Genomic DNA, 123,814 nt, shown 5'->3' with positions numbered 1-123,814 from the left:
CTCTCCTTCTTTCTTTTCCTGGCTCTGGGTTATCCTTCTCAATATACATTGTCTTTATTCTGTTGATCTGCTTCTTTAAACTCGTCTGTCCACCATGCAATATTTTTTTCTTAATATTTTTTTACCACTAGGCTTGCTTAGTTAATGGTAAGCAATCTCACCTTGCGCAGGTTTTTATTGTTTTCTATTTACTTTTAATTTTTCAAGCATCAAAGAAAGGTAGATTTTACGGCACCTAAACCTCCCCTTATGTAAAAAGCTGCGAGTCATAATTTGTCTTTTTCCCACCAGAAATCCTACACCTGCCACACATCACCTTCACTAACTAATATCCCTCCCATTATTCCCTACACTCAATATAAACAAGCTCCTAAAGTCAACCTTCCTCCTTATAAGAGATTCGACACTCATAACCTGTATCCACCAGCAATCAGCTCGGCATCCAATCTGAAAACTCACTTCCCATACGTAAAGACCTGCAGGTTCCTGTCTTTCCCCCACCAGAGATCCAACATCTGCAACAATTAATCTTTATCCATTAGTATCCTGCACCATACTGTTTGATTACCCCCTTACCTTCCCTGCCCAGCAACCCACGTATTGTTGACCAGCTATATCCTGGTTAGGGAAAGACTATCCGTATTCGGTAGAGCTACGTATTTGAAAACATTAAACTACAATGTTTAGGTTTCTTCATATTCGTATTTTATATTTATTAAATATCAAAGTATTTCCATTGTTAATCGAATACGTGGACAAAGTATTCGTATTCTTTAGATAAACAGGCGAATAATCATCATAAATCATAAATCTATTATCATTATAATTATTAGGTAGGCGGTGGCTGAACGGATAGCAAAACGGCCCCGCGTTCAGGAGGACGCGAGTTCAATCGCCGACCGGTGCCACCAAGCTGGGATTTTTCAGCCGCCACCGAGTGGCTTAAAACTACCCACATGCTGTCCAGAAGACCACCTGTCAACCCGGACTCTAGATTCTAGGATTAAAGATGAGCACCGGGAGGGCAGCATGAGCCAATGCAAGATGGCGCCACTATAAACACTCGCCTGCGCCAGAACGGGCTGGGCCGACCATCAGGACCCACCGGGAAGAAGCCTGGGACCGACCATCAGGATCCACCGGGAAGAAGTCTACCGCTGAGAGAGATAATCTCTCTCTCTCTCTCTATCTATCTATCTATCTATCTATCTATCTATCTATATATATATATATATATATATATATATATATATATATATATATATATATATATATATATATAAGAACGTAAGGAGTCTGCAAGAAGCCAGTTGGCCTACACAAGGCAGCTCCTGTAATCTTAACCCCACCTTACCTTACTATGTGTGTGTGTGTGTGTGTGTCATCCATTCATTTATGAAAAAAATTGTCCTAAAGAGACACCATAATCTGAAACTCCCCACAATCTCTGTAGCCGTTCATCATGTGGGAGGGAGCGCAGCTGCACGAGTCAGTACCACTGGTTGCTCCTCCACGCGGCCCTTCCAGCATGGCCACCTCCGGATGTTTACATTTCGTATCCTTGATAAGAGTAGTGATAGCACTTTGTTTCGTAGGACGTAGAGTTTATCAGTAGACATGATGCTGATTGTGTTAGGACAGAGTTCTCTTTAATGCAGGCCACGAGTATTACTTCCAGTGTTTTACCTGGATATGAAAGCTACGGTACATGTCTGGCATAGCCTTGGGTTCGCCAAGTGGACTATAATAGTCTCCCTGACCATAACTGTGGAAACAATCATGGAAATGTCAAAAGTAATATATATATGAGCTTCACAAAATGATAATTTTCATTGGCACTTTTCCCCATTTCCTCTCTCATAATTATTAGAGCAGGAACATGATACAACCCTTAGAGTTGGTGAAATGCCTGAATTTTCTCTTTTCTCCACTCCCACACGACCTCTGCGTGTAACGAAACACACGAGTAATTAATCCAGACAAGGAAAGGTTTGCCGGCGCCAGGGATCGAACCCACGACCAGCGTAACAGAAGAGCCACTCCTTTACTAGTCGGCCAAAGAGGTACACCCCTGGCTAACTGGGTTATGGGAGGCTGGCCCATCAGGCAAGTCAGCATTACATTGGCCCTCTTTAATTTGTCGATACAGTGGCACATATGGCACATGCAATCGACCGGTCACGTCTCGCGTGTTGTCTTTCAGCGGTATGGAGAGTGGTGCCGCCCTAAATCCACGGTTTTGGTGTGTGCGTGCTCACAGAGGCACGGCTACAGCCATGCAACGCTTATAGTTATGTCATATTGTCAACGATGACCCTTTCATAACGATCCTGTTTCTTTCCATATAAGGGCAGGACGATTTTGGTATGTTTGGTTGATGATAATGTGCGTCACCAAGCTGTTTTGAACCTTATAAATCATCTGGTTGTGTCACGCACTGGAATGCTCGGTATTGATTGCGGAGACAACATTGAGAAAACTTATTTCTCTGACTGATAATATCGACAAATTCAATATTTACAAACACACACAAACAAGCAAGCAAACAAACAAAAAACTAAGACCAAAAAATTCCGTAAAGCAATATTTCAGTGAATTTTGAAGGTCTGCTGGGCGCACGGTTGCCAGGACGGAGCCTCTAGAATCCCTGTGGTTGCCAGCCACTGCAACATTGTCCTCGGGCGCGGGCCGGGCGGCGAGGCGGTTTTCGGGGTAGAGTTGGCGAGGCTTCTGCAGTGGAAGCATGTCAGGACAAACGTCTCTTGCAAGCGTTTCAGATGGCGGTGTTTTGGACAGTGACCATCACCAGAGTCAACTGGTTGGCAATACAATGTTGTCTACCTGGGATTTAGTTAGTGTAGCAATATATTTCCTTCTCGTCATGGGAATAGGAGCATACGTAAGTAGAATTCTCGAACGTTTTCACTCATTCACCTGAATTTTCTGATGGAGGATTCCATTAATTAATAAATTGGACAAACAAGAACAGATGGAACATGTGCTACTCTTTATCTAAATAACCAGAGTGGCGCTACAACAAAAAATTTAATGTACTTTCTTAAGAGGCTTCATGAGGGGAAGAAGTAAATGCGTAGCTAAACGGGTAAAACCTACCTGCCAACGATTTTTTGACTAACAGAAAACTTCTTGTAGGATTAACAAAGTGTGTGTGTGTGTGTGTGTGTGTGTGTGTGTGTGTTCATAACGGGTTTGCCGAGACGTCTGTCGATACACGGCTTGAGGTTTAGGGGTGCCTCGTGGGAAAAAAATGTTACATAAGGCGCTGGATTTTGTGTACTGAGTTGTACAGTTCTGAAACTTGTACAACACTGGCGCCAAACAGATAATTTGTATATCTTGCTGAGTAACAATAATAATTCAAAACATTCACTCATACAGCTGACCTGATAGTAAGAAAAAGCATATAGGTATATATTTGAAAGGGTAGTTCGGATCCCCACATCTAAAGATTCTTAGATGATTTAGTAGGTTGGTCTTCACATCACTGATAATGCAGATGGGGAGTCACTTATCTGTCCCTGTCTCAAGTTGCTCTTAAACGTCACGAGTCCAAAGTAGGGTTGCCACCTTGATCTCAGAAAAATAAGGAACGCAACATCTCACTCTCCAATACAGAACGAATCCATATATTAAGGAATAGGTTGTAACCCTAAAATTTCTCTAGCCTGCCATGACTGACAGCCGCTGCCCGCTGCTGGTGGAGGCAAGAGGTGGGAGAGGGACGTTACGTCGCGTACTTCAGACGTATTTTTAGACGACCCTTGACAAACAATTTTACGGACTGGTTTTGTGATTGACCGAAAAATTCGCTCACTACAGTTTTAAGTGTTGAATTTTGTCTGCTTGACCTTTCAGACAGCCAAATACGAAACAAACTGCGTTCCGTATTGGTTCACAACATTGCAAAATTTCGTTCTAATACAGAACGATTCCATATTTTAAGGAACGGGTGGCAGTCCTATAGTCCGGCAAATCTTAAGTGGCGGCTCTGACGTAGACAGCCCGCTATACACTTGCCACGTCTCCAACTGACCTCGCGTACCGTCTCTCTCCTCCCTCACAACCGTATTCGATATGTCCTTGCGACAAGGCATCGTCTCTTCGGATTGGAAAACGGCTAACGTGACACCGATTTTTTAGGAAAGGAGACAAAAAAAATACCAGGTAATTACAGACCCATTAGTCTAACTTCAGTTGTAGGTAAGCTACTTGAGAGCATAATTAGACAAAATTGTGAGTTACCTTGAAAGCCACTTCCATTGGGGATTCACAACATGGGTTCCATAACAAAAGATCCTGCCTATCAAACCTATTGACCTTTTATAACGACCTCTTCTCAGTTTATGACGTAACCAAATCATTGGACATAGTCTATCTTGACTTCCAGAAAGCGTTTGATAAGGTCCCGCATCATAAATTACTTTATAAATTAAAGCAAATAGGTATTGACGCTCAAGTAAACCAATGGATCGCGAATTGGTTGAGCAACAGACAACAAAGAGTGGTGATTGACGGAATTAACTCAGAGTGGGCACCGGTCACTAGTGGTGTCCCTCAGGGCTCGGTTCTTGGCCAAGTGCTCTTCATTATTTACATCAACGATGTGGATGTCGAACTCAATAATCGCATTAGTGAATTTGCAGACGACACAAAGATTGGTTACTCGGTTCTCACTGACGAAGACAGGCAAAGCCTCCAAGAGGATTTGCACAAAATTTCAGCCTGGTCGGATAGATGGGAGATGCCCTTTAACGTAGAGAAGTGCCAGGTCCCTCAAGTTGGAACAAGAAATAAGAAGTTCGATTACGAAATGCGCGGCGTTAAACTCACAAGCGTTCAATGCGTTAAGGACCTGGGGGTCAAAATCGCGTCAAATCTCAAATTCTCACAGCAATGCGTCGATGCAGCAAATAAAGCGAACAGAATGTTGGGCTTCGTTATAAGAAACTATTTATTCAAGAATAAAGATGTAATACTTCCGCTCTACAATAGTTTAGTCAGACCCCACTTGGAATATGCGGTACAGTTTTGGTCTCCCCACCATTCAAAGGACATTGCTAAATTAGGTGCTCAGCGTCGGGCAACAAAAATGATCCCTTCCTTGCGCAACAAATCCTACGAAGAAAGGCTTTCCACCCTTAACATGTTCTCTCTTGAGAAACTTCGCCTCCGAGGAAAACTAATCGAATGTTTTAAAATACTTAATGGTTACACGAATGTAGACAGATCAAAATTGTGTATGATCGATGACACTTTGCGAACGAGGAACAATGGCATAAAACTCAAATGTAGACAAGTAAATTCAGACTGCACCAAATTTTTCTTCAACATAGTAGAGTGTGAATGGAATAAGCTCCCACCTTCAGTGGTCCAGTGTAACACGATTGACTCCTTTGAAAACAAGCTCGACCGTCACTTCCTTGAACTTAATATTAACTAGAGTAGAAATGCAACGTTTTGGAGCCATCAGATTAATGCAGAATCACTTGGGTTTAAGGACAGGCCACCTAGTCTGGACCATGGAGTCTGTGTGGTCTGATTTTCTATGTAAATCTCTCTCTCTCTCTCTCTCTCTCTCTCTCTCTCTCTCTCTCTCTCTCTCTCTCTCTCTCTCTCTCTCTCTCTGTGTGTGTGTGTGTGTGTGTGTGTGTGTGTGTGTGTGTGTGTGTGCGAGAAAAGTGGGGGTGTACTCTCATTCGGGGAGTATGGTGTAGGGCAGGGGCGGGCAACCTTTTCGAAGGAAGGGCCAGATGAGACTTTCAGGATAGGGATGTGCACCGGTATCCGGTATATCGGAATACCGATATTTTAGTTCCGGTATTACCGGTATCAGCAGCACTTCGGTATACCGGTAACGGTATATTTATCACATCGGTATACCGCTATGTACCGGTATTTTTTCGTCGGTATTATTTTCGGTATTTTTTTTCTTTTGTACAGCACTGAATGCACCAACTCCATGAATATAACTATTCAAATACGTAAATACAAAGGCACTGAATTGCGACCTCACTACTGCTGACTGGCAGTCGAAACGTGGGCCATGTAACACCTCATATTCAGGATTCCCGTGCGCGCTTAATTTTGAAACGGCATCGGTGAATATGACATGATTAACCCATAAATCTAAACATAATCATAGTCGAACCCGCGAATGAGCTGCTGTCAACATGCCCGTCAGATACGAAATGCGACTCAGAGCTAAGTGAGGATGACTTGTTTTCGCGACAGCGACATACGCCTCAAAGTAAAGAAGTTAACATGAAACTCGAGTAATATATTCACCTAGATCACAGTCTATATATGCTTTGCATTTTTGTTCACTTCAGACGATAATGAGTCAGTTCAGAGCTGGAACACATGTGATAACTGTGACGAGCTAAATTATATGGGAACACTAACGGAACATCGTCCCTTGCTCCTCGGGCTGTGTTACTTTAAAGTAACACAGTGTGTGTGTGGGTGTGGGTGTGGGGGGGGGTGTATTTCTTGCAAAAATGCAATTTTTGGCAGACGGAATCACGCTCCCCTTGTATCCAGCTCACGCCACCACAGTGTGGCTATAGCCCCCCAGTGTTTTCTATATCGGCCTCAAAATGCCCCGAAAAGTGGTTATATTTAAAAATATTTACCCCACCTGTGCATGCTCACTTCCAACGCTAATTTTCCCTCCCTACCTCATGGACCTATGATGCCCTCGCCCCCCCAAAAAAAAAAAAAAAAAACCCTGCCAAAATTACGGGCCTGATCATGCATTTAAGGAAATCAAGGTCATTATTGACAACGTCAAAAGTGGGCTATTATTAGCTTGGCAAGTGGGGCTGCAGCCAGACTTTTTTTTTCTATTAGAGAATGCTGATATGCAGCCGACGTCACGAGGCAGGTGGTAAAAAAGGAACATGCTCCTGTCCAAATTTGCATCACGGTGCCTAATTTAACCATCGCATTTGATGTTGATCGTGATCTTGATATAACTAGATATTTAAATTCATTATCACATCTCTTCTGATTTTTAACGTATTATACTCGTGTGTATGTGTGTGTGTGTGTGTGTGTGTGTGTGTGTGTGTGTATATATATATATATATATATATATATATATATATATATATATATATATATATATATATATATATATATATATATATATATATATATATATATATATATATATATATATATATATATATATATATATATATATATATATATATATATATATATATATATATATAGCTCCTTAGGAATAGGGGTTTAAGGATGATTATCACTTATCAGCAGAAATCAAGTGTGAATATTTTAGGTACACATCTTCGAAATCTTAATTATCTCCTTTTAAGAATATTACTTAAAATAGACCAAAAATAAAGCCAAATGAAGTTTGGCCTGTTAATCATTTTTTTGTAGGCCAACCACACCCAAAATAGGCCAGTTTGGCCTATTTAGGCCAAACTGGCAACCCTGCATGTGATGGCTGCATTCATGACGCCAGTGGTGTTACACACACACACACACACACACAATATAATATATATATATATATATATATATATATATATATATATATATATATATATATATATATATATATATATATATATATATACTCTTACCAAAATAAATGGCCCTAAAAACGTTAAATATTCAGATATGTTGTTGTTCTAGGAACAATAATGTTGCGTGACAATATTTCTTGTGGTTCCAGTGGCTTCCTACTGCTACGTAGTCCTTTACAAACTATTCTTTGACGCAAACGCAAACTAAATATAGTGGTAGTAAAGCGTACAGAGGGAGAGTAATCTTAAACCTCTTGAGGCTGCCCTTGAATTACCCTTGAAATTTGAAATACCAGCTCCAAGAATGCGGATGGGCTCTCGCCCGATCTCGCTGTCTGACAGTACACTCTCCACAAAAAGTTCTCGAACGCTTTAAGCACCATGCATGCTGAGATACACGGACGAAAATTTTTGAGACACCTCTCCCTGTTTAGAACGGGTGATAGCCCTGTTTACACATGCTCTGTGTGAAGGAGTGAGTTGCCAATGGCTCAGTATTACATGCGCACTGATAAGCCTTGTCGCTTGATCTCGAAGACATTAATGTCTGTTATGTAACCGCAGTATAATCATTGGTTGCGGCAATAATTCCTCGTCACAACTGTGTTTTTCGTCTGTAGATTTATGTCGTTCTGGTGCTTATTTAGTACCACCGATTGAATAACATAATTTTGTAACCCATTCCGCTTCAGAACTATCTGTCAGTTTAAATGCTGTGGGTGACGTTACAGTCCTATTCAAGTGAGGGAATGATTATTTCAGGTGGTAGTTTAAGAGTATATTTGGCTGTAAATGTATATAAAATTAAAATGTCTACCAAAATTAATAGTAAACCACATACTGCGAGAGCTTGGTTAAGTATACGATATATGAGAGGGAGGTATTTATTTGATTTGTGTATGAACCCCCTGCGAGCATTACACCGGTAAGTCTGCTTCGAGGCGTGTCACTAGTGGTGCCTGTTTCTACCAAGGAGGCTTTTCTTGGCTCATGCTGCCCCCGGAAATCGTTCTTGAATCACTAGGACGGTTTCCTCGAGTCCGCTTGAGGATTATCAGTCAGTTTATATGCTGTGACTGACGTCATTCCTATTCAAATGAGGGAATGATAATTCCAGGTGGTCATTTGAGTATATTTGGCAGTAAAAGTATGTGAAATTAAAATATCTGCCAAAATTAATACGTAAACCACATACTGCGATAGATTGGTTAGGTATAACATATGAGGATGGAAGGTGTTTATTTAATAATGAGTGTATGCACCGCCTGCACCGATTTTACCGTTTAGTCTGCTTCGAGGCGTGTCACTAGTGGAGCCTGTTTTCACATATCTGCTGGCCCATAGTGATATGGTAGTGTTGTGTTCTTGGCCGAGATAAACCAGCAGGATCACTTTGCCATTTTATTGGCATGAACAATATCACCCCCAATCTATGTATAAAGGTATAACGGCGGATACTACTACGCTCGCAACAGGAGCTGTGTGCGAGCCTCGGCGGTCAGGACGTGACTGCTGACAATGGACATGTTCCATTCCATTTAAGATTAACCCCCTTAAAAGGGGGACAGGGCCTTGGCCAAATGGCGGCCCTGTAAGGGGTGGGCGAGCAATGCAAGCTCGTTGCGGGGCTAGGGACGCCTCCGCCGCCGCCACAGCCACGGGTAACAGCCGGCGAGCAGCGACGGAGGCACGGGCCCTCCGGGCAGGCGCCCAGGGAGCAGCCCGTAGCGGTGCACGAGCGAGCAGCCCAGCAGTCGACTATAACCGCAGAGGGGTCACCCTCACCTCTGCAGAAGGGCCACCCGGCTGCTCGCCCGAGGAGTGCTGGCGGTCCACTGAATGGACATGTTTCCGGTCAACATATTTATTTCAAATTCTGTCTGTACGGATAAAATAGGCCCTAAATTCAGCTATGGTACAATTTTTTCATGTAAAATAGTAAATGTGGCTTAAAATGTGGATTAAAGTTGAGGAAAAATCACGTGACCTGGAAACGGGTGCTGATTGGTAGTGACGTCACGATGCAGTCGGCAGGCCGCCAACTTTGTGTTACTCCGAGATTTCGTGTTTTGGTGTATGTTTCTAGTGGCTAGCAATGCCTGGAGACGTAACCCGCAGTCGTTAGTGATTCGTGCCAATGTGCAAGAGTATATATATACGGACAAAAGTACTCCACGTAAGATATTTCTGTCTGTGCTAGTGCATCCTGCAGTAATTTTCTTTAGTTTCCCCTCGGACTAACTTTTCATCGTGAACTCAACTATTCTCTCTACTGTCACGTCCTCTGATTATAAAATATTGGTCTGCATTCGTTTTCTTCTTATTCATCTTCAGGAGTTGATTCTCTCTCTCTGACGTTCCAGAGCCATTGTTTTCTCTAGGTTAGGCTAGGTAAATTTCCATAATACTAATATAAATTCAACCTTGATTATTCTCTGAAGTTCCCCCTCGGACTAACTTTTAATCGTGAACTCAACTATTTTCTGCAGAGCAGAGGAGAATCGGTTGATTTCACTTCCATTTTAATAATGTAACATATTTCCAACACTCTTAAAGTCTTCTGTAAGCACCTATAGCATACCTATTGCGCGCAGTTTCGAGGTGGAGTGGCCATAGCTAATAAAAAAAAACAATGGACACAACACTGGTACTGTTGTCTGCTGTACTCCGCTTCAGCCTGATGACGTCATGAGCTAATGGTGGCTTCTCCCCGTGAGATGAGAAGAATTTGAGATATCTCTTCAATATCCAGTCATCTAGCGATTTATAGGACGTAATATGTGCACTACGTTATCATTGGTACGTGGCACAATGCATTTCTAGGCTCTCCCCAAAACAGGAAACATGTCCATTTGTTGGTGGTAGCGAGTTTTCTAAGTTAATTGGTTCACGGATAGAGAAACTCATATCCGCCAGGGTTACTTTATTTGGGGGAAGGGTGGGGGGGGGGAAGATTGCTCCCTCTTGCACGAGGGAGCACGGGCCTTTGCCAAAGGCGGCCCGTAGCAGGGAGCCAACAGACCGACTCTATCGGCGATCGAAATCTAGCCGACCAAGTCGGTCTGTCGACGAGGACTGGCGCGTCTCTCCCGACTTTATTTCCTAGCAGGGAGCCGACAGACCGACTCTATCGGCGATCGAAATCTAGCCGACCAAGTCGGTCTGTCGACGAGGACTGGCGTGTCTCTCCCGACTTTATTTGGACAAACATCACACTAGTCATGGGCACAAACGAGACACATAAAAGAGGTGGCTGTGTGTATGTGCGTGTGTGTGAATGTTGTACTGTGTAGGTAACATTTATGTGTTAGTGTATATGTGGAACAATGTGTAGTAGTGGACAACAGGAGGACATGGACGGACAGTCAAAGATAAACGAGGAAGAAGAAAAGTTAACAATGAAGACGCGACACGGACTACGGAGCGCGACGAGAGACAAGGACAGCGACAGTGAAAATACACAGACGGCACAGGAGACAAGGACAAGGGTAGACATAAACATTTCACATGAAAACACTTACGAAGTCTGTGCCTGCAGCGCCACATTTTCTGTCTCACCGGAGGAGAATATGCGACCGTTTGAGCGGTGGCTTGCTACACATTCGCCCTCCATCACGGACGACACGTCGGGTCAGCCCCACGTTGAGGTTCGAACGCTGTTCCGTTTTGAGAACTTTTTGTGGGGAGTGTACATATGACCTCAAAGTCTGCATGTATATCTCTAGGAAGTGTCGAGTCAGTCTATGGAAATTAACTCTTGAATATGACAAATAGGTAGGCCTGACGGGTGAGTGACAGTAAATGACATTCTATTATTAAGGTGAGTGGCTTCCAAGAAAAGAGGTTAAGTGTTGAACGGTTGCATGATTAATCACATTTATTCCTTTCAGTCGATGTGTCGCCCGAATCGAGGCACCGTGGCGGGCTACTTCCTGGCTGGCCGATACATGTGGTGGCTTCCTGTGAGTGGCGAGGCGCAGCACAAACACCAAAACTTGTTACTTTACACACTGACTCAATTTCGCTTCATATTAATTGTTGTTTTCTTGTTACTGCTCTTCGTCTTCTTACTATATCTTCCGATAAACTGCATGGCTGTCTGATAAACTGTACATATATGCATATTGTACATTAAACTGAGACACATCTTAGGAAATATTAATTAATGTTCAATGTTCATTGAGGCTGTTCTGGACAGGTCGGGGCGTCACTGTTCGCCAGCAACATTGGCTCCGAACACTTCATTGGCCTCGCGGGGTCTGGGGCGGCGGCGGGCATTGGCGTTGGGGCCTTCGAGTTCAATGTGAGTATTGCCGCCAAACCTTCCTGTCGATCTGCTCTTTCCCTGTCCCTTCCTTTCCTGCCACCCTTACCGCCTCGGGTGTCCTTCCATCAGCTCACTGATATCCTCGGGCAAGGTAAACTGCATGATTCGGATATCACACTGGTGTCCCATTGTGTTCAAACCATACTCAGGCCAAAAGATTTTTTTCCGTTGACAAGGCGGTTACTGTTCCAATTATGCACACATAAATCGATTAATTAAAGGAGCTCCAAAGCTCTCCGGAATGATACTAACTGGCGATCACGAGTCAAGCACGTGATCAGACTGAGTAAATTACAGTGTAAGTGTGTAGCACTCTTGCCTCAACTAAAAGATCTCGGTTGCATATTTCCCATTTCTGTAAAAAAATAAAAAATAAAATAAAATAAAAAAATCACTCGCCTGAAACTCTAATCATAGGATTTACTGGAAAATACTCTCATTCTGATTCCCATACAATGATGTCATTAAGCTATGTATTCAAAGTTAGCTTAACCTAACGGTCCTAACCCAACGTAACCTACTAATCCTGTACGGCGCGGAGGGAGAACACATGCGAATACAAATGGAGAAGTATGTTCGTTGAGAAGCACTTTTGAAGGTTTGTTACTGATTAAGTGATAATAAGCAAAGCCATTTATATATAATAATCAAGTTTACCAGCACAATTAGTTAATAATTATGTAATGAATTTTGCAGCGAATATTGATAGTGATAATACGTCACGAATTTCGTGGTAATAGATTACGGAGTCAGTGGTAATATAGATTAGTAGAATTGATTTTGTTGTGATTTACTAAGTGGTAATAGGTAGGATCCAGAAAGAAAGATAGGGTCTTTTCACGCGCAGCTTGAAGTCGATGAGGGCGGGGCAAAGTCCGGCTGTGGCTGTGATGTCACAGTGCGGGTGGCTCTCCCTCACCCCCTCCCCCTCCCTCAATCTCTCTCTCTCTCTCTCTCTCTCTCTCTCTCTCCAGTTGAGATTTTGAGCTAAGGATAGACCAAGGATATTTAGGCCCATACCAAGAGTCACGAAGGTTTAGCGACGAAGATCGAAGGGAAGGACGGTGCGTACCTATAGTCACTAGCATTTTTGGAACGAAGGTCTGCGGGAGAGACGAAGGGAAGGCAAGGTCTACCCCGTGTCTTCCCTCATACCTTCGAGGAAAAATATGTTTATTTTCTAAATCTGGCGTGGCAAAGAGTTGCGGTTCAGTTAAAACAACCTGAGAAGATATTTTCCCTAATTGGAAAGTCGTATATTATAGATGCAACAACATTTACAACAACAGCACGCGCCTTCAAAGCACAGAGGTACCAGCCAGGCGGGAACCTTCGTGGCTCACATTCTCCAATGATCTATGGATTTTCAAATTCTTTTTCATTTCAGTTAAGACATCTGGCTCTGCAAGTGCAAACAAAGGGTATCTTAATAATTTACTGCATATAAATAACGATTAATAATGGAAAAAAAAAACATGAAATAATAAATAATACTATTGAAAGCGATGCTAGGCTATTTCGAATATTAGGGTTACCCATGTTATTTATACATGCAACATCAAAATTCCTTATGTATAGACACTTGCAGTCATATGTCACTTTATATCCCTTAATGAAATGAAATATGAGTATCTGAAAGGCTATAGACCGTTCGAGTATGATCAAACTATACTGTTTGATATACAAGTTGTTTCTTCGTGTCCTTGTATGGTATATTATCGATGCAAATCTTCTGTTTGCAGTTCATATACGATGATTTGAGGATTTTTTGTTTACACAAACATTCAAATGAACTTCACGCCATCACAAACTCACAGTGCGCAGGTGCCACATCTACGTTCACGAGTGGACAGACGGAATGAAACGGACAATATTATGGCTGTAATAGCACCATGGAGGTATTATACCTCCATGAATAGCACTGTGTGTTTGTATGTGTGTGCGTGCATTAGATCTGGTAGGTGAAAAGAAGGTTGCAGTGTGTGTATGTGCATTTACCTTTCCGAGTGACTTGTAGTAAGGATTGAAGGCACGGTCTGAGGCCGTGCCTACATTGACGAAGGGAAGGTACGCGGCTCGACCTTCATTACTCTTGGTACGGGCCTTAGTGACTCTTGGTACGGGCCTTATAAGTGTTGAAGAAGGTGATAGCTGAGTGTTATCGAAGAATAGGGGATAGGTGTTTGGAAGATTGTGTCGAGTTGATAGGTGGAGAAACTGGATTTTTGAGGCATTAAAGGACACAAGGTTTCTTTTACCCCAATCGGAAATGATAGCAAGGTCTGAGGTTAAGCGTTCTGCAGCCACCAGTCTGGAGTCATGTAATTCCTGTTGAGAGGGTCTTCTATTGAAAGAAGTTGAATAATGCAGAATGGAGTCGTCAGCGTATGAGTGGATAGGACAGTTTGTTATTGAGAGAAGATCATTGATGAATACCAAGAAGAGAGTGGGTGATAGGACAGAGCCCTGTGGAACACCACTGTTAATAGGTTTAGGGGAAGAACAGTGACCGTCTACCACCGCTCAGATAGAACGGCCGGAAAGGAAACTGGAGATAAAGGAACAGAAAGAGGGATAGAATCCGAAAGAGGGCAGCTTAGAAAGCAAAGACTTGTGCCAGACTCTATCGAAAGCTTTCGATATGTCTAGCGCAACTGAGAAAGTTTCACCGAAACAGATAAGAGAGGATGACCAAGAGTCAATTAAGAGAGCAAGAAGATCGCCAGTAGAGCGCCCCTTGCAGAATCCATACTGGCGATCAGATAGAAGGTCAGAAGTGGAAAGGTGCTTTTGAATGCTCCGGTTAAGGATTGATTCAAAAGCTTTAAATAGACAGGAAAGTAAAGCTATAGGGCGGTAGTTTGAGGGATTGGAGCGGTTACCCTTCTTAGGCACAGGCTGTATGAAGGCGTACTTCCAGCAGGAAGGAAAGGTAGATGTTGATAGGCAGAGGCGAAAGAATTTGACCAGGCAGGGTGTCAGGACGGAGGCACAGTTTTTAAGGGCAATAGGAGGCACTCCATCAGGGCCATAAACCTTCTGAGAGTTGAGGCCAGAGAGGTCATAGAAAACATCGTTCTTGAGAATCTTAATAACAGGTATAAAGGAGTCAGAGGTGGGATGAGTAGGAGGAATATGCCCAGAATCGTCCAGAGTGGAGTTTTTACAGAAAGTTTGAGAAAAGAGTTCAGCCTTAGAGATAGATGAGACGGCGGTGCTGCCGTCAGGGTTAAGGAGAGGAGGGAAAGATGAAGAAGTGAAATTGGAGATGTTTTTGGCTAGATGCCAGAAATCCCGGGAAGAATTAGAAAAAGCAAGGTTTTGACATTTTCTATTAATGAAAGATGTTTTGGTAAGTCGAAGAATAGGTTTGGCACGATTCCGGGCGGAAATGTAAAAATCTTGGTTAGCGGGAGTTCGAAGGCTCTGGTACCTTTTGTGAGCTGCCTCTCTATCTTTGACAGCACGAGAACAAGCGTGATTAAACCAAGGCATTTTAGCATGAGGAGTAGAGAAAGTACGTGGAATGTATGCCTCCATTCCAGAGACAATCACCTCTGTGATGCGCTGGGCACACACAGAGGGGTCTCGCTCCTGGAAGCAGTAATCATTCCACGGGAAATCGGAAAAGTACATCCTCAGGTCGACCCACCGAGCTGAAGCAAAATGCCAGCAGCATCGCCTCCTCGGTGGGTCCAGAGGGTGTACAGGAGCGATAGGACAGGATACAGAAATAAGGTTGTGATTGGAGGAGCCCAACGGAGAGAACAGTTTGACAGAGTAAGCGGAAGGGTTCGAGGTAAGGAAGAGGTATAGTATGTTGGGCCGGTCTCCAAGACGGTCGGGAATACGTGTAGGGTGCTGAACCAACTGCTTTAAATCGTTGAGGAGAGCAAAGTTTTAGGCTTGTTCACCAGGCTGGTCAGTGAAAGAGGATGAAAGCCAAAGCTGGTGGTGAACATTGAAATCTCCCAAGATGGAGATTTCAGAGAAGGGAGAGTGGGTCAAGATGTGCTCCACTTAAAGAGTTTAAGTAGTCAAAGAATTTTACACAGTTAGTAGAGTTAGGTGAGAGATAAACAGCACAGATGTATTTAGTAAGAGAATGACAATGGAATCTTAGCCAGATGGTGGAAAATTCTGAAGAGTCATGCTCGTGGGCACGAGAGCAAGTGATCCAGCTTTGGATTGAAATTTAGGGTAGAGATAGTAGGAGGGAACAGAGTAGAGATTGCTTTCAGTAGCCTCAGAAACCTGTGTTTCGGTGAGGAAGAGAAGGTGAGGTTTAGACTTTAGAGGAGAGATGGTGTTTCATTGAATGAAATTAGAACGAAGACCGCGAATGTTGCAGAAATTGATAAGAAAGAGGTTCGGGGAGTTATCAAGACACCTCACAAGTCGGCAGCCAGAAGGGGAGTCCTCCCGGGGGGAATTTGTGGTCCCCCCCCCTAGGCGGGGACTCCGAGGCAGTGTTATTGTGCGCCATTTTGAATTTTGAATTTTTGGGAAAAGGTGTGTATGTTGTGTGAATGTAGTGTAGTGTAGTATATATATATATATATATATATATATATATATAGATATATATATAAATATAAAAATATATATAAATTCATAAATATACACACAGAGAGAGAGAGAGAGAGAGAGAGAGAGAGAGAGAGAGAGAGAGAGAGAGAGAGAGAGAGAGAGAGAGAGAGAGAGGAGTAGTTAAAGATTATATATATATATATATATATATATATATATATATATATATATATATATATATATATATATATATATATATATATATATATATATATATATATATATATATATATATATATAGACACACACACACACACACACACACACACACAGAGAGAGAGAGAGAGAGAGAGAGAGAGAGAGAGAGAGAGAGAGAGGAGCGGGAGTAGTTAAAAGATTAGCGTGCGGAGAACATGGCGGTGTGAGTGTGACGGTCACTGACGGATGAGTTGCCGATTCGCTCTGTTGTTTTTATACCCTGTGTTACGTCACGAGGAGGTAGGGGAGAATGCGCGGAATGGAACGAATTTTGGTCTGCCATTCGGTCGACCTTACTTACTTCGATCACTGATCACTTCTGATCACTGATTAGACCCTATCTTTCTCTGGACCCTGCTCAGATCTTCACAAAAGTATGATTTTACATAACACATACTATCAAGGGATACTCAAATTTACACAGAAACCTTAACAGAAGCATGTTCCTTGCAAAATAGGTCTAACACCTTAAATTTCTGAAAACTGTAAAAACTACGTGGCCTAATACTCTGCAGTAGCCACATTCCCGGGAGCCCCTATCAATAATAACACCATCTATTGTATTCTAGCTATTGAAGTAACGTAACTCCATTTACTAGCCTATTATTGTGTTACTTAGGGTCCACCTCACAGTGAGTGGATAAAACAGCATTATATAACTGTTCATGAGTCACAACTCAAATTCCCTAGAAATCATTCATAACTTCTTATTTGATTAGGTAATATAGGTTCACTACGGTGCTGCCGCCCAGCCTTGGTATTGACTTTCACTCAATACCAAGTTCTGAGGTTATTCCATGTACTTATGAGCTAGGAGACAGGCGTCCTCCTCCATTGACTCGCCACAAGGCGCCTTTGCCTCCTCAACGGCAGCTCCGACCCTATTTTTTTCCGCAAAGGCGCTTACGAGCCCTGTTTTTAAAGATGGCTCCGTCCAGCCGAAGTTTTTGAGTATGCACCTTTCGGGGAACGGCGGTGCGGAAAGGCGCCGTTGCTACGAAAGGCGCCTTTGAATGTTTTGATTATGCTACCCCAGCTGCCGTGTTCAACAGTGGGCGCCACATACCAGTATAGAGAACGGAAATATGCATCCGGCTGGTTCGCATCCTGGGCGAAGTGGAGACGGATGGACGTCTCCTTACGCTTGTGCCCCTGTCCATCAAGCAGTGAATGGGTACCGGTTATCAGTCTCCCGGGTGCACCCGGGCACCAGTGTGGTGTCGAGTCTCGTACCCTTTATTTGATTTGTTCGGGCTATGCTTACATGCATAGGGTGAATGAATTTCGACACGGTACCGTGTCTTTTGTCGACTGCTTGTCGGGATCTGTCCCATCCAAGTTTATTTATATTTTTATGAAAGTAAATGATATTTTTTGAATTTGAAAAATGCTTGAAATATGAGTTCGTTCCTGCACCCTTTGTATGTCGTTAAATGAGATAACCTGCACCCCTTGTATGTCGGTAAATGTTATAAATGAGATAACCTGCACCCCCTGTATCTGAATTATGGGGTCCATTCCTTGAATTTGTCCATTTTCCTATAAAATCTGCCATGCTGTCTTGCCGCCATCTTGCCTGGATAAATTAGGATATCAACACTTCTTCTTTTGACGTGTTCCGCTTTGAATCGCTTCTTAGGCCCTCCTTGGTACTTCTTTACATTTAGATGCTTCACTTACTTACTGTGATAGTAAACATTGGGTTCCACGCATGCGCAGATCAGGATCGGACAAACCAAAATTAATCAAAGGGACAAAACTCGACGACACACAAGGATCGAAATTCAAGTCTTTCAAACTCGGGACACATGAGCTTGTAGCTCAGTCCAGGAAGATACAAGTAGGTTAACCCTTTAACGCCTGAATTATTTTCTCACTGATAAAAAAAAAAAAAAAATCATACTTTCTTTATTTTCATTTTGCTGCACAGTTGACATGTATATAATTTTTTTTAGAAATATTTCAATATTCATGGATTTTCTCAAACGTTACAAAAACGTCACACTCGTCCTTCGTGCATTTTAGTAAGTCATTTAAGTCTCTCTCTCTCTCTCTCTCTCTCTCTCTCTCTCTCTCTCTCTCTCTCTCTCTCTCTCTCTCTCTCTCTCTCTCTCTCTCTCTGTGTGTGTGTGTGTGTGTGTGTGTGTGTGTGTGAGATATATGTTCATAATCAAGTAGTTTATGTAAGTATCATAATCAGGTGCATCCTCATAAAAATCATCATGTGACTGCCTGAGATCCTTGCCATCATCCTGACTCACGGCATTGCGCGCTGTATGCAGTTATTTCGAATGGAATCCAATTTTGCCTGACGTGTATTTTTACTTGCGAAGGCCGAAGTCAACGAAAATATTACGTTTGAATAGGTAACCTAACTGCGACTTTAGAAATGCGAATGATTTACTGCTTTTATTCCTTTATTTTCACCAAAGACTTGGCAACTACGACAAATTAATTGAAGCAAAATACTTCCCAATGAGTGAGAGAAATCGAAGAAATAATCTGCACAGATGTGCACGCATCGATGCGACTTCCTTTTCTGACAAAGAGTAACTTAAGATGCCAAATACCACTTATAAACTGCGTTGCCAGTGCCCGGAGCACTCAGAAGAGCGGGACGATCCCGCAGCACCCGGAGATATCTATGGTCTTAACATGCCATCTATTTACTTCAAACGTAACGAAATCGTTACCGTCGTCGCTTTAGGGTTAATTACACACACACACACACACACTGTTGTGTGTGAATGGTCTCAGTCCTACCCAAAGATCGGTACTACGAGCTCCGTGCTCTTCCGTAGGGGAACGGCTGGCTGTCTCGAGAGAGGCCCGCAGCAGACCAAGAGGTGAATTACACACACACACACACACACACACTGTTGTGTGTGAGTGGTCTCAGTCCTACCCAAAGATCGGTACTACGAGCTCTGTGCTCTTCCGTAAGGGAACGGCTGGCTGTCTCGAGAGAGGCCCGCAGCAGACCAAGAGGTGAATTACACACACACACACACACACACACACACACACACACACACACACGAAATGAAGCTACATGCATGATGCAATCCACCTGCATGCTCATTAGCGTTATGAATGGCGTGAAAAAAATGCGTCTCGCCGTTATATCCACCCGTGACCGGAAAAGTAGGCTACCCTGAACCTCTGAGGTAAAAAAGAAAGGATGTCAGGGGAAGGAAAGGAATAGAGAAGACAGACGCCCACTCAGCTGCTCGTCAGATAGCAGAAACAGCATATCGAGCAGTAAGCAAATATTTTGGAAGGGTCAGCTGCTTCTTGATAGCGATGCGACAAAGGGTCGACCGGCAGGACTTCTCGGAGGTATATAGAAAATTTATTAAACAGGAAAACAGGGAAAAAAACATACATAGATGGACAAGGAAGGAAATAAACTTATGAACAAAAGATGGGCACACATTTGAACACCCCATGCACGAGAATTTATGAAAAACTTGCTTTATATAGAATTACCCTTGTGATAGAAAGAAAAAAAAAAAAAACCTTAGCTCTCATTACGTAGATAAATTAATGGGTAAAGGAAAAAAAAGAGGGCTTCATAATACACTAGCTATTTCCCCTCACATCTCTGTCTCCACAGGCAATGGGTCTGCTGCAGCTGCTGGGTTGGGTCTTTCTGCCTGTGTTCATCGCCAGCGGGGTGAGTATTGGAATCAATTTATATATAGCTTGTAGTTTATTAAAAAAATCCATTATATTTATGATGCTCTGTTGAAACTAGCTGGACAGTGAAGGTCTATCATTGAAATTAATTTACTGCCTTGAACCGTTGAATGACCGACAAAGAATTATTGTAAGTTCACTTTTGCGTGAGTGTAGCTCATAATGTCTGTTGGTCAAGTTTTTCTTACGTCATGCGCGGATGACAAGTTTGTACTTCGAGTCTTAAATAACAGGTTCAGTTGAAATAACTATATCTCAATCATAAATTTACCCGGGTTAGGTTATTTGATTAGGTTTGGTTTATTGGTGCTACTTTATCTTAATGCCGTCTGATGAAATTCCTAAATAAATTTTCTGTAAAGAAAACTCTCTCTCTCTCTCTCTCTCTCTCTCTCTCTCTCTCTCCTGAATGAAGTGAATATTTTTTTCGATAAAAAGAATAGCATGTTTACGTAGTTATTATGGATGTACTCATAATCTAATAACAATAACAATATATATTAGTATCCTAAAAAAAAAGATTCGGACATGAAGAATCATCCAATATAAATCCAATAATAAAATAATGGAGACGGGAGCTATGATGGAAACGAAAAGCAGGACAAAATGGTGGGAACTTGGGAAGACGGTCAGCAAGGCAGTGACTCAGCAGCCAGCACAACATTCAAGGCTTATCGTCCCACAGGGCCCATACCGGTACCACATGGAGACTGGCCAGCCCCGCGCGCCGCCAAGCGCCACCAAGATCCAAACGGTACCAGCACTAGCGGTTATGGTCAGTGCCGAGTGATCATGAGTCATCCCGGCACTGGGTACCGGTACCGGGTGCCGGCTGAATAGATTCTTCCCGGCACTGGGTACCGGTACCGGGTGCCGAGAAGAATCGATTCAGCCGGCGCGCGGGGCTGGCCAGTCTCCATGCGGTACCGGTATGGGCCCTGTGGGACGATAAGCCTTGAATGTTGTGCTGGCTGCTCAGCCACTGCCTCGCTGACCGTCTTCCCAAGTTCCCACCATTTTGTCCTGCTTTTCGTTTCCATCACAGCTCCCGTCTCCATTATTTTATTATTAGATTTATTTTTTTGGATTTACTGGGTAATTCTTCGTGTCCGATTCTTTTTTTAGGTTGCTAATATATATTGTTATTGTTATTAGACTATGATCGAGTACAACCATAATATCTATACATGCTATTTTTTATCGAAAAAATAAATATTCACTTCATTCAGAGAGAGAGAGAAGAAGAAACATCCTAATTAAGGGCAGAAATAAATGAGAAAAAAGTCCACTGTGTGTGTGTGTGTGTGTGTGTGTGTGTGTGTGTGTCACACACACACACACACACACACACACACACACACACACACAGTGGACTTTTTCCTCATTTATTTCTGCCCTTAATTAGGATGTTAAATTTCTTCTGTTGTACTCTCTCTCTCTCTCTCTGAATGAAGTGAATATTTATTTTTTCGATAAAAAAATAGCATGTATAGTTATTATGGATGTACTCGATCATAGTCTAATAACAATAACAATGTTTATTTGCAACCTAAAAAAAAAGAATCGGACATGAAGAATTATCAATAAATCCAATAAATAAATCCGAGCAATCTGGTACCGGTACCCAGCAATCTAGTACCGGTACCGTACCGTTTAGCTGGTACCAATGGTACCGGTACTGGTACTGGTACCTGCCCACCACTACCGGCCACCGTCAGGCCATAATCATCTTGCATGCTCGAGTGAGACATGTTTCTATATTATATGCCATAGCTCACCTCATAATACGAGATAGTCAGTTTTGGTTGACACCATCAGAATCAGCAGTGACTGTAGAATCAAGATGTATTGTAAAAAACTCGACAAGACATAAAAGAATATGGTATTACGATGAGTTGAATTGTGAAGATGTTAAATAAATGTTTAACATGTTTTACTTATGCTCGCTATCTTCAACAGTTGTTCATTGATTGCTGAAATATGTTTTTACATTACGTAGGAAAACTCGTGAACACGATAGCGTGATCAGAATGCAGATAAAGCTCCACATATTGAAAACAGTTATTTATAGCAACATGTTACTCGCCGCTACCATTACGGCGGCGCGACACCCTGCGTGATGGTTGGTGGTGGGGGGGTCATGGGTAGGGGGGACGGGGCACCAGAAACACTGCGGGAACCTTCCAAAACGATCACATTGCGCTCCCCTTAAATAAATAACTGTGTTTTCAATATGTGGAGCTTTATCTGCATTCTGATCACACTATAATAAGTTCACGAGAGTTACTTTAGAGAAACTGTAATAACAGTGAAAATATCCCGTAATGAACACCACTGAGTGGCCTCTGGCGCGGTGACCTTTGAGCTCATCGGTGGCGTATATTATAGTTGGTATGCTGTCCTGACTTCTACTCAGAAGGCTCCGGCACTCAGTGGTGTTCGTTACGGTTCACGAGTTTTTCCTACGTAATGTATTGATATATTTCAGCAATCAATGAACAACTGTTGAAGATAAGTAAAACATGTTATAAACATTTTTTAACATTTTCACAGTTCAACTCATCGTAATACCATTTTCTTTTTTGTTTTGTCGAGTTTTTACAATACATCTTGATTCTACAGTCACTGCTGAGTCTGATGGTGTCAACCAAAACTGGCTATCTCGTATGAGGTGAGCTATGGCATATAATATAGAAACGTCTCACTCGAGCATGCAAGATAATTATGGTCTCTGCGAGAGAGCGGTGCAGCCATTTAGCTGCAACCTTACCTACCTGCCTAGGCGCTGGCAGGAATCTAGCTTTAAGTAAACCTGGTATAGTGACCCAAATAGGTTTTGTTTAGGGTTAGGTAAGGTTAATGGTAAACGTTTGTTGAGGTTAGTCACAAGATTAACAGGTGTCACTGAGGTGTGTTAGATTAAAATAGTTGAATATTCTAAATGATAAGGCTATAAAAGTGAAGATAAATATTGGCTCGATCACAGGTAAGATGCAAGTGCATCAGTGATGACTGGACCTTCACAGACTACCTAAGTTGAGTGATAAGACACTGGATGCCCTCCAGGCGATGGCTGGTGACTGCATACCGCCAACCACAGACTGTTGTCCGTTGAGCTCACAGCCCATTTTATCGAAGTGTTCCTTGACCAGCAGTCTGTGGTTGGGGCCATGCGGTCACCAGCCATCGCTTGGAAGGTATCAATTGTCTGTTATCACTCATGGTAGTCTGTGAAGGCTGAACTTGAATTCTATCTGTAGGCGAACACCATTTCAGCCGTGATGGCTATGTCCCTCTATATAGGTGTTTCCAAGGTCCGCCTCGCCGAATCACTCATCTCAGTACGGTCAGCACAATTCATAAATATCTCAGGATGAGTTGTAAATCATTACACGTCTCCAAGACGTCTTGACGAGAGACCATTAAGATCTGAGGTGATGCCTTTCCTCTCGCTGTAATACGCCATGTTGCTATACTTAAGGATTCTTAAATGCGCTATGAGAGCCCCTCACTCGTCATAAATTTTTCGTCCGCTAAGAGCAACTTTTCCAGCGCTTAGCCGCCCCACGCCATATTAAAGAGAGGTCTTAACAATTCTTTGCCGTACGTGGTGTTATTACCGATTCTTAGAATTTTCGTGCATTCGGCCCCTGGTGTATTTTCGTATTTTCCATGTAAGGGTGTTTGTCTAGTAGCTAATTTCAACGATTTGTTTTGTATTATTCTGTATAATTACGTTTTGGCTTGGGAAGCTATGTGTTTTGGAGTGGGAAAGTAGTGTCTTGTATAGGTAATATTTACTATTTGACTAAATGGTTTGAGGAGTTATTTGAAGCACTAAGGATTTCTATAGTTGATTAGTGGCACTAAAAGGTGGTACTTTACACGCGCTGAAGTAGATTACAAAATGTAAGATCATACAGGGTGTAGCATATTAATTAAGACCTAGCGCTTCACTGCTGGTGCAGCGCTCTGCAAGGGCCGCCAACAATTACAATGTTAGCCTCAATCATAATCCTCGATGCACTTATTCTCAAACATCGTAGTGAGTGTCTTAATTGCTTTCACGAATAATATCACAAATATCCATTGGTTCATTTTCATGTCTGATATTTTCGTTATAGTATCACAATTAAATATCCAACGATTATTTCCAACTCACTGAACATTTATCACACACAATTTATCTTTGAGTACAAACACTAATTAATAGCCATGATCGGTTATGTTACGAATTCTCTCAATTTCAATTATTCACTCGTCATTCGCTGAGTGGTTGACTTAGGCTTCGTGTACCTCACACAATTTATGCATTTCTTCTCAGCCATGGCGCAATCTTTCGATTTATGATCGCCAGCGCATCTGAAACATTTTGGGGATTCTCCATTGCTTTTAGCAGCACAGTTGCCCTCAAGATGGCCGTATCTCTGACAATAATACCATATAATTGCAAGGTATCTCTCTCACTGTGTATATTCCCCATTTTAATTTTAACTTGTGATTCTTGTGAATCAGCTCTTTCACAGTTGGGTCTCACCTCAGAATGTAGTGCATTGTACCGCCACCTGCAGGCTTACTAATAATCAGCTCAGTCTTATTCTCAACACCCTCAATTGTATGTAAGAACTCATTGCGGTCTAAGATGGTCTCCTTAATTTTATCCTTGGTCTCCTCTTTATGCACATTGCATATCATGATCTTTGGTTTCATCTTTTCAACACTCTTGGTACTAATTTGCTCAATAGACTCCAGTTTTTGAGCAGCCTCATCCCTTGTGTTCTCATTATCAAAGTTCATGACAATATTACCTCCATTTGTGAATCTTGAATCAGTTATTTGAATATCATTCAATGTCTGGGAGACTTCATCCTTCATATCTGTTGCCTTCTTTTCCTGTGTAGAAGCTTTCACAACTAAGAGATTCTTCTTCACTTTCCTGCCTCTCTTTGCCACCTCAGCCCAGCTAGATTCAGCATGCTCAGCACGTTTAAGCGTGTCAACAACTGATCTCAGCTCTTCCTGCACTAGACCGGGAGCCAGGAGGTGGTGTCAGTCTAGCTGGAAAGGTAACAAATTATAACCCACATAGCAGTGGTCCTTGTGTCTGCCCATGCATGAAAATTGAAGTGTGCCGGGCTTGCAGTGGTGGACAAGGTCATCAGGTCATGTCAATGTTGTAGCCCCATCGCATTTATTAAGACCCTGACTTTGGTCCTGATCTGAACATCACGGTAGAGATGGCAGGATGGTCGCAAATGACTCCAATGGACAAGACAAACAACTTACATTTCGACAACATTTGGCTAATGTTAACGATTTGGTCTGTAAAAATGGCCATAGTTCAGAAATATGGTGAAAATGGCATCTTTTTATGGCAATTAGTTAACTATGACCATTTTTACAGACCAAACCGTTAACATTAGCCAAATGTTGTTGGAATATTAAGTTTTGTCTTGTCCATTGGAGTCATTTGCGACCATCCTGCCATCTCTACCGTGATGTTCAGATCAGGATCAAAGGCAGGGTAATAAATGCTATGGGGCTACAACTTTGACATGACCTCATGACCTTGTCCACCACTGCAGGCCCGGCAGACTTCAATTTTCATGCATGGGCAGACACAAGGACCATTGCTATGTGGGTTAGAATTTGTTATCTTTTCAGCTAGGTTGACCCTCCCTGGCTCCCGGTCTACACCTTCTCAGCCCTTGGTTCAATCTCTTCCTTAACCACAAATATTTCTTTAGATAATTCTTGCTTGAATTCATCCAATTTTTTCCACAATGCTGGTAGCCAGAGACGCTTTATGGAGGCATGGGGTGCTTATCCATTTTTTGGGAGTATATTATCCTGCTTGATCCCAGTCAAATTAGCACACTTCACTTGACACCACCTAGTACACAAACAGCACCCAATCCACTTCTCGCCTGAGAATTCCACACACATAGCACAAATCCCCCAGTCCCTTGGCCCTGACAGGCAGGGCCGGCCCTAGGCCAATGCAACCGATGCAACTGCATCAGGCCCCGCGCCTCTAAGGGCCCCGGATGACACCACTCATACTTTATGAGGTCTGTAACACTTGCTCTTCAGCGAGGGAGAAAGAAGTTTCTCAAAGTTAAAATTGATCAAGACCTACTTAAGATCAACTATGTCGCAAGAGAGGTTGAATGGTCTTGCCATCCACTCTATTGAAAATGAAGTTGCAGGTCAATTGGACTTCAGTTAGCTTATAAATTACTTTGCATTTGCCAAGTCACGTAAGATATTCCTATAAAATTTGCATTTTTCATCAAAACTGTGACAACTACATTGGCACATTTGTGTACTTCAGTTTGTATTGTTTTGTGTTTGTTTGACTGCACTAAATGGGATTTTTTGCATTGGGCCCCGCACCTGCTAAGGCCGGCCCTGCTGACAGCCATGTCGACACTTTCTATGTGGAGCTAGACGCAACACACATCCGCTCAGCACCATGACCACTCACTCACTCCTGTGGGGGGTAGTAATATCAGGATTCCTTCCTCAGATCAGCACCATCCCAGAGTACACCAAGAAGAGGTTTGGTGGCACCAGGATCCAGATGTACTTAGCAGTGCTTTCTCTCATTCTTTACATTTTCACTAAAATATCCGTAAGTATTGACTGTCCAGGGCGTGATGCCGCCTCAGAATCCTAGTTTTAGAGGAGCATAACATGTTCAAGTGTATTTCATAGATCTCTCTCTCTCTCTCTCTCTCTCTCTCTCTCTCTCTCTCTCTCTCTCTCTCTCTCTCTCTCTCACACACACACACACACACACACACATGGAACAGCTTGCGGGAAGAGGTGGTGGATGCGAGAAGTGTCCAACAAATGAAGGCAAGGCTGGATAAATTTAGATATGGAGACAAGACTATTAGAGTTTAGCTCGGGCCCGGTAGACTACAAATAGGTAAATACACACACACACACACACACACACGGAGCAGACACAGAGCAAGACAGACGTGTTTCGTCGCCATCTTGGTTGTTGTGTTTACAGGGCCAGGGGATGCTCTGATTATTATGAATCTAGCGAGCCGAATTTCTCTGGCTTTTGTAATAATGAATCGTCTCTGTACAGAAAAGTGATGCTAGTGGAAAAGAAGCTGAATATGTGGATCGGAAAAATCAAGATCATGGAGGATGAAGATATGGAAGGTAAGAAGATTCACAGTGACTTAAGGGCAAGAGTGCGAAGTATAGAGAAAGAAGAAAGAAAAAAAAAACTAGTCCAGGAAAATGAGGCGCTGGAAGAGAAACTGGCAGAATATGAAATAAATGGTGAAGGAAGGACTAGGAGTCGTAAGAAAGGAAAATGAAGACCTGAAAGAGATATGGGCAAGGAAGAAAAAAAGTTAGGGAGGAAGTGCTGGGGGAGATAAAGACATGGAAAGTAGAACATGATAAAGCCAATGTAGACTTCAAGGAAATAATTGAAAAGCAACTAAAAGAGGAAAAGTAAAATGTAGAAAAAGAGATGGTTACGGTCATAAAAAAAGAATGAAGATTAGTGAGAGATGTAGTGGATTAAAAAAAGGGTTATAATATTCGGAATGAAAGAGAAAAACATAACATAAACCAAGAAGGAATAAGGAAGAACTTAAGTCAGTGACTGAAAAACTTAAATGATAAAGAAATACAAAACCTTGAGGAGGAGGTGGAAGAGATAGTTAGGATGGGCCCTTACATAGAAGGTAAAACAAGGCCAGTTAAATTAAGATTAAAATCCCAAAAAGGTAGCTGAGGAAATATTATACAGAACAACTAAACTAAGGGAAATACAGTACCCTCTCGAGTGTCACGCTATCCTAGTTTCGCGATCCTCGAGTTTCGCGCGCAATCTTAAATTCTTACCATCCTGACTTTCGTGCATTATCGCCCCGAGTTTCGCGCTGCTTTGACATGTACGGGTCACGTCTACCTACCGTCGGCGGCACGCGCGATTCCTTAAGACGGTGTCACACTGGCCGTTTCCCTCCAACCTGGCAACCGCAGTTGCCCGTGCGCCCAACCGGGAGCGAGTTGTCGGTTGTCCGTACGGGTGGAAAACGGTTGGGGGTACGAGCAACCGCGTGGCTGTATGTAAACAAACAGACGACGGCAGTGGCTGAGGAGTGTTTACTATTAAATCGATACAGGGCGACTGCTTTGTTTACGTTGTGAATACGGACAACCGACCTTGGCCGTGTGTGACGCACACCCGAAAACTTGGAGTTGCCGGTCACCCCTACCGCCAACGCGGTTGGGGGAAAAAGGCCTACTGTGACACCAGCAGCTTAAAGGCGCGGTCACACAAGATAGTTTCTCGGAAATTTCCCACCGAAATTATCTCCTTACATTTTTCTGCCTCGAATTTATCCTCAAGTTGGGTCACACAGAGGACTGTTGCATTCTGGGATATATCAGCTGAAAAGCAAAACAAACAATGGATCCATACGTTGTAGAGTTTGCTTTGTGGTGTTTGCTGAAGAAAAAGAAAAAAAATGAGAAGAAAGCATTTGTTGGTTCGTGAGTGGTTAGCTTGGAGACAAAGGCAGAGTGTGTTACAGCTTGCTACTGTAAGTGCTACGAGAACTTAACAGTGAGGACCCAGACACGATGAGGCTACGATTGAACAAGACCCAAGTCAAGACCTGCTCAACCTGGTTACTCTAAGCTTATCTAGCTTCGTGGAACTCATTGTGGTGCTGGGATAAACATGCGGATAGCTAATGAACCGATCAGCTGATACGCTCTTCTTTTTCTTGTGACCACAACTTACTGACCTCACGAGAAAATAACCAACATACTGGTGACTGAGTTTCTAACTAGAATTTCGATGAGTTTCCCGTGAAATGCAGCCGACTCTGAGTCTCTATTTAATTCTCGAGAAACTAGCGGTTGGGTGACCGTGTTCACACGTGCTGGGGCGAGATTCACAGAGATCCGCGCTAATGGCCCGCAGTAAAAGCTACGATTTAACTATCAACGTTGACTTAAGATTCACAAAGCTTTCGTTTCGTCAGAGTTTGAGGCCGCTGATTGGACGAACGCCGTCGATGAAGTCATCGGACTCGGCCAATCACAAGCATGTTTTCAGAACTGTCAGCCATTGCAATGGTAAGGCATTCCAACGGCCTTCAGCTGCGGCTTCAAAACGACCCGTTCTCTCTTCACATTTTCTTCCCTTTTACACAGTACATATTTTGAGATAACATGGGAGTAAAGTGGGAAAAAAAGTCAACTTCTCCACGGGCCAGAACCAATATGCGCCTTATCAGTGTTTTCAATACCTCGAGTTTCGCGATCCGCGAATTTAGCGCTATACCTGGGGAACGAAGCGAGCGCGAAACTCGGGAGGGTACTGCAGACGAATGTAAGGAAATATAATTAAAGAAAAGTAGAAATGGAGAAGAAAGGAAGAAATGGAATGAATTGCAAGCAGAGGCAAAAGAGAGAAATAATGTGAGATCAGAAGAGGAAAAAGAGGTATTTTTTTGGAGAGTTATGGGAGACAATAAAGAAATAGTATTTAAGGGGAAAGCCGAAAGAGAACAGAACCTAGACAAGATTGAAACAAATAAGGGACTAAGTGTGATGTATACAAATGTAGACGGGATAATATCTAGAAAACTGGGACTACAAGACTACTTAAAGGAAAAAGAGCCCAAGATCGTATTCTTAACGGAAACAAAGCTGAATGAGGTAATTCAAATAATGTTTGATAACAATTACAATGTATGAAGGAAGGATAGAAAGGGTAAAGGTGGTGGAGGAGTGATGATAATGACGAAGAAGAAGGTATTAGTGAAATCAGCAGAATATGGAGAAGGAAAGGCAGAAATAGTGTGTTAATCTGGAGAACAAAAACACAGAAATGATGACGATAATAGCAACCTACGTACCACGAAGGACAAACTCATGGAACAAGGAAGAATATTAGACCATGAGTAAGTTACTCAAAGCAAACAAAAGAGTCTTGTTAGTTGGAGACTTCAACTGTAAGGAAGTAAATTGGGAAACTTTTGAAAGTGGAGGTAGTGAAATGGCATGGGGGAAAGATTTTTAAGATTGACTATGGAGAATTTGATGATGCAGTGGGTGACGGAAAACACAAGATTCAGAAATGACGATGAACCGGCGAGACTGGACCTGGTGCTAACAAAGGGAATGCACTTGTTAAAGGAATTAAGGTATGGGTGCCCCCTGGGAAAGTGATCACGTGATAATAGAGATTAGAGATGGAAACAGAGGAAGAAGGCACTGAGGAGGATGAATCATATAAAAGAAACAGGAGAAACCATAGGAAGGCAGACATGGAAAAACTTAAGAAATACTATGGAGAGCTAGACTGGGAAAAGTTGAGGAGAAAAAGCAAGGTGCAGGAAAAGTATGATATTTTTATGGAGGCATATGAAACAGGAGTGATGAAATATGTACCATTATATAAACCCAAAGAAAAGGAAAATAGGATTTGTTGAATGCAAGATGTGCAGATGAAAAAGAAAATCAGAAACAAAGCGTGGAAGAGATTGAAAAGAAATAAGAATCAAAGGAATAAAGAAGATTTTAAGATAGCAAGAAATGAATATGTGAAAATAAGGAGAGAAAAAGAGAAAGGATATGAAAAGGATGTTGTCAAAAAGTGCAAGGAAAAACCTAAACTGTTATATAGATTCATAAATGGAAAAATCAAACCGAGGGAAAAAATAGAAAGACCGAAAGATGGAAATCATATAATCGAAGATCCTAAAGACATGACTGAGCTGCTAAATAAGAGGTTCCAGCAAGTTTTTACAAAAGAATCACAATTCAGTGAACCACAAAATGACAAAATAAACGTTTATATGGATGAATTTATAGTAACTAAAGAGGAGATATAAAATAATGGAGGAACTGGAAGAGAGGAAAGCAGTAGGACCGGATGGAGTCTCAGGTTTTATATTGAAAGAATGCAGAAATCAGCTGGTTGGACCAGTATATGATATCATAAAATGCTCAATATCAACTGGTAAATTACCAAAGGAATGGCGGAGGGCTGAGGTGATCCCTATATATAAAAGCGGAAAAAAGGAAGAACCCCTGAACTACAGACCAGTATCATTAACCAGTGTAGTTTGTAAAATATGCGAAAAAGTGATAAAGAAACAATGGACGAAATTTCTAGAAGAACATAATATAGTTACAGAAAAAACAGTATGGCTTTAGAAAAGGGTGCTCATGTGTAACAAACTTATTGAGCTTTTACTCAAGAGTGAAAGACATAGTACAGGAAAGGGACGGATGGGTACATTTCGTGTACTTGGATCTGAAAAAGGCTTTTGACAAAGTTCCACATACAAGACTACTATGGAAGCTGGAAAATAAAGGAGGATTGAAATGGAAAATGAAGAACTGGATGGAAAGTTACTTAAGGGGAAGAGAGATGAGAACAGTGGTAAAGGACATGAAATCGGAATGGAGAATTGTAGAAGGTGGAGTGCCTCAAGGATCGGTATTGGCACCAATACTTTTCCTGGTATATATAAATAATATGCAAGAGAAAGTAAGCAGTTATATGAGCCTGTTTGCAGACGATGCGAAACTGCTGAGACATATAAGAAACAATAAAGACTGTGAAACCTGAATAAGATTTGGGACTGGAGTATGAAATGGGAAATGGAGTTCAATGTGAAGAAATGTCATGTAATGGAAATGGGAAAGAGTGAAAGGAGACCAAAATGGATATATAAAATGGGAGATGGAGAAATATTAAAAAAAGTTGAAGAAGAGAGAGATCTGGGAGTGACAATACAGGATAATCAACAGCCTGAGAGTCATGTTAATAGGATATTCGGTGATACGTATAGAATGGTAAGAAATATAGGATTAGCATTCCACTACATGGATATGATGAAAAAGATTATAATCACTATGATTAGACCGAAATTGGAATATGCAGAAATGGTGTGGTCTCCCCATAAGAAGAAACACATAAAAAAACTAGAAAGAATACAAAGGATGGGAATGAAAATGGTTCTAGAACTGGAGGGACTGTCATATGAAGAAAGGTTGAAGGAAATGGACCTACCAACACTGGAACAAAGAAGAGAAAGGGGAGACCTGATACAAATATGTAAATTATTGATTAAAATGGAAGAAGTAGACAATGAGGAGTTACTACTAAGAGAAGGAAGAAACGTCAGCAACACACGAGGACACAGTAAAAAATTGAGGAATCATTTTAATGCTTGAGAGACATAAAGAAATATAGCTTCCCACAAAGAAACATAGAGGTTTGGAACAGACTAAGTGAGGAAGTAGTATTGGCAAAGAGTGCGCACAACTTAAAGGAAAAACTGGACAGATACAGATTTGGAGACGGGACCACACGAGTGTAAGCTCATACAACAACTAGGTAAATATACACACATATTTATCTTCCTTCAACCCTATTTTTTTAATTTTTCCTAATCCTGCAACACTACATATTGCTTCATAGTACTGTAATATGGGAACTATTTGTATGCGGGTGCTGGGGGAGGGGGAGGAGCTTTTCTTTCACATCAATGTATTTCACTTTGATTTTTCTATTAATTGCTTCCCATGAAAGAAAGGGAAAGAGACAGAGAAAAAGAAAGAAGGAAGGAAGGGAGTAAGGAAAGGAGCCAGGGAAATAATGAAAGCCAAGGAAGGGAGAGGGAATCACTCCAATATCAAATCCATTACTTACCCAGTGTATGTGTGTGTGTGTGTGTGTGTGTGTGTGAGAGAGAGAGAGAGAGAGAGAGAGAGAGAGAGAGAGAGAGAGATTTACACAAATATTCAGATTGGTCATACCGTATGGTCTACGTAGACTACATTAATACTACATTAAACGGCCATCGGTGTTGCGTTTCTGCTTTAGCGAATATCAAGGTTGAGAAAGTGGCATTCAAATTTGTTTTCATAAGAATCAATTGTATTGCACTTAACCACTTGGGAGTTAATTCCATTTTCATACTTCATTGTTGGTGAAAAATAATTTGTTGCAGTCTGAATTTATTTGTTTTATACCAATATTTCTATGTCATTGATTATCTCAGTGCATCATGAGGCACTCTGGGACACTGCAGATCTGTGGGATTCCTGCAAGGATTATTGACCTGATGACTGGCCTTTTCTCTGGGACTGAGTGCTGTGAAGTGTGGGGGAGGTCTTTCTGGCTTCTTCCTTGTTAATTCAGGAGTGAGGCAGGGGTGCTTCCTTGCTCCATCACTTTTCATTTCAACACTTGCATGAATTGGGTATTTGGGAAATTTGTTGATAAAAAGTCATTGCAAAGCATCAGTTAGCAACATCATGGTCACTGACCTTGTGTTAGCTTATAATGTACTTCTCGTGGGATCACTGCAGGTCCTGGTGTTATCTCTCAGTGTTGCATGAGGAGGCAAAGTCTCTGGGACTGTAGGGTTCCTCGGCCAAAACCAAGGTCCAGTCGTTTGGAGGCTTGCTGAATGACACTACAGTCCGTCCATGCATGTGGTGAGGATGTCGAGGTCACCAAAAGTTTTACATACTTTGGTAGTATACATAATAGTGGTGGGTTTTACTAGGAAGCAATGGCGGTGCCAAGGGGGGGCTTGGGGGGGCTGGAGCTCCCTCAATAATGAGCCAAGCCCCCCCTCAGCCCCGCCAATATTGCTGCCAGAATTACAGGCTTACGAACTCGCCTGATTTACTAATCTATTGTTGCACCAGCTTTTTTTCTTCTTTCTATAAGTGCATAGCATTACATGGGGGCATGTGCACCACTAATCTGAATAATAATATAGTGTACATATCAGTCTGAAGCTCCTCAAGACATACTTGAGGAACAGCAGTGGCAACAACCGCACCAGCAACCTTGCTGTAATATCAATTAATTCTAGGAGGGCCAAACAGCTGAACATTGATGCTATTATAGACACATTCGCTGCCAATCACCAGAACAGGTGCATAGTTTTAAAGTAACATCTTGATTTAAAGTTCTTGGGCTGTTTGCCATGCTCTAACTTCTACTATTCTTCCTCAGATTGTATTAACTTCATATAGAATCATTCTTTTCTGCCATGTTAACTATGTACTTACACATGTCTATATATTTTATTTCTCCACTTTGATGACATTTTGTGAAGCCCCTCCACATTTTACCCCAGCCCCCCCCCTCAGCCCCCCCAATGAAAATTTCCTGGCGCCACCACTGCTAGGAAGTCAGTTGACGGATTGGCCTGAGTCACTGTGTTATGGATTTATTCAATAAGAGTATATGGCTTTTTCAATATCTATGTAGGTGGACAAGGATTTAAAGCTTTTAAGTTTTTTGTGCTCCCTGTCTTGTTGTATGGCTGTGAGACATGGACACTGAATAGTGACTTGGAGAGGTGTGTCGATGCCTTTGGTACCAAGTGTCATTGCAGGTTCATGGGGTATCGCTTTTATGACTTCTTGTTGAACCAGCAACTACTCTGTGAAACTGAATTGAGGCCTGTTACTGGCTTAGTTCGTGAACGCCAACTCCGGGCACGTGGCACACCTTTTGGACGTCGATCCTGCTCATAGGGTTTTTTCTGTACAAGACGACTCTGAGTGGCTGGGGCTAGTCGACTGAGATCCTGTCCGGATGGACTTGGGGTAGATTGGGCGGCTGCGTGGGAACTTGCTTGGGGGAACTGTATGGAGTGGAGGCAGTGAGTGAGTGAAGCGACGTGCCTTCGGGCATAGGTTCCCTGGTAGTTATAGATTGTCACTGATTATAAACAATTTGGATTCATCAACATTCGTAAAGCCATTAAATATTTTGAAACATTCAGCTTCCCTTTGAGGCAGCGTTACCCCAAAGAGGACATGTAGAGACATATCAGCCTTTCCTTGTATGATTTGTTGTGTAAGGAAGAGATCATCTTGGATGCCCTATGCTGAACATCTTATTAAACAATATCCTTTGCAAAGTGAGTAGACCAGAACTGTGTTGCATAATCTAAGTGAGGTCTCTCTCTTGGCTATATAATTGTAACATCTTGGTTTGGGAAGCCATGTGTGTCAGAGTGGGTGAGTAGTTTAGTACAGGTAACTCTCGATTTACGCGAGTTTGGTTTAAGCGTTTTTTAAATAACGCAGGGTCCAAAATCCAAATAAATGTTTAATTTACAATTTTTTTTCACTTATACGCGATATTTTAAGGAGCGTCCACCAGATATCTCACGCAACTGGACTCACACGGCGCCGCGGCCACACAGCTGAGCTCAGTTCTTCCCGTGCACCACTTGAACAACAATACAGTACCCACGCTGCCACGCTGCTCAACAATAGGGGTGGGCAGGTACCGGTACCAGTACCGGTACTACCTAGCTCGCTACGTACTCATCACGGTCATGGTAACCAGACTACCAGACTGGCTGAGTCTGACCCAGCCAGATATATGTTGGATCTCTCTTCTCCTCTCTCTCTCTCTCTCTCTCTCTCTCTCTCTCTCTCTCTCTCTCTCTCTTCTCTCTGTCCACTGAATGATGATGAATTTTTTTTTTTTTAGAAAAAAACCCTTTTTTTTTTTTTTTTTTTTTTTGATTTACGCGACCTCTTCAAGGACACAGTACTCGCGTAAATCGAGAGTCACCTGTATCTTTATTTATTTATTTTATATTTACATTCAGCTTATAGCAGTGGGTAGGACTTGAATTCAGATCCTTTAGGATACTGTGTGCATGCTGACCACTCAGCCACTGAATTATAAAATGCCTGGCTGATGTGACACTGAGCTACATAACAGTGTTGTTTAGGTTTTGTCTTATCATGAATGCTATTTTTTCACTGGTGATGTAAATAGCTGGCGTGGTACTCCTCCCAGGCCTGAAGCTCAAAATTATCCTAGCCCTCAGCCTCATGAAAGGCCTCAATTAAGACTTACATGTATTAACTAAAATGTACACCACAGTTTATAAAAATGAAACTTTTAATATGTTCAAATGATATTTGATAAATATGATCATAAATAAAGATCTGAAGATACGCTTTGAATGTGTGGGCACTGTTAATCAATATTTGACTTAATGACACAATTTTATCATTGCGGGTATGTACTCGGTGCAGGTCAACATGTATTCTGGCGCCATCTTCATCCAACAAGCTCTGCGAGTGACCAACTTATATTTATCCATCTCCTTCCTGCTGCTGATGACCTCCCTGTGCACCATATTCGGCGGTCTGGCCGCAGTCATCTACACTGACACCCTACAATTCTTCATTATGATTGGGGGTTCCCTCTATGTTATGGTCAAGAGTGAGTTGGTGATAATGTGACAAAATTTAAAGTGTGTATAAATGATTTAATACTATAATATTAAGAGAGTGGAAAGATTACTTTTTATGTCCAAGAAATTAGGGCACAGCTGCTATTCAGTGACAAACTATTACATGTACAGTCATACCTTGGTTTACGAGCTTAATTCGTTCTGGATTACCCAAAAAATCTTAAACCAAAATGGACACACACTGTAGTGCTGAAAACACAAAGATCGCACACAAGAGCACAAACGTAAGTGGGCATGAGCATGCGGGTGCTACCTCTGTGAACGTACAACACGGACTGAGACCCCATCCCCATTGTTTTCTGCTCCGAGTGCTCTCGTCTTGCGGCGAACAAAGGGAACCCATGCTCACATCTTTGACTTATACAAACAGGCTACTCATACACCAACTTATTGCTCATAAAGCAAGGCATTTTTAGAGATTTTTTTTGCTTGTAAATCAAAACACTCGTAAAGTAAGGCACTTGTAAACCGAGGTATTACTGTAATTTTATAACTGATTTATATGTGACTAATCATAATCAGTGTTTTAATAGACCACTTTATAGGCATTATGCAACAGTCACTGCTGTGTTGCAGATACATACTTGTGGATATATACAGTTATGTACATAATTTTAATGACTTGTAGATAAGTGGCCCAACATAATCTATGTAACAAGGTGCTGCTTACAGGCTTTGAGGAGGTGGGAGGTTATTCAGCCTTCCAGACCAAGTACTTGGCAGCTATACCCAGCATCCTAGTGGAAAACTCCACCTGTGGCCTGCCCAGGGTGGACTCATGGAGGATGTTAAGGGATGCCAATCCTTCCCAGAGTGATATGCCCTGGCCAGCCTTTCTGATGGGGCAGATGCCAGCATCCATTTGGTACTGGTGTGCTGATCAGGTAAGGAAATTGGTTTCTTATTAGTTTATACTAAAGTAGATAGGGGAGGCAGGTAATCCCAAGACCATGTAGATAAGTTGTACCTGCCAGCAATGATCTTGGACTCAAATGATATCATTGGACTGTTGTTTTTAAGAACATGATTTTGTTCATTTGAAAAGAATTAAAAATAGTATAGTTGCATAAAATTATTACTTCCGTAGACATTGCTAATGATAGAAATTAATGTTTTTTATCCTAATTACTATGATGGGATATACAAAACAAAATGTAATTAGTTCTAGAAAATCATTTGTAATGGCATTGATTCATTCTTGCATAGAGTGTAAAACAGTAGGTCCTCACTTATGGTCATCAATAGGTTCCTGGAAACTGCAATTATAAGCAGAAAAATGTTAAATGAAACCAATTTCACCATAGGCCTGATAAACATAAGTTAAGTTCATATTTTCTCAGCACAAAAATTTCACCATACTTTTAGATACAGACCCAAAATACTCATAATTTTATAAAAATTCATACACACCCATATTTATGTATTAACCTCTAAAGGGCCAGTGGATGTAATCACAGGTAGCAACTAGCTGAGTTCAAACTGCAAGTGCCTGTAATCATGGTTTGGAGGTTCTGTGCCCTTATTTTTAATGCATGATGGTTACTTTCCTAGTATGGCTTCCCACATTAAATATACCTTGAAATATAATCACGCTGTGTGCTTCCTTCAGTGACAACACACCTTTGGGGTGAGATGGAGTTGGCTGCTAAAAATCTGCCATCTGAAATTTCCCTGAACCAGACACATGTCTAATATGGCGTCACTTTCTCCAGCTTGTACTAAGCAATCTACTTATGTAAATCTCTACAAACATCATCATCATCATCATCATTTCGTTTAATGTCCGTTTTCACTTTTACTGTGCTTTATGGCTCTCCTCCATTCTACTCTGTCTTCTGCCCAATGCTCATCCAATCCCATCGCCATCAGTGCCAAGTCTTCCTGTATACACCTCCTTCACATTTTCCTAGGTTTACCAACTGGTCTCCTTCCTTCTACTTTCAATCTCTCCAAAACTCCCAGCACTGTATTCTCCCCTACTCTCTTTACATGTACAAACCATCAGAGTCTTTCCCTTCTGAGCACTGTTTTCAGGTCCTCTACTCTACATCTGTTAGCTACATTTGCACTGGACACCCTGTCTTGCCACCTGATCCCCGCCATATACCTCAGCATTCTGCGATCACTTGCTCTCAATACCTCCATCAATTTTCTAGTTAGAGCCCATGTTTTAGCTCCATACAACTTCACTGACCTAATACACGGTTGGTACACCCCCTCTCTGCTCTTTAGAGGGATGCTGTGATTCACTAGTAGACTAGCCACCTTTCTCCACTTTAACTACGCTGGCGCCACTCGCTCTCGCTGTCCAGAACATCTCCCAAATAACAGAAATGTTCTACCTCATCCAACTTTCCTCCTTTCACCTCTAGTTCATCCCTCTCAGTTTCTTGTCCTTGCTGTTGCCTTACACAAGCTGGGCATGTAAAATTCTGCACTCCTCTTACATTTCTGAGGCCTGAGCATCTAAGGTGGCACCACTGCCTTCAACATATGCACAAGTCTGAGTTTACACCTACTCCCTTCCTACAGCATCCACATGGATATTTTCCTGATTTAATCTTTTCTCTTGCTTCTTTTCCAGTCACCATGTACCTACTTTGTTTTTTCCATATTAATTTTCAAACCTCTCTCCTCTATTCCTTCCTTCCATTTATTAAACTTTTCTTTCACTTCTGCTGTCTCTGCATTTACTACCAAGTCATTTGCATACAGCAGCTCCCATGGTGCCTCTCCTCTTGCTTCCTTTGTTGCCTCCTCCATTACTATTATAAAAAAGAGTGGGCTAAGGGCAGATCCCTGGTGAACCTCCACTCCAATTTCAAACTCATCTGATGTTCCCGCCACTGTTTTCATTCTCGACAAACAATACAAACAATAATTTATAATTGTCAGGTCCTTAGTTTTTCAATGTTGTCACTTGATGTCTGTTTCATCGGGAAAATTTATGTCTCTACTACTTTCATACTGCATTCTTTTCACCCCTTCTGGATTTTTTTAATTTTCTTTTTTAAGTTTTCGGCAATCATTTGTTATTACGTAATTATTTTATTTACTGCCTTCCTAAATCTTATACCGTTTTCAGGACCACTGTGCATAATTTAGGTTGAATGAATTCCTTGCTTGCTTTCTTAGTATATCAAACTTGTAATATGAGTTGCCAAGGAAAGCCTTCCATTCAACAGGTAATGGTGCAGCGGGTGATGGCGGCACGCAGCCTTTCCCATGCCAAAGGTGGCACTTTAATGGCAGGATTTGCCAAGATATTGCCACTTTTTATCATCATATTTCCTGGTAATTACACTTAACTTGAATATTTGTCACTTAATGTACATTTGTCACATATACAGAATAGGATGTGCAGAATAGGATATGCAGTATCAAGAAATTACAATGTATCATGCTAATTCTTGCAATTTTGTTTGCTTCTGCAGTACATCTTTGAACAAAAAGTTGAAGATCTGCATGATAAAACAGTTGATACTGTTGCCAGCTTTTTCCTGCACTATCTTAATTTTTCATTTGTTTATAGTATGGAAAAAAAAAAAAAAAAAAATCTCTCTCTCTCTCTCTCTCTCTCTCTCTCTCTCTCTCTCTCTCTATATATATATATATATATAGTAGAGCCCCACTTAGCGCGAGATCAATTAGCGCGAACCGCAATTAGCGCGAGCCACCATCTACCAAGAAAAAAATTAATTAGCGCGAAAGCCTCAGTTAGCGCGAGCAGCCACCACGACTGAATTTTGAAAATTGCGCCAGGCCGCCATGATGCGCGGCACAAGCCACCATGATCCGCCATTTTCACTGCTTTACTCAAGGACACTTGTCAATTCAAGCAGTAAAGATTACACCAAAAATATAAATTTCGGGAACCTGTACATTGTCAATGTTCTTTAACCCGTACATATTTCTGAGCATTTTAAGAACTTTTTTTTTCAAAATTGTTGTCTTAAAGTTTGGGGTGCGCGTTATACGCCGGTGCGCGTTATACGCCGCAAAATACGGTATTTATTTTTCGACAGAAACCTACCTCTTGTTTGATTTACATTGTTTTTTATTTAAGCGACCTCTTCAAGGACGCTACACTCGCGTAAATCGAGTTACCTGTATATATATATATATATATATATATATATATATATATATATATATATATATATATATATATATATATATATATATATATATATATATATATATGGTGATTAGTGGTAAATTAAAGGTCTTGCTCTACTGTACGTTGTCGTTTTCTTAAACTGCCGGTAAAAAATAAGCATGAAATTAAAAACTCAAGTCGAAGCCTTCCACACACATATTGGCAAATACCGCTATTACTCACTGACAGCCTTTGCGTCGTCATTGAGGCAGATATGTATTATGTAAACTGTCGCAGAGCTTATATTAAGATCGCAGGATTTTTTAATACGAGTCTTTCCTTACAATACGTTTTCTTCAAATTGTTTCATTGGTAAACAAATTTGGTAGAATTGAGAAAAAATATATACATGAGGCTTAAATCATGAATGTTAAGCAATAGATTGCATATAAAACAGCTAAATGCGTTGAAAAACACTGTTTGTTAATTATCTAAGGCAGTGGTTTTCAAACTACTATTTAGTATGACGGCACACTAAAAAACAACGACAGTACCCTCTCGAGTTTCGCGCTCGCTTTGTTCCGAAGGTATAGTGCTAAACTCGATGATCGTGAAACTCGTGGTATTGAAAACACTGAAAAAGCGCTGATTTGTTCCTACCCGTGGATTTTTTTATTTTATTTTTATTTTTTTTAATTTTTTTTTTACATGTGGCCAATGGCGCCGGTAGACTATCCATCTGGGCCTGATGGTCGGCCCCGAGCCCGTCATGGAGCAGGCAACTGTTTATAGTGGCGCCATTATAATTGGCTCATGCTGCCCCCCGGAGCTCACTTTTTTTCCTCCTTTACTCCCTTGTTATCTCAAAATACGTACCTTGGAAAAAGGAAGAAAACAGGAAGAGAGAACGGGTCGTTTTAAAGCCACAGATGAAGCCTTACAATTGGCTGAGCTCTGAAAACACGCTTGTGATTCGCTGGGAGTTCGATGACGTCATCGCCAGCGCTAACCCAATCAGGGGCCTCACTGCCTTAAGGCTGTGTCACACTGGCCATTTTCCTCTAACCGTTGTGGCTACTGGCAACGCCTGTACGTCCATCCGGGAGTGAGTTGTCGGTTATCCGTAAGCTGGTGTCACACTGGGCCTTTTTCTTCCTGCCATGTTGGCGGCAGCTTGGGCAACCGGCAACTTTTCCGGGTGTGCGTCACACACTGAGCCAGTAAACACTGACGGACGACATTCCTATAAGGTGGCGTGATCTATCTGTCGTGGGTTTTTTCCATTGACAATTGTATGCCTAATTCATGGTGATATTAAATAATAATAATAATACATTGATATCCTACTATAACACTGCTCAGTCACCTACCAGTGATCGCGACCTCGCGATATACAAAATCTAAATAGCAGTCTAGTTACCATTAACATACATAGTGGGAGTTTGTCAAGCAGACTGCCTATGATACAATTACAATAAAACACTGGCTATGTAAGAACATATGTGGAGTTATAATATAAATAGGGAGAGGTAAAACACAACGTGTGACATGAAACATAAGAAATCTCTCAAAAGATAAATATAAGGACACATGTATAAGAAGCTATCAACTGGCATTGTTATAGACAATGAAACGTTCATCTAGCTCCTAAAAAAAATACAGTAGTGAAACATACAATAGTGAAACATACAGTCGTGAAACATAGTACAGTGTTAAGTATAGGAGCAGGGGAATGCCAGGTTTCTGTCATCTGACTTGCCTGAGAAAAGGAAAAACTACCTTGCCAGTGGCCTCCCTGCATCCAGTCGCCGTGTCTGCACAACCAAATAATCGTGCAGGACAGAGTTCCTCCTAATAAAGTAGCACATGACGACGAGACTGACGAACATCAGAAACATTGGTACAAAAAATCCAGGGTACAGATAGGGGAGATGCAAATAATCAGGCAGTGTTTCCTCCAGGGTTTCCGCAAACCCTGTTTTGTTTGTGAAAGACAATGAATTAAGGGAATTAGTCACATAAGAGATGCTGGAGAAGTGAATGTTATCGAGAGACCGTAGTAGAGGAAACACTCGATGGGAAATATTGGCCGTGAAAACCAGACGGATCCGGGACGGGTACGTTGTTATGTTAGTGGAGCGGATATAGCATGCTTCTGCTATGGCATAGTGACCAGTAACCCGTTGATAAGTGGTACCCTCCGGGCAGATGACTGATACATAGAATGACTGAGGGAAATAAAAATAATGCAGACCCTGAGAGTTCTTATGGAAAACAGGTGTTGGTGGTAGCTGCTTGTAAGGGCACAGGGAAAGAGCGTCAGACGCGTTCACGCGGGTGAGGGCGATCTCGCATACCCCTCCCCGAACTGGTAGGAAGGCAAAGAGAGACGCAGAGCAATAGAATCTCCCGAAGACCATCTTGCAATATTGCAAGAGTGAGTAGCTACCTGTTGAATACAGAGCGAAATCCTTCGCGATTAGAACAAGAGACGGGGACGTGTCCAGGGCTAACACACTGTCCTTAGCTGAAAAAGGGAATGGGACAATTTCGTGTGCCTCAAACACGTCCGCCGTCTGAAATGGAACATGAATGATTATGGCATCGGGGGTAAAAATATTGACTCATGTCTGGGGTGAATAAAGGTGTTAGGCTATAATTTTGATACCCGATATGGACAGTCGTTCTCAAATCGTGTAGAGGGAACAAGGCAGGTGTGACTCTACCGTGCGCTGCATCAACCATGTTGCTAATAACCTGCTGATTTGCCGTTGCGACAGAGTTAATGACGTTTTCCAATACATGCAAGGCCTGATCTAGGAGGAGAAACTGATTCACCTGGTCGATCTGTTTGACAACTGTTGATAACCTCTACCATCTTATTTGTCTGCTCTAGCAGTTCCTCAATGTTAGCATGCAACCGCGCAAGTTTTCTACAGTCGTTGGAGTCGCGTCCGGAAACCTCGGCCGCGGCAGGAGCGGCGGTGAGAGATGAGGGAAGGGCGGACATCGGAGGACTCGTAATGGCTGCTGGAAACTGCTGACCCAGCGATTTGACCGGCCGCGGATGGGTGCCGGAACACTGCCGCCAGACGTAGGACGGCTGCAGTGTTCTTGTTATATTGAGAGATGGGCCGCGGTGGCAGATAAGATGACTTGGGTGTGTAACCTCTTGAGAAGACGCCTTGCAGGAAACGGTAGTGGTAACTGCTTGCAGTCACCGGGAGATGTCCGCGGGTACCCTTGCTGACTGTTTGCCGGAAGAGGTTTGGGCCGGTGCTCCCGGCAGCGGCGGTGTTGCCGCCCGCTGTGGTGCGAGGGGCATGTGGGTTGTTCCAAGGTCAGCGGGGCGTGCCTCCTCCTGCTGGTGTGAATTCTTCTGCGTATCGTGGAGTGGCTTGCAGTGCTCGTAGCAGTGCTGGCTTGAAGATTGTGGCCCTCGCTTTCGGCTGCGTAGGCCTGTTGGTGGCTCGAGGCTTGACACCTGTATAGAGCTTGTAGCCAACGCCTGGTGACTTGCTTTTAGCAGGCGCCTGGTGAGTTGCCGCGGACGGCTGGCTTGTGACTCCTTCCTTCCTTCTACGCCTGTCCCCGGAGTTTGTTGGTGAGTTCTCGTGGCTTGGAGCTTGGAGGAGAACGAGGTAGCGAAGGCACAGGCGCGGTGGTGACCGTTGCCACCAAATGTAACGGGCTTGAGGGGGGCGTTTAAAGGGCGTTAATTAAGACTTCAGCTTCCTTAAGGCGAATATATTCGTAGCCTATGTACAAGGAGTGTCGGAGCGAGAGCGACTGTCGTTGTGTGTCAGTCGGACTCTCGTGAAGGAGTGACGAGTTACAGGTTGGAAAATAATTGTTACAATTGGTCACGTACGTCAAGGTGACCTCCACGCACTATGAAATGCGATGTATACAAAACTGAGCCGGTAAACACTGACGGACGACATTCCTATAAGGTGGCGTGATCTATCTGTCGTGGGTTTTTTCCATTGACAATTGTATGCCTAATTCGTGGTGATATTAAATAATAATAATAATACATTGATATCCTACTATAACTCTCTCTCTCTCTCTCTCTCTCTCTCTCTCTCTCTCTCTCTCTCTCTCTCTCTCTCTTGCCATAGCCACAATGTTTGGAGGAAAATGTCCAGTGTGATACTATCTTTTATTTAGCGTGTGTGACGCCGATGGTAAGTAGACGTGACCCGTACATGTTAAAGCAGCGCGAAACTCGGGGTGATAATGCGCGAAACTTGGGATGGTAAGAATTTAGGACTGACCGCGAAACTCGAGGATCGCGAAACTCAGATAGCGCGAAACTAGAGAGGGTACTGTAATATTTTTTGCGGCACACCTGCCCTTTTATATATATATATATATATATATATATATATATATATATATATATATATATATATATATATATATATATATATATATATATATATATATATATATATATATATATATAATTAGTCACCCTTGATAAGTATAAATTACAATTTACAATAGTTTCATTATATTATGCACACAAATCAAAATCCCACCCAAATTTTCGTGCCACACCAAGGAGATAATGGCGGCACACTAGTGTGCCGTGACACACGCTTTGAGAATCACTGATCTACGGAGTATATTTGGTCATTAAAGGCTTAGTATTTCATATTTTTTAGCGGGAAATTTAAAACTCAAACCAAGGTCATCCACGCATATGTTTTCGAATATCGCATCACTGACAGGAGAAGGATGCTTGGACTGGTGATTTCTGAATCGGTGCCCTAAATTACGTAAGATAAGGCCATGTCCACACTTGCATCACGTCTGGTGGAGCGAAAGCCTTTTTTTGGCCTGTAAGAACCCTACTATACAGCCATCCCTTAACCCTCACAGTTTTAACTTTCGTGGATTTGAATATTCGTGGCTCTATCTGTGAACAACTTGATATTTCTCTTGTAGACCTGTGAACCATAAGTTTTGGTTTTAGCCAGTTTTTTGGGGTCATTGTGGGGTCAATCATTGCATTCCCACCATTCCACTTGCCTACCTTGCACCTGGTACCAGTACTACTGGCCATGACTTAAAGTACAGTAAACCCTTGCTTTATTGAACCAGTTGGGGGGGAACGAAGTCACGTTATATTCAGTAATCTGTTATATCCAAGGGATTCAAACTTTTTGCATATACATGGTGACTCACCACCACCCATTCATCATCACCCACTTCTTTCATCACTACAACTCATCACACTACCCCATATTCATCACCACCACTTCTTTCATCACCACCACAACTTTCATCACTACCTCACCATTCATCACCACCACAATTTCATCACTTCCCCCACATTCATCACCACTGACAACTTTCATCACTACCCCACATTCATCACCACCACAACTTTCATCACTACCCACATTCATCACCACCACAACTTTCATCACCAGGTACCACATTCATCACCACCACAACTTTCATCACCACCCCACATTCATACCACCACCACCACTTTCATCACCACCCCACATTCATCACCACCACTTTCATCACTTCATCACCACAACAACTTTCATCACTACCCCATATTCATCACCACCACTTCTTTCATCACCACCACAACTTTCATCACTACCCCACATTCATCACCACCACTTATTTCATCACCACCAAAACTTTCATCACTACCCCACATTCATCACCACCACAACTTTCATCACTACCCCACATTCATCACCACCACAACTTCTATCACTACCCCACATTCATCACCACAACTTTCATCACTACCCCACATTCATCACCACCAAACTTTCATCACCACCCCACATTCATCACCACCACTTCTTTCATCACCACCACAACTTTCATCACCACCACAACTTTCATCACTACCCCACATTCATCACCACCACAACTTTCATCACTACCCCACATTCATCACCACCACAACTTTCATCACTACCCCACATTCATCATCACCACAACTTTCATCACTTCCCCACATTCATCACCACCACAACTTTCATCACTACCCCATATTCATCACCACCACTTCTTTCATCACCACCACAACTTTCATCACTACCCCACATTCATCACCGCCACAACGTTCATCACCACCTCACATTCATCACCACCACAACTTTCATCACTACCCCACATTCATCATCACCACAACTTTCATCACTTCCCCACATTCATCACCACCACAACTTTCATCACTACCCCACATTCATCACCACCACAACTTTCATCACTAGCCTACCCCACATTCATCACCACCACAACTTTCATCACTACCCCACATTCATCACCACCACAACTTTCATCACTACCCCACATTCATCACCACCACAACTTTCATCACTACCCCACATTCATCACCACCACAACTTTCATCACTACCCCACATTCATCACCACCACAACTTTCATCACTAGCCTACCCCACATTCATCACCACCACAACTTTCATCACTACCCCACATTCATCACCACCACAACTTTCATCACTACCCCACATTCATCACCACCACAACTTTCATCACTAGCCTACCCCACATTCATCATCACCACAACTTTCATCACTATCCCATATTTATCACCACCACAACTTTCATCACTACCCCACATTCATCACCACCACAACTTTCATCACTAGCCTACCCCACATTCATCATCACCACAACTTTCATCACTACCCCATATTTATCACCACCACAACTTTCATCACTACCCCATATTTATCACCACCACAACTTTCATCACTACCCCACATTCATCATCACCACAACTTTCATCACTACCCCATATTTATCACCACCACTTCTTTCATCACCACCACAACTTTCATCACTACCCCATATTCATCACCACCTCATTCCTCACCACCACCATCACCTTCAACACTACCTTCATCATCACTACCAACCTTGAAACCAGCTGGCGAGCTACAGCTGTCTACTACCCGCGCGCCCTCTGCTGCCAGTGAAGAACCCTACCAACGTACACAACATGTTTCCCGCCATTGCCCAATCGCCTCTCCTTGTGGTGACTGTGATTATTCAATGTTTTCTGCCTCACCTTTGGACCACCATCATGCCATTTTTTTTTTTTACTGGTAAGGTTTTTTTCCCCTAGGTTATTAAGTTCGCTATTTGCGCATTCGCCATTTGCGCACTTTCAGACCCCCCATGTGCGCAAATGGTGAGGTTTTACTGTATATCCAATAATTTCTGATTATATTAGATGATTTATAGATGAAAGGTGAGGCATAGAAGGTTGAGATAAGAATTGATTACAGTCAGGCGGACAATAGACACACATTATCGGGTTGTCTTTGTTTAAACTGCTGCCGATCAACATGCGTGTACATATTCGCCGGCTTACCACTGAACTGAACCCTGTGCTTACTGAACTTGTTCAACAAATCCTTGCATATACCACCCTGACCTCAAAAGTTTGTTAAAGTTGAAATTCGTTATATCGAAGTGTGTGAAAGCGAGGGTTTACTGTACATGTTAACCAAATACTTCTGGAGCAACTCTTTTTTTTTCTACTTTGTATTTCCTCTTTGCTATCTTTTTTCACTGAATGAGCTCAAATGGACCGGATTGGCTATACAGGCAGCGCCACATGTGGCCAGTCGGTGAACTGTCAAAGCAGTACTTTCCATAGAACTCAAGTTCTGTACTAGAGTGCGTCTGAGGCTGCCTCCAAGACACAGGGCCTTGGTACCGCCACCGCTCCAAGCCAACGACTGCACATACTTTACTCCTACCCGATTTCCTGACTACTATTTGACATGGAGAAAAACTGAAATCGGGTAGGAGTGAAGTGTGTGCAGTCATCGGCTTGGAGCAATGGCGGCACCATGGCCATGTATCCCGGAGACAGCCTCAGACGCACTCTAGACTATAACTTGAATTCTATGGAAAGGACAACTTTGAGTTGAGTGGCCACATGTGGCGCTGCCTGTATAGCCAATACAGTCCATTTACTGACACCTTTAGTTTTTTTAATGTCTAGCTACACTCTTAGGAGTACTCAGTGAAAGACCCGGCTAGTTCTTGCTGCCGTCACAGATTTCCTTACCTCAATGAATATTATTAGTGTACGTTCCATTATCATAACTTTTTTCGTAAATAGATTACTTGATATTTCTAATGTCTGGTCTCTGGAGAAAACTGGGGAAGATAAACTGGTAACCTACATGTCACATTGGCCCTGTGTGGTGGAATAATGGGTTCATACCCACCACTGGTTCAGTAGCTGAGGTGATGGATGAGTGCTGATACATCTTACAGCTATAGAGTGTATGCCCCTAATGTTACCTTTACTAATGGTATTCATCATAATTTTATTTCAGATAAGGCTGTAGCATCAATATTAAGCAGATACATACAAATTATTTTATTGTTATATTTTTGACAACATACAGTACATTGTTGATAACTTTTTACCTCTCCCTTTTCCTTGGCAGGCATGATCTCTCGCATCCTCTTTCCTGATGAAGTAGGGTGTGTGGACCCAGAGGAATGCTTTAAGTTCTGTGGTTCTCGTGTGTCCTGTTCTAACTCTGCATACCCAAAGCTCGTGTTAGAATACCTTCCAAATGGGATGCGTGGCATTATGCTCTCTGTCATGCTGTCAGCTCTTATGAGTGACTTGACTTCAATATTCAACTCTGCTTCTACAATATTCACCATGGATATCTGGACTCAGATTCGTCCCAAGGCCAAGGGCCGTGAGCAACTTGTGATAGGCAGGTAATTGTCTTTCTAAACAATTGTTGTATTGAGTTTCTGAAGTAATTCTTCTGTCAGTTACTATAATTTAACTTTGGGAGTTTCAAAGTGCATGTACCTCTGTAATCAATCATGCATATCCACTGGACATGGCAATATGTTGCCTTTAATAACTCCACGTACAAATACAGAAATAATCACGCCACCATGGAAGTAGGATTTTAGGCCTGATCAGTAAATTATGACTGAAGCAAAACTCCATACCATCTGTATTTTTGTGAATTGTTCCTATTTTTTAACCACTTTTTTTTTCTCTCGCCTAATTATATTATGATGGCATGATTACCTGCTTGTCAAAAATCGGTGTTGTGACTTAGAACTCGGCAGTAAGATTATAGTTTGGATATTTTCAAGGGTAATGCAGTGTTGAAATGTGGTAATTAATATCACAGTAATGGAAGGCTGAGTGTAATTACTTCCTTTATATCATAATAATTTAGATCATGCATTTCTAGGTGCTTCATCGTACTATTAGTTGTGTTTTCCATCCTGTGGATTCCCATCATCGAGCGAACACAAGGTGGCCAGCTGTTCATCTACATACAAGCTATTTCAGCCTACTTAGCACCCCCTATTGCAGCCACCTACTGTATGGCCATCACCTGGAAGAGGATGAATGAATCTGTGAGTTTAACCACTAAAAAATACTTCATGACTTTTTTTTTTGGTTGGTAATATTAACATGAATATGGTTGTAATAGTAGCTATCTTTTAAGGTATTATTAGTAAAGGGATGAAATTGCTTACACATTGAATATTAAACTCTTCAAATTTGAATTCTGTTCATGGTGTGCAAAGTTGACTGTTTGTTGTTTAAAAGTTGTTAAACATTGTACTTTAAAAGTCAGTGATTTGCAGCAGACTAGCCTAATGCAGGATTAGATAGTTTATTTTTTTTTGCTATTGCTGATGTCAAGTTAAATTTAATTTTCTTCCTAATTTCAACCATACACTTCCTCATGTAAGTCTTAGTGGTCTTGATGGTGAAGTATGCAGTGTTTTAATGATAATTTATCGCTTTTGAAGACACTAGACTGTTTAATAATCAAACTATTCTATTAATGCTGAGTGAAGAAAAAAATTTCATCAGTCTAAAATGTATTCACAAAAAAATCACACCAAGGCATGCCCCTCAAGGGCAGCTTTCCAGCCCTAAGTGCTGTATGTGTGAGGTAGGCACGATCCCTTTCTCCGTTCTATGGTCCTTTATCTTGATCTAATATTTGTGTCAAAAGAAAACATGATGTTATTTATGACCATAATGTGTCGTGTGGGCTGAAAAAGTTGTTAGATATGGGATTATCCCATGTTTGCTCCAACAAAACCTTTTAACAGCTAATGTGACATGCATGATAATGACTGTTTCTGCAGCACTTAGATTATATGATTTAAGAGTTTACTGATTGCTTCAATGAAGCATCAAATTGCTGGGTTGCAATAGCATAGAAGATACTTCTTTAGTCAGTGTTAATTTTCCATCCCATACAAGACAAACTAAATGTTAAAACACTCCAGATATTTCATTTTGATTGGCCAGGAACTGACTAATGAAGAATATAAATTTTCTGTTTATTGATAAGATAACTAGACCATATCTTGAATGTTCCATCCAATCATGATTGCTTGTGTTGACAGGGAGCCTTCTGGGGCTTGATTGCTGGGTTCGTGACTGGAATTGTCCGTATGATTATTGATTTCTATTATGATGAGCCTTCGTGCAACGCAGAAGACACCAGGCCGGTATTCCTCCAGAGAGTAAGTAATAAGCTGTAAGATGAAAAATGTAAAATTTAAAAGTTGCAAATTGAGTCATGACTTGCATGTTGGCAAATTTGCTTAACATTTACAAGCTTTCATTGAAGTACATTTTTTTTTCTTCATATATCTGTGGCACAGTTATTCCTTTGTCACCCCCAGTAACACCCTTCAAGGGAGTGGATGCGACAGAAAAATCCCCATCCATTTCACTCATTGCATAGAGTCCTTTCATCTGGCAGTCCTCCCGCTATTCTTTCATGTATCAGTGTTCATCTTGCAGGTGATTTCTCGCATAAACCCTTATCTTCCAATTTATTTGTCATAAGTGTAAATAAGTTTTCTTACAATCTTTTCTACATGTCACTTCAGGGTACTTTGGATTACCATTTTGGCTATTTCACAATCTAAACCTCACATGGCAGGGTGTTATGAAACCTGTACTTATGCTTTCATAATAACCTGCCATTTTCTTCACTATAACATCTGGCGCCCTGAGCCGTATCTGAGATCGCTGCGCGCACCAAATTTCAAATGTCGCTATTGAATATAACAAGTTTTCAGCCATAAACTCAATACAATCATCATGTATTATATATGAAAACATGCAGAATTAAATGGTGTACATTAAGAAACTTACCATGGCCGGGCCAAAACAGCGCCCCATGCCGTATCCGAGATTGCTGTGCGCGCCAAATTTCAAATGTCGCTATTGAATATAACAAGCTTTCAGCCATAAACTCAACACAATCATCATGCATTATATATGAAAACATGCAGAATTAAATGGTGCACATAAAGAAACTCATTACGGCTGGGCCAAAACAGCGCCCTGCCCCGTATCCAGGATCGCCACGCGCGCCAAATTTCAAATGTTGCTATTGAATATAACAAGTTTTCAGCCATAAACTCAACATAATCATCATGTATTATATATGAAAACATGCGGAATTAAATGGTGCACATAAAGAAGCATAAATTAATTGATAATTTTGAGATGTAAGCATAAATATAAAGATAAAATAACTTATATTGGCTAAAGTGTGCCAGGACGCAGTATGCGCGTCCTTGGATATGGTACGGGACACGCAAGGACGCAGTATACTTGTCCTCGTGTTGAAGGGGTTAATATCACATGGTTGTCTTTCTTCTGTTGTGATAGTCCATATTTTTAAATATGGACTATGGACTATGGAATATTTATTAAAAAAGTATTATTTATGTTTTTGTAATACTGTTACATTGTTTCTTTGGTACTGTTCTCATAACTTGTTCTCCTTGTACTTCTGTTCAATATCTCTCCTTTGATTTTTTCCCAGAGATTGTGCACAGTATTCAAATGTCCTGCACAATCTTCATCTCTATTGAAACACTTATATACACTGTGGAATTGGGTATGCTGGTATGAATGTGATTGGTTCTAGAACTTCATTCATAATGACATGTTTGTTGTAGTAAACATTGAAATACATGCATTTAGCAGTAATTTATTTCAGGTCATTAGCCAAGACCAGTTACCATCCAATATAACCATTTAAGCAGAAGCTATAAAATAAGCTAATATAAATACTATAAGTATAATAGAAAATTAAATTATTTAAGTTATATACAGTATATTTTAATTAAGAATGAGGGTGAGGCTATTTACCAAGCAGTGATTAATGAACAGCATTCTGTATTTGTTGTCACTCTCTCTCTCTCTCTCTCTCTCTCTCTCTCTCTCTCTCTCTCTCTCTCTCTCTCTCTCTCATAAAAATCATAATAATTATTCAATCTCCCAGTCACAAATAAAGGATAATGACAGAGGATATATTGATCTAGTGAAATAATTTTGACATGCTTATTTTTCTGCACTGTAGTAACAAAGAATGAATGGGCTGCAAGGCCAAAAGTAGTTTTTCATACAAGTCCATATATTTTGAGAAATATATCTCAGTACAATTTTATTCACATGTTTTCTTTAATATTTAATATGAGAATTGAGCACCAGAATCTAGATTTTTTTTTTTTTTTTTTACAGCAAAGGAGACTGCTCAAGGGCACACAAAAAAAGAAAACAATAATAAAAAAAACGCACTACTCGCTGCTCCCAAAAAAAATCAAAAGAGGTGGCCGAAAGAAAGGTCAATTTCGGGAGGAGAGGTGTCCTGATACCCTCCTTTTGAAAGAGTTCAAGTCGTAGGCAGGAGGAAATACAGATGAAGGAAGATTGTTCCAGAGTTTACCAGCGTGAGGGATGAAAGAGTGAAGATGCTGGTTAACTCTTGCATAAGGGGTTTGGACAGTATAGGGATGGGCATGAGTAGAAAGTCGTGTGCAGCGGGGCCGCGGGAGGGGGGGAGGCATGCAGTTAGCAAGTTCAGAAGAGCAGTCAGTGTGGAAGTATCGATAGAAGATAGGAAGAGAGGCAACATCGCGGCGGAATTTAAGAGGTAGAAGACTATCAGTAGGAGGAGGAGAGCTGATGAGACGAAGAGCCTTAGACTCCACTCTGTCCAGAAGAGCTGTGTGAGTGAAGCCTTCCCACACGTGAGATGCATACTCCATACGAGAGCGGACAAAGCCCCTGTATATGGATAGCAACTGCGCGGGGAGAAGAACTGGCGGAGACGATACAGAACGCCCAACCTTGAGGAAGCTGATTTAGCGAGAGAGGAGATATGAAGTTCCCAGTTGAGATTTTGAGTTAAGGATAGACCGAGGATGTTTAGTGTTGAAGACGGTGACAGCTGAGTGTTGTCAAAGAATAGGGGATAGGTGTTTGGAAGATTGTGTCGAGTTGATAGGTGGAGAATTTGAGTTTTTGAGGCATTGAAGGACACAAGGTTCCTTCTGCCCCAATCGGAAATGATAGCAAGGTCTGAGGTTAAGTGTTCTGCAGCCTCCAGTCTGGAGTCGTGTACTTCCTGTTGAGAGGGTCTTCTATTGAAAGAAGTTGAATAATGCAGAGTGGAGTCGTCGGCATATGAGTGGACAGGACAGTTTGTTATGGAAAGAAGATCATTGATGAATAACAGGAAGAGAGTGGGTGATAGGACAGAGCCTTGTGGAACGTCACTGTTAATAGGTTTAGGTGAAGAGCAGTGACCGTCTACCACCACAGAGAAAGAACGGCCGGAAAGGAAACTGGAGATAAAGGAACAGAGAGAGGGATAGAATCTGAAAGAGGGCAGTTTAGAAAGCAAAGACTGGTGCCAGACTCTATCGAAGGCTTTCGATATGTCTAGCGCAACAGAGAAAGTTTCACCGAAACGGCTAAGAGAGGATGATCAAGAGTCAGTTAAGAGAGCAAGAAGATCGCCAGTAGAACGCCCCTTGCGGAACCCATACTGGCAATCAGATAGAAGGTTAGAAGTGGAAAGGTGCTTTTTAATCTTCCGGTTAAGGATTGATTCAAAAGCTTTAGATAGAGAGGAAAGTAAAGCTATAGGGCGGTAGTTTGAGGAATTGGAACGGTCACCCTTCTTAGGCACAGGCTGTACAAAGGCATATTTCCAGCAGGAAGGAAAGATAGATGTTGATAGGCAGAGACGAAAGAGTTTGACCAGCCAGGGTGTCAGCACAGAAGCACAGTTTTTAAGGACAATAGGAGGCACTCCATCAGGTCCATAAGCCTTCTGAGAGTTGAGGCCAGAAAGGGCATAGAAAACATCATTTGGAAGAATCTTAATAACAGGCATAAAGGAGTCAGAGGGGGGATGAGTAGGAGGAATATGCCCAGAATCGTCCAGGGTGGAGTTCTTACAGGAAGTTTGAGCGAAGAGTTCAGCTTTAGAGACAGATGAGACGGCAGTGCTGCCGTCAGGGTTAAGGAGAGGAGGGAGAGAGGAAGAGGTGAAATTGGAGGAGATATTTTTGGCTAGATACCAGAAGTCACGGGAAGAATTAGAAGAAGCAAGGTGTTGACATTTTCTATTAATGAAAGAAGTTTTGGTAAGTCGGAGAATAGATTTGGCACGATTCCGGGCTGAAATGTAAAGATCAAAGTTAGTGGGAATTCGAAGGCTCTGGAACCTTCTGTGAGCTGCCTCTCTATCTTTAATAGCACGAGAACAAGCATGATTAAACCAAGGCTTTTTAGCATGAGGAGTAGAGAAAGTACGTGGAATGTATGCCTCCATTCCAGAGACAATCACCTCTGAGATGCGCTGAGCACACACAGAGGGGTCTCTCTCCTGGAAGCAATCATTCCACGGGAAATCGGAAAAGTACATCCTCAGGCCGTCCCACCAAGCTGAAGCAAAATGCCAGAAGCAAATTTAGTGGATTGCATTTGGAAATAGAGTAAACCCTCTGGTATCCGGGTTAATAAAGCCATGGGGGCACCTGGATATGGGAAAAACCTGGATATGGTGTATGTTAAGTCTACGGCTCCGAAAACCCAGCTTTCGCCCACCGCATTTAATAAAAATTATAAATAAACATTTTGATACATATACACACTATATATATATATATATATATATATATATATATATATATATATATATATATATATATATATATATATATATATATATATATATATATATATATATATATATATGATAAATAAATGGCATGGAGGACCATAACAGCAGGCAGGCAGGTAGGTCTCTGCCTCTCTCCAGCTCTCTCTCTGCCTCTGTCTCATTTCTCGATTCTCTCTCTCTCTCTCTCTCTCTCTCTCCACACTGCATGGGCAATTTGAATGACTTTTGGTGGCATGTGACAATTTTTTATTTTATTTTTTAAAAAATCAAATATTTTTAAATCTCCTGGATACGGGCGAGGTCAGACATGGTGCACCCGGATAACTGAGGGTTTACTGTATTATATATCAGAAAAAAAAAAAATAATAATAATAATGAAGAAGGTTTTTACTGGGGGGGGTCCATGTTGGGGACAAAATTCATGTGTAATAAAATAATCTTTGGTGCATACCTAGATGTAAAATGTTATGATTTTGACAAAAACTAGTTTCCCTTTAACTGCATTACTTTTCCTTAACGTTGCTATACAACTTTGCTAACTGAAAACATCTTTTGCAGTTCCATTACATGTATTTTGCAACATTCCTGTTCTGGGTGACAGTGACTGTGGTGGTGGTGGTAACCTTATGCACTCAACCAGATGAGAAATGGAGAGTAAGTGCTCTTACTTTTTGAGATTATCACATATACGTACTAGAATGAATATCCATCTTATAAAAGTTGACCCCACTTACATTGAACCTTTCATAATTTCCTTATTTTAAGCTTCATCCTTCTTTTGAGTTTAAATGTTATCAAGATATTTCAAGAATAACAGGTCAGCATAAAAAAAAATCTGGTTTGAGTATTGTTTAACATAATTCCCCCCAAATTATCCAAATGTATGAGCAGACAGTGCTGTGGTAGTGTTGTTCAGAAAAACTTGGACATGCGAGTGTTCTAAAGCCATCTCTTGTTGCAGTTTAGTAAAATGCATGTTTCATATACACTTCTTGAGCAGGCAAAACACCTTAGAAAAATACATATTATACAGGCAGCTGTGCCTCAGATCAACCCGGTAACAGCTAAGGGCCAAATTTGTGGCTTTACCGGGTACCAGGAACGGGCAAAATTTTTGCCTTGACATAAACCCCCCAAAATAGGGGATGCATAAACTGATCACAAATGCGTTGATATATATTATATAATGATTTGCGTGAGTGATGATTTTTCTCATTAATTTGCTTAGAGGGGCCTTTAACCCCTTCACTACGGCCGGGCCAAAACAACGCCCCGCGCCGTATCCGGGATCGCCGTGCGCGCCAAATTTCAAATGTCGCTATTAAATATAACAAGTTATCAGCCATAAACTCAACATAATCATCATGTATTATATATGAAAACATGCAGAATTAAATGGTGCACATAAAGAAACTCACTATGGTCGGGCCAAAACAGTGCCCTGCGCCATATCCGGGATCGCCACGCGCGCCAAATTTCAAATGTTGCTATTGAATATAACAAGTTTTCAGCAATAAACTCAACATAATCATCATGTATTATATATGAAAACATGCAGAATTAAATGGTGCACATAAAGAAACTCACTACGGCTGGGCCAAAACAACGCCCCGTGCTGTATCCGGGATTGCCGCGCGCGCCAAATTTCAAATGTCGCTATTCAATATAACAAGTTTTCAGCCATAAACTCAACACAATCATTATGTATTATATATGAAAACATGCAGAATTAAATGGTGCACTTAAAGAAACATAAATTAATTGATAATTTTTAGATGAAAGCATAAATATAGAAATAAAATAACTCGTATGTTGGCTAAAGTGAACCAGGATGCAGTATGCGTGTCCTCGGATATGGTACGGGGCACGCAAGGATGCAGTATATGCATCCTTGTGTTGAAGGGGTTAAGAAACATGATCCCCACAGCTACCGAGTTAAGGATCATTCAGTCAATCAAATGATGAGATGTAAAAATTGTTGTGGTATGAAAGGTTTTAGTAACAATAAAAAGACATGATATAAATACAACACTTCTTTAAACCCCTTGCTGAGTTAGTAGGTAACATCTTCAAGGAATCCCTTCATGGTTTTGAACTTAGCAGCACCTTTTTGTGACTTGGGTGCCATACATAGAAATCAGTAAAGGAACATGTTAATGGATGATAAAAAGTATATGAATGGCAGTTATCATACATTTTCTGTTTATGAAAAATCCTAACCAGTTTTTAATTACCTTTCACAGCTCATTAGAACTACCTTCTTCACACGCTATGACAGTAGTGACCGTCAGGATGACATAGAGCTACTTGATAGAGCTCAAGGAGAGCTGTTACCTAGTGCTGCCAATGACAAAGGTACTGTGCCATCATCGCTTAGTTCTTAGTACAGTAGAACATTGATTTAACATGGATCAGTTCAAAGTTTGGGATGCAACCCGAGACCCTAAATAAGGGATTCTGCATATTACTATATTTTATTTTTAATTAATAATATTAGTCATATAATAATGAGCTGCTCTATGTGATAGTAAGGCAAGTCAATAAAAGAAATCTGAGAAACAGGCCTTAAAAAGTCAAGTAAACACAGTAACATGACAAGTGACATCAGCTCAAGTGTGTGGCAGGCAGAAAACTAAGTCCCTTCTGGGCTCTGATTTCTGAGTATAAAAAATTCCCTTGTTCCTCTGGCTCATAAATGTAATGACTCATGTTTAGCGGGATCACAGTGCACCTTCTGAGTTAAGAAGACTATTGTAAAGTAGTCCACTTGGCCTGAGTGGTGTGAGTTGGTGCTGTGTGGTAGTCTTCCTGTCAGTTAAGGTCCATGACTGCCGGCTGTCATTGTAGAATAAATGTCCCTTTTGAGTTGTTTTACTGTTTACAAGTTTTGAGCAGCAGTTACCATATTTGCTGGCCAGCGTCAAAGATGCACTGGCATTGAAGGTACTTCTAATTTTCAAGAAATATATTTTTGGAAAAAACTAAACAAAAAATCTTGACCTTAATCAATTTTACCAAGAAGTTTTGTTGGTTGTTTCCTGACCTGTAGTACATGTCTACCATATGCTACTAGACCAGCACCATATTGTAACATATACACCATACATTACACAAGTATACTGTACTGTAACAACAGCACTATGTGGAAAATAATTTGTTCATTCTGGCAAGTCTTCATTTGACTAGCAGTGCCTGGCTGATGACCAAGACTGACTTGGTAGAGGAAGTGTGTGGTCAAACCTCATTTTACACTGGAATATATGAATGGTTTTACTAAAAAAAAAATTATTACCACACAAACATGACAAACCAGACATATGCCATATGAACAAATGACAGCTGGATTCAGTGACTCCTTCACTAAGGCCAAGAACAACACCAAAACAATAACAATGGCTGCTGTTAGTGTACTTTTGTAGTGACAGGACACTGCCAGGGCAAGTAGGGTCTGCTAGACTGTCACAGCCTTTAAACATTATCTTCTTTTATCTGTACACTTCCCATAGGCCTAGGCTAGGCCTACAGGTATTGGAACATTAAGCATCCAAAAGATGTCCAAAAGTTGCATGCAATTTATATATACAGTACCCTCCCGAGTTTCACGCTTCCTTCGTTCCAAAGGTATAGTGCTAAACTCGAGGACTGCGAAACTCGAGGTATTGAAAACACTGAAAAAGCGCTTATTTGTTCTGACCCGTGGAGAAGCTGACTTTTTTTTTCCTCCTTTACTCCCTTGTTATCTCAAAATATGTACCTTGGAAAAAGGAAGAAAACAGGAAGAGATTGGGTCGTTTTAAAGCCACACGTGAAGCCTTACGATTGGCTGAGCTCTGAAAACACATTTGTGATTCGCTGAGAGTCTGATGACGTCATAGCCAGCACTCACCCAATCAGCAGTCTCACTGCCTTAAGGTGGTGTCACACTGGCCATTTTCCTCTAACCGTTGTGGCTACTGGCAATGCCCGTCCGCCCATCCGGGGGTAATTTGTCGGTTGTCCCTAACCTGGTGTCACACTGGGCCTTTTTCTTCCCACCGCGTTGGCGGCAGCTTGGGCAACCGGCAACTCCAACTTTTCCGGGTGTGCGTCACATACGACCAAGGTCGGTTGCCTGTATCCACATCCACAACGTAAACAAAGCACTTGCCCTGTATCGACATGGCATCGTCTGCTAGAGTAAGGGCTGTAGTGGCTTGTGCTGCCATTACACATGTTATGGACTTGTTGCTGGAGTTAAATGGAAGGAAGAAGCTGTTGTGGGTGTGGTGTGCCTGTGGTTCCTCCGTGCCAGTTCTCATTGTCACCATTGCGCGTTAGCGGCCAACCCACCCATCTAGACTCCGACCACATAAATACGTGGATCGAGTAACAACAAAGACACACACACACCAGATTCATCATGAACCATGGCAGATGTTTCTCACAAACAGAAATGGCTTTGCCATTTCCTAGAGTGTGTTAGAACTTATTTGGTGAGTGGTTCATACAAACCATACATACCCAATGGCAAGAGAGCAGTGTTAAAGACGACTGCTCTCTTCTTGCCAAGAGCTAGGTTTAGTTCAAGTGAGCCACTCACCAAATACGTTCTAACACACTCAAGAAATGGTGAAGTCGTTTCTGTTTGTCAGAAACATCTGCAATGCCTCCTAATGAGTCTGGTGTGTGCGTGCATGTGTGTGTGTGTGTGTGTTGTTATTTGATTCATGTGTTTATGTGATTGAGTCTAGATGGGTGGGTTGGCCACTCATGCGCAGTGGTGACAATGAGAACTGGCATGGAGGAACCACAGGCATGCCACACCCACAACTGCTTCTTCCTTCCATTTAACTGCAGCAACAAGTTCATAACTTGAGTAATGCCATGTTGATACAGGGCAAGCACTTTGTTTACGTTGTGGATGTGGATACGGGCAACTGACCTTGGCCGTGTGTGACGCACACCCGGAAAAGTTGGAGTTGCCTGTTGCCCTAGCTGCTACCAACGTGATGGGAAGAAAAAGGCCCAGCGTGACACCAGCTTACAGATAACAGTTGGACAAAAATGGCCAGTGTGACACCGCCTTAAGGCAGTGAGGCTGCCGAGAGGGTGAGCGTTGGTGATGATGTCATCGGACTCTCAGCGAATCACAAGCGTGTTTTCAGAACTGTCAGCCAATTGTAAGGCAGCCGTCTTCAACTGTGGCTTCAAAACGACTCGTTCTCTCTTCCCGTTTTCTTCCTTTTTCCAAGGTATGTATTTTGAAACTACAGTACCCTCCCGAGTTTCGCACTTGCTTCGTTCCGCAGGTATAGCGCTAAACTTGCGGATCACGAAACTCGGGGTATTGAAAACACTGAACAAGCGCTTATTTGTTCTGGCCCGTGGAGAAGCTGACTTTTTTTTCCCCACTTTACTCCCTTGTTATCTCAAAATACGTACCGTGTAAAAAGGAAGAAAATGTGAAGAGAAAACGGGTTGTTTTGAAGCCGCAGCTGAAGGCGGCTGGCTGCCTTACGATTGGCTGACAGTTCAGAATACACGCTTGTGATTGGATGAGTCAGATGACATCATCGACGGCACTCATCCAATGAGCGGCCTCTAACTATGACGAAACAAATGCCTTGTGAATCTGAAGTCAACGTTGATAGTTAAGTCATCAGTTTGTAGCTTTTACCGCAGGACATTAGCACACATCTCTGTGAATCTCGCCCAAGCACGTGTGAACACGGTCACCCAACCGCTAGTTTCTCGAGAATTTTGCACAGAGATTCAAAGTTGGCTCCATTTCGTGGGAAACTCATCGAAATTCTAGTCAGAAACTCAGTCACCAGCATATTGGTTATTTTCTCGTGAGGTCGGTAAGTTGTGGTCACAAGAAGAAGAAGAGCGTATCAGCTGATCAGTTTAGTAGCTATCCGTGTTTTTTTTGCAGTACCACAATGAGTTCCACGAAGCTTGGAGTAACCAGGTTGAGCAGGTCTTGGTAGCCACTCCATTATCATGTCTTGGTCCTTACTACTATGTTCTCATGGCATTTAATTAACGGTAGCAAGCTGTAACACACTCTCCCTTTGTCTCCAAGCTAACCACTTACGAACCAACAAATGCTTTCTTTTAATTTTTTTCTTTTTCTTCAGCAAACACCACAAAGCAAACTCTGCAACATCTGGATCCATTGTTTGTTTTGCTGTTCAGCTGGTATATCCCAGAATGCAACAGTCCTCTGTGTGACCAAACTTGAGGATAAATTCAAGGCAGAAAATTGTCGGGAGATAATTTTGGTGGGAAATTCCCGAGAAACTAGCTTGTGTGACTGCGCCTTTAAGCTGCTGGTGTCACACTGGGCCTTTGTCCTCCAACTGCATTAGCGATAAGGGCGACCGGCAACTCCAACTTTTCCAGGTGTGCGTCATACATGGCCAAGGTTGGTTGTCCGTATTCATAATGTAAACAAAGCAGTCACCCCGTATCGATTAAATAGTGAACAAAGCAGCTCTGCCAGTCTACTTTATGAGTTTCTTGGTTGGCCATTTTCCACTGCTCCTCACTCCTCAGCCACTGCCGTCGTCTGTTTGTTTACATACAGCTGCGCGGTTGCTCGTACCCCCAACTATTTTCCATCTGTATGGACAACCGACAACTCGCTCCCGGTTGGGCGCACGGGCAACCTCGGTTGCCAATAGCCCTACCGGTTGGAGGAAAACGGCCAGTGTGACACCGCCTTAAGGAATCGCGCGTGACGCTGACGGTAGGTAGACGTAACCCATACATGTCAAAGCAACGCGAAAGTCGGGTCGATAATGCGCAAAAGTCGGGATGGTAAGAATTTTAGATTGAGCACGAAATTCGAGGATCGCAAAACTCGAGAGGGTACTGTACATGGATAGGAGTTCCTCACATCCCCCCTCCAACTCCTCAACTCTGGATTCACTGTTTAATACGTCTCTCTCTCTCTCTCTCTCTCTCTCTCTCTCTCTCTCTCTCTCTCTACATAGCCACAATGTTTGGAGGAAAACATCCAGTGTGATACTACCTTTTAAGGTAGTGTGCATGACGCCGATGGTAAGTAGACGTGACCCGTACATGTCAAAGCAGCGTGAAACTCGGGGTGATTATGCGCGAAAGTCAGGATGGTAAAAATTTAGGACTGACCGTGAAACTCTAGGATCGCGAAACTCGGATAGCGCGAAACTCGGGAGGGTACTGTATATATATATATATATATATATATATATATATATATATATATATATATATATATATATATATATATTATATATATATATATATATTTTTTTTTTAGAAAAAAGTGTATCTTGGATGCCAGCAAGTATGGTAAATTTTATGCCTAGAGATGACTGATAAAGCCAAATATTGAGGCAAAATGGAGCTCTACATTAGTTTTGTAGCAGCAGCTGCTGCTGTCTCTACCTCGGACCCCTCTGGGACCTTGATGCTGACACTGATGTTCATGGCCACCTAGCTCATGGTTCGTAGCATCTTGAGTCGGTGTGGCAACCAACAAGGCAAGACTTTACATAAATAGAGCTGCATGTACCAGCTGTGACTTTCAAGTATATAGAGGAGTGGCGGGTGAGTCGACTCCATGGACAGTCACTGACTCCCTGCCTGCCCCACACTGCACGGCGCCCTTCATCTGCATGAATACCCCACATAACTCATACATTATGTTTATTTTGTGGTATTTTTTAAGCATTGTTCTACCCACTGAACTGTAAGTTATGCAGATATTCTGATAATATTATGCATCACAGTTTTTATGTGGAAAATTTCCTCAACAACTACAACTCATGAGGATATGGTGATAGATTTATAGATCCTAGTCCCTATCTGAACAATGTCAAGTTGAATGATGCAGATGAGGCTAACAACTTTTACAGTGTAATAAAAATTTCCAAAGAACATGAAATCAGTCAATGTCTATAACTTGTAACTAAAGTAGTAACTTTCCTCTATAAAACATAATGTTGGGGGCATTTGCTCTAGCTGTGCATGGCCTTGGTGCTCATCTCCACCTCAATGGCCCTTGAGCCTGTGGTGATAAGAACTCATTACCTGGAGAAATAAGGCAGGTGTGATGTTGGGGTTACCACAGTTTAACCTCCCCAGGTTTCTCCAGGTGCTCGTTTATCTACCAGCCTAAAAAGGAGGATGAACAGCTGGATGGGTTATGTGCCATCTGCCCAGGCTAGGATTCAAACCCAGGCCTGTGGATTCATAGCTTGGCATGGTAACCACTACACTACACTCTGTCTGTTTACACGCTTCTCCCTAGCTATCATCCCTCTGTGCAATGAACAGGACCCTAATTTCCAATAGCATGTAAACACAGCCATGGGGATCTCAGTTTGGCATCCTAGTGACCCCACTGCTGTGAACTGATCCCCTCCTGTTCTTGAATCTTCCATCTTTCTCTTTGTGTGTAAATACTGGCTGATATGGATCATGGCTCAGACTTATTTTTGTTTCACCACTTGGGTATCATTAGCATGTGTTACTAAGTGATATTAGGGATAGTTGTTAGATTATCAATAGACCACAATCAATGACAATCAATGTTACTGTATATATCAATCAATCTGCACCTTCAGTATTGGTTTCATGTTGTGCACAGAAAACAAAAATGAGATGGAAGACACTCTGGTACTCCGACCACCTCCCTGGTATCGAAGGTTTTATAATTGGCTGCTTGGGTTCGACGATTCTGATAAGGCTAAGGTAAGACAGTGTGCTTTGTTGCAGTACATCACTGCTTTCTCAGTACCAAATTTTTTATTTTGGATTTTTTTTTTCACTTGGTGTGAGTATGCATTTGCATCAACATTTATCCTTTATTAGTATTATTTGAAGTATTTTTATTTTAACCAGCAAAGGCATCAAATCAAACATTTGCCAAATGCTGATTTTAATCCATGGGAGGGGTGCCAGTTAGCACAAACAATATCTGCATTGTTTTTGTTGTGTTTTTGCTGGAAAGTTCCAAAGCTTTGTAGTAGTACAGTTTAAGACTTGAGCTGGATGAGCATTGCCTGTCTCAACACAGCTACAATAACAAAGATCATGAAAAGACGGGCAAGTGGCTGGACTGCATCACGGAAACAAACACTGTATTGTAGAGTCAGACTAAGCCCAGTGGTAGTTTTCTCTGTGGAAAATTTGGCTTTCACTTAAGACTTGATTTATTTTTCTCTCATTTCATTCTGAAAATTCAGGCTCTTGGGATAAACTTTTCCCTTTTTCATTTGGACAACTGCAGTTATAGAGTAAAAGTAAACAGTAGTGTACTGAAATTCAATACAGCAAATTATTATTTTCAATGGGCTTTTCTTTTTCCTTAACAGCTACAAGTTATTGCAATGAATGATCACATTGCCCAGCTCACCAACCTTCATCAGGAAAAATGGGAGAATTATCTTCTTAATTTTATGCTGGGGCTGATCCTGCTGGTTATGATGGGTTTGTACTTATACTTTTCAATCAACCCCTTCACTGAAGAAGAGGTTTATGCCATCCAAAGAGCCAAACTGCAAGAGTTAGGCTACTATGATATCTTATAATAGTAAATTTTGTTTCCCTCATTTCCCTTAGGAAGGAGTTCAGCATGTCAACAGTAACTTTTAGATTATGTAGGCAACAGTATTGATGGTCATGATGGCTACCACAGGTATAACAAAGCCATATGTATTTAGCTTCTTGAAATAATCACACACTGAATATGTTTCATGTAAAGTTGACAAAGCCTTGTGATATTAAATTTTCCCATTTAACTTTCATGTGCCAGTAGACACATGACCAAAGACACTGTGTCTAAAGACCTACACTGGTTTATTACTGTAGTTCCTAATTACTTAAAATTGACAAAGTAAGCAATATATTCTACTTGTAAATAGGATATAGATGGAATTATGCAGAAATTAGTTTTCTGTAAATATATTTATCATACATTTAATAGTTTGCAACAATGGAGAGTCATCAGGATCATAGTTGTTACCTGCCTTTCATATGAATAGGTTCGTTCATAATCGTGCTAAAAGAATGTCAATAGGGGCATACGCCTTGCCCAGCCTGTGACACCAAACTCATGGGTTCCTTCATGCAGACCCTTTCCCATCCTATTATCTCATGGACCCATCAAAAATCTATCGACTTGCTCAGCCTTGAACTCTGTATTCATCCCTTTGGCCTCCTCCTTTTGGGATTGTCTCTTACAGAAACAACTCGTTGAGCAGGGTTCTAGCCTGAGTTGTTCACAGACTATGCAAGTAGTAGAATGGGGGGAAACTCATGCCGGATAGGGGATGGGGTATCAGGTGAACAGAATAGTATAAATCTTAAAATGTAAAAATGAAAAGAAAAAATTAAGAAGCTCCACATTGTATACCAGACACTGAACATGGCTGTAGCTGCAAGACTTGGATATGGTGACGGAAGCAGGAATCTCGGCTATAAGAGCATAGAGCCGTAGGGTCAACATATTGATTTTAGTAGGCTCCGGGCTATTATAATTACAAGGAATACTGCAATACCATTGAGGCTTTGCTGATCAATATCACCTGTCTTGAATAGCTCTTAATACATAAAATGTCAAAGTTAAAGAGTGGAGATCCCTAGTGCAACAATATACAGGCAGGGTTTTGTTTGGGTAGAATGCCAGTGAAAGGTAAGAGCTTAGTAGGTGAAAGTATGAGGTTCCTTGTGTATCCTTAGGAGCTGCCACTTGTAGGCTGTCAGGCCTCTTGTAGTCTCCTTATATTCGTATTGATTGATGTGCTTTACTAATAAACTTGAAATATTTTGTAAATTGTTTATCATTTAAACTACACTCCCCAACTTTCCATCTAAGATCTTTCTAATGATAGCTGTGGTACCGACATGAGACAAATATATGTAGTCTGCTATAAGTGATATTGTTTTGCATGCAAAATGGTTTAGTAATGTAATTTACTGTGGATTAGGGATCCCCTACTATAAAAATAATATTAATTAATAATAACATGAGAACATTAGACAACCCTGAGATAATTGCACCTTCAATGCATTATTTAATGCAGTAGCAGTAGAGCAGGTGTTCCTCATGCCCTGCCATGGCTGTGTTTACAGATGTGACCTTGATGGATGAGTTAGTCCCCAAAGGTGAGAACCGGCTGTACACTCAACATCAAGGTACAGTAGCACTGTCTCATCTGTGAGATAAAGACATTTATTTGGTAAGAATACAGTAGTGTCACTTAATATGTGAAAATGTGGGTGATAAAAGACGTTGTATATAAGAAATTAGCATATTAGTTTCCATAAAAACCCACTGCAGGACTTATATAACTCCAGGTTGGATGCCATAGAATACTTAAGCTCAGATTTTACTATTATTTCTGAATGGGGGAGAGGGAACTGGGTGCCCTCCATGGCTTAAAAACTCAAATGTCTCCATCTGACACTAGGCACAACCTTCCCAACTCCTATCACTTATTCTTCAATAATATAGTTCCCTTCACTAAACATTTTTGGTCTACCTTTTGCTCAGTATTTTAACTGGAAGCTTAATATCTCATCTCTTGCTAAATCAGGATACTCAAGGATAGGCATTCTGTATTGCCTCTTAACAGTTTTTTTTCCAAATCCCAGATACTAATCACATATAAGGATGTACTTCCCTGTATGGTGTACACGTGTGTGTGGTTTTACACACAAGTCTTTTGGACAGAGCAGAATCAAAGACTTTAACCTTTATCAGCTTCCATCCTTTTACTGACAGTCTTCTACCTCTTACAATATGCAGCAATGTTGCCTGTCTTTATCTTCTAAAGATATTTTCATGCTAACTGGTCTTCTTAACTTGCTAACTGCATGCATCCACCCCTCCTATGGCCCTGCTGCACATGACCTACTATAGCTCATCCCCATGTTGTCTAAATCCCTTATGCAAGAGTTAACAATCATTCTTTCATCCCTTTCACTGGTAAACTTTGAACCAGCCTTCCTTTTTCTGTACACCTGTCCCCAGTATTTGCGGGGTTAGAGGACATGAACCGCCGTAAATAGGGAATTTCCATGAATGGTGCACTTCCCCAGAATAGCCTCTAGACCCACAAAAAAATCACTGGGAGCAATTTTGCACAAACTGTTCCTAATAAAGCATTTCAGTTACCTAAAAGCAGCATAAACTATCACAAGTAGCATTATTCATCAGTTATACATACTATAGGCTGTATTGCATTTTCTGTAAATTTCTTACAAATATATGGTCACTGAAATCACACTGAACTGTTGTGTCCTCACCATGAAGTCTCCATCATTTTCTTTATCAACTTTAGGTGCTTAACCCGTTCGTGGTCAACCACGTCACCTGACGTGTTAATGTTGTTACTTCCTCTGGTCAACCACGTCATATGACGTTTTATTATTTTTTTTTCCACGTGAATGTAATGCCTCTAGCGGTTTATAATTACGTTTATTGAAGTGTCAGGCATCTTTCCTCAAGTGATGACTTCATGCGCGGCAGTTTTATTGGTTCAGAGCATGCTTATACAATATGGCACGTAGATGTCGACTCAGCGCTCTCACTGATGAGCAAATTCAGCTTCATTTCAATGAAGAGGAGGGTGATACTGACAGTGAATCTACAACAGATGATAGTGATAAAGATGAAGATTATGTTTTTCAAGAAAGTGAAGAAAGCCAATCAGCAAGTGGGTCTGAATATTATCCAGCAGACACAGCAGCAGCTGACTACTCCTCAAATATATGCTCTGGACCATCACCTACCCAACTATCTTCTCCACCTCCTTCTACCTCTAGGTGTTTATATCCACCACGTGGTGGCAGAACAAAGATGGCAAGACGTCGGAGTTCATCAAGTGAAGATGAAAGTAATGTGTCTCGTCCAAGAGTGACTCCCTCACCTGCCCGTGGTCTCACTCCAGCCAGACAGACGCTTTCCCGCCGATCCTGTAGGTCATGTGTTATACCACATTTCCTTTTTATGTTTCCTGTTCAGAATTACTAGCCCATTTTGAGACAAACTGTGTTCTTATAGCCTAGTCATACACTATCATAAGAATGTAGTGTTGTACAAAAGGAAACAATTGTTATGCCACATTTCCTTTTTATGTTTCCTGTTCATAATTACTATTTTGAGACTAGTTGTGTTCTTATGGTGATACAATATCATAAGAATGTAGTGTTGTGCAAAAGAAAAACAATTGTTAGAGGAAGAGTTGAAAATAATATCTCAGTGGTGAGATTACGTCTGGCAGCGCCGCGACACAGCTGCCAGTTAAATGCTGGCAGGGCATTTAAAAAAAGGTAAGGAGGAAATTTCCATGTTGTTTTCTTTATGTGGAGATATTTTTGGGTTCATTAGGCCAAAAATTTTGTTTTCCATTTTTTGGGACCAGGGGGAGTACACACATTGTAACATAGGTAACCACGAATGGGTTAAGTATATCATATGCAAATTATTTACTAAGGAATGCTTCTTTCTATTAAAATCCGGTAATAACCATAAGAAACGAGTATAAACACTGGATCATAACTGAAAGCAGCACATTCTAATGAATAAATCTTACCTCCAGTCTTCAAAAATGTATTGAGGATGGTGGCAATGGTAGGGATGGGGATTGCTAAGTTGACATTAGGAAAAGTGATGTTATTGGAGTCCCGCATATTGCACACAACAACACCCACCACTTGCAGCCCTGTCAAAATAAGCATAAAATGTACTACTTCATTATCCTGAGGATATTAACATTTGTACAACTGTAAAGATAGGGTGACAAATAACAGGTACATATGTCCACATTTAATTAAAGATTGTTGACTGTATTCTACCATTATGAATCCATCAAGCTGACTTCTTTACACTCTATGAACATAACTCTTCACACTCATCATAACATCAAAATTCTACCTTTCATCTATTACACTACTCCACCCAACACCCATCACTTCCATTTGCACCTCCCATATGTACCTTGTCACTGCCCTTACACACACAAAAAAAGTAAAATGTGCAACAAACCAGGTGAGGTGTCCACCAGATACCCTATATTACATGCTTTCAATAGTTTGAATTTTGTGATTTAGTATCGAGCAAGGTATTGTGCCAACCATTTTCTTGCAAAATATGAAGATGGTGTAAGGGTCAACAAAATAAAAAAGTGAGTAGATATGTAGAATACTGAGGGGGGAATAGTGCAGGGGCAGAATTATCAGATTAAAAAGCTGGAGGGTATGAGAATGGTGAAAAAATTCATGAAAATGAAGTTAGTGGAAAAGGGAGTCACTAATAACGCAGAATAAGGTGGCCAGATATAATGAAAGACTGAAAGCACAAACAGGGATTGGCATGCAAAAATTATGTACATCTTGTCTTACATACAAAATAGGAGAGGTGAAGCACAGAGCAGAAAAAGCACATCAACAATTATGAATGGCTATAGCAATTTTTTTCTTTGGTTTTATCTATAACCTTACAGCACATTATGGCTGTTATGAACATATTTTAACTTGTTACAGTTGTCAATTAAATTATTTAAATCTTTGGTGGAGTATTTTTCATATTTAACAGTCAACAATGAAATTCATTAAAAATCTGGAACATAACCAAGGATGAACTTACCATGTGAAGGGTGAACAGCAACAACTGGCCCACCACTTCCTCCTGCATATACAGCACAAGTCGTCTGCATTACTACAGGGACAGGGACACACTTGTTGATTCTCCCAGTTGGAAGATTACCCAGCTGCATCAGTGCATGTGATGCCTCATGGGTGTCATCAGTGTGTCTTGTGGCATTAAAATTATGATGATTGGTGTCCACAGTTTTCAGTGAAGCATCACTGTTACTGTTTACACCAGGCATTTTCTCTCTGGAGTATCTGTTACTGGTTAAATGTGATGGTATATCAAGAGATGCAGAGGGAAGAGAGACCACTTTAGAAATCACACCTCTGGATAAGGTTGCAGAAGGTAGGATCCATGGAGGAAACATTCCATATCCTGCCACTATTATTCCAACACCTGTTGGACCAGACTCTATTAGGAAATATATACCAGGAAATGATGAAACACTGATGCTATGAAGTTGTTATAATTGAGATTAGTAGAAATGTTAAATAAACATGGTATAAAAAGTGACAGGTGTCCATTACAAAAATAATGTGAAAGTTCCCCAAAACAATAGTGGTGGGAACATGGGAGAAAGCACACACAAGAAGGGGGATCTAACATGGTCTATCTTACACACAAAAGGGACTGGATGGGAAAAGTTCTCTGTCTGAAGGGTAATATAATACACAGTGACTTAGAAAAGACAATTCGCAAACCTCTACTCAAATCTGTAGGAAGAGGAGCTATAGTCCGGCAAATCTTAAGTGGCGGCTCTGACGTAGACAGCCCGCTAGACCCTGTTGCCACGTTTCCAACTGACCTCGCACACCATGCCTCTCACACCCTTCTCTCTCTCTCTCTCTCTCTCTCTCTCTCTCTCTCTCTCTCTGTGTGTGTGTGTGTGTGTGTGTGTATGTGTGTGCGAGAAAAGTGGAGGTGTACTCTCATTCGGGGAGTATGGTGCACGACAATGCAAAGTAATAATAATATTAATAATAAACCTCTTTAAAAAATACACGAAGACTCTTTACCCCTTGGGTGGTGTGGAAATAAGGTCAAAGTGTAATATTTTAATGTTCTTAGCGACCACTCCTTCCCCACTCCCTGGCCATCCCCAGCGGAACCTCACCATTCACCTGGATGATTCACATCAAAATTTGCTTGACGGTCCTGGCATTACATATACAGGTACAGTCTCCATATTTTATCATAATTATGCCATATGGCTGATATTGTATGGCAAATGGCAGACACACACCAAAAAATGGCAGAAATGCGATAATTAAAGCAGGCAGAGCAACTGACAACTGCGGTGTGTTGGGTTGACTTGAGCTGACAACGCCGCGGTGGCAACGCTGCCAAGTGTTGTACAAATTTCTTTGTATTCACTCACAGATAGAGAATCAATCATAAAAACCATATTTGTTTTTATACTAGAGTGAGAGAGAAAGAGAGAGACACGAGGAGAGAGAGAGAGAGAGAAGGGTGTGAAAGGCACGCTGCGCGAGGTCAGTTGGAGACATAGCACCAGTGTCTAGCGGGCTGTCTACGTCAGAGCCGCCACTTAAGATTTGCCGGACTATAGTGTACTGTGGAGCGTGAGAAGCAATAGCCTCAGAAGAATCAGAGGTGTGTGTGGCAGGTGTGGCAGGAGGAGGGGAGGTAAGGGGAGCACCACCTTTTTATGCCTATCAGCCTGAATAGCCACTGATGTGTGGCTCTCATGGTTTAAAATTTTAAGCTTGTTAAAGTTCATTCTGATATCCCAAGGTAACGGCCTGAAAAGTTAGGGACTAATGTACTACATGAATGGTCAGGTGAACTGTTCATGACAAAGTCACTGAAGGCTGTAAAGCCTCAAACTTCAGTACACAGTTTTATGTATGACTCTTACCTTGTTGAGGAAGACTTGTAGCTAGCGGAAGGGCATGTGGAAGAGGAGAGGGTGTGGCCACCACTGCCAGGTCCCACATGCTGTACCCAGCTGGTGGAGGTTGTGGACCTTCCTGGCAAGTGATAAGAGGACTCGTTTGGTGGATCACTTTGCCCTGTATCCTTCTGCCCTCTGACAGCAAGACAGTAACCATCTGGAATGTAGAGGTGTATAATTAAAAATGATAGCCTAATTAAGACAAAATAGTTCCTTCCTACCAATAACTAACTGGGGATTCACTAAATGGGCTTTAACATCACATCATATCACATTTTAGTTTGGACTCCAGCAATGGAGGGGGTGGCGAGGCAGCTTCTCAGTAAGCCGTGATAAAAATGAATGAATAAGAATTTGTGAAGAAAGTGTGTGTAAGGTAACTATTATCTGGGATCAATAAAGTGGATGAGTACTTGAGGGACAATTGGGATTGAATGTGCAGAAAGGAAGTGCTGGAGCAGGGGAAATTGGAGACTTTTGCAGGTGGCCACCCAAAAGGGAAAAAAGTTAAAATTTCTGTGAGAGGATGGGATGTCGGAGATAGACAGAGGATAAAATTTGAAGACTGAGTACCATCAGGGCAAAATTTGCCAATGAACATAAGAACATATGGAGACTGCAAGAGGCCGAATGGCCTACACAAGGCAGCTCCACATTCCCTCCTACTACCACCTGTCATCCTCGTCCATGTAGCTATCAAGTCTACTCTTAAAACAAGCTATCATCCCTGCACTCACTATGTGATTGTTGAGTCTATTCCATTCCCCCACCACCCTATTACTAAACCAATGCCAACCTATTTCCCTCCTAAATCTATACTTTTCTAATTTAAATCTATTACTGCGTGTTCTATCCTGCTGGCCAATTCTCAGTACTTTACTTATATCACCTTTGTTGTAACACTTGACCCATTTGAATACTTCTATCAGATCTCCCCACAGTCTTCGTCTTTATAGTGAATGTAAGTTGAGATGTTTCAGCCTATTTTTATATGGGAGGTTCCTCAGTCCCTGAATCATCTTTGTCATCCTCCTCTGAACTGATTCTAGCAAGATGATGTCCATTCTATAGTGTGGTCACCAAAACTGGACAGCATAATCTAAGTGTGGCCTAATTAACACTAAACCGAGTCTGAGGATGACCTCTGCACTTTTGTTGGTTACTCTCCTGTTAATAAAGCCTAATACCCTGTTAGCCCTATTCCTCGCACTAATACATTGCTTCCTTAGTTTTAGGTCAGAGTTCACTAACACTCCCAAATCCCTTTCACACTCAGCTCTACCTATCGCTGTGGAGTCTAAACAATACCCATGTAATGGGTTGTGTGTTCCTACACTTAGTACGCTACACTTGGTTATGTTAAAATTCATCTGCCATTTCTCTGACCAAGCTGACAGTTTGTTGAGGTCTTCCTGCAGTGCTCTAGCATCCTCCCTTGTCCTAATAGCGCATTCTATTTTGGTGTCATCCACAAATTTATCCATGTCACTGGTTATCCCATTGTCTATGTCATTGATGTAGATAATGAATAAAAGTGTGCCTAAAACTGAACCTTGAGGAACCCCACTGGTAACATTACCCCATTCAGATTTTTTACCGTTAATGGTAACCCTCTGTTTCCTGTTGCTAATCCACGCCCTAATCCAATCATAAACCTTCCCTCCTATTCCATGAGCCCTGACTTTATTTAACAGTCTCTGGTGAGGTACCTTGTCGAAGGCCTTACTAAAATCAAGATAAAATACACTGTAACTTTCATCATTGTCAGCTGCCTTGTATACTCTATTGTAAAAGGATAAAAGCATTAACGGTATTGTAAAAGGATAAAACCATTAACGGTAAAAAATCCGAATGGGGTAATGTTACCAGTGGGGTTCCTCAAAGTTCAGTTTTAGGCCTGCTTTTATTCATTATCTACATCAATGACATAGACATTGGGATAACCAGTGACATAGGTAAAGTTGTGGATGACACCAAAATAGGACGCACTATAAGGATAGGGGAGGAAGCTACAGCACTGTAGGAGGATCTCAACAAACTGTCAGCTTAGTCAGAGAAATGGCAGATGAATTTTAACATCACCAATTGTAGCGTACTAAGTGTAGGAACACGCAACCCATTACACGGGTATAGTTTAGACTCCACAGCGATAGGCAGATCAGAGTGTGAAAGGGATTTGGGAGTGTTAGAGAACTCTGACCTAAAACTAAGGAAGTAATGTATTAGTGCGAGGAATAGAGCTAACAGGGTATTAGGCTTTATTAACAGGACGGTAACCAACAAAAGTGCAGAGGTCATCCTTAGACTCTATTTAGCATTAGTTAGGCCACACTTAGATTATGCTGTCCAGTTTTGGTGCCCACATTACAGAATGGACATCAACTTGCTAGAATCAGTTCAGAGGAGGATGACCAAGATGATTCAGGGGCTGAGGAACCTCCCATATCAAGACAGGCTGAAACATCTCAACTTACGTTCGCTAGAAAGACGAAGAGTGTGGGGAGATCTGATAAAAGTATTCAAATGGGTCAGGGGTTACAACAAAGGCAATATAAGTAAAGTTCTGAGAATTAGCCAGCAGGATAGAACACGCAGTAATGGATTTAAATTAGAAAAGTATAGATTTAGGAGGGAAATAGGCGAGCATCGGTTTAGTAATAAGGTGGTGGGGGAATGGAATAAACTAAGCAATTACATAGTTAGTGCAGGGATGATAGCTTGTTTTAAGAGTAGACTGGATAGGTACATGGACGAGGATGACAGGTGGTAGTGAGGTGTGGGTGCAGTAAGGTGACAGGGTACTGAAGTGTACACCCGTACCGAAGGTAAACGAGGATCAAGCCTCTACCTGTAATCCCTGAAACTACACCTCACCCATTGTGAGTAGTTGGGGGGATTCTGGAGCTGCCCTGTGTAGGCCACTCGGCCTCTTGCAGTCTCCCTGTGTTCTTATGTTCTTATGTTCTTAAAAGATTAGTAAGGCATGACTTTCCTTTAATATACCCATGCTGTGAGTCGTGAATTAAATTATGTCTGTCAATATGGTCCCTAATACTATCTGCAATTATTGACTCAAGCATTTTACCTACAACTGAAGTCAAACTAATCGGCCTATATTTTTGCATAGAAGATTCGTCTCCCTTCTTAAATATTGGAATAACATGTGCCTGCCTCCATGAAACAGGCACCACCCCTGTGTCTAGCAACTTCCTAAAAACTTCTGTTAGCTACCCACTGATTTCAGATTTACATTCTTTTAATACCCTGGGGAAAATTTCATCTGGCCCTGGCGCCTTAGTAACTTTGAGTTTATCTATCTGTCTAATCACGACCTCCCTACTTACGTTGACGTTAGTTAATCCTTCTACCTCTTCTCCCCTGTAGATCTGTTCTTCCTGAGGTATATCGTCTAACCTTTCTTTGGTAAATACAGTTAAGAAGTATCTGTTTAAAGCCTCACTCATTTCCTCATCTGTATCTATCAGTGATTCTCCTGACTTAAGCGGCCCTTTCTTATCCCTAACCTTGGTCTTATAAAGCTGAAAGAAACCCTTTGGATTGGACTTTGCTTCCCTAGCAATTCTAATCTCATAATTATGTTTTGCTATACGGGTGCTTTTCTTTACTGTTCAGGCTAAATCGTTGTAACTGTCTCTTAAAAGAGTTTCCCCCCCTCTTGATTCTAACATATAATCCTTTTTTCCTTCCTATTTCAGTTTTTAGCCTGTCTGTCATCCATTGCTGGTAATTACCTGTTGACCTGACTTCCCTGTGAGGTATAAACTGTTGCTGACATAGTTTAATCTCCCTGACCAGACTATTGTCCAAGCTACTGACCTCACCAGAGATCAACGCCCCTCCCTGCTCTGGGTCCTGACCTACCTCTGATCCTACTCCCCTAATCCTTTGTAGCTGCTTTCTTAACCCCTCGTAGTCCGCCTTCCTGAAGTCAGGTATTAATGTGTTGTTACTGCTGACTCTGTCCTCCCATTTAATATTAAATCTAATTTCCTTATGATCACTGTTACCTAATGAATCCCCAACCTCTATGTTGCTTATTATGTCCTCTCTATTAGTTAACAACAGATCCAAAATATTTTCTTCCCTCATTGGTGTTCTAATTAACTGCTTAACCCTTAGATTACGGTGATCGTATATATAAGTGCGCTGCCACATGCCCCACCCGTACAGGGATCATATATATATAATCATCACACTCTACGCTCCCTATGTTTCAAATATACTGCCAGTTCTTGACTCAGAAGAATGGTGGAAGCATATGGCATCCGTACACACTCATTTGTCTCCAGCGCGCGGCCTACCGAAGGCCACAGATCATTTTCCACTTTTGTTCGGAATACATCTGTCATGTCTCGTGACACGTCAAGCAGTTCCTCTGCTCCGGGCGGAAGTAGAGTGCGGGTGAATCAAAGTGACAGTGACTCTGATGACTATTATGGTAGTGTGACATTGACAGTGATACTTGTGACAGTGACTGGCTATCCGATTTTGGAGACATTGGTCAATGAAGCAATGATAGCGATGTATGTACACTGCCTGCCTCGCAGCCTCTCCCTACCCCTGCCCCGAGTACTTCAAGACGGAGGTGTGGCCATGTTTCTTTACGTTCTAGGATTACTGCAACAAGAGGGCATGCAAGAGCTAGTGCTGCTGCTAATGACGGAAACTTTCAGTGGACCAGTGTTGATTTTTTTATACCAAGTGTGCCTCAGTTTGACGGTGTTCAGGTGGGAATCACAGATAATTTCCCAGAAGTGCAGCAAGAATGTGACTATTTTCTTGTATATATGGATAATGATTTACTGGATCTAATTGTCAAAGAAACAAACAGAAACTTTGCACAGTGTGGCGAGCACGTGGGCTTGCATGAGAGCGAGTGGGGTGCTTCCACGTGATGCGTCATGGCCACGAGAAAATGTGCAATAATTTTGGCTGTCATATCTTTTTTATTATTATTAGGAGAGAAGTTTTATTACACCACTATAATATAGTGGTGTAATAAAACTTCTCACCTCTTTAAAATGTCAAAAATTTCCCCATGCACAGCATCCAGAGAAATATATCGCCACCCATACTCAAAGGGTTAAGGAAACTATCCTGTATCACATCTAACAAATCCTGCATCTCCTGGTCTCCTGATAAAGTATCCCACTTAAGCAGAGTAATACAGTAATAACAGACAAGTAAAGCTCCAGGAAAATGTGAAATTTCTATGCTGTTTGACTAATGGGAAATGAGTCTGAACTTACTTTATCAATGGCTTTGTTGACAACATGGGCACAGGTAAGGATGATCCCTGGGGAGGTGGATATCACCAGTCCACTGCCCCATCCATCTCCACACTTGATGCAGACCACACTATTGGTTACATCCTGTAGAAGCCCTTAAAAAAACAATGTTATTACTTAAAATCAATGTTTAGATAATTCAGAATGAATACATCTAAAACAATTATGGGTAAATTTGACATAAATATACTGTACCAGTAACAATTACCTTTCATAAAATCCTTGTCCACTAGTTCCCTTCTCTGTTCAGGTTTACTTGATGCTGCTGTTCTAGTGATGGTTTGGTTAAGGTTCTTGAGTGTTGGAATATTCTTAGGTAGAGAATTGTAGGACTGGAGAAGAGTCTGCAGCACAGGACCCAATGACGCTAACAGAGTTAAACCAAGCCATTCCCCTCCTCGCCAACAGAAGGGACTCATAACTATGGCACATGGATGCCTTTGTCCATTTACCACTGCAAAGACTGGAGCACCCTCAGAGCCTGTGATGCACCGTGCATCTGTGAGTAAGACTTCCCCAATCTCTGGACTAGCGTTGCAAATGATGCCATGACTCAGTGAGTTCAGAAAAATGTTAGGGGAGGCAGAGCCAAAAGGAGAACTTTCAATATAAATAAAATTGCCTTTATTGACGGAGATGGAGTGGGATAACATTTCACTAACTGTTTTTATCACAATGTTATCACCTTCCTCACTTATCCAACTGAATTTTTCATTTTCTGATAAAGTAAGAAGCACAAATGTAGACATGATAAGCTTTTCTTGGTTAGGAGGTATGGAACTCTGGTCTTCCTCAAGTAGTTTCCAGCCCTGTGAGGTTGGCATGAGACTGGCCATGCACTCTTGAATACCATGTTGAAGAAAAATTCTGTCAATATCAGCATCTACTGACAAAAAACTGTCTGACTCAGTCTGAGGTAAAAGGTATCTGCCAGAACCATGTATCTTACTCTGATTCTTTGGATAACTCTTATTATATGGTTCTAGTTCAGAGGAGTTACAGGGATCACAGTCAACAGAAACAGCCTCTCTCTCAGACTTCTTAGATGGCAAAATAACTTGACATTTTCCATGAACATCTTTGAAAGCAGAATTAAGAACATCAGGTTGATGTTTTACTTTTGCACAGTAACCCTTTGATGACAACTGATGAATGACTGGCTCAGCTCTCTTGTCCTTAAGGAGATCAACAAGTAATGTACCGTGGGTAAGGATAACTCCATGTCCTAGGTAGATTCCTGAGCAGCTGAGTTCCTCCCTGCTTCCATCCACCAGCTGGGAATACTTAACAATAACTCCATGGCCTTTCATGATGTTCTTGCTCCTTTTTGTCTGAATCTAAGACTGACTGAGTCAATGTCTGCTCATCAAAACTGTGATTATTATTCTGTAAAAATAAAAGACAAGACAATTAGGTGAAACCTCATAATGATTATCAATATCAAAGGCACACAGCAAAATTTTGACATGTTAATATTTAAGTAACTATGGCTCTTCCAAATTTATGATTTCTATTTAATATATGTAAAAAGGGCAAGTGGATACTTCCTTATGTCTCAATCTCTTTGCAAGGTCAGAATTAAAAATTAAGGAAGCTACTTTTCACAAGAATTTTAGCATATCCATTTTTCATAAATAAATTAGTCAGTTAGGAGGGCAGGGGGTGGTAGGGAGACCATCAGTAAAATGAATCACAGGACTAAGGAACACATGAAGGAGAGGTGGAAGAGGGTGTAAATCTTAAAAAAAGGTCATTTATGTACAGGGAGGACTAGACTCCTTCAAGATGAGTTCCTGGAGACTCCTTTCTTTAGTTATTAAAAGAATGATAAACTGTTTCAGTTGCCAATAATAACATTTGAATATTCAGGAGTCAGGCATCAAGGCACTTATAGAAATTTTCAATAAGAAAGTAAATGATCAGTTTACTGGTCGGATACTTTCACAAACTGGGAACGAGTGTGAATGAAGTAAAGATAAGTAAAATCTTGGTACCTAAGGAAATCAAGTATCTTTGTGATTTCCCTAACTTCCTCCTACGAAGGAAATGCAATGTATTGCATGTAGTATAACTTTTAATCCACAAAAACTCATGTAAACTACAACATGCTCTTAGTCAAAATGATGGATGCTACCTTAGTTATTAATCACTAAGGTTCTTGGATCTTAGATTGCTCTTTTCATTAACGCCTAACTTCTGTAGGACTCCAATAATGCCAAATCTTGATTAACATATGAAACAATTATAAATCTTTATGAAAATTACAGGTCACACTGAAGAACCTGAAACTGTTGGTGATTAATAACTCATAAAACAGCAAAACCCAACTAAATGCTGCTGTATTATTTTAGGGAGCAGTTTTTTACAATTTGGTGTGTGGGTGAACAGAATTTTGCCTCTACAGGAAAGCTACAGAATAGAGAGAATAATGATGAAGAATATGTGAAGACAAAGCCTTTTAATCATGAATGTAAAAGCTGAAAATAACTTATACATGCTGAAACAGCACTTTTGTTTCAATAACAAAATATCAATTAGCTTGAAATAAGCTAGTCATATTAACTCTTTTTGCACTTACACATGCCTTTTGCTGAGAGTAAATAAAGGGATGTGGACTTGATATGAATTTTAGTTAACCTGTCAGTATTTTGCAAATGACAATCTAAGATGTTTAGGTTCTACCACGAATAAATTCATATATATTACCTTCCTTCAGGGAAGAATTTTTGAGTTTGTACTATATATGGTACAGAAGTGTTCTCTGAATACAGAAATAATAGTTATGAACTACCTACCTGCTCTAATATATACACAATAGCACTGGAACTTGGTCTTCATATATACACTGTGTTCAGTACAATGGTAAGTTTTGAGGGCCAAGTTTAATTTTCAATTGGCCTAAAATCTATGTAAACAGGAATATACAGTAAGATTCAAAATAGGTTTCTTGATATATTTACACAAAACATTAACACTTAAGTGTTCATAACCACACTGGCTCAGTGTTTTGTTATTTCACTTCTCTTGTATTTCAATAAAGCTTTCACTCTTTCAGATCATCTTCTAATGATTTCAATAATTCCACTTCCTGGCGTTCGTGAAGCTTACGGATGCACTCCTCAATTTCCTGAAAAATGGAAAGAAATTACCATTATTTAAAAGTAAAAATTCTAATCATAACTATGTTGATACTGCAGTGAGATACAGCTTAATTTTGTGAGGAAACATGCATTTTAACTGATATTCCTTTTTTAATCCCTTGAAGGGAGACACTGAGGGTGCAAACAAGGTTTCTTACACAGGTGCCTCCTGATCTTTAGTTTCTGCAGAATTACTGCCCTCAAAGTGAAACAGATGCTGTGATATAAAAATGGATGAAGAAGTAAATCAAAGATAAAATCCAGTTTCATGAGGGATGCCATGTTGGAGGTTTGGCAGCATAGTATATTCTGTCATTTTTGAGAAATACAATGCTTTTAAAAATAAGTAAATAAAAAGTACATTAACAACATGATATGCATAGATAAGCATATGCACTAATATTCATATAGGAATAAACATTGGCACTGACTATTACCATATACTGATAGGCATTATATATATAAGGGATAAAATTTACACTTAAAAAATCACAGTATTATCAAAATTCAACCAATTCTTAAATGATTAATGAATAAAACAATATATTATAACATGTACAATTCTAACCATCAGGATATTTGGAACCAAATGGTGAATCAATGCATCATAGCTTTTATGGGCTTGTTTATATATGTACAGTAAAAGTCCATTAATGTGGTGACCATCAGTCTGGCACGACGATTTTTTGGTTTTATGGCAGCGCTAGAATGGATACAACAATAGACGATTTATGTCTGTCAGTTCAAGAATGGATATAACAATCTACGGAACACTTGGTCCAGCAGTCTTGGTACGAATGTTTGCAGTGTTAAGAGTGTTGTTCATGGCCTGTTGATTCCCCAAGATGTCAATAATAATAATAATAATAATAATAAAAAAAAAACTAGTAAAGGTTCAAGGCAGTATGCAGCTCTGATGATAATGGATAAAAGTGAACCCAAGGCTGAATGAGCTGATATGTCACTGACTATAGGTAAAATATTATGAAAATAATTGGATCAACATGACATCATCATCAATATTTAAATCAATACTGTTGAAAAAGAGCAACTGATACTAATTGAAGGCTGAACAAAGCTGTAGATGTACATCTGAAGAGGGAGGGAAAGTCTCTGTGGAAACAGTGAAAGCCTCAGGGATGGAGGCCTGTGGTATGGTGCCACTGCCATGTTATTGGTGCATGTGTCTTTACACTACTTCATACTGTTTTCTGAACATAGATATTTTACTTGTAATAGCTACATGTGGCTCATAAGGAGTGAAAAACTTATTTTGTTCTCATCTGCAAAATGAGACTATAAACTACTAAATGGCACAACAAATGAATTGCTAACATTTGTGTTGTTCAGGTGAGAATGAAGGTAAGCTGCTGATCAGCTTGAACTGGGGCATGCAAACGAACAAACAAACATTACAAATAGCAACAAATAACCAGAAAAACATTCCCACAGCCTTTTTTCTACAGTACTTAAAATGTGCAAACAGTTTCTTTAAAATATGCATGACTACTTTTTCATATGAACTCATTTTATAATAACATGAATATTATAGAATTATCAGCAAAATATATTTTGTTCATGCTTGTTTCAGGGAGGGAATGGGTTCAGACTGTTGCTTTAAATGCTAAAGGCATACATTGTGTACCATAGTGATTGTTGGTTTTGTGTATTCAATGCAGATACTTCTATATCAACATAATTACTCAACTTCCAGCATTCAGAAATAGTGCAGTTACAAAAATTTCATCATATTACGTATTGTATTAAACTGTTATTCAAAGTACACAATGCATCAAGTAATTCTTTACTTTTGTCAGAGTCTAAGCCTAGTACCTGACTGTGCATCTTTTCTAAAGGAGGATACAGCTCTCTGCGTTTCCTGACTGTCCACTCCTCAAAGTACTTAGGTTGGTTGAACACGTAGAAAAGCACGACTGGGAAAGACATATACAAGGCCATCTTGCTGATTTCAAGCTTCCAGTTACCCATCCTGACACCTGAAAATCAATGAGTTTTATATTTGACAAATAGCAAAATTTCAAAATTCTAAATCTGATTCAAATTTGTGTGGTGCTTTGAACATTCCTTATTTCCAAAGCAGGCCCATTAATTATTTTCAAACCCCTTATGTCACAAAATTTCATCTATCCTTCATGCTTCCTCAAAGATTAAAACAGAAATTATGGTCTTAAGCTATAAAAAATCAAATAGTATATAAAAAAAGAAAAAATACAACTTTCACCCAAGGGGTTGTAACGTTCCTGGGAAACTTTGCATGGGAATTTTGGGAATTTTTGGGAACTTTGAGAATTGAAAAAAGTTTATGTTTGACTATGGCATTTTTGGACTTTCTTACTTGTTATTTTTTTGAGGCTGAGGTTATTGTTGCCTCTGTAGGCTTCAGATTTAGGGGGCTGTTAGGGAATGTCCCTTAGCCGGGTGGTGGCGCAGGCGTGATTGTTTAAGTAATGCCTATAGAGGCACATGCCACCCTCTACTTAACCTAACAAACCCCCAAACAGTTACTATAGGTCTTGACTAGTTAAATTCACTTATCCTTCCTTGCTAATGAGACTTTCTATACAACAAAGTGAGGTCAGTCTTTGTTGATTTATATCATGAGGTGCTGGCTATCATGTGTTTGAAGATACCCTAAACTTAACCTACCTTAGCCTAACAGAACCCCAAACAGTTACTATAGATCTTGACTCAGAAAATTCATATATGCTTCCTTGCTAATGAGACTTTCTATACAACGAAGAGAGGTCATTCTTTGTTGATTTTTACCATAAGGTGCTGACTATCATGTGTCTGAAGATACCCTAAACTAAACCTATCCTAACCTAACAAAACCCGAAACAGTTACTGTAGGTCTTGACTCGGAAAATTCATATATGCTTCCTTACTAATGAGAATTTCTATACAACAAATTGAGGTCAGTCTTTGTTGATTTATACCATTAGGTGCTGACTATCATGTGTTTGAAGATACCCTTAACCTAACCTAACAAAACCCCAAACAGTTTCAATAGGTCTTGACTCAAAAAATTCATGTAAGTACAGTATGCTTCCTTACTCATGAGACTTTCTACACAACAAAGTGAGGTCATTCTTTGTTAATTTATACCATAAGGTGCTGGTTATCATGTGTCTGAAGATACCCCAAACTTATAACCTAACCTAACAAAACCCCAAACTATAGGTCTTGACTCAGAAAAGTCATATACCTATGCTTCCTTACTAATGAGACTTTCTACACAACAGCGTGGTCATTTTTTGTTAATTCATACCATAAGGTGCTGGGTATCATGTGCTTAAGATACCCTAAACTTAACCTAACCTAACAAAACCCCAAACAGTTATTATAGGTATTGCCTCAGAAAAGTCATACATGCTTCCCTACTAATGAGACTTTCTACCCAACAAAGTGAGGTCATTCTTTGTTGTTTTATACCATAAGGTGCTGCTGCTGGCTATTATGTGTTTGAAGATTCATATATGCTTCCTTAGGCATGAGACTTTCTATACAACAATGTGATGTCATTCTTTGGTGATTTATATCATAAGTTGATGGCTGTCATGTGTTTAAAGATACCCTAAACTTAACCTAACCTAAGAAAATCACAAAAAGTTACCATATGTCTATATTCAGAAAAATCATATGTGCTTTTTTACTGACTGAGTGAGGTCATTCCTTGTTATTTTCTGCCCTAAGCTGTCACCTATTATGTGTTTGAAGATGCCCTAAACTTAACCTAACCTAACAAAACCACAAAAAGTTACCATATGTCTTGACACAGAAACATCATCTATTCTTCCTTACTAAATGAGACTTTCTATATAACACAGTGAAGGCTTGCTTTGTTAATTTATGCTATATGTGTCTGGATATCATGTGTTTGAAAGTTCCTTAACCTAACCTACTGGAAATACAATTTTTGTTGCTTAAAAAACTTTTTAATTAATATGGATATATTTACAAAAATTGGTTTCTTTACTAATACAAATACAGATGTGTGAAAATTTTGAAAATTCCCAAAATTCCTGAGCCCTTAAAATTACTGGAAACTTTCTATTTTTCCGGAAATTTTCCCACCCATCACAACCCTACTCATCCCCATTTAACCACTTCCAAGGGAAGCGGTTATAAAAGGTGAGGTATATAAAGATTACCGTCGCCTACTCTGCTGCCAGTGACAACAATGGAAGGCAAAATTTCAAAAGGGCACCCACAGGGCCACCGACTGCCAGTGACAACAACCAATGGGTAGGCGGTGGCTGAGTGGTTAGTGTGCGGGCCTAGCAATCACAGCGCCATGGACAACGTCAGTTTGAATCCCCACGCTACCACCTGGGATTTTTCAGTCACCGCCGAGTGGCCTAAGACTACCCACATGCTGTCCAGAAGACCACCCATCAACCCAGACTCCAGAAGAAACCGTCCAAGTGAATCAAGAATGAAGTCCGGGGGGCAGCATAAGCCAAGCATAACTGGCTGCACTATAAAAATTGCCTGTGCCATGACGGGCCTGGGCCGACCATCAGGCCCCTGAAGAAAAGCCTACTGCCGCTACAGGCTGAGATGTAAAAAAATAAAAAAAAAATATATATATATATATATATATATATATATATATATATATATATATATATATATATATATATATATATAAATAAATAAATAAATAAAAAAATAAAAAAATGTAGTGGGAAGTATATCACATAATATTATAACCAATCAAATCTAACCAAACTAAGTCCACCCTTACCTAGCCTAACTGAGCTAAATCTGATCTAACCTAGCCTGACCCATGCATAACTCTCGATATGCAATAAATGGAAGTAAATTCCTCGTCATATTCCCCAAGATCATATTTTAAATTCCTGATATCTCACAAATGAGTGATTTGGAATGGCCAAACAATGTGGCAGTGTGCAATATGTGCATAAAGTACTCCAGTTTTGATATGCTGTCAACCACTGCCTTCTCCTAGGGGTCAGATTCTCCTCTAACAAGTGTGTCCACCTCCGTTTTGCTAGACAACAACATGTGATGATAAACAATCTTCATCCTCTATACACACTTGATGGTACACCAATCAACCGCTGTTCAACACACAAAGACCTTGGTGTGATAGTAGACAACAAATTGAAATTTCACCAACATATCAGAAGTAATGTTACAAAGGCTGGAGGCGTTGCTACCAACCTGTTGACGTCCACTGTCTGTCGGTCAGCTAGGTTCCTGTCTTCCTTGTATATTTCTGAGGTTAGGCCTATTCTGGATTTTGCTTCCCCTGTGTGGAACTTGGGTTACCAGGGAGATCTGAAATTGTTGGAATCTGTGCAACGTAGGTGGACTAAGCAGGTTGATGGCTAAATGATCTCTCGTATGCTGATAGACTGGACAGGCTTGACCTTTTTTCAGTCAGAGGGAGAATGTTGAGACAAGACATGATCTACTGCTACAAAATATTCCATGGTCTATGCTCTATTCAACCTTCTGATGTTTTCACATTGTCCCCACCAGTGGGCACTAGAGGCCACCAATTCAAGATCCTAATGCAACACACAGAAATGGAAGCTCGTAGGCGATTTTTCTCTTGTCGGGTGATTCAGCGTTGGAACTCCTTGCCCTCTGATGTGGTTAATGCTCCAAGCCTGTCAACTTTTAAGTCTAAGCTACAACTACTTTTGAGTGCTAAACTCTCCTCCTTTTAATTACCCTTTGCTAACTGTACCTTCTATAACTTTTAATTCTACTGTTCAAGTCTGTCATTACGTAAAGCTGAAGTTTATTTTAATTGGAAGACACACTCAACCAGTCACTATGTCAATTGTATCTATAATGCTGCCTGCTCACCTGACTGGAGTGTCTGACTATTACTTTTGGGCCTGGCCTTCCCTGCCCAGTCTAGGCTGGTTGCCGGTTGGTATGGCCCTACCAGGTGAGAACACCTGGGCGATAAGCTGTATGAATACTAACATGTACACCATGGACAATGCCCCTAGTGCTCACAAGACACTTTTCACAGAATAAAGAATCTCCTCGCCTCCAGCCTTTCACACAGTGGCCCTAGGCTCTTCAATGTGCTCCCTAAACACGTCAGAGACACCACAGGCTGCTTGGTCACCAGATTAAAAAGAACTGGACAACTTCCTGCAAACGCTGCCAGATGAGCCTCCAGCTCCAGGCTACATGGCTTACTGCAGGGCAGCCTCAAACTCTGTGCTGGACCAGATAGCTCTCCTGAGGGAGGACTCTAGGGCCGGCTGCAGCGGTGGACCACCACAGCTGTGAGGAATACCCTCTAGATTCGACTAAGTAAACCAACCAAACAGTGTTTTAAATCACACATCTCATTATTGTGGTAAAGATTCGTATTAGGTCCGTGCCAGTATCTCATAATCTACTTTATGAAACATCAGTATCTCTTCATATATCTTTTCTACAAACCTTCAACAGTCATGGAAACGCTTTGAAAATCCAATTCAAGGACTTTTTTTTTACTCTTGAATATAGGGGATAATGTTTACGAAAGCGCGTCGCCTCCTCTGCTGGCCGCGGCGATGCTGCAGCCGCAAAATAGCTCGCAGAGAGCTTAGGGTCGGGGAGTATATTTAAACTACTCCAACCGAACTTTACGACCTACTAATGGGGGGGCTGCGCCCCCCTCAACCCCCTCTTCTAACCAGGGGGTCGCAGCCCCCCCCTGGACCCCCCCCTCATGTATATGTGACTTATTTCAGCGAGGAGGTATTTCTCGCAACACCCGCTGCAGCGTCGCCGCGGCCAGCAGAGGAGGCGATGCGCTTTCGTAAACATTATCCCCTATTTTCAAGAGTAAAAAAAAAAAGTCCTTGAATTGGATAGATAAAGGTAATGAGATACTGGCACGGACCTAAAACGAATCTTAACCCATTATTGTTAAGTCATTTCATATACTGTGGCGTGTTGGCATGTTTGGAGCTCCATGCCTGTGGAGCTCATCTTGGTAAGAAATCCTGGTAAGAGAGGAAGAGGGAAATAAGACCAAGAGAAAAAGGAAGACAAGAGACCCAGAGGGAAATAAGACCTAGAGAAAAAGGAAGAAAAGAGACCCAGAGGGAAATAAGACCTAGAGAAAAAGGAAGAAAAGAGACCCAGAGGGAAATAAGACCTAGAGAAAAAGGAAGACAAGAGACCCAGAGGGAAATAAGACCTAGAGAAAAAGGAAGACAAGAGACCCAGAGGGAACTAAGACCTAGAGAAAAAGGAAAACAAGAGACCCAGAGGAATATAAGACCTAGAGAAAAAGGAAAACAAGAGACCCAGAGGGAAATAAGACCTAGAGAAAAAGGAAAACAAGAGACCCAGAGGGAAATAAGACCTAGAGAAAAAGGAAAACAAGAGACCCAGAGGAATATAAGACCTAGAGAAAAAGGAAAACAAGAGACCCAGGGGGAAATAAGACCTAGAGAAAAAGGAAAACAAGAGACCCAGAGGGAAATAAGACCTAGAGAAAAAGGAAAACAAGAGACCCAGTGGGAAATAAGACCTAGAGAAAAAGGAAAACAAGAGACCCAGAGGGAAATAAGACCTAGAGAAAAAGGAAAACAAGAGACCCAGAGGAATATAAGACCTAGAGAAAAAGGAAAACAAGAGACCCAGAGGAATATAAGACCTAGAGAAAAAGGAAAACAAGAGACCCAGAGGGAAATAAGACCTAGAGAAAAAGGAAAACAAGAGACCCAGAGGAATATAAGACCTAGAGAAAAAGGAAAACAAGAGACCCAGAGGGAAATAAGACCTAGAGAAAAAGGAAAACAAGAGACCCAGAGGAATATAAGACCTAGAGAAAAAGGAAAACAAGAGACCCAGAGGAAAATATGAGACCCAAAGGAAAATGAGCCGAGATATCAGTGCGTTAATGACACCAATCTTAACCAAATTAGCTCTTTTTATCGTAAACCAAGAGTGACTTAAAAAGAAATTGAACGGAACACTTTCCTTACCTAAGTTACTGCGACCTATGACACCGTGCGGCCTTACGTCACTCACTTGATCTTGATGTCACATTGTCACTCTTGGTCTGAACTTGAACTTGAACTTGGTGTCGAGAGTCACCCAGTCACCCTACTCCTTCTTCTTCTTCTTCGTTTAACCTGTTCCGCTTTGTATCGCTTCTTAGGTCCTCGAGCCTTTCTCAATACTTCTATACTTCACACCATGCACTTATAATTACTTCACAGTGCACACTTATACACTTCACCCTGAACTGATGTGATTTTCTGTTTTTTTCTTCCCCTGACTTTGCTTTTCTATGCCCTTTTGTTAGTTTCCACTATTACACCTACTTTTTACTCCACTTTCATTGTACAGTTCTATTTTCCTTTGGATCGGCGTTCTCCCATGTAGATGTAGATGTGGAGCTATTGCCTTTGCAACGGCAGCTCCTAGTGTTCTCTCGGTCTTGATTTATTCTTCTGTCACTGCTGTTACTATCATTGTAGCTTGTTGTTCTTATTGTTGTCTTCTCTTTTCCCGTAATAACCACATTCTGTGTATATTGTCCTTATTTTTCTCTGCGTCGGTAAAGAGGAGGCATCCAAGCGGCGCGATATGTTCTCCTGCAGCAGCTGGCAGCGGCAGCGGCGGCGCCTGCACTGCCCGGCGCACGCCCTGGTACCCCGGGCAATACAACAGGAAGTGCTGGAGGTTCTCCTCCTCCGCCCCGCACATGATGCATGTTGTGTCTTCATTGTAGAATCTTTTCCTATCATTGAGTGCTAGGTTATTTGTTCTGGCTCTATAGAGTGTAACTGATGATGGTGTATTGTCGTATATAAGTTCTTCACATTTTATTTCAGGCTTGTATATTTTATATAATTCAAGGCTTCTTTTACTTTGGAGTTCTTGTTTCCATTCTTCTGTGTCCCAGCTCCTCAGCTTTTCCTTAATTTCTTCTTTCTTTAACTTTCCAATATCTCTCAGAGTTAGCTTGGAGCATTCTAAGTACTTATTGATGTTTTTTATCCAATTTTGCTGATTTCCTTTTGCCAATTTATATACTTCTTTTAACAAGTTGTTTCTGTTATCTTCCTCTCTTGTTAGATTTTCCTGTGTTGTTGTGGTGTATGCGTCTATGATAGATTTCAGATATAGTAATTTACCCTCCATTATTCTCTTCTTCATGCTTGAAGCTCCAACTTCACCTCGCAGCGTGCAGGTTTGGGCGAATCTTGGTGCTCCCAATATATGCCTGTACACACTGTTTTCAATGATCTGTAGTTGTTGGATATCTCTTTCAGTAAAATTTATAACATTTGCTCCATATAGAATTGAGGGTAGGCACACACTTTTCCAATAGGCTTTCCCTACGGTGATTTTATGACAGCTTTTCGCTATGATTGAGTATGTAAGATTGGCCAGCTTTTGTGCCTTCTCTATCATAATTTTCTTTTGTTTAGTAAAGATATTTCTGTTGTTTAGTAGAGTTAGGCCCAGATATTTGATTTCTTCACAGACTTGTATGTTTTCTATCTGTTGTGGACTATTTTCTGAGTTATAGATGATGATCTTGCTCTTATTTTTATTTATCTCCAGTCCACATTCTCTACTTATTTCTGTTAATAGTCTAATGCTGTGTTGTGCCTCGTCTATACTGTTCTCTTCTTCTTCTTCTTCTTTTGACCTGTAACGCTTTGTATCGCTTCCTCCTCCTCTCGTTGCTCCCTTCTTATTCACACAACTTTCTTTTCAGCGTTATGTTATTTTCTAACCTGAAATAAAGCCACTTATATTCACTTATGCGGCTGAAAGAGGAAAAAAAAGTGTGTGTGTGGGGGGAGAGAATTAAAGTGTGCATCTTCCCTTTCTCACCACTCATACTGGGCCTTGGGGTTTTACATGGTCTTAAATATTTCAGGTCACAAACACATATTTAACAAGGCTTCGGGTCATTTCTTTGGGTATAGTTTTATGATCCACAGCTTCAGGCTACTGGAAAATAAAGACCTAGTGAGGAAAATAAGAAACCTAGAGGAAAATAAAGACCTAGTGAGGAAAATAAGAAATCTAGAGGAAAATAAAGACCTAGTGAGGAAAATAAGAAACCTAGAGGAAAATAAAGACCTGAGTGGGGAAAATAAGAAATCTAGAGGAAAATAAAGACCTAGTGAGGAAAATAAGAAATCTAGAGGAAAATAAAGACAGTGAGAAAAATAAGAAATCTATAGGAAAATAAAGACATAGTAAGGAAAATAAGAAATCTAGAGGAAAATATGACACCCCGAGGAAAATAGGAGACCCGTTACAAAGGAAGGACTCTCACTGTGATCGTCTGTAAACACCACCAACACGTGCGTGGCAAGGGGCGCACCATTACACGGCCCTTACAGCACTGAAGAAGGCACACCATCACCACCAACAACAGTATTTAGCGAGCTGCATCTTTGGCCGTGGTTTCATGGCCTACCCAGAACCTTAAAACACCGAAGAAAAGCTGTGAGGTCCGTGGCAGCTGTCAGCACCCAACCCTTGAGTCAAGCAAGACCAGCCCAGACATTCTTGAAGGTAGAGCGAACAATATCACGGTAATTCCGGCCCGAGATTTCAATGAACCACACTCCCCTGGCATTGGTATTTAACTATCAACATAAGAACATAGGGAAACTGCAAGAGGCCGGGTGGCCTACACAGGGAAGCTCCAGAATCCCTCCCACTACTCACGATGGGTGAGGTGTAGTTACAGGGGTTACACGTAGAGGCTTGATCCTCGTTATACCGGCGGTACTAGGCACGCACCAGTACCCTGTCACCTTACTGCACCCACACCTCACTGCCACCTGTCATCCTCGTCCATGTAGCTATCCAGTCTACTCTTAAAACAAGCTATCGTCCCTGCACTAACTATGTGATTGCTGAGTCTATTCCATTCCCCCACCACTCTATTACTAAACCAATGCTTGCCTATATCTCTCCTAAATCTATACTTTTCTAATTTAAATCCATTACTGCGAGTTCTATCCTGCTGGCTAATTCTCAATACTTTACTTATATCGCCTTTGTTGTAACCCCTGACCCATTTGAATACTTCTATCAGATCTCCCCGCACTCTTCGTCTTTCTAGTGAATGTAAGTTTAGATGTTTCAGCCTATTTTGATATGGGAGGTTCCTCAGCCCCTGAATCATGGTCATCCTCCTCTGAACTGATACTAGCAAGTTGATGTCCATTGTGTAGTGTGGGCACCAAAACTGGACAGCATAATCTAAGTGTGGCCTAACTAACGCTTAATAGAGTCTGAGGATGACCTCTGCACTCCTGTTGGTTGCCGTCCTGTTAATAAAGCCTAATACCCTGTTAGCCCTATTCCTCGCACTAATACATTGCTTCCTTAGTTTTAGGTCAGAGTTCACTAACACCCCCAAATCCCTTTCACACTCAGACCTGCCTTTCGTTGTGGAGTCTAAACTATACCCGTGTAATGGGTTACGTGTTCCTACACTAAGTACGCTACACTTGGTGATGTTGAAATTCATCTGCCATTTCTCTGACCAAGCTGACAGTTTGTTGAGATCCTCCTGCAGTGCTCTAGCATCCTCCCCTATCCTAATAGTGTGTCTTATTTTGGTGTCATCTGCAAATTTACCTATGTCACTAGTTATCCCATTGTCTATGTCACTGATGTAGATAATGAATAAAAGCGGGCCTAAAACTGAACCTTGAGGAACCCCACTGGTAACATTACCCCATTCAGATTTTTTACCGTTAATGGTAACCCTCTGTTTCCTGTTGCTGATCCACGCCTTAATCCAATCAAATACCTTCCCTCTTATCCCATGAGCCCTGACTTTACTCAACAGTCTCTGGTGAGGTGCCTTATCGAAGGCCTTACTAAAATCAAGATAAACCACATCATAGCTCTCATCATTGTCAGCTGCCTCGTATACTCTATTGTAAAAGGATATAAGATTAGTGAGGCATGACTTTCTTTTAGTAAACCCATGCTGTGAGTCGTGAATTATATTATGTCTGTCTATATGGTCCCTAATACTATCAGCTATTATTGACTCAATCATTTTACCTATAATTGACGTCAAACTAATCGGCCTATAGTTCTCCATAGAAGATTTGTCTCCCTTCTTAAATATTGGAATAACGTGTGCCTGCCTCTATGAAACAGGCACCACCCCTGTGTCTAGTGACTTCCTAAATACTTCTGTTAACTGCCCATTTATTTCAGTTTCACATTCCTTTATTACCCTGGGGAAAAGTTCATCTGGCCCTGGCGCCTTAATGACTTTAAGTCTATCTATCTGTCTAATCATGAGCTCCCTACTTATGTTGATGTCGGTTAATTCTTCTACCTCTTCTCCCCTGTAGATCTGTTCTCCCTGAGGTATATCATCTAATCTTTCTTTGGTAAATACAGTTAAGAAATATCTATTTAACGCCTTGCTCATTTCCTCATCACTATTAATCAGCGTTTCTCCTGACTTAAGCAGCCCTATCACACTCCCTTGCTCTTCATCTCTGGCTTTCGACAACCACTAAGTTTAGCTTCTTTGCAGGTGTGCCCTGAAGGTCGCCTTCATCACCAAGATGCAGAAAAGCAAGAAGAAAAACACTGACACCAATGATGAAATTCGCCAGTTCAAGGCCATGAAGCAGGATGAATACAAGACTTCAAAAACAGCAGCCAAGGGTAAGTGAAAGGGTAAATATTCGTAGCAGGTCACTCACTGATTTTGGTAAATATCTGTAACATAACATGTCTCAAAGTGGCATACAAATCTATTTATATCTGGCTAGTTTTTCTGAATAACATAAGAACATAGTAAGACTGCAAGAGGCTGAATGGCCTACACAAGGCAGCTCCAGGTTAAGATTCATTTTAGGACCGTGCCAGTATCTCATTACCTACCTTATGAAACATCAGTAGCTCTTCATATATCTTTTCTACAAACCTTCAACAGTCATGGAAACGCTTTGAAAATCCAATGCAAGGACTTTTTTTTTTACTCTTGAAAATAGGGGATAATGTTGACAAAAGCGTGTTGCCTCCTCTGGCGACGGTGCAGCCGGTGTTGCTAGAAATACCTCCTCGCTGAAATAAGTCACATATATGCGGGGGGGGGGTCCATGGGTGCTATGCCCCCCAGGTCAGAAGGGGGGGTCGAGGGGGGCGCAGCCCCCCCGTTAGTAGGTCGTAAAGTTTGGTTGGAGTAGTTTAAATATGCTCCCCGACCCTAAACCCTCTGTGAGCTATTTTGCAGCTGCGGCTGCTGCAGTGTCGCTGCGGCCGCCGCAAGAGGAGGCGACGTGCTTTCATCAACATTATCCCCTATTTTCAAGACTAAAAAAAAAGTCCTTGAATTGGATTTTCAAAGCGTTTCCATGACTGTTGAAGGTTTGTAGAAAAGATATATGAAGAGATAGTGATGTTTGTTTCATAAGGTAGATAATGAGATATTGGCACGGTCCTAAAACAAATCTTTACCCAGCTCCAGATTCCCCTCTCACTACCACCTGTCATCCTCGTCGATGTAGCTATCATGTCTACTCTTAAAACAAGCTATCGTCCCTGCACTCACTATGTGATTGCCGAGTCTATTCCATTCCCCTCAAGATTACTAAATCAATGCCTGCCTATTTCCCTCCTAAATCTATATTTTTCTAATTTAAATCCATTACTGGATGTTCTATCCTGCTGGCTAATTCTCAGTACTTTACTTATATCGCCTTTGTTGTAACCCTTGACCCATTTGAATACTTCTATCAGATCTCCCCGCACTCTTCGTCTTTCTAGGGAATGTAAGTTGAGATGTTTCAGCCTATCTTGATATGGGAGGTTCATCAGCCCCTGAATCATCTTGGTCATTCTCCTGTGAACTGATTCTAGCAAGTTGATGTCCATTCTGTAGTGTGGGCACCAAAACTGGGTAAAATTCTAGTGTTTGCCCATACTCCCCCCTAACCCCCATACAAGCCTGGGGACCTGGTGGGAACACGGGGTTTTGGGTGAGGGACACGAAATCCGTCGCAATCGCGTATTTTTTAGTGTGGGGGGGGGGTTATAAAAACTCCCTAGATCTAGGGAAATTCCATATATGTAGGGATTTTTCCTCCCACCACCACTAAAATAAGCGTTTGCGGCGAATTTAGTGTTTCCCAAGCAGAAACCACACACTCACTGGATCCTCAAGCTTGTTTTGGGAGAGAAGCGTAGTGAACCCACCAAACGATGCTCACCTCACCATCTGGCGTGCTGGAGGCCATCTGCACCCACATAAACCGCCTACACCACACTCTTCCCCTCTCTAGTAGGTTGTCACCTCATCGCAAGGTTTCTGTCCTCCAAGTAGAGTCCGTGGCACCACACACAGTGTATCTTCATTGTTTATCACTGACAAGCAAAACCATCAACTAGCCATGAACCGTCCAACGCCGCCCCTTAAACAGCGCTGCGGGTTCTACAGCAAGTGCAGGCTCTCGAACCTCCTGCATGAGCTGTTCGAACACGTGAATCCTTACTGACCGCATTTTGAATCTGCTTCACGGGTTCGTATTCCCAGCATACAAGGTGATTATGGATATTGACTCCGTGCCTCCAGAATACAATAAAACGCCTTCATATATCATAGTTAAAAAAACAAAGTACTTAAAATTAAAGAAGAAGCTGAATTAATCCCCTTCCCCCGATGATCTTGGGGGACCCGCGTGAAGTCGGGGTATTTGGGTGGGGGAGCATATTTAAACTACTCCAACCGAACTTTACGACCTGCAAACGCTTTGCCCCCCTCGACCCCCCTGCTATCTAAGGGGGGACTGGACCCCCCCCCCCCTCTTAAAGTACCCCAACCGAACTTTACGACTTAACAGCTAGCTGAGGGACATTGAACACAAGTAACCTGCGTTCGAACCTGCTTCACGTGTTCGTACATGATACCAACCCTGCTTCACGCGTTTGTACGTGGTACCAGTAAGTAAATACATAGTCGTATATGACGGTTGCAAGATTCCTATGACGTAAATTACTTACCGTTTAGATGCTTCATTATGATCTTAATGCTGTAAAAGGGGGCTTCACCCCCCTCGAACTCCCCTTTGGTATGGAGAGTGAGTGAAATTGCGTGGTTTCCGTATGTTGTAAAAAAACCCGGAATGTATGAAATTTCCCTACATCTAAGTATTGTAAGGAATTTCCCTACATCTAGGGTATTTTTCAACCCCCCATAACTCAAAAACTATGCATTTGCGACGCATTTCATGTTTACCACCGCATTCCCTGAAGTCTCAATGGCCCCCTAGCCAATTTTTGTTGCGAGGGGTGAGTATGGGCAAACACTAGAATAATACCCAAAACTGGACAGCATAATCTAAGTGTGGCCTCCTAACTAACGCTAAATAGAGTCTGAGGGTGACCTCTGCACTTTTGTTGGTTAGCGTCCTGTTATTAAAGCCTAATACCCTGTTAGCCCTATTCCTCGCACTAATACATTGCTTCCTTAGTTTTAGGTCAGAGTTCACTAACACTCCCAAATCCCTTTCACACTCTGATATGCATATCGCTGTGGAGTCTAAACTATACCCGTGTAATGGGTTGCGTGTTCCTACACTTAGTATGCTACACTTGGTGATGTTAAAATTCATCTGCCATTTCTCTGACCAAGCTGACAGTTTGTTGAGATCCTCTTGCAGTGCTTTAGCATCCTCCCCTATCCTAATAGTGCATCCTATTTTGGTGTCATCTGCAAATTTGCCTACCATATGTCACTGGTTATCCCATTGTCTATGTCATTGATGTAGATAATGAATAAAAGTGGGCCTAAAACTGAAGCCTGAGGAACCCCACTGGTAACATTACCCCATTCAGAATTTTTACCGTTAATGGTAACCCTCTGTTTCCTGTCACTAATCCACGCCCTAATCCGATCATAAACCTTCCCTCCTATTCCATGAGCCCTGACTTTATTTAATAGTCTCTGGTGAGGTACCTTATAGAAGGCCTTACTAAAATCAAGATAAACTACATCGTAACTCTCATCATTGTCAGCTGCCGCGTATACTCTATTGTAAAAGGATAAAAGATTAGTAAGGCACGACTTTCCTTTAATAAACCCATGCTGTGAGTCGTGAATTAAATTATGTCTGTGAATATGGTCCGTAATAGTATCTGCTATAATTGACTCAAGCATTTTATCTATAACTGATGTCAAACTAATCGGCCTATAGTTTTGCATAGAAGATCTGTCTCCCTTTTCATATATTGGAATAATGTGTGCCTGCCTTCATGAAACAGGCACCACCCTTGTGTCTAGCGACTTCCTAAAAACTTCTGTTAGCTGCCCACTGATTTCAGATTTACTTTCTTTTAATACCCTGGGAAAAATTTCATTTGGCCCTGGTGCCTTAATAATTTTGAGTCTGCCCTCCACTCCTTCACCTCCTGCTCCTCCACTGCTTCCTCCTCCCTTGGTTCAGAGAGAGCCTGGAAGGAGTTGCAGCACTCCACACCCTCAGGAGTGGATTTCTTTAACATCAGGCACCCCTCACGGTTCTCAACCACCTTCCAGCCCCCATCTTCAGATGGTGTACTATGTACATTGCCTGACTGAGAACCTGATGAACGGAGGACTCGATTTTCCTCCCTCATGGCCTCCACAGTCTTCTCCAACTCTATTCTCTTCAAGAGAGAATTCACCAACTCCACTGTACCACCGTCAGCCACCCCACTGCCCCACCGGCTACGTCTCCACACACCTCCCTCTCACTCCCACTAGACATAGTCAACCCAGAGCCTAGCTAGAGCATGTCTGTACACCTTGAAGATCTGAGGTCAACTCTGGATCTGGATAATAATGCGCAGGGTACCAGTATAGGTGCATAACATGCATTGTTTTGATAATTGATCTAAACTATTTCCTACAGAAATCACTAGTTTCTTGAATTTCCCTCCCCCGTACCCAAAACACGTGATTTTTACAAAAAATACCTCAAATTTAGGCTATTATTTTGAAAAGAGGTTCACCACACAGTTATTACTTATGGTCCTGATATCATTACTGGCTCAGTGTATAGTTCTGTGTCTACTTATATCCATATGTTAGGTTTGGTTAGATTAACTCATATATACAGCATTATGTGCATAAAATGTACACATTTTTGTGCTGGTCAGCAGAGCATTGTGTGCTCAGTTTATACTCATCTATTTCTCACACAATTTTCTGCCATTGAGTGGACTGTAGATGGATGGGAGGTGTCTTACCCCATTGTGGGATGGCTCAGCAAGGGTTTTCAATTTTTGAGTGTCTCTTGCTCCATGGAGCAGTGCAGTGAGAAGGGCTGGAAGGCTTTGGGAATTCAGGGGGGTGGGTGGGTGGGGGCTTACACTATAAACAAACAGCTGCTCTATTTTTGGCAGGATATTTGAAATGTTGACTCAGTACTTTCAAAGCTGGCATAAAGAGCATTTTGCCAAATATGTTCTATAATTTACCAAAACACTCGCTATTGGAGGTGCCAAACACCTACAAAACTAGTTCATCCCATGATTTCTGGCATCGATCGGTTAACAATATTTCCAGTTGCATTTTAGGATGTGGGCATTTCCTCCACCCTATTACCGTACTAGTATTCCCTTCTTCACAATCTTTGATCTTAGGAATCTCTACTATTTTTCCTAAGAATTTCCGGCCTAATGTGCTGCCGAGATTGTCTTTTCCTTCTATCATTTACCTTTCATTCATGCTCAAGTTATCTTACTTGTAATTTTTGTTTAAATTTTTAAAAACATTAATAACTGTATAATATTTCCAGATGATGAAGATGGTGGTGTGAAGGCAATCCTAGACACTTATGGGAAGAAGGGAGCTAAAAGGAAGCCTGAAGAAGAAGATTCATCTGAAAAGAAGGACTGGAAGAAATTAAAAGCTGAGAAAAAGGAACTCAAGATGAAGCGCAAGGAGAAGAATCTAGGAAGTAGTGAAAGGTATGAGCTGAGTGTTCAAACCAAGAAAATATGGGAAGAATTACGACAGGCAAATTGTAAGAAGGAACGTCAAAAAGAATTATGCAAAGAGCTGATGTCAAAGGTGCAAGGCAAATTGAAAGCCATGATTTATGCCCATGATACAGTAAGGGTTATTGAAACCCTTTTAGCTAAGGGAGGAGAGGAATACCGCACCTTAGTATTTGAGGAGTTGAAGGATGATCTTGTCAGTCTCAGTAAAATTAAATACTCTCGATTTTTTGTCCTGAAAATTCTGAGGTATGGGAGTAGGGCACAAAAAGATCATGTTATCAGTTCACTCAAGGGCCAAGTGGTGAAACTAATGAAACATAAGACTGCCAGTGATGTTGTAGAACTTGCATTCAATGATTATGCCAATGCCAAACAACGCTCAATGATGATTCAAGAATTTTTTGGACCTCAGTTTCGTCTTTTTCATGAAGATGATATCAAATGCTTAGATGATGCCCTGAAGAAGCACCCAGAGATGAAGGAATACATCTTGAAGGATTTACGTACTGCTCTACAGCCAATAATTGATAAGGGAGTTTTTACTAACACCATGGTTCACACACTGATGAAGGACTTTCTCTCTCATTGCTCAGTAGGAGATCGAAATGGTGTCATAGAGGCCCTGAAGGAATCTTTGGTGCCCATCATTCACACAAGGGATGGAGCTAGAGTAGCCATGTTGTGTTTGTGGCATGGTACAAACAAGGATCGAAAAACCATCCTTAAATCTTTCAGGACCCACTTTGTTAAAATTGCCACAGAGGAACATGGACATATGGTGCTACTTGCTGCTTTTGATTGTGTTGATGACACACAGTTTATGAAGAAAGTAGTTTTGTCAGAGCTTATGGATGAACTGGATAAGCTGGTTGGGTCAGATTATGGACTGCGGGTGTTACGATATCTTATAGCTCCACGCAGCCCAACCTTTTACCAGCCCAGTGTGTTAGCAGTGCTGGCTCAAGGTGATGGTAACCAGGCTAGCAAAAAAGATACAGATATTAGACAACGGGAACTGCAAGGAGTGGTGAGTCTCCCTATTTTAAGATTGCTTCTGGGCAATTTAGAGCACTGGGCAGTAAATCCCAATTGGACATTATTCATAGGAGCAGCAGTGAAGACTTTAGTAGGACCAGAGAGAGACACCATATTCCATAAACTAGCAGAGATGTATGCCCAACCTTACATTCCTGGAACAGAGGGTCATGTACTGGAGCTGGCTCACACCACCAAAATGGTCACATATATCATAAAATGTGACAAAGAACGGCATGAAACACAGCAAGTTACTTTCAGTTCAGTTTTGATCAAGAAAGCAGAAGAAGAACTGGTGGGCTGGACCAACTGCAACCGTGGCTGTTTTCTTCTTACCAACATGATGGAGACTGAAATACCAGAAATTGTCTCCCATATCAAAAACTTGATAACACCACACAAGAGTAATTTAGAAAAACAGAAATTTGCTGGTGCACAAGTGCTTTTGAAGAAAATTTGAAGAGGTAATTAGTTAATATCTGTAGGTTGTCTCCAGTAAATTTTAAGTGTTGACGTTCAATGTTTTACCAATAGTATTGGTGATGTGCTGTCACCAATCAATCAAATTACTGAATTGTTATGTTATTATTTTGAGTAAACAGATCAGCCCTGTTTTGTTGATAGATATTTGATGTTGGAGTTGTTGACATTTTGGTAAGTTCTGAAAAAGCAAAAGAATACACATCAATAGGAAACTTTATTGTGAATATCACAATTTGAGTGAAATTTGAGGGACACATGGAAGGGTTGAGCCCCACCATTGTGGGGTAATTAGTCAAGTTATCACTCATCCTCACCACCGAGCCTCCACCTCCCACCACAACCTTTTGTGTTATTGCAGTGAGGTCATGACTAGAGGGTTTTGTACATCTGCTTGATGTGATGGGCTGACTTGGGAACTTGCAAGTGTACATGTGCCTGGTGCACTCCTACTTCACTGGTTTGTGCTAGATAAGCCCCCCACCCCAGAAAACAAATGGCAAGTTAGATGTTGCACAGAAATATAGCTGCAGCTTGAAAACTTCAGTAGATTTTTTTTTTGCATGGTGAGGCATCATATAGCATTTTTTGTTTGTTTTATGAAGTAAGAAACTGCAGTAGCATACTCTGTCAAGTGGCTAGTATTTTCCAAGTACTATATTGCAAATGGAGAAATACTAGATACTCATTTAAACAAAATCTTACCTAAGCTTGTCACTTATGTGAAATTTGGTGGCAAAACAAATTCAATGTAAATATTTTTTGAGTAGCTATTGAACCAGGCTTACACCTAATTGGCAGTGTACACAAGTTTATTTTTTAAATGATTTCAAATAAGCAATTATTGCTGCAAAAGTTTCAGATTATTAATAGTATAGCTATAGGATGACAAGTTTCTACCAGGAAATCTATTCTTCACCATTGTGTCAAGCATTTGCAAATAACTGTTGAATACCTTTGTATTGAGCAATGGGTTGCAATAAAGTAATTAATAATTTAAAGCCCTGTTTGGTTTTAATATTTGTAAAATATATAAACCAGTAAATTGTCTTCCTGTGGAAAGCCTGAGACAATGAGTTGCTCCCGTATTATGCCCATTTCAGTCTACCAACACCTCTTGTCAGCTCATGTGACTTTGTATAAAACTAAAATAATACAGAAACTCATATTAATGGAAAAAACACGTCACATTAAACCACAGAGAATCTTTGGCTTTAGGTTTGTTGTGTTGGAACAAGGAAACACTGAGATTCACAATAGTGAATTGGAAAACTTGAACACTTCTGGGATTAAAAGTGAACTGGTATACAATACCATATTCCAACTCCATTCCCTGGATGTTATAATACTGTAAAACTTGGAAGTTGGTATAGTGGCACTTTAACCTGTTGGTGCTCATACAAATAATAACAATACAATATTTAATCAAGATTCTGCCTAAGTATTTTTTTTAAAGATTATTACCAGCAATGGGGTAACACCCACCCACACATCCACACACATTTACACACACACACACACACACACACACACACACACACACACACACACACACACACACACACACACACACCTGCACAAGGCATGAACATTTTTCTCTATACTACTAATATTTCACATTTAAAACCCAAGTGAACAATTTTACCTACCATTATACTTACAAAAATATTAAACACTTCATTGTACTCCACTCACTTCAGACAACTATCTACATTTACTATCAACCAGACAAGCATTATGTTATGACTATATGATAAACAGTCTGAGGTACAACTCATAACTCCCTCTCTTTTCAGTTTATGGTTACTTCCCTGATGAATTTAGAAAAGACAAAAATTGGTCAGGTTGATTTCTTTTCATTTTGTAACAAGCTCAATGATGTTTGGCTTCTGCAATGTTGGCTATACTAATACTGGAATGCAATTTTTATAACCTTTGTAAAAGTCATATTCCATATTTCATACACTCAAAAGCTTCCCCTCCACCACTCAACATTTGAAAATCAATACAAAAGAGAAGATTACTTCATGAAAATCAATAGCATATGGTGGGAGGGGAGCAGTGGCTAAGCTTTTCTGCAATTGTTAACATTACATACACTCCTACATTAGCAGGGACCCTGTAAAATATTTTCATATCAATTTTAGCTACCACACCTACACTAGCACCGTCATTAAACACTGTTATTTTACTAGTCCAACGTTACTACATGGTTTAAAAGCTTAACCAGTTGCTCACTTTTCATGTTTAGCATTCATTACCAGGAACCCATCCTGGTGAAAGAATCTCTAACTTGAGAATTTTATACATTTAAAATTTTATAAATAAATTTTCTGGAGTGCCCCTTTCTGAGTTTTCTCACAATCTCATACTCCCCCAAATCTAGTGTATCACCGTTCACTCTTATAACAGTGGCTATATTACATATTAACATCCACTCACACTTTCCTCTGGGCTTTGAGGCATAAATACCTCCACCTGCTGGTCTGAAATCTAGAGTTGGAAGGCTAGATGAATCAAGAGAAGAAAGAACAAAGTGGAAATTGGGCATTCATATTTTGAAAACAGGGATACCTGAGAGCAAATTAATACAGTGATATCTCTTCATACCATGATTGTTAAACTAAATTTTCAGTATCTTAGACAATCTAGTCACTGATATCTTTCAATATTTAGGCCTAATTTTTATTTCCCTTCTAAATATGTACTCATTTGCCAAACACAAACAACAACAACAAAAATCAGTGTTATGAATTTTAAGAGCTTACCAGCTTTAATTAAAATAACTATAAGAGGCAGAAGTTGAGATGGAGGACAGAGTAGCAAATGAAAGTTGGTGTAGTTATGAAAACCCTGACCAAATTCAGACCAAAAGAAAAAATGTCATGAACATGTCCATGAAGCATTCTAGAGATTGGCTTTGCTGTTTGGCACATGCTGTCACCACTGCCAGTGACAGTGACTGATAGTGTAGATGTGTAGTCTTTCTTGCTTGCACTTAGAACTATGAGGTTGTGGCTAAATCCCTAGTTATTAGACTAGGAGCCATGGTATAAGTCCACACTAGTAAAGGCAGCAGACATATAACTCTGCTTTTTGTCTCCTCTGATGAGTTAACCAAAAACCTGGGTACATGAAGTGGTATCTAAAGTCACAATAAGCTTTACGTAACCTCTTACCACATGTCTGGTGTTTTCTGTGGTCATTATATTCCCTCCGAGAGAACTAGCTGAACAATACCTATATTCATCAGGTAAAATATCTATATTGATTTAACTGAACCTGAATTCTTTCCTGTTATTTCTCCCTTTAACTTCTGAAGGAACTTCAGTATAAAAATATTTGATTGTTATTAATTAAGGTAATAATGGCAAGTTCTTGCAATGCTTTCTCTGCAAGTAGTGAACACTTCCTATTACAAGACTTTTATTAACGAGATATCACTGTATATTAGAACAAAGGGCAAAATATCATCAACTTATACTTTTCTGATTAGTCGGTTATGTCAAGAAAAAATAACCAAGTAATAAGTCAAGTATTAAATTACTACCAGAAGCATGCACTGAAGATGGGAAAAAACTATCAGTTAACGCACTGATAAGATTACAGATAAATCTATATCGCTTTGGGGCACAAGTCAGTACTTGATCAGACTGACTCCTGTGGCACAAATGACACACACACATTTCAAAAGATGCCAACCTAAGACAATGATGAAACACTGGCTTATAAACACTCGATATAAATGATGGTTATATTTTTATGAATAATTCCTGGCAAAATATGAAACAGCAAGCTCTTACAGACATATTTACAAAATGTGAAACCCAAATATATGCCCTATTAATTAATTAAAATACACAGAATATATATACATATCAAATTACCTACATTTTATGTAAACATTAAATATATAGTCATTAAAATCTGTTTCAAGTAATAACATCACAATGTATCATCTACCAAGTATTCAAGGTTTCATTTTCTGTTCATGTCACCCCAACCCTTGATGAAGACACCAAGATTGCTCACACAGGTACCAGGTAATAAGCTTGTTGATTTCTATGTAAAACTCTCATATATACATTTTTTACATACTATTTACCAAAGTTGTCTACAGAAAGGGGTTTAATTCCCTAAATATAGAAAATACCAGTACCTGAAATACTACCTTATAAATCTAAGCATTATTTGAAATATTTCAGCCCTGTCACAAGTAAAAACTTTTCAATGAAAAGCTCAGAGTCCAAGACAGCAATGTGAGCAGCCCGACCAATGAGGGAGTTGGCGGTGGAGGGCAGGGCGTGGTGAATGTCGTAGCGGACCAGGGTTACTGATGGGGAGCTGATGATGGGTTGCAACAAGTTGGATACCATCTCCCGATATGCAGAACCTAGGAAAAATACTCTCATTCAGGGGAAAGCCCATCAATATCAGACTACTTTTAATTGATCAGCAGCCTTTATGGATTAAAACATTATAATGGTATATGTACACACAAAAAAGTAAAAACTATTAATAGCTGTCGATTACCACATGAAAACTCTCAAAGCATTTAATAAGGACATTGATTAGATGAAATATCCTCTCCATCTTCATATCTATTTCAACAATGCCTTGTTCCCTCACAAAAACTTCCCTGAATGATCATGTTTTCACTAACCAATCTTTCCACAGATTCCTTACTCTCTGTACCCTCTCTCACCTGTTCTGGCACATGTCTCTATAGCATTTCCTCACAGTCCTTTATTCCTCAACTTTCTATTATGTCTTATCTGTCCAAAAGGCATTCCTTTTCCTCTTTAATACTCTATATCCAATGACTTCCTAAGTTGCCCACTCCCACTCTAGCACTTTGTGCTATTTCTACTTTTGGCCTACCAAATAGTTCCTTCACCTTCCTTTTATATATTGCTTGCAGCCACTGTCATAATATCTCACTTGCCAGTTCCTTTCTCTCACGTTCTGTCTTCGCATTTCTTTTAAAGTCTCATTTCTCTCTCATCCTTACCTTTGTCACTACCACAAAGAGGTCAGAACCATCAAATATTTTTCTTGCAACCCTTGTGTCAAATATGTCTTGTTTCAATCTATTACCTACATCTTTATAATCTTTCCCTTGCATTCCCTTTTGCCAAAGTATAACTGTGACTTAACATGCTGAAATAAGACATTAAGTGGGGAAGAAACCCCTCTCAGCACAAGCATTCACCAAGTATTGCCTATTTTCATTCACTGCATCAACACCCCACTGCACACCCACAACCCTAACCTCCAAAGCTTTCAACTTTTTCACACACAACTACTTCTTTCATTCCCTAAAATTTAAACTGACTTATTTGCTCTCCAACAGACTAAAGAAAATGAGTCATTGGACATAAATGAATCCAGTACAATAAAAAATCCATCTCTTCAACACATTTCTTACCCATAACTGAGTTATCCTTGACAGCTTGCCGGCACAATTCTATCCTAGCTGAGTGTAAGGGGACATATCTGTCTTGGGAGGATCCACACAACAACACATTGCGAAAATGGTGAAGCTGTGACCGCTGAAATAGAAAGCAAGAATTAATTTTCATGACTACCATTCTTCAATTAATAATCAATTACCTCTTTTAAAAGTTTGCTTATCTATTGAAATATTTTGCCAGCTGCTTTTGGAATTCAGTTCTTCACTCAGCTGTTCCAGCCCTGAGTCTGTTATTAGATCACAGCAAGTTAAAAATCTATCAGTTTTGGATCACAAACTTATCAACAACATTATTTTAAGCTTTTTATATGGTGTGCTAAACAAGAAAGGAACATCCATGTCACCCTACGCCAAACTACTTTTAATTTTGAGTCATCTTCCATGTAATGAGCAAACAAAACCAATACTGTATACTATTCCATGTGAGGTCTAACTAAGCAATAATGAAGAGTTGGTACTGCTTATATATTTTTTAATGAAATATTTCTTTTACAAAATTCCCTCTCTTTATTTGGTTTACGTACTGCCTCATCATTAGTTGCTGAGTGAATGCGGTATTTACAAAGACAAAAACAAAGATATTTTGGACACTGCTTTTAACACAATTTTTCATGGCCAAATTTCTTGCTTCTGGTAATTTGAAGAATTAGAGATTTACCAATATTCAGTAATGCTGAATCATTACACAAAGAGGACTTTTGTGCTGAAGCCAAAGTAAAAATTCACTCATAAAAAAACTAATCAAGGTAACCATTTTTTTGTCTAATATATTTAGGTATTTTCCAACATTATGTTGAGCAGATAGGTCAATAACTATTGGAAATCATTCTATCACACACACACACACACACACACACACAAAAAAAAAAAAAAAAAAAAAGGTGACATTAACTGATTTTCAAGGGATAGGAACTAGTCCCTTTTGCGGTTATTTAGTAAACAAGAATGTAAGAAAACTGAGTATCTTTTTCTTTGTTTCTTTAGGGCAGGATGCAAGTTGTCTGGCCTGGGAGTTTAATTTTCTTTAGTGTCTCTTATTCCTTGCACCTTCAGTGTTAATTATAACCCTTAATAAAAGAGTGGCACTTCACTAACCTGAGTGAGTCGATATAGGAAAGTCTGACGGATATCCACTCGATCCTTGAGAGAAAGCTGCAAGAGTGAGCCTGATTTCTTCCACTTCTGCATGAACCACATCCCTGCCATACAGAAGAAATATTTTTCATATGTACCATGGGGATTAGAGGATCACACAAAACATTTCTTTTGTTAAGGTGGTCTGTGATTGGACGGCAAGCGAAACATGGGCCTGGAATGAAAGTCAGAGGTCTAGAGTGCAGGCAGTGGAAATGAGTTATTTGAGGAGTGCATGTGGTGTGAGTAGAATGGATGGAATGAGCAATGAAAGTATGTTTGAACATTTTGGAATGTGTCACGTGGGTGAAGGGAAGAAGTGTGGAGTGGTGGAAGAAGTGAAGCGACAGACTTTAAAGTGGTTTGGCCATATGGAGCGAATGGAGGAGAGTAAGATGACCAGGAGGGTGTATGTGAGTGAGATAGAGGGAGGGAATGTTAGAGGATGACCTCCAGTGAAATGGAGGGATAAGGTGCAGGATTACATTAGGGAGAGGGGTGAAAGATCCTTGAGAAACTATGAGCAGGCAAGGAAGGAGTGTGGATAGAGAGAGATGGAAATTCTTCTGCTGTGGCCATCCCCTGGTGGGAGCTCCTAGGAGCAGGCATCAAAGATGAATGAAAATGAATGTGATTGGACAGCACTGTGACAGTCCACCATCCCATTCATAGAATTAAATTTCTGAGTAGACATAAATCATACAAGCATCTGAGCGATTCCATTTAATGATAGGTGAGAGAGTCTGTACTCACTATTGATGCACCTTGAGATAAATGTGAATTTCATGTTCCATGAGTAAAGGAATGAATATGTCATTTTCTGAAAAAACTGTGATTAGCAAATTTATAAACATTGACAGTCAATTGTGCTTATAAATGAAAACATACCTGAGACATATTTATGGAAGACAATTTATCTTCACTTGGGGGCACAAATTATTGATTATAATGAAGGTTTATTTAGTATCAATGCTGATATTTGTGTATTTTGCTATTAATGAGAATTTTAGAAACCTATCCCTAATAAAAAAGGTAAAGCTGCATAAAACAAATCACAATAGTAAATGCACATACATCAATATATTTGTCCTATTATGGAATCGATAAATATAAAATTTTGTAAATTAAAATCAATACGATAGTAATACAACAAAATATGTAAACCTGGATTATAATATTCCTTGAAGTTTCAAGGAAATAGGCAGTGGGTCCCCTAAGATTACTATGAGAAATGAGATTCCGAAATACTGCAGCACCATACATAATATTTTCAGTCATAAATTTTGGATAACTGTGAAGCCCAGAGCCTTGGCACTCACCCATGTTAACCAAACCACTGTTGTTGTACAGAGTTCCCAGATGAGGGCCTGAGAGAGAGAGGAATGTGTGGAGCCTTGGAAGAAAGGGTTTCATGTGGGGGTGTGACACAGCTCCTCGGATGATTATATTTCCCAAGGAGTGACCAACAAAGGAGATGCGTTTGGGGTTGAGGTTGTAGGCTTCAATGTGATAGAGGATCTCTGACACCAGGCGCTCCGTCAGAGTTTCAAAGTTTGAGAATGTGTCTCCCTGTGAAATAGAAAAAATAAATAAATAAATAAATAAATAAATAAATAAATTATTTGAAAAGCAATTAGAAGACTGCAATAATTGAATCAATTGAGGCAAAGATATGAAAACATGTGAATGTTAATGTCTTGAACACACACACACACACACACACACACACACACATGCACAGCTTGAATTCAGACTCACTTGATTTCTTTCTGACATCAGAAAATCCAAGTTGGCTCCTGGCAAGCCAATTTCTAGGTAGGTCTTAATGAGCCGCAGATCAGCAGAGTTCCCATCCAGGCCATGAACACACACTATAAGGTGTAGACCATCAGGGGACAACACCCGGCAGTCATCACTCACATGGAAGTAAGGAATAGTTGACGCCAGACCCGAAAAGTCACTGAAAGAGGTTGAGGATGGTACAGTACAAACAAGAGTCCACACATGAGTCAAGCCAACATGCAAATTCTGTGTTAGAGCAAAATTATCTTCGATAAATATAAAGTATATGGAGAAAATCTTCACATCTCTCAAAGAAACTAGTACAAATATTATATATTAATATATTGATATAGAAATCCCTCCCATATCTGACATATCAGAGCCATTGGACCAACTGGATGCGGACAAAGTTTGGATACAGAACAATATCACAACAGACCCTACTGACATAACAGGTACAGTGAATAGCACCTCTCCTTTAATTTTGGCAGTGTTCCTTGGTCTTTTAAGTTGCAGTATTTTGACATTAAAACACACTAGACACTAAGAAACAATGAATAAACAACAAAATGCACCGACTTTGACAGTTTGATAAGGAGGCGGTTGGGCATTTTTGCTCAGCTGGTGTGTTAGGGACAATATCTGTGTGTGTCAAGAGAGGCTGAGTCACTGACTGACTGATTTTTTTAAATTTGTTGGCCGGCCTAACCAGCCATGTTGCATCTTTATGTTTGGATAGATACAAGCCAGTTTGGATATGGGCAGAATGACAAAATGAAAGTTGGAGTAGTTGTTAGTGTACATGATATTTGAAGTGACTGATCAGTTGTAATTTCAAATAGCTCTTAATTTTCCTTGATAAGTAGGGTTGGACCAGGGGTTTTCAAGCTCTTTTGCCCAGTGCACCCTTGTTGCTATGTCAGAATGTCATTCCCCCTTTTCGAGATTGTCTGACTCAGAAGCATGAGTCACACATCCCCCGTGGGATGGGATGGAGTGGCATCACTTCCCCGGGGGCCCAAGAGGGATGCTCTAACCGTTAGAAGGATGAATTGTGAAGTCACGAGTGATGAACATTTAACGAATGTTTATTTTAGTTCAAAATTCAAACATCCCAATATTTCTTCCTGTTATTGAAATATGCCTGTCAATAACTACAGACATTTAAGTCAGGCATGTATTGGATGAGTGCTTTGATAGTACATGGAACCCTCGGTGACCTATCAGAGAACCCTGGGGTTCTGTGGAACACAGTTTGGGAACCACAAGTCTAGTGGTTTGAAGATTATTGCCATGCTACCAATAATGTTTGGAGTCAGTGCTGAGTACAGGAGTACTGGTCTACAAAAGTCAACTAGCAAGCATACATAATGAGAGACAGTGGCAGATCCAGCTCCAGGTGAAGGGGGGGCTGATATACAAGATGGGTGCCATACCATACCATGTTTATATATATATATATATATATATATATATATATATATATATATATATATATATATATATATATATATATATATATATATATATATATATATATATATATATATATATATATATATATATATATATATATCTTTCTTGTTTAATAATCACATAATATTTGCTAGCATTGCAATTAGTTAGATCTGTTATTATTATTATTATTATTATTATTATTATTATTATTATTATTATTATTAATAATAATAGTAATAGTACTAAAGTAATAGTATTGTTATTATTATTATTATCATCATTATAATTAGTAGGCTAGTAGTAGTGTTCACTAGAATGATACCCCCCAGATCTCAGTGAATCTTTGAAAGGGCACAATTTAGGTTCTAAGCCCCCCCCCCCCCCGATCCACCATTGATGACAGAGGCTGTATGACAGAAGCCATGGTTGGCAAGGCTTTCATGACAGGAGAGTTGTGTTGGTCATCATGCTGAAGATAAAACTGTTCTCATTGCTTCAATTACCAATGCTGGTGCACATGCCCCTAGTCTCATTATGTACATTTCACCCCCTTACCATACTTTACTACTCATCATTAATAGTGGTTGCAGTTTACAATAACTCATCAGTTGAAAAAAAAGCCATTTGAATATATTTGAGGCATTCAAAGAAACTAGAAAGCAATACCTGTACAGTAATCCCTGGAAATTCATTTGCTGTTTGAATTCTTCTTTTGCTTTAACAAATGCAAGGGTGTCTGCTACAGGGGGATGGAGTCTTGGAGGCAGCACATCTGGTGGGTCCTCCAGGCGGCCACGTTCCTTCCGCAGCTCACTGGGGCAGGTGCACTTGGGTTCATTTCGATCCCTAAGAAGAAAACAGAATGGTTCATCCTTCTAAATCTAATTTTTTTTTTTCAAGCCTGAGAATTTGTGCCACATAGCATGTGAGAGGCATTGAACTCTTGACTTCACAGTCCAACGTCCTTGGTAACATGTGCCCCACACAGCTGTATCCAACATACATAAAAAGTAATCTCAATCTGATGCAGTGATTCCATATAGCATGTATCTTACCTTAAAAAGTTAGTATTTATCCTATTGCAAACCTGAAACTTTTAACCAATCATGCTTTCAAATAAATGATAAATTGCATGTATCAAAAGGAAGGTTGCCTGTCTTTAAAATGGTATTAAATATATGGACTAAAAGGCTTTGAATATGAATTATTACTAAGCAAATTTCTCATTGAAATTAAGAAATTAAAATATAAACAAGATTAAGAGAAAAGAAAACCTCCACTGGGTAGTTACCTTGGTGAGGGTGGCCTGGGAGGAGGGGGAATGTCTGACATGTTATCTTCAAAGTTATCATTTACAAGCTCTGACTTGCTCTTTAGATCTGCATTTAGTTTGCAATGATCTTCTGTTTTCCTTGCAGCTTCTTGTAGGAGTCTTGCTTCATTATTTAGAGCCTCCTTTTTGGCAGCTGACTGAGCAGCCTTGAGCAACTCTCGCTGGGCCTCCCGGTGAGCCCAAACACTGGCCCCCTGCTGCTCAAGAAAAAGCTCAAGTAGTGTACATTTGCTGTCTGCCAGCTGTGTCAGAGGGTCAGATTTTGAAGAGAAGGAATCTAATCTCCTCTGAGGTTTGGGATCTTTTTCACGAGGGCTGGAGGATTCCTTCAATGAATCACTTTTTTCAAGGTTGGGTGGGGGAGCAGACTGGGTGCGGACTCGCTCTGTGCCATTAATGTGGTGCTGGTTCATTTTTGTGGGTGTTGGTTCTGATAAACGATCAGGTGTGCCAGCCATCTTTCTGCTTGGTCCTCTTTTCTCTGGCCGTCCAGGACCAGTAGACTGGTGTCGTCTTCTCATTGACGGTAGAGAATTAAACTTGTCATGTCCATGACCTGCTTTTCTGGAGGTCCTTTTAACATCATTGAGAACCTCACTGACACTTTCATACACATTGGCCATGTCCTCAAGTTCAAATTCCCCACTGTGTCTTGGGGTGACTGTATGAGAACTACCATGGCTGCGCTCACTCTTGTAACCATCATCACGTTGAACTTTTCCAGTCTCTGTCTTTGGACTTTCACTTCTTGGCCTGTCCTTATACCCACTTATGACATGCTTGGCTGCCCTATCTTCCCGAGGTATCCTACCAGTGGTGGCATAGCCCCCTCTCCTCAATGCATCCCTCAAGCCAGGTAAGGGATCCTGAAACTCCTTTGGGGGGGGTGGGAGGGGTACTTCTTCATACACATGTGGATCTCCTCTTGTTGTATTGTTTACTTTTTGCAATGACTGGGACTTTTTTACTTCTTTCCTATGAGGACTTTTCCTTTGTTTTATTTGAAGCTGATCATTGGAAGCAGACCTTTGAGTGGTTTCTTTTCCAATTCCCTTATGACCTTGTGCACGGGCTTCTGACCTACTAACTCTATGATTGGCTGGGCTCCTGGACCCAGGCTTGTTTTTGTACTTAACTCCTGGTAAGGTTTTACTGCCAACATCAGTCATTGAAGCCTTGGGTATTTGGGGTCCATTAATTTTTGCTCCATTGCTTTTGCTTCGGCTACTTTTGGAGGAATTACCCTTGCTTCCACTAGACTTTAGTGTGTTGCTCTTTGTTCCATTGGAATTTGAGCCATTACTGGGTGCACCATTGGCCTTAAACTGTACAGTGGAAGTTGCTGAGAGCAAGTCCTTAATTGGGTATTGTTTTATGTCTAAATCAGGACTAATTTGGCCACTTGAGGACCCCGAACTTTGACGACTAGAGTTAGAGACCCATCCACTCTGCTCAGAGGTTATGTCACTATTTGAGGAGGAATCTTGGTGAAGAATCAAAGGCTTAGGATTGTCAGGTGTCTTTTTTACAGGAGACGTAGCTTTTTTATTTATTCCTTTTGCTTCTACTTTTTCACCACCAATTTGTATTAAAGTTGAATCAGAGGCAGAAACAAGGCCAACTTCAACATTGGAGAGAATTGGTGGATTACGTTCCAGACGTACAGGTCTAGCAGGTGGAACAACAGGACCCTTAGGATTGATTTCTGAGGAAGATTCAGAGTCTGTTGCCAGCAGGTCTGGCATGGACTCAGTGATACCTGGGGAGGAGGCTGTAGCTACCTCCCACAGGAAGGAAGGCATAGATAGTGTACTCTGTGAATGTCTCATAATTTGGTCCCCACCTCCACTGCTTCCTGGAGTATGAGCCCCAAGATTGTAGGGCATACTAAGTGAAGGTTCCAGTTTACGGTACTTGAGGAGCACCACATTCTCAGCAATGGCATTTGCTTGTGCCCTTTTGCTTTTGTGTTGATGGCTGGAGGAGTTTGACCTTAGCTGCTGGGCTCTCTGAATTAGCTTTAGCTTAAATTTTGCTCTTTTATATGCAGAACCTTGACTAGCAGGTAACCGTAATTCTAGTTTTAGGTTATTTTTTAACTTCTCTTTTAAACTATTTCTAGGCATTGGAAGCTTATGAGTCTTGGGAGGAATTGGAGGCTTAAAATCTTTAGGCATTTTGTCTGTGCGAGGAGGCAGTGGTGGTTTGTCTTCCGGCTCAGATTCTTCCTTATTAGCAGAGCATTCTGAGGCTTTGGAACTCTTGGAACCTTTAGATGCCTTAGAACCAAGGGTCTTTTCATCACTTTCAGAACCACTACCTAAAGTGTGTTTACTACTGCCACTACCACCACTGTGTACCGAGGATACCCGTGAGTCACTGCTGCGTGATCTACCCTCCCCACCCTTCCCTTTGCCTTTTAGGGTTCCCTTTGGATCTTTGTCCATGACATAATTTGGAATAGATGGTTTTACTCCCAATGCTGGAGATTTTGTATTTTTGGCTGCAAGTTTTGAGACTTTTCCTTCTGTATTACTAGTTCCTCTGGATTCATAGCCACTTGTGCTGGCTGCCTTGGAATCAAAAGTAGTGCTAGCAAGAGACTTATTCTCTTGGCTGGAGAGTGACTTGGAGTCATGATTGAGGGTGGGTTTAGACTCCAAGTGGGAAAGAACTGTGACATGAGCTTCAGCCGCCAAAGGTTTGAGGCCATTACGAGTTTGTGGCTCTGGTCGAGTAACATCTGGAGGAATGACCTCTCTCTTCACATTCTCTCCATCCAATTGGTCCACTGCAATTTGTATATCCGTTGCACTCAGATAATTTTCTGAAATGAACAATAATTATGTAAATTAACTCAAGATAAAAGTTCAGCTATACATTTCATGGCTCCTTTCAAGAGCATGTGGCTAAATACTTTACATAAGGTTTCCCTAGTTACCTCTTAGAATGAAGAATCAATATTTAGTCATAAGAACAAAATTTGCATTTCTTCTGTTAGTGCTTTTAAACCTCTAAGCATGAAATATTGTCATCAATAAAGGAAAATACTAATTATCACAAATTAAATTAGTGCAAATCTTGAGAATTCTGTTAATAACAAAACATAGCAGAATTGTGACTTTAAAGTTTGAAAGTTAAACAAATGAACAAAAAGACCAAAGCAATGAAGATCTAATTGTTCACTTGACTAATGCTTCAAAGCCCACCTGACTTGCGGCTAACAATGGACCTTCTGCGTGCAAACTCTGCAACATGTTGGTACTGATCTTCAAAAATTACAGGGAGTGTAGCCACATCACCATCCATCTGAAATATTAAATTATCACAGTGAGGTTCACTACAATAAACAATGAAATATAAGCCATTAATGTAGCTGCAGTGACCCTCACCTCTGTGCACTCTATAGCCAGAGGTGGCAGAAGATTGAAGTAACGGGAACGTCTCACAGCCTCCGAAACCAACACGTAGTTCTGGTAATTACTGTCATAACATCCACTAGCAGAGGGACGGGGATTATCAATGACAAAAAATGCTTCGGCAAACCTTTTCACCTGAAAAAAAGTGGAAGTTGAAAATATATAAAAATTTAAGTACTGTGAAAATTAATGGGAAAATTAACATTACTGTGTAAGCACTGTAAGATGATTATGTACCTCTACTTTCACAAGAAGTTAAAAGATTGGTAAATCTCAGCTTCATAGAACTTTATTCTAAATCAATAAATAAATGAAGGAGTCAAACTACCTGTTGTTTCTGACAGCCATCATAGCATTCACATATTGGTGAGGAAATTTATTCTCCTATTCATACTCAACTACAGCTGTGCCATATGGGTTCCATGAAAAATCTTACTTCCTATAAAGATGATTTACTTACAAAGATGAGTTACAAACAAACAACCTGAAAACCTAACCAGTGATGTTAGTCATGTAAAGAAGGGAAGGGATTAAATAGGTGAATGGAGTCTGCTTGTCGCATGTAGAATCTGTGGTGTTGGTTTTTCTGACAGCTATCTTTTAGGTAATTATCATTTATATATTATAAGACATTTCAGAATTGAAATGATGACTATTTTTATGTTGAATTGGACTGGACAGTCTGCACTGTATCTACCGGCTGGTACTATAATAACATTTTATTTTTTTGCAGAGGTTTCCTAATAAAGCACAAAATGGTTGAGGTCCTGTAAATGGCATCAAATAATGGCCACCAGTGATATACAGTGATACATGTAAGACAACTACAGTACCCTCTCGAGTTTCACGCTTGCTTCATTCCGAAGGTATGGTGCTAAACTCGAGGATCGCGAAACTCGAGGTATTGAAATCCATGTAAAAGCGCTTATTGGTTCCGACCCGTGGAAAATAATGACTTTTTCTGACTTTACTCCCTTGTTATCACAATTTTTTATACTTCACAACATGCACTTACGACCGCTTTCACAGTCATTTTGTTTCCTTTGACCGTTACCAATGGCGGCAGTCGCCGCCATGGTATTTCCACGTGAAACTGGCCGATCAGGTAGTGGCAGCTGCGGGGTTAGCCTAGCCCCGCACTTACCAAACACTCTCAACATCTCTCGCTTCGTCTGCGGCCGCCACTACCCCATCGGCCAGTTTCTCGTGAAATACTAAGCGGCGATCGCTGCCACTGGTAAGGATCAAAACAAACAAAGTGACTGTGAAAGTGGCCCTTAGTTACTCAACAGTGCGCACTTATACACTTCACCCTGAACTTAGGTGTTTTTCTGCTCTTTTTTTCCCTGAGTTTGCTTTTCTATGCCCTTTAGCTATTTTTCACTATTACTTTTCACCGTTGCTGCCGTGCATTACAGTCAAAAGAAGAAGAAGAAGAAGAAAAGGAAAACATCACTGGGAGATCTACAATTTTCAAAGACTTGAAAAAAAGTTTTTTGGACTGTGGTTCCACATCATGGGGTGTTCTCTTATCTTGTTAATCAAGTAGTAAACAAGGAAGCTCTGCCAGTCCATTTTACGAGTCTCTTGGTGGGCCATCTTCCACTGCTCCTCACTCCTCAGCCATTGCCGTCGTCTGTTTGTTTACATACAGCCGTGAGGTACCCATGTACCCACGCTCGTACTCACAACCGTTTTCCATTCATATGGACAACCAACAACTCGCTCCCGGTTGTGCATACGGGCAACTGCGGTTGCCCATAGCCCCAATGGTTGGACACTGCCTTTTAAAGCAGCACGCATGAGGCCGACGGTAGGTAGACGTGACCCGAACATGTCAAAGGAGCGCGAAAGTCGTGATGGTAAGAATTTAGGACTAAGCACTAAACTGGAGGATCGTGAAACTCGGATAGCAGGAAACTCGAGAGGGTACTGTACTGGTATGAAAAATCCATGTTAAAAAGAAAAAAAAGTTGAAATGTAGCATTTACATGAAATAAAGCATTCCTAAAACTGAAACTCTAAAGAAAAAGCTATTATAATTAACTGTTCTTTATGTGAAAACGTAAACATCAATTCAACTAACAAAGAAAGGATGTAACATACCCGTTGAATGTGGTGCTGCTTGGCTAGGTGTTGCCTCACAGCATCTGAATTCATTACCACTGTAAGAAAATGTTGCCAGAGAAGAATGTTTTCAGCACACAGCTGTGCTATATCACTGTTGGCCACAACCAAGAAGTCCTCTTCGCAATCAACAGTCTGAAAGTATATCTGATATAGTCTTGATCTCTTAAACTATAATAAAGCTCATTCATTCATTCATCTTTGATGCCTGCTCCTAGGAGCTCCCACCAGGGGATGGCCACGGCAGAAGAGTTTCCATCTTTCTCTATCCAGACACTCCCTCCTTGCCTGCTCAAAGTTTCTCAAGGATCTTTCACCCCTCTCACTGCCATACTCCTGCACCCTATCTCTCCATTTCACTGGAGGTCGCCCTCTAACATTCCCTCCCTCTATCTCACTCACATACACCCTCCTGGTCATCTTACTCTCCTCCATTCGCTCCATGTGGCCAAACCACTTTAAAGTCTGTCGTTTCACTTCCATTACTCCACACTTTCCTTCACCCCTGTGACACATTCCAAAACACTCATACACACTTTCATTACTCATTCCATCCATTCTACTCACACCACATGCACTCCTTAAATAACTCATTTCCACTGCCTGCACTCTAGACCTCTGACTTTCATTCCAGGCCCATGTTTCACTTGCATATATGAGGGTTGGTACTATTACTGTATTTCCCAAATCCCTCTTTACCTCCATGCTCACACTTCTGCCATTCATGATACGTCCCAAAGACCCTACCACCCTTCTTCCTTGCAATGCCCTTTCTCTTATCTCTCCCTCCATACCACCATGCTTACACATAACTGATCCAAGGTACTTAAACTCATTAACCTCCTCCATTTCTTCACCATTCAAAATTATTTTGCATTCTTTTTCACATTCAATTCCCACTCTATATGAGTATACAAAATCCACAACCTCACTTCTACTCCACTTACAAACCATCACTTTGCTTTTGTTGACATCTACTTTCAGCTTTCTCATTTTACACACTATCAAAGACACTGACCAAATTTTGTGAGTCACTTTCATTTTCTGCAATGAGCACTGTGTCATCAGCAAATAAGATTGAATTCAGCACCCACTTCCATTCCTCAACATACATTTTTACTCCAATTTCCCCTACTCTGCCCTTCATTTCTCTCATAACACCATCCATATAAATATTAAACAACCATGGTGACATGACACACCCCTGCCTTAATCCCACTTTTATCTCAAAATGTTCATTTGTTTCTCCACTAATTTTGACACATGCAAATGCATCCTTATAGAAAGACTTTATTGCATTAAGCAGTTTTCCTCCCACACCATATATCTTTAAGATGTCCCACAATGCCAGCCAATTAACTCTGTCATAAGCTTTCTCTAGATCCATGAAGGCAGCATATAGCTTTTTTCCTTTCGCTAATATTAATTCTACTACCATCCTGAAGGAAAATATCTGATCCACACCAACCCTTCCCTTCCTGAAGCCTCCTTGTTCTTCACTGATTTTCTCTTCTGTAAGTTCTATTATGACTTTTCCATATACCTTTCCAGGCATACTCAGCAGACTTATACCTCTATAGCTCCCACACTCCCCTCTCCTGCCCTTCCCCTTGTAAACTGGGACAATGATGGCTTTTGTCCAGTCTGCCCCCCCCCCCCGCCACTTCACATATCTTGACCATCCATTTAGTAACTACATGTCCTCCACACTTCAACATTTCAACATTTCTGCTGTAATTCCATCAATTCCTGCTGCCTTTCCATTCTTTAATCTTTTTATTCCTTGATTTACTTCTTCATATGTTATACTTTTTTCTTTATATACTCCTCCTCTACCTCCACTCAAAATTACTGCTGTTACAACTGCTGGACCTCCATCTTCAAAATTCTTTAAGTTTTTTAAATATTCTCTCCATCTCTCCTTCACAGCTTCCCCGTCTTTCAACATTTTTCCATTCTCATCCATAACTACATTTATTTTACTTGGGGAGATATTTTCTGCATTTCTTTCGTTCTTTACTTCTTTCCAATATGATTTTCTGTTTCTTTTATATTTTCACTAGTCTTTTTCCAAAGTCTTCATCAACTCTCTTCTTACTTTATTTTATTGCTTGTTTTAATTACATTTTGCATTTTCTATATTTCTTTTTCCTTTCCCTTTTAACTTGCTCAGCCACATTTCTTTCTTGAGTTTTCTTAAAAAGTTCCCTTTTCTCTTTTACTATCCTTCTTATCTCATCTGTCCACCATGAATCCTTTTCTTTTTCCATCCCTCACCACTTTCATCCCTAGCACTTTTTTTGTTGTGGTCAACATTACTTCTTTAAATGTTCCAAAAAAACTTTTCAATATCTGTACTATCTTTTACACTTTCCCATTTTTTTATTAAGGCCTCTGCCATTTCACGTGCATACTAATCTTTTATTTCTTTTTCCTATAACTATTCTATCTTCAATATTTCCTTTTTTACTTCACCTTTCTTTTTAAATACCCACTTTTCCTTCAGCCTTAATTTTGCTAGCACTGCAAGATGGTTAGAGTGCTCGAACATTCCTCTTACCACCTTCGCGTCACAAATATCCTTTCCAAGTCTTCCATCTACTGCCACATAATCAATCAATCCTTTCTGCTCATAATCTTCCCCACTCTTCCATGTGTATCGGTGGATATTCTTGTGCTGAAAGAGTGTTCGCTAGGAACAGCCCCCTCTCAGCACAGATGTCCACCAGCCACTCTCCATTTTCATTCTTCCCAGGTATCTCCCATTTTCCCACCACATCCATCACACATTCATCACCGACTTTAGCATTCATATCTCCCATCATAATAAGTTTCCTTGCTTTCTCAAAACTCTTCAAACATGCATTCAATTCCTCCCAAAAAGCTTCCCTTCCCCTCAGTCCTTTTTTACTTTTCACATTTACTGGTGCATAAATACACACCCATGCATAGTTTACTAAACCTACTTTTCCTTTCACCCACACAATTCTTGATCCCTTCCAACCATAATCAATCACACCATTCCACACTCTTTCAGACATCATAATAGCACATCCTTCCTAACTCCTGCCTCTATACTTCTCATCCATCCCCGTCCATACAACCCCCCCAGGTACGTACACCCTCCCACGTACCCTCTCTACCATCACTCACACCAGTTCCTCTAATATGCATTTCACTCACTCCCAACACATCTGCTCTACCATTCACAAAATTTTCAATCATCACTCCTCTTTTCCTCATCACCTAAACCATTCATATTAATAGACAGCAGTCTCATGCATTCCTTGCTCTTCTGTTAAATAATTAGTCATTCGTTATGCTTCCATGATACTTTTCCTCATAAAAACTCCACTGTAAACAGCAAATAATGACCTGAATGCTGCTAGTCAGTGCATCTTGTCCTGATAAATTTGGTCCTAAATGTATGTAGCATGCAGACAAAAATTATTTCACTTTGAGATTTAAACTTCTCTGAGAGAAATAAATGTCATCATAGGTCCTTATTATGGTTTTCATTACATTACACAGCAATTAAACCATAGAAAACAATATATAGTTACTGAGGACAGTTATACAGGAAACATACAAAGGAAATTGAAGTTGATTAAAACAAATAAACCAAAAAGATATTAAGATATTCTTAATTTTGCATTGGGTACGAAATCAGAACATCATTTGTAAGCTTAGCAAAGCATGAAAAAGCATACCAGAGCTAATAATGTCTTTTAGAATATTCTAAAGAGAGAACAAAACAGAGAGAATAATGTTACAATGGTACACAAGCTTTGCATCTTAAATTACTGGAAAGGCTAATATGTGTAGTTGCATGCTTCATGGATGACAGCTGTGTATGTCTACATGACCCATTCACTGGACTATCTTTTGTCCTTCAAATGACTTCTTTAATTTTTACCCTGCAGCTGCTTAGTGTAGGATACAGGGGAACAATGGTGACGATGTGGAGGGTACATCCCAATTAATGGTTAATTCATCACAGAAATGGTCTGAGATTGAATATGGGTGAGCAAGTCATTACTAATGCAGCTCAGGAAAAAAAAAAAAAAAAAAAAAAAAAAAAAGCATTTACACTTATAAAAGGTTACTTTTTTAAAAAGTTTTCATAGGGGGAATGGTGTCTTTAACAAGCCTTGCAATACAAATATGCATAAGGAAATTATGACACATGCATGCATTCATACACACATAGGTGCACATGGAGCACAATTACCCTTGTCCTCTCAGCATGGCGGCGATCAAAGCGAGGCGTTTGTCCTCCAATGAGAGCAAAGTAACACTCCTGGCAGCATGCAAGATCAATAACGCTTTAGGAATAGCTTAGTTAATTTCCCATCCCTTGTGTGGTGACTCATTTCATTATATCTTTTGGCCACAATGTTAAGAATAATGTCAAAGCTCATGGAATATCCATAATATGAGCATTTATAATCCAGTAAATCATTAAAGCATGAAAAATATGAAAAAAAACATGCTTTTACTAACATCTTTTTTTTCTATAGTAAGACTGGTTGAGTGTTCAAACAAACTCAAAATGCTCACAGCACTGTTAGGTGTCTTCAATCAGCAGCGTCATAAACAAGACAAGAAAAATGATTCATATAAAAGTTGCATACATCAAGGAATACTTTTCTTTGGTCTATTTATTTAGGAAGCTGAAGCAGTTTAACCATATCCAATGTTATTTGTGCCTCTGTGGGTAGAATGCCTATAATCTTACCATTTTATTGTCACTTTAGGCGTAAGGTCTATCTGAATGAGGAATGCAGCGTCCTCAACCTCCCCGAGCTCGCTCTCTCTCTCTCTCTCTCTCTCTCACTCTCACTCTCACTCTCTCTCTCTCTCTCTCTCTCTCTCTCTCTCTCTCTCTCTCTCTCTCTCCTGTTCATGCTTCTTTCTTTGGGTAACCGGGGGATTAATCCTCCCAGGGGTCCTGCGTCCCTGCCCTACGGTGAGCAGTCAGGCCAGCCCCTGATCTGGGCTGGTTGGGGGAAGGGTTTGCACCCCCTCCCCCCAACTAAAAATTATCCTTTGCCAAAAACAAATTAAAAAGTAGAGGTCGGGGTCGGGGCTCGAGCCTTGACCTTGATCCGGTCTTGCTGCGGGGCCCGACCGTGTGGCAGGCTTCCACGATGCATCCGCATCTGGGGAGCCTGCCGTCAGTGACGGGTGCAGGGCAAAGCCTACAGGACCCCTGCACCTCGAAGGAGGAAGGGCCCCCTAGCCCCTCTTTTTGTTTTGGGGGTGGTCGGGGTGGTGCAGAGGCTACGCCCGCCCGCAGAACCAGGCCCAGGTTAAACTTTGGAGGGCTCTGCGTGTGGGCTCCTGGAACGTTTGGAGCCTCTCAGACGATGATCGACTGTCCTACCTAGCCAATGAGCTCAGAAGGCTGAGGGTGGACATAGTGGCACTCTCTGAGATGAGGAGGCCTGGTAGTGGCAAGATCAGTAAGGGGGTACACCTTCTACTGGGTCGGCATGAGCAATGGCTTCCATGTCAAGGAGGTAGCTATGGGCATCTCCAGCCATCTGCTGCCATTTGTGGTTGAGGTTGCTCCAGTTGATGAGCGTATAATGCGAGTGAGGCTGAAGCACACTGGGCTTCACGTCTCTTGTTGCAGTGTATGCTCCTACTGAGATGCGTGAAACTGAAGAGAAGATGTTCTGCGCCAAACTCGACTCCGTATTAGACTAGTGCCCTCCCCAGGACACACTCATTGTTCTGGGCGACTTCAATGCTACTACTGGCACTGACAGGGTTGGCTACGAGCTCTGTGTTGGTCCCCATGGTTCTGGTACCAGGAACATCAACAGCTCTCTCCTCCAGAATTTTGCAAAATCCAGAAGATTGAGAATTGTGGGTTCCTGGTACCAGAGACCAGAGCTGCACTGCTGGACTTGGTATAGCTATGCCTGAGGGGTAGCTAAGGAGATTGACCACATCCTTGTAAGTACTCGTTGGAGGATCCTTCAGAACTGCAGGGTTTATCGGAGTGCTGAGTTCTTTGCAACACTCAAGCTTTATGTCAGGTAAAGAAGAATCTCGAGATGCAACACTTCTGTGTTCCATCTCGAGAGGCTGAAGGACCTGGCATGTGCTCAGGAGTATACAGTGACAGTCTCAAATCGGTTCGATGTGCTCAGCACCCTGGAGGACCCTGTAGAACTGTGGAATACCTTCAAACGTGAGACTCTGTGAGCTGCCAAGGAGTGCATTGGAGAGCGCCTGAGATCTACGCGTAGGAGTGGCTTTGCCTCGGTGGAGATGCTGGAGAATATTGAGGAGAGTCGCGCTGCCAGACCTGCTGTGAATTGGGACCAATACAGGGCTTTGTTGTATAGGACTAGAGCTCTCCTGAGGAGAGACAAGGAGAGGTATGTCAGGGGTCTCGCTGAGGAAGTAAAGGGCCATTTAAATGCGAATGACCTCCGACCTGCTTACCGAGCCTTGAAGAAGCTCCGCTCCAAGTCTTCCTCTCAGGTGAGTGCTATCCGAACAGCTGACGGCTGCCTCGTGTCGGACATGGATGGGGAGAGGGTTCGTTGGGCTGAGTACTTTGTGCAGCTGTACATGGCAGACCCTCCACTTGGGCAGCTTCCAGTTGCTGGGTTGCAGGTGGCAGATGCTGATCCACTCATTGACGAAAGCCTACCCTCTCTGGTTGAGATCTGAGAGGCTGTGGCCAAGTTGAGGGGTGGGAAGGCACCTGGCACCTGTAACATCAGTGTGGAG

At 41.0% G+C, this 123,814-nt stretch overlaps 5 protein-coding genes across 18 annotated transcripts in view; 3 read left to right on the top strand and 2 right to left on the bottom strand.

Moving 5' to 3' along the window:
• The first annotated feature begins 2,704 nt into the window (after window positions 1-2,704).
• Window positions 2,705-66,631, top strand: LOC126995503 (sodium/glucose cotransporter 5-like). Of its 8 annotated transcripts, none has more exons than XM_050855097.1 (15): window positions 2,705-2,899; window positions 11,468-11,539; window positions 11,776-11,880; window positions 20,309-20,368; window positions 26,921-27,025; window positions 36,481-36,670; window positions 37,374-37,585; window positions 39,887-39,995; window positions 49,276-49,561; window positions 50,056-50,224; window positions 51,236-51,355; window positions 56,386-56,481; window positions 58,071-58,182; window positions 64,445-64,548; window positions 65,172-66,631. In XM_050855097.1, exons 1-15 carry the CDS (start codon window positions 2,744-2,746, stop codon window positions 65,385-65,387), a joined length of 2,112 nt encoding a protein of 703 aa, XP_050711054.1. In that variant the 5' UTR covers window positions 2,705-2,743; the 3' UTR covers window positions 65,388-66,631. The 8 variants fall into 8 exon arrangements, with proteins under 8 accessions (XP_050711054.1, XP_050711056.1, XP_050711060.1 ...); XM_050855095.1 differs by lacking the exon at window positions 2,705-2,899 and adding an exon at window positions 10,698-11,224; XM_050855098.1 differs by lacking the exons at window positions 2,705-2,899; window positions 64,445-64,548; window positions 65,172-66,631 and adding exons at window positions 10,695-11,224; window positions 63,219-63,298.
• Window positions 34,628-89,203, bottom strand: LOC126995504 (uncharacterized). 4 transcript variants are annotated; one of them, XR_007750343.1, is made up of 11 exons: window positions 88,812-89,203; window positions 86,026-86,142; window positions 80,473-80,804; window positions 77,886-79,063; window positions 77,639-77,772; window positions 72,333-72,525; window positions 70,448-70,849; window positions 69,396-69,524; window positions 66,859-67,013; window positions 37,372-37,577; window positions 34,628-35,063 (listed from the first exon to the last, which is right to left on the bottom strand). XR_007750343.1 is itself a non-coding variant. In XM_050855104.1 (9 exons), the coding sequence occupies exons 4-9, from the start codon at window positions 78,985-78,987 to the stop codon at window positions 66,925-66,927; spliced, it is 2,049 nt and encodes a 682-aa protein (XP_050711061.1). In that variant the 5' UTR covers window positions 78,988-79,063; window positions 80,473-80,804; window positions 86,026-86,142; window positions 88,812-89,203; the 3' UTR covers window positions 65,745-66,924. The 4 variants fall into 4 exon arrangements, 1 of the variants encoding a protein (XP_050711061.1); XR_007750344.1 differs by lacking the exon at window positions 86,026-86,142; XR_007750345.1 differs by lacking the exons at window positions 34,628-35,063; window positions 37,372-37,577 and adding an exon at window positions 51,243-51,367.
• Window positions 87,016-88,689, top strand: LOC126995342 (octapeptide-repeat protein T2-like). Its single transcript, XM_050854822.1, has 2 exons — window positions 87,016-87,113; window positions 87,909-88,689. Exons 1-2 carry the CDS (start codon window positions 87,016-87,018, stop codon window positions 88,687-88,689), a joined length of 879 nt encoding a protein of 292 aa, XP_050710779.1.
• Window positions 89,204-91,117: 1,914 nt separating the features above from the next.
• LOC126995502 (pumilio homolog 3-like) lies at window positions 91,118-101,339 on the top strand. 2 transcript variants are annotated; one of them, XM_050855093.1, is made up of 3 exons: window positions 91,118-91,371; window positions 93,371-93,504; window positions 98,619-101,339. In XM_050855093.1, exons 2-3 carry the CDS (start codon window positions 93,402-93,404, stop codon window positions 100,316-100,318), a joined length of 1,803 nt encoding a protein of 600 aa, XP_050711050.1. In that variant the 5' UTR covers window positions 91,118-91,371; window positions 93,371-93,401; the 3' UTR covers window positions 100,319-101,339. The 2 variants fall into 2 exon arrangements, with proteins under 2 accessions (XP_050711050.1, XP_050711051.1); XM_050855094.1 differs by having other exon boundaries at window positions 91,118-91,391.
• Window positions 101,091-123,814, bottom strand: part of LOC126995501 (uncharacterized) — a 59,538-nt gene continuing 36,814 nt past the window's right edge. For 2 of the 3 annotated variants that reach the window (XM_050855089.1, XM_050855091.1), the window contains 11 exons: window positions 121,296-121,364; window positions 117,044-117,199; window positions 114,911-115,072; window positions 114,728-114,827; window positions 111,477-114,345; window positions 110,852-111,031; window positions 108,704-108,905; window positions 108,265-108,514; window positions 106,907-107,010; window positions 105,767-105,890; window positions 101,091-104,731 (listed from right to left, as the gene is read on the bottom strand). In XM_050855089.1, coding sequence (XP_050711046.1) covers window positions 104,526-104,731; window positions 105,767-105,890; window positions 106,907-107,010; window positions 108,265-108,514; window positions 108,704-108,905; window positions 110,852-111,031; window positions 111,477-114,345; window positions 114,728-114,827; window positions 114,911-115,072; window positions 117,044-117,199; window positions 121,296-121,364 — 4,422 coding nt within the window. In that variant the 3' untranslated portion in view covers window positions 101,091-104,525. The remainder of the gene's footprint in view (window positions 104,732-105,766; window positions 105,891-106,906; window positions 107,011-108,264; window positions 108,515-108,703; window positions 108,906-110,851; window positions 111,032-111,476; window positions 114,346-114,727; window positions 114,828-114,910; window positions 115,073-117,043; window positions 117,200-121,295; window positions 121,365-123,814) is intronic. The other variant, XM_050855092.1, reaches the window with a different exon arrangement.

This window comes from Eriocheir sinensis, chromosome 8, assembly GCF_024679095.1.
Source record: "Eriocheir sinensis breed Jianghai 21 chromosome 8, ASM2467909v1, whole genome shotgun sequence".
Lineage (NCBI taxonomy): Eukaryota > Metazoa > Arthropoda > Malacostraca > Decapoda > Varunidae > Eriocheir > Eriocheir sinensis.
Note: the sequence above shows the minus strand (reverse complement) of the source record. Positions and strands in the feature narration are given on the sequence as shown.

Excerpts from the sequence above, each read along its gene's own strand:
- LOC126995503 (XM_050855095.1), top strand. The coding sequence starts at position 10,904 with ATGTGTAGTAGTGGACAACAGGAGGACATGGACGGACAGTCAAAGATA. Across the intron at positions 11,540-11,775 it reads GATACATGTGGTGGCTTCCT|GTCGGGGCGTCACTGTTCGC; the intron begins GTGAGTGGCGAG and ends TGTTCTGGACAG. Across the intron at positions 50,225-51,235 it reads GGAAGAGGATGAATGAATCT|GGAGCCTTCTGGGGCTTGAT; the intron begins GTGAGTTTAACC and ends TTGTGTTGACAG.
- LOC126995342 (XM_050854822.1), top strand. The coding sequence starts at position 87,016 with ATGGCTTACTGCAGGGCAGCCTCAAACTCTGTGCTGGACCAGATAGCT. Across the intron at positions 87,114-87,908 it reads AGCGGTGGACCACCACAGCT|AAAAGAGACCCAGAGGGAAA; the intron begins GTGAGGAATACC and ends AGAAAAAGGAAG.
- LOC126995504 (XM_050855104.1), bottom strand. The coding sequence starts at position 78,987 with ATGAAAGGCCATGGAGTTATTGTTAAGTATTCCCAGCTGGTGGATGGA. Across the intron at positions 77,773-77,885 it reads GGACAAGGATTTTATGAAAG|GGCTTCTACAGGATGTAACC; the intron begins GTAATTGTTACT and ends TGTTTTTTTAAG. Across the intron at positions 67,014-69,395 it reads TACATTTTTGAAGACTGGAG|ATGAGACAGTGCTACTGTAC; the intron begins GTAAGATTTATT and ends TTTATCTCACAG.
- LOC126995502 (XM_050855093.1), top strand. The coding sequence starts at position 93,402 with ATGCAGAAAAGCAAGAAGAAAAACACTGACACCAATGATGAAATTCGC. Across the intron at positions 93,505-98,618 it reads TTCAAAAACAGCAGCCAAGG|ATGATGAAGATGGTGGTGTG; the intron begins GTAAGTGAAAGG and ends TAATATTTCCAG.